The following is a 139,712-nucleotide window of genomic DNA, read 5'->3' as shown; positions in this document are numbered from 1 at the left end:
TTATAGGCATGCACCACCATTCCTGGCTAACTTTTGTACTTTTAGTAGAGACAGGATTTTGCCATGTTGGCCAGGCTGGTCTTGAACTCCTGACCTCAAGTGATCCATCTGCCTCAGCCTCTCAAAGTGCTGGGATTACAGGGGTGAGCCACTGCACCCGGTCAACAATTTTTTTTGAATAGGTAACAAATACATTTTATATATAATTTTTTTTTTTTTTTTTTTGAGACGGAATCTTCGCTCTGTTGCCCAGGCTGGAGTGCAGTGGCACGATCTTGGCTCACTGCAAGCTCCACCTCCCAGGTTCACGCCGTTCTCCTGCCTCAGCCTCCCGAGTAGCTGGGACTACAGGCGCCCGCCACCACATCCGGCTAATTTTTTTTGTATTTTTTAGTAGAGACGGGGTTTCACCACGTTAGCCAGGATAGTCTTGATCTCCTGACCTTGTGATCTGCCCGCCTCAGCCTCCCAAAGTGCTGGGATTACAGGTGTGAGCCAACGCGCCCGGGCTTTATACATAATTCAAAAGTACAAGAGGACCCTTCACCAGTCACTCAGTTTCTTTTCCAGAGGACAGCAAATGCTACCAGTTTCTTGTGATTCATTCCAGGTAGAATTTATTATATATAGTTGCACAGGGACATACATGCATACATTTCTATGTATCCTTCATGAAGGGTATTGTACTATATGTGTTGTCACATGCCTTGCTTTAACATTCACTCAATACCTGTTCCTTCCATATCAGCATTTAAGTTGCTTCCCCACTCTTTTTCACAGCTGCATAATATTCCACTTTGGGATGTGCCACAATTTACTTAACCAGTCCTCTACTGGTGAGTATTTTCTATGACAACGGTGAGGATATCTTAATAATTCCTATAAGTGGAATTGCTGAAGGAAAATGTATGCACAGTTAAATTTTAATAGACATTTTTTTAAAAAGCTTGATGTCTTATGGGACTGAATTTTAGTTTTTTAGAAAATTTCCATGTGTAGAAGAAGGTTCCTGTTTGACTATTCCAGATGAGCCAGGCACTATCCCCCACTTCCCTCCACCCTGCCTCTCCCAACCCAACCCCCCCGGATTAAAATGATGAGTCTTCCAAGCATTTGTGGACTCTTCTGCAGATATTTTAATTCCAAGGTTTTGCTCTGCCTGCCCGGTGATCTGGGCTAAGGTGGTCTAGGAGCTCCCCTGTAGTAGGGGGATCTGAAGGTGGGCTAAGGACCGAAGACCAGCCTGACTTGAGTGTAAGGTGGTGGCAATGGAGGCATGAATGTTAAAGCAAGGCATGTGACAATGCAAACAGTACATACCCTTCGTGAAGGATAGATAGAAATGTGTGCATGCATGTCCCTACGTAATTATAGATCACAGATTTTACCTGGTGGGAAAGGAGGAGGAAGCACCACTGCAAGGAAGGGAAGGCAGAGAAGGAGACCAGCATGGTGGGTGGCCCCCTAGTTCAGTCTCCGCGCTGCCCTTTTACACATTGTGGTGGGCACGGTTGTTTTGTCTAGCCTGGACCCCTTCCCCCTTCTTCTAGTGACACAAAACTCCCCCACCTCTACTCCTGCCACGCCCCACTTCTTTTCAGGAACAGTTCCTCCTTAGCTCTCAGGACCCCTGTCCAGGCACACGGGGTTCACAATGGGCCAGCCTTGGCCAATCACAGGTCCCTTTGTTTCCTCCTTGCCAAGGCATATTGTACATACAATAAAATTCAAAACGTGCTTTAATGGGGAATGTACAGCCTGGTGAGCTTTAACTTATGTTCACAACTGTAATGTAGAACATTTCCTATATCACAGAAGGTTCACTTGGGCCTCTTGCCAGAGTGCACTTTTTTTTTTTTTTTTTTTTTGAGACGGAGTCTTGCTGTGTCACCCAGGCTGGAGTGCAATGGCCAGATCTCAGCTCACTGCAAGCTCCGCCTCCCGGGTTCACGCCATTCTCCTGCCTCAGCCTCCCGAGTAGCTGGGACTACAGGCACCCGCCACCTCGCCCGGCTAGTTTTTTTTTTGTATTTTTTATTAGAGACGGGGTTTCACCGTGTTAGCCAGGATGGTCTCGATCTCCTGACCTCGTGATCCGCCCGTCTCGGCCTCCCAAAGTGCTGGGATTACAGGCTTGAGCCACCGCGCCCGGCCTACTTTTTTTTAGTAGACTTATTTTTTAGGAACAGTTTTAGCCGGGCATGGTGGCTTATTCCTGTAATCCCAGCACTTTGGGAGGCCTAGGCGGACAGATCACGAGGTCAGGAGATCAAGACCATCCTGGCTAACACGGTGAAAGCCTGTCTCTACTAAAAGTGCAAAAATTAGCCAGGCGAGGTGGTGGGCGCCTGTAGTCCCAGTTACTTGGGAAGCTGAGGCAGGTGAATGAAGTGAACCAGGGAGGCGGAGCTTGCAGTGAGCTGAGATCCGGCCACTGCACTCCAGCCTGGGCGACAGAGCGAGACTGCATCTCAAAAAAAAAAAAAAAAAAAAAAAAAGAGCAGTTTTAGGATCATAGCAAAATTGAGCAGGAGGTAGAGGGTTCTCCTATACATTCTGCCCCTACACCTGCATCCCACACCAGAGGGCTACATTTGTTACGACTGATGAACCTACATTGACACATCATTATCACCCACAGTTCATAGTTTACATTGAGGTTAACTCTTAGTGTGGACATTCTATGGGGGCCATGTAGCCACCGTTACCTCACCATACAGAATAGTTCACTGCCCCCAAAATCAGAGTGCATTCTCAAAAATATGAATCAGATTCAGTTACTTCCTTATATGGAAAACCCTTTATTTTTATTTTATTTTTTATTTTTTTCTTTTCTTTATTTTTTATTATACTTTAAGTTCCAGGTTACATGTGCACAACGCGCAGGTTTGTTACATATGTATACATGTGCCATGTTGGTGTGCTCCATCCGTTAACTCGTCATTTACATTAGGTATATCTCCTAATGCTATCCCTCCCCCTCCCCCCACCCCCCCACAGGCCCCACCTATGTGTGATGTGCCCCACCCTGTGTCCAGGTGTTCTCATTGTTCAATCCCCACCTATAAGTGAGAACATGCGGTGTTTGGTTTTCTGTCCTTGTGATAGTTTGCTCAGAATGATGACAAAACCCTTTATTTTTGACACCCAGAATAAAGCCCTAAATCTTGTTTTGGCTCACAGGCTGTGCCTACTTTTCCTCCTCTGAGGCCTCATCCTGGCCACTCTGTCCCTTGCTCTCTGATGCAGTGGTGCAGGCTTTTCAGGGCGTAGCCCACATGGAATTTGCATCCGCTCAGGGCATTGCATGGCTGGTTCCCTGTTTGGAACACCCTGCCCTTCCTAGTCACTCCCAAGCTCCAAGCTCTCCGCTCAAACGCAGCTTCCCCAAGAAAGTCTTCTGACACCACAAGACAAGACAAAAAGTCCTCTGACACCACAAGACAAGAAAGTCTTCTAGACATCACAAACTGAGTGGCGTGTTTCTATGATAAGTTCCCAAGGTACCCTGTATTTTCTCCTTGTAAGTTACAGTCACTCATTCATCTGCAGAGGTATTTTATTAATATCAGCCTTACCCATACACTGTAAGCTCCATGGGGGCAGGGACCACATCATGTCTGCCTGGTTCTCCACTGATTCTTCAGTGCTTAGCAGAGTGCCAGGCACATAGTAGGTGGTAAATAAAAATTATCAAATAAAAAGGAATGAACCATTTCCATATTGATGGCCATCTTTTTTATTTTTTTTGAGACAAAGTCTCACTCTGTCGCCCAAGCTGGAGTGCAATGGCATGATCTCGGCTCACTGCAACCTCCACCTCCTGTCTTCAAGTGGTTCTCCTGCCTCAGCCTCCTGAGTAGCTGGGGCTACAGGCCCGTGCCACCATGCCCGGCTAAGTTTTGTATTTTTAGTAGAGATGGGGTTTCATTATGTTGGCCAGGCTGGTCTTGAACTCCTGACCTCACGATCAGACACCTTGGCCTCCCAAAGTGTTGAGAGTACAGGTGTGAGCCACTGCGACCCACCCAAACAATTTGGGAGTTTGATAAGTTTTTTTTTGTTTTTTTGTTTTTTTTTTTTGAGACAGAGTCTCACTTTGTTGCCAGGCTGGAGTGTAGTGGCATGATCTCGGCTCACTGCAAGCTCCGCCTCCTGGCTTCAAGTGATTGTCTGGCCTCAGCTTCCTGAGTAGCTGGGATTACAGGCACCCGCCACCATACCCGGCTAATTTTTGTATTTTTAGTAGAGATGGGGTTTCACCATGTTGGCCAGGATGATCTCAATTTCCTGACCTCATGATCTGCCCGCCTCAGTCTCCTAAAGTGCTGGGATTACAGGTGTAAGCCACCATGCCTGGCCAGCCATCTATTTCTTTTTCTGCAATTTTAACCATTTTAAACTCTTTCCTTTTGTGGAGATATATTAATTTGCTCAGACCTAGTTCAGAAACAGCTGGTGGATTGATCTTTGAAAGTATTTCCCCAAAAAGTGGCCTTGAAGAGATTCTGGACCACACCCAGCCCATGACAGCAACTGACACTCTTTAGGTGCCTGAGGAAGGGGTGAGCAGAGCAGAGTTAGGGCAGAACTTGGCTTGCGACATGTCTAGAGTGTGTGCCTGGGAGCTGGGGAGGATGGTGGCAGAGGTGAATACAAAGATATATAACACAGGATCCTTGTCCTCAAACTCTTTCTAGCTGATCTGGGAAAACAGTACATATTCCAGAAAAGTCAATTTCATTTGTTCAGTCATTCAGCAAACATTGGGCATTTAGGATGAACCAGGCCTTGTCTCAAGCACAGGACGGAGGAAGGACTGGGTGTTTGGAATACGGCAAGGTGAGGAAGAGTGTGCATGATGGACTCTGGGGATTTAGTGAGACATTGAACCCTGGTGGTCCCCCAGTACCTGTTCTCCCCTTTTCCTCAGTAATTAGAACCCTGTTTTTTATTTGGGCATACGGCTACCTGGAATAAAGACATTTTCCTGCATTGTTTATGCTTAAGCTATGGCCATGTTTTGAAGGGACAGAAGTAGAAGTGGAGGGTACAGGGTCTAAGAAGTGTCCTTAGGCCGGGTGCAGTGGTTCACGCCTATAATCCCAGCATTTCGAGAGGCTGAGGTGGGTGGATCACCTGAGGTCGGGAGTTTGAGACCAGTGTGACCAACATGGAGAAACCCCGTTTCTACTAAAAATACAAAATTAGCTGGGCATGGTGGCACATGCCTGTAATCCCAGCTACTCGGGAGGCTGAGGCAGAGGAATCGCTTCAACCTGGGAGGTGGAATTTGCGGTGAGACGAGATTATGCCATTGCACTTCAGCCTGGGCAACAAGAGCAAAACTCTGTCTCAAAAAAAAAAAAAAAAAAAAGAAGTGTCCTTAAAGGGAGAGGAAGCGTGAACTGCTTCTTTCACCCCCTCCTTTCTGCTGGCAGGAATGCATGCATAATGGCCAAAGTTTAGTAGCCATGTTGGACCATGAGTGACCTGGTGAATGGAAGTCACCCTTGGCCGAGCAAGAAAGAGGTGGGATCTGGGTCCCTTCCATAAAGCAGTGCCATACTGGCCTTGGACAGACTATTTCTGTCTGGGAATTGAGAGATAAATTCTGGATTGAGCCACTGTTTTTTTTTTTTTTTTCTTTGTTATTCCCAGCTGAAGCAAATCCTAAGACTGAGCACATCAGCTTGTCTCAGAGGTGTGGGTGCCAGAGGTGGCTGGGTGATGAGCAGAGAGAACACTGGCAGGGAAGCAAACTGGCTTCCACATTCTTGGCTTGCTCTGGGACATTTGGGAAATCCCTCCCTTCTCTGGGCCTTGGTCCCTTTTTCTTGAACAGAGAGGAGGGGCTGGACTTCGTGATTTTCACAATACCTTTGAGCCAATCCACTTTATTCTCTGGACATTTTGGTGGGTCACAGAGGCCTGGGATGCGGGGCTGAGAAATTTGTAGTCGATCTCAGCAGCCGTGGGTGACATTGGAGGTTGTTTTTCTTTCTTTTCTTTTCCCTTCCCTTCTCTTTTCTTTTTAAATTTAAATTTAATTTAATTTAATTTAATTAATTAATTTTTTTGAGACAGAGTCTTGCTGTGACACCCAGGCTGGAGTGCGGTGGCACAATCTCAGCTCACTGCAAGCTCCGGCTCCTGGGTTCACGCTATTCTCCTGCCTCAGCCTCCCGAGTAGCTGGGACTACAGGCGCCTGCCACCACGCCTGGCTAATTTTTTGTATTTTTAGTAGAGACGGGGTTTCACTGTGTTAGCCAGGATGGTCTCGATCTCCTGACCTCATGATCCGCCCACCTCGGCCTCCCAAAGTGCTGGGATTACAGGCTTGAGCCACCGCACCCTTTTCTTTTCCTTTTTCTTTTCTTTTGAGATGGAGTCTCATTCTGTTGCCCAGGCTAGAGTACAGTGGCATGATCTCAGCTTACTGCAATCTCTGCCTCCCAGGTTCAAGCAATTCTTGTGCCTCAACCTCCCCAGCAGTTAGGATTACAAGTGCGCACCGCAACGCCTGGCTAATTTTTATATTTTTAGTAGAGATGGGTTTTCACCATGCTGGCCAGGCTGGTCTCGAACTCCTGACCTCAGGTACTCCACCCGCCTCAGCCTCCCAAAGTGCTGGGATTATAGGTGTGAGCCACCTTGCCTGGCCTGTTTTTCTTTTTTCTTTTTCTCGGGGTGTGGGGAGCAAGGAAGGGAGTTAATGGAAGCAGTTTCAGGAAGATGGGCCCTGGCATCCTCTGCAAGGGACACATGATTAAAGTCAGCACAGTGGGATAAGCCCTGGGTGAGGGGGCAGAAGACCTAGGTGGGCACCCTGGCTCTGCCACTCACGCGGGATCTATGACCCTGAGGATGTTGCCTCCCTGCTCTGAACTTCAGTTTGCTGCCAGTGAAATGGGGACAATCAGACTGTAGTGTGCTCATGAGGATTAAATGCAGTAATGTTTATTAAGGTGACACATGTGAAGATGTTTTGCAAACTATGAATAAAGATGCATGCTCTTTCCCTTAGGATCCCCTTAGAGAGAATTAGCTCTCTGTCCCCTTCTGTGTCACCCACCCCAGGGCACCACATTCACTTTCCATAACCTCCATTCAGGTTTTCTTTTTTTTTTTTTTCATTTTGAAAGCAGGTACTGTTTATTAATTGACAAGATTAGAAAAATAATCATGGTAGCTGAGTGCAGTGGCTCATGCCTATAATTCCAGCACTTTGGGAGGTCGAGGTGGGAGGATTACAAGGTCAGGAGTTTGAGACCAGCCTGGCTAACATGGTGAAACCTCGTCTCTACTAAAAATACAAAAAGTTAGTCAGGTGTTGTGGCAGGTGCCTGTAATCCCAGCTACTCAGGAGGCTGAGGCAGGAGAATTGCTTGAACCCGGGATGCAGAGGTTGCAGTGAGCTGAGACCATGCCACTACACTCCAGCCTGGGCAACAGAGAAAGACTCTATCTCAACAACAACAACAACAAAAAAAAAAAAAAAAAAAAGAAAAGAAAAAAAGAAAAATAATTATGGTAGACAGTTCATTTTTCTAATAAGCCTGTTGAGGTAGTCTTCCCTGTTGCCAATATTCACTTTCTACAAAATGGGTGGTCTTTTTCTTCATTCCACCTCATGGAGAGGATAATTTGAAAGGCCACAGGAAGTTATTTGCTTCTTTGAAGAGTTTTCCAACATATAGATCTCATGAATCAGATCCTCCGTGCAGATGATGCCGTATTTACCAAGAGATCAAGCAATCAAAGTGTTCTCTGTCAAGGCAGCTCACTTCTTATTAATTTTGTCATAACCACACTTATAGATTAGTTCATTTACTGACTTCAGATTTGGGTACCCCCATGCATATATGGTTTACAATCCTCAGCATGTTAGTGGAAGCCTTGTTGAGCTTCACAAAGTTTCCATTGAAGATTTGACAAAGGCGAAGCAGTTGTAATACCTTTTGGTCCTGTGGGCTCGCTCACACGTTGATACCTCTGATTCTGATGATGATCGCCAACTTGGTTGGGTTCTCAGGTACATAGAGGTTGTCAGCTTTGCTTGCCATTTGAGCCATTTGAATCTCACAGTTCTATCTATCTGCCTATATTCCTTGTGATAGTGCTTCACTTTTCCATAGATAAGCTTCCTCCTCACTTTTTTTTTTTTTTTTTTTTTGAGATGGAGTTTCTCTCTTGTTTCCCAGACTGAAGTGCAATGGTGTGATCTTGGCTTACTGCAACTTCTGCCTCCCGAGTTCAGGCAATTTTCATGCCTCAGCCTCCCGAGTAGCTGGGATCCCAGGTGCCTGCTACCATGCCTGGCTAATTTTTGTATTTTTAGTAGAGATGGGGTTTCTCCATGTCGGCCAGGCTGGTCTTGAACTCCTGACCTCAGGTGATCCGCCTGCCTCAGCCTCCCAAAGTGCTGGGATTACAGGTGTGAGCCACTGAACTTGGCTCTCCTTGCCTTTTGAAGCATTGTTTGGGCAAACTTCTTTCTTAGGCAGGCAAAATGATATGGAAAAAAGCTCAGGTTTTTCCAGGACACCTCCATGGTTCCAGCTGGGAAAGAGCTCCATTCAGGTTTTCGTCTCATGTCTGTATTGGGTTTCAGTTTCCAAAGCGCTCAGGAAGGCTCTGCCTTGTCTGATCCTCACATGTGCCCTGTGAGGCTGATTAAAATCCCATTTTATAGGCCCCGGAGGGGCAGACTCTCAGGGTCGCCTAGCTATTTAGTGGCCTCATGGATCAGAACAAAGGGTTCTAAACCTGAGCTTTTTCCAGATTATTTTTCCTGCCCAGACTCTTCTAATTTAGGAGAAACTTGCAGGCTTGGAGGAGAGGACCCGAGTGGGACCATGCTGGATGGGACTGCCTTGGAGTGGAGAGAGGGAGAGTCACCACCTTTGCTCCCGCGGGTCTCTTTAGCCAGGCTCCTGGCGCCCTCTGGAGGGCATTATGGGGAGTGTCCAGCCAAACACCCCGCAATGCCACGTCTCCTGGCTTCCAGGTGGTCCCCTGACACTACCTTTCCTTCCAGCTACGTCTACTTTTGGGCATTTATTAGAACAGTAAGACTTGTGAAATTAAATAATTCAAACTTAAAGGTGTTGGAACTTTAAGTTATTTTGAGCCTTGAGTGGAGGGTAACTGTGTGGCCTCTGCCACACATATGCAGCTGTGACTTCCTCCTTTTCTTGTAAATGATTACAAATAACCAAATAGTGTCAGAGATAAGACCCCCTCAGATCATTACCCCTCCTCACGGAATGTTAACGCAATCTTCTTTGGAATGTAGAAAGCTGTAATCAATCAAATCGCTGTGACCTATGTACTGGCTTTGTATGGAAAATATGGAACCCTATTAGACTTCCCTGTTTCCGTCTATAGAAGTAAAACCGTGGGAACACTGACTCCATTCCTTTGAAGTCTGTCTTTTCTGGGAGGCCATCTGGGTGGCTAGCCTCAAACTTTTGTTTTTTTGTTTTAAAAACAGGGTCTTACTTTGTCATCCAGGCTGGAGTGCAGTGGCTCAGTCTCAGCTCACTGCAGCCTCTACCTCCTGGGCTCAAGCAATCCTCACATCTCAGCCCCCCAGGTAGCTGGCATTACGGGTGCATGCCACCACAACAAGTTAATTTTTTGTAGTTTTGGTAGAGATAGAATTTCACCATGTTGCCCAGGTTGGTTCCGAACTCTTGAGTTCAAGTGATCCACCCATCTCGGCCTCCCGAAGTGCTGGGTTACAGGCATGAGCCACCATGTCCTGGCCTATCCTCAAACTTTATGCTCAAATAACCTCATTACTTAGGCATATGTTTTTACTCTCATTGTTAAAACTTGACAGAATATAGGACCTTGGTTTTTTTATTATTTATTTATTTATTTATTTTTTGCCTAAGGGAATAAAAATTTTAAATGCCAATGGGGGCAGGCAGCTAAGGTAAAAGAGTAAAGTAGGTCTATAAGAAAATGCAGACAGGCATTAGGCCAGGCATGGTGGCTCACGCTTGTAATCCCAGCACTTTGGGAGGCCAAGGCAGGAGGATCACGAAGTCAGGAGTTTGAGACCAGCCTGGCCAACATGGTGAAACCCCGTCTCTACTAAAAATACAAAAAAGTAGCCAGGCGTGGTGGCGGGCGCTTGTAATCCCAGTTACTAGAGAGGCTGAGGCAGGAGAATCGCTTGAACCTGGGAGGTGGAGGTTGCAGTGAGCTGACATCACACCACTGCACTCTAGCCTGGGTGACAGAGTGAGACTCTGTCTCAAAAAAAAAAAAAAAAAAAAAAAAGAAAATGTAGACAGACACATAATGCTGTTTGCACATTAGAAACGTTGGCGTATTCCTTGTGTTCACAAAGAATTATGCTTTGCTTACTTTTTTTTGAAGCATATGGGGCTCTTATTCTCTCACAAAGATTGAAATATGGACACAAGTGTGGTTTAATTTTCTGTTTCTCCTCTGGCTTTGCTCCTCCACCCGGGTGAGAAATCCGAGGGGCCCAGGAAGCGCACACACCCAGAAAGGGCCTGTGACCTGAAGTCCTGTCCAAATGGCCTAAGCATTCTTCCAGGAGCTGCTTGGACTTCTTCCCCATGTCTCACTTCCTGAGTACTATTAGTCCCGGGACAGCTGGGGTGGGAGTTAGGGATGTCTAGATCTGCACTGTCCAGTAAGGTCGCCACTAGTCACATATGGCTATGTGAATTGAAATGCAGCTAATCTGAATTGAGATGTTTTGAGAATATAAATTATACACTCAATCTTGAAGGCTTAATATAAGAGAAAAATAATGTAAAATATTAATAATTTTTTATATTAATTACATGTTGAAATGATATTTGAAGTATATTGGGTTAAATAAAATATATTAATAAAATTAATTTCACCTATTTTTTAAAATGTGTGTACTAGAAAGTTCCATTAAGTGGCTTCCATTCATATTTAATTTATTTATGTATTCCTTTTTTTTTTTTTTTTTTGAGATGGAGTCTCCCTCTGGCGCCCAGGCTGGAGTGCAGTGGCCGGATCTCAGCTCACTGCAAGCTCCGCCTCCTGGGTTCACGCCATTCTCCTGCCTCAGCCTCCCCAGTAGCTGGGACTACAGGCGCCCGCCACCTCGCCCGGCTAGTTTTTTGTATTTTTTTTTTAGTAGAGATGGGGTTTCACTGTGTTAGCCAGGATGGTCTCGATCTGCTGACCTCGTGATCCGCCCGTCTCGGCCTCCCAAAGTGCTGGGATTACAGGCTTGAGCCACCGCGCCCGGCCTTGTGTTTTTTTTTGAGACGGAGCCTGGCCCTGTCACCCAGACTGGGAGTGCAGTGGCACAATCTCGGCTCACTGCAACCTACGCCTCACGGGTTCAAGAGATTCTCCTGCCTCAGTCTCCGGAGTAGCTGGAACTATAGGCACATGCCACCACGCCTGGCTAATTTTTTTTTTTTTTTTTTTTTTGAGACAGAGTCTCGCCCTGCCTAGGCTGGAGTGCAATGGCATGATCTCAGCTCACTGCAACCTCCGCCTCTCGGGTTCAAACAATTCTCCTGCCTCAGCCTCCCGAGTAGCTGGGATTATAGGTGCCTACCACCATGCCCAGCTAATTTTTGTATTTTTAGTAGAGACGGGGTTTCGTCATGTTGGCCAGGCTGGTCTCGAACTCCTGACCTCGTGATCCTCCTGCCTTGGCCTCCCAAAGTGCTGGGATCATAGGAGTGAGCCACCGTGGCCGGCCAGCTAATTTTTTGTATTTTTAGTAGAGACAGGGTTTCACCGTGTTAGCCAGGATGGTTACTTACATATTTCTATTGGCCTGGTACAGATAGCACTTGGAAGAGCAGCTGGGGCATCCACAGGCTTGTGTGCCAGGCCCCTGGCCTGCAGGAAGGAGCTGAGGTGAGAAGAGCTGGGAACTATGGCTCTCCTTTTGCACCCTTTCCTGATTCCTCAAATGTTGGGATCAGGTCCGAGGCAGCCGCTTTACTCACCCTCTGCCAATGTAGCCACCAGAGAATGTGGTTCCAGAGTGGCCAGAATTTTCAACTTTGCAAAAGAAATTAGAAATCTGGATTTTTACATGAAATCTCTTTATTTTATTTATTTGTATTTTTTTAGAGACAGGGTCTTGCTCTGTTGCCAGGCTGGAGTGCAGTGGTGCCATCATAGCTCACTGCAGCCTTGATCTTCTGGGCCCAAGTGATCCTCCTGCATCAGCCTCTGATTTTTAAATGTTGGCAACTAATTCAAATGTTTAGAAAAAATGGCCAGTGATGCGGTGGCTCACATTTGTAATCCCAATACTGTCTATTAGTTTTCCTCTTCAATTTCCCCTCCTTTGAATGGTTCCCTTTTACTCAGTGAAGGAAGCACATACATGTACAGGTCCCCAGGCTCAAGATGGAATCTCACAAAATCCAAACAGGATAGGAGCAGAGGACTGGCACGGTGACTCATGTCTGTAATCCCAGCAGTTTGGGAGGCTGAGGCAGGCGGATCACCTGAGGTCAGGAATTTGAGACTAGCCTGGCCAACATGGTGAAACCCCGTCTCTACAAAATTACAAAAAATTAGCTGGGTGTGGTGGAGCACACCTGTAATCCCAGCTACCCAGCTTGAACCCAGGAGGTTGCAGTGAGCTGACATCGTGCCACTGCACTCTAGCCTGGGTGACAGAGTGAGACTCTGTCTCAAAAACAAAAAACAAAAAACAAACAAACAAAATGGCCGGAGGCGAAGTGGCTTATGCCTATTTCTATAATCCGAGCACTTTGGGAGGCAGAGGCAGGCAGATTGCTTGAGCTCAGGCATTTGAGACCAGCCTGGGCAACATGGCTAGACCCCATCTCTACCAAAGAAAAAAAAATTGCTGGGGTGGGGTGCAGTGGCTCATGCCTGTAATCCTAGCACTTTGGGAGGCCGAGACGGACAGATCACTTGAGGTCAGGAGCTTGAGATCAGCCCGGCTGACATGGTGAAACCCTGTCTTTACCAAAAACACAAAAAATTAGCTGGGTGTGGTGGCACATGCCTGTAATCCCAGATACTGGGGAGGCTGAGGCAGGAGAATTGCTTAAAACTGGGAGGCAGAGGTTGCAGTGAGCCGAGATCACTCCACGGCACTCCAGCCTGGGTGACAGAGCGAGACTGAGACACGCGCGCGCACACACACATATGCACGCACACACACACGCACACGCATGCACGCCACACACGCACACAACACACACACGCACACACGCACGCATGCACACGCACGCGCACACACGCACACGCGCACACACACGCACGGCACACACGTGGGCACACACACGCACACACGCACGCGTGCAGATAGACACGCGCGCGCGCGCGCACGGACGCAAGCGCACACGCACACACACGCACTCATGCGCACATAGATGCACGCATTCACACACGCACACACGCACGCACGCGCACGCACGCAGCACACACGCACGCACGCACACGCGCGCACGCACACACAAACGCACGCGGGCGCACACGCGCACACACAAGCACACGCAGGCAGACGCGGGCACGCGCACACACGTGCGCACACACGCACGCACACACGCGCGCGCGCACACACACGCACACACACGCACACACGCACAGTCGGGGGTGGTGGTGCATGCCTGTGGTCCCAGCTACTTGGGATCACTTGACTGGGGGCGGGGGTTGGGGGTGTGTGCCAGAGGTTGCATTGAGCAGAGATCGCGCCTGTGCACTCCAATCTGGGTGACAGAGCTAGACCTTGTCTTGAAACAGACAAACAAAAAGCCAAAAAACAAACCCAAAACCCAAAACCCAAAGCGAAACAAAAAAACCTGTCCTGTACAAAATCACGAAAGCCACCGGAAACATAGCAGGGAGACCGAAGCCAAAGAGGCAAAGCTCGCCTTTATTCCCGCAGCATAAGAACCTGAGCCAGCACAGAGGGGATTGAGGCAGAGCTGATTAAAGGGGCAAAATCTCCAACACCAGCTTCTGCCTTCATTTCCAGACTTTGAGAATCCAGTATTGGCACTGGGGCCAGTGCTGTGCTGGGGACCCAAGGGACACAGAGAAGCGTGGGCAGCCCCAGATTCTCCTCTTTCCCTGCAGCCTGCTGTCAGTCTGCCTGAACTCCTGAAGAGTAGGCACCAAGACGGCTAGTGACCGAAGCGGGATGGATTTGTGCAAACCGGAGAGACATCAGACATCCACAAGGAGGCAGCAGAGGAGCAGGGAAAGAAACTGCTCTCTCGGCTTCTGGAAGCAGAGTCTGCACATCCTCCCATCCCCTCACTACATCCTCCCTATCCCAGGAGGCTGACTTGGGAGGTTGTTGGGTTGCAGGCCACCACTAATCCACCGGGTGGCTTTGTGCAAATCAGAGGAAGCTCCCATCCTCATGGGGAATGTAGGCTAAGGCATGACTTGGTGAGCGGAGCTTGGGGTGAATTAGTCCACGTCCTCCTATGCCCTGTGCCTTTGGCAACCCTGGGGAAGGAGGACGTGGACTAACTCACCCCACTGCACTGTGCACTGGAGGTTTGGAGTGCTGGCGCGAGGTAGCAGGGGCTCCCCGAAGAGGGCGCCACATTGCCCCGCGCTAGCTCTGAGCAGGCTCCAGCCTTTCCAGCAGGTGGCGGGTTCCACCCTCCGTCCTGGAGACTGCTGAGGCCCTCGCAGGAGGTCCACGCCTGCACAGGGCTGGGGGCGGGAGGGCGTGGGCAGGACCCAGGAGGACAGGCCGGCTGGCAGCAGAGCGGCCCAGGAGAAGGCAGCGGCCCGTGAGCCAGCGGCTCCAAGGTTCAGCACGCTGTCATTTTGGAGGCTCAGAGAGGAGAGTTGGGCAGCATCGGGCAGAGTCAGGGTGAGAACTTCCGTGTCCTGACTCTCAGCCCAGTGCGCTTCCTCCACAGCACACCTTCCAGTTGATCCCAATCATGTCCCAGCCTGGCCCAAACCCTTCCTTGGAGACACCCAAGCCCCTGAGCTTGGCACTCCAGGCCCGCCTGACCCGCCTGAAGTTGACTCTGCCGTGGCCCTCCACTCCAGCAGCTGAACCTCCCAGAGGTTCCCTGAGGAAGTCGCACCCCCTCACACTCTTAGCTCCTGTGTGTGAAGTCCCCCTGCCTGGAATGCACCTCCAATGACTGACCCATCCACTTGTGAGCCTTTCATCTTCCCAATTTAGTTAGGATTTCCTCCTTTGAAGCCCTCCCTGCCCCTCCGAGGCTGGGCTCCCCCTACCCTGTGCTACCCCACAGGGCTCTTCTCACCACACCACAGCCTCCTCAGCAGGATGAGCTTGGCTAGGGCCCAGTGTGCCTGGAATGCATCTGTATCCCCGTGCCTGGCACAGAGCAGATGGTTGTAAACATCTGCTGTTAAATGAAAGAAAGGCCTAACTACATTCCCTCCTCACGCTCTGCAGTTGCAGCCTTGCCATCATGGAGGGAAGGCAGGCAGGGGGCTGTGTATGTGTGCACTGGTGTGCGCGTGTGTGTACTCTCAGGTGCACATATGGAGGGCCTCAGGCACCAGAGACAAGGAATAATTTCTATGGGAGGTTGTATGCGCATAGGCGCAGACAGGTACAGACAGGCACAGACAGACATGTGCACACCAACCCAGAAAGATGTGGAGCTTCATACACATGGGGAGATTTATTTAAAACAACAACAATTTTCATGGAAGTGTAACATACATAGAGAGAAGTACTCAAGTCATAAGTCTCCAGTGTGATGAAGTTTCACAAACTGAACAGATCATGCTACCAGCACTCATATCAGGAAGCAGAGCAGAGTTAGCCCCCAGGAGCCCTAGTGAGAACTGCATTTTTTTTTTTTTCCAGACAGGGTCTCGTTCTGTTGTCCAGGCTGGAGTGCAGTGGTGTGATCAAGGCTCACTGCAGCTGCAGCTTCAACTTCCCAAGCTCGAGGGATCCTCCTACTTCAGCCTCCTGAGTAGCTGGGACCACAGATGTATGACACCACGCCTGGCTAAGTTTTATTTACTTTATTTTTTGTACAGACAAGTTCTGATCACGTCGCCCAGGCTAGTGGGAGTGTTTTGAACACCTGCTACCTGACTCCTAAGCTGAAAGGCGGAGGGGGAAGGGCACAGTGAGGAGAGTCTGGCGCCCTTCAATGGCCTGGCCTGCCCTGAGTTGCTCTAGCGGTGTTACTGCTTTTTGACCCCAGGCCCTATCTCTGATGACTTTCCTGCCACTGTCATTGCCCCTAATACTCCAGCACCTGGGTCTGCCGGACCCTTGAACAGCTCCCTCCTGGGTCTGCTGGGCCCTTGCACAGCTCCCTCCTGGGGCAGCAGGCTCAAGGGTTTATGTGTCCTCTTCCCAGGTCCACCTCAGGTGCCATAGGGCTCCTATGGTTTTGAGCTCAAACCAGCCATTGGCTTATTTCTGCTTTTCTCCCCATGCCTGAGGGGCTGGTCTGTGGGAGGGCATGGCTTTGGCAGTGACATTTCGCAGCTCCTTGCCCCAGCCAGGCTTATCATGGCTCTTGGATAGGGGCAGAGCAGGGATAAAATGAAGGCTACTCTAACGTCCTGGAACTGCAAAGCCACTGGGTAGGCAGTGTGCAAAGCCCTGTCCCCCAGAACCAGCTATCCCAGTGCAGACCTGGCATGACTGTGTTTGGGACAATGATAAGAGCCTCATGACACTGTGCAAGTCTGCGTGATGAGACATGCATAGAGACGCTGTGTCCAGCTGTGCATATTTTATGGAGACTGTGCATGAAACTCTGTGTGTGAGTGTGAGATGGGGGTTTGGGACACCGTGTGGTGTGCTAGGAGTATATATGATTGAGTTGCCTGTGCTGTGTGCTGTGGGCCTGTGACAGGGAGTGCTGGTTAGGTATCTGTTCCAGTGGTGGTATGTGTGCTTGAAAGCCTGTGTGTGTGTGTGTACAGATGTTTGTTGGTTAGGGGCAGTGTGGACAGAATACCTTGTCTACAGTGGAACTGTAGTTCTAGGTGTGTTTGCTGACTGCAAGCAGGAAGTTACCTATGGGGACCCAATGTTGGTGAGGAGGGGTCCATCTAAAAAGGAGAAGGGCTGGGTGCGATGGCTCATGCCTATAATCCCAATACTTTGAGAGATGGGAGAATTGCTTGAGGCCAGGGGTTTGAGACCAGCCTGGGCAACACAGTGAGACCCTGTCTCTATGAAAAATTAAAAATTAAAAAATTAGCTGGGCATGATGGCGCGTGCCTATAGTCCTAGCTTACTTGAGCAGCTAAGGCAGGAGGATTGCTGGAGGCCAGGAGTTCAGGGCTGCAGGCAGCTATCACACAACTGCACTTCAGCCTGGTCAACAGAGTGAGACCCTGTCCTGTCTCAGAATAGATAAATAAATAATTAATAAATAAAATGAAAAAGAAAAAGAAGGCACAGGGGTGGAGGTGAGAGGCTCTGGGTCAGGCTGTCCCTTCCCCATGGGATCTTGATTGCCTGGCCCCTTTCCTGGCCTCCAGCTGTGGGGATCTAGCACCCTGCTTACCCACTCACCTGCAGAAATGGGCTAGGTGTGGCCTAGGCTGAGGCCCAGATGCTGAGATGGCAGGCCTAGCAGGAGGGGGTGGGGCAGCGACATGCCCGAGCAGTGGGCAGCTTGCCCTGTGCTGAGCTGGGCTGGCAGCTGGTGCTGGGAGCAGGCGGGGCCCCACTCAAGCAGGCTGGGGCAGGTTGGGCAGGGCCTGTCTCAGGCAAGGAGGGGATGGAGCTGATGGAGCAAGCCCAGGCCTTATTTGTGCCAAGATGGAAGGTTGAGGGGCAGTGGTGTGTGCTGTGGGGGGGATGTGTGTCATGCTCATGGTCTGTGCACACATATCCCCATTGTGAGTGCATTTAACTCATATGTGCATTTGATTGATTTGTGTGTGCATTTGTATTCCTCCTTCCTACGTTGTGTACATGGATCCACGGGTCTGTGTGAGTGCATGGGTGGTTGTGTGTCTGTGTGACCAGCACTGGACGTGCTTGTGTGAGAATCTTGGTTGGATATATGTTTGTGGGAAGGCTGTCCAGTGTGAGCACCCGTAGGGGGCAGAGGAAGAGGTCCAGGTTTTCTGGGTTTGGGCTTGAGTGGGTTTGGCCAGGCCCCTGAGCTGATTTGTTCCTACAACAACTTCACATGTTCTTCTCACTCCCTCATCATCCGCTTTTTTGTGGTTCTGACTCTGTGTGTGTGTGTGTGTGTCAGTAATGACCTACACACCATTGTGTGTAATGTGTGTAATGACTCCACTGATGCCTTCATATCTGTTGGTAACAGTTCTATATATTAGGTGTGCACCACATGAAACATGCATGTGCATGTGGGCATCATTGCAATCACCCCACAGCTGGATCTGTGCACTAAGTGTGTCCAGCAGCCATTGTGGATGTGTGTGTGTGTGTGTGTCCTACAAAGTGTGCCTGGGTCGAGCTATAGGGTCCTTCCGCAGCCCCGGGATCTGGCATATCCTGTTGCATACTCCAAACCTCACATGTACTGACTCTTGGCTTCTTTCTCCTTCCCACCCCAGTGCCTCTCACAGTCCTCGGGGATCCTCCCTTGGTATGGGAAAGCCTGGGAGAAGTTGAAGGCTGGCCTCCCTGTGGAGGTAATAGAGTTTCCCCCAGGTTTGCTGTGGGGCCAGGTGGAGGCCACTCTTGGCTAAGGCACTCAGGGAGCAGCCACAGCCGTGGAAAGAGCATACACTTTAGAGCCAGAGAGCCCTGGGTTCAAATCCAGATTTGCTCACATACTGTGCCACAATGACCTTGAACCACCACCTAGGCCTCAGTTTCTCCCCCGTAAAATGGGGATTATGTTTGTTTTTGGAGTTGCTTCCTGAGAAGCATCGATAAGGTGAACGCGAAGCTCCTAGCATGGCACACATGGCCCACATGGCCCACAGTAGTCTCTGGACAATTGTGGGTCCTTTTCCCTTTTTGAGGGATCACTTGGTTGAAGAGGACTTTGCGATCTTGCTTTAAGATCACTTTGAGATCTTGTAGGCACTGCTGTAGGGACTGAGCCTGGCCTGCAGGGTAGCATCTGGCCTCTGACCTTCAGGGACCCTGGCACTGTGGAGGGAGCCAGAGCCAGAGCTGAAGAATTCCCCAGAGCTAACCCCTGACGGGCCTGTCCTGGCCTCTGTGAGACAGAGGCACTGAGCGGCTAAGCTCTTCCCCACTTCTGGGGAAGTAGGGTGTAGGGGGGCGCAGAGATGATCTTGAGTGGTGGTGGTGAGTGACACTCCAAAGAAACCAACAGGCAGATTCCAAAAAGCCACAGTCCATCGGCCGGATCCATAAAGACCTTAAGACACAGAGACACCCCCAGAAAGACAGGCACACAACCTCTCGTTTCGGAGGGACAGAAGGCCCCACCGCCCATGGACAGACACACAGTCTCCCAGAAGAACAGATACCAGATTCCCCTCCCTAGAGCGGGGCAAATTCTCCCACAGGGACAGAAACGCATTCTCCCCCTACACTCTCCTCCGCCCCCGGGGAGGACGCTAAGGGGACGGAAGGCAGGCCAGGCTCCCCTTGCTGAGTCAGGCTGTCCCGGCTTAGCGGGCGGGTCTGGGGTGGGAAGAGGCCGGGCGCCCGTCCAGCTCCAGAGGTGGGGTGCAGGATGAGTCACCGCGGAGCGGGCGCGGCTGGCGCCGCCCTGGGCCCCCGGCCTCCGTGGGAGCGCTCGGGCCCAGCCAATCCGCGGCCGCCACCCGGCCCTAGCGCTCTGCCCCGCCCCGCCGCGCCCCGCGGGCTTCCCGGTTCCCAGGGCCCCTAGCCGCCCCGAGAGACCCCTGAAGCGGCATCCAGCCAGAGCCCATGGTCTCTACTTCTGGAGAGAGGCTGTCGGTGACAGAGCACAGGGCTCTCAGGGGAACCGAGCGGAGACGTCTCAGTCCTTCTTCCAGAGGCCCCTCACCGCCACTCCCACCAGCGGGTTAGGGGCACGGGTGGCTCTGCGGGGGGTGGGAGGTAGCCTTGCTCTTCTTCCTTCTTGACCCTCTCTGAGCCCTTCCCAGATTGTCTCTACGGGACACTCAGCTCCTCCTCGAAGGAGACAGGCTGCCTTGTTTGCCAGGCTCAGGGGCACAGGGGCATTTCCTGCCACGGTCTTGACGGCAGAAGTTCTCTGTCCAGAGTCAGCAACACTACACGCTGTTGTCTGCTTCAGAAAATGCAGTCGGAATATGTCCAAGGGAAAATACAGTCAGAAAATATGCTCCGAGGGTCACTGTCCCTAAGACTCTGGTGATGCTAACTGCTGGCTGGCGCACCTGACTTGCACCTAGGCCACAAAACACCCCCCCCCCCCACAGGCACAGGTTTAGACGGTGCAGACACACAGACACACAGACAGATGTGCAGATGTTACACGATTCTCGTATATAGCTCTTTATTTTCGGGCACACAGGGAGACACATTCAACAGTAGAGGGAAGTCTCTTGGTTCTGCCTTTTACTGGTGATCTGACTTTGGGTCAATTATCGGACCTCTCCAACCCTACGTTCCTATCTGTAAAATGGGGATAGCTAGAATATCTTCCTTAAAGGATTGTCCTGAGGATTAAAGGAAACAACACCTGGAAAGTACATTGAAATAATAAATGGTAGCTATGATGATCTCCCCCACAGATATATCCATACACACACAGGCATGGACACATGCAGATTTACACACACACAAAACCTCAGACATCAATAAATGTATAGGACCAGGCACATATCAACACAGGTGTATTTGCACAAAGACACAAAGACACAAACAGACCCCCACCCCTACCATCAAGGAAAACAACAACCCCGCAACAACCATGAAAGCAAGTTTTACTGCCCAGGGTGTGATGGGAGCAGGCAGCCCAGCTGGGTCGGGGGTGGAGGCCTCCGCGTCGGGCGGTGCCCGCCCTGCTCAGGTTCCCACTCAGCCCCAGGGACAGGACACCTTCATTCTTCCAACACACCACTCTCTGTCCCCAAGAGCAGTCACCCCATCCTTTCTCCACTGTCACCTGAAATCAGGCCCTACCCTCTCCCAACAGCATGAGCTCCAGGGTGGGGGCCCCCAGGGTGGTTGTGGTTGGTGGGAGGGCACAGTGGTCTGGTTCTCTAGGGACTATTTGGGGGTCAGCAGGGGCGGTGGTGCTCTGGGTTGGTGGATTCCGGTTTTGGAAATTTGGCTGCTTGGCCTGGGAAGTAGCCCGAGGGGGACCGCCAGCCTCTGGGAATGGTCCTCTGGGCCCTGGACAGTTTTAGGCAGCTCTGCTCTACTTTGCCTTGTGCTGCTGGTCCTCAGATCTTGCCTGACCTCTGGGAGTCCCAGAGGACGGGGCCCAAGCATCCTTCCTGGAGCTGGGGTCATTTGGAAATGGTGCTCTAGAGCCAGGGAGAGCTAGAAGGCATCCCTGCTCCTGACCCTGGCAGTAAAAATCCTTTCCTGCTCAATCATAGCCACATCAGCCTGGTCTTCCAAGTAGTCTTTTCCCATTGCCCTGGTGTTTCTGCCCACAATGAACCCTCGGTTACTAGATAATCCTACTATCAGAGACTGCAAGGGACCCCCGAGGCTACTGAGTCTAGATTCAAGGTAGACAATTTCACATCTGAGGTCACACAGTGATTCTGTAGCAGCAGCAGCAGCAGGATTGAGCCTGGGGCTCCTGCCTCCCCATCCAGAGAAGCCCCGAATCTCAGGGCTCCCACCACCTCCCCCACTGCCCATTTTCACAGGGAGCAAGTTCGCGCCCCTCTCATGGACTATGTAGTCCTGAGGGCTGCTGTTGGAGACCAGAGCAAGGAGAGGCTTGGGCCCTGTCCTCTGGGACTCCCAGCGTGATAGGGGAAGAGAGTGTCAAACCCAGGCAACAGTGGAGCACCTGAACACAGCAGGCCAGGACTCTGGCACAGATTCTGGGAGGTTTATCAGGCAGTTGCCTGCAGAAAAGTTTTGAGGGAGAGGAGGAGCATGGACAGGCCTCTGGACTGTGGGGTGAGGGGTCTTGAGGGAAGGTGCCTGAAGCTTGCTCTGTCCCCTTCATAGAGTAAACTTGCTGCTTCCAGTCCCGGGGTCTAGATTCTGGGGGTTGGCCGTAGAAGACCAGGTGACTCTTTGCTTAGAATGTTGAGTACAACTGAAATGGCCCAAATGCTTCACCCAGGCCTGGATCCGATATAATGGTCCTGTAGTATGACCTCCAGGGCTGACCCCCTGGCCAAGCTCAGGGACTGATCTCCTCGGGGGAGCTGGGGAAAGCGGTGATTTCTCTGATGCCTTGCCACCCTCCATTCTCTTGCTCTGAACCAGCTCAGTCCAAGCTTCCCAGGGGCCAACTGACTCTCAATTGTGACCATGTCCTTCCTGACGGTCCTCCAGAGGACTGGGAAGCCTTCTCAAATGCCCAGGCTTTCAACAACCCCTTCCTGACTCTCAGATTTCGTGCTCCCACTCCTGCCCCCAGGGTCTGGATGAGTCAGAATGGTGGGGCTCCCAGTTGGCAAGACTCAATTTTGCTAGCTGGGAGTTTTTTTCAGGGTGCTAATTAAAAGGAGCCACCCAGAGAGAATGACTTCACTTGTTCACACACACACCCTTCTGCCCTGCCCTCCCTTCTGCCCCCATTCACACGCTGAGCCAAGGCAGGGGTGGTGGGTGGAGGGAACCCAATGGCAAAAGCGTGAGCATCTGTGTATGTCAACAAGCAAACTGCAGGCTCAGAGCATTTTTGACATTTTTTTTTCTCCTTAGTGAAATGTTGCAGTTGCTGCATTTCCCCTGCTGTTTCCCTCCCAGCTGAACTGTACAGGCAGAACTGCCTCTGGATGGGAAGCGAACTAGGTGTCTCCCAGTGGGCCCCAAATAACCCCACTATGGCGGGGAATCCCTCCCCGGCCTGACCTCAATCCCACCAGCTGCAGTCTATTCCCACTGGCGTCATCCTCTGTGGATGGGACCCCAGCTGGAGAAATCTTGGTGGGTCCACCTTCAGTACAGGCTATGTGAGGTTCTCTCCAGTTCTTCACAATCCTCTCTGTTCCCTAAATTCTTCCCTAAGTAAAAACACAATCCCTTCCAGTGCTAGCTGGCAGGATGGGGCTGTGGCACCTGGGGTAGGCACTGGTGCAGGTCCAGTGGTATCTGGATGGTGTTGCTGATGGCTGAGAGCCCCCAGATATTCCTGCTTTGATGCTTGGTACAACCCACATTGACCCCCTTTGTTTTAGCTAGTTGGGGCAGCTGTGAGTTTCTGGATTCTATCTGGCCCAGGTCGGGAGACTGCCTTCAGACTCCGGGGTGCCAGCAAGCATAGGGCGTGTTGGAGGTAAAAGGCCCAGGCTGGTGCCGCCCTGGGAGCTCGGGGGAGCCCGAGCTCACCTCTCCACCTCCTCCCTCCATTCTAGGATTGCCCTGCAGGGGTCGCCCTAAGCCAGGCTTCTAGGTGGCCAAAGCACCTACCCTCTTCAGACTCAGGGTCCTCCCTCAGGCTCCTTGACCCCCGAACTCGGGGTTCTCTTCTCTCTGGGGTCCCCTCAGCTCTCGGGAGTCCAGGAAGGGACATGAGGAAGGGACAGAGACAATGTGTGACCCAGAGGCTCTGAAGCGACAGGAGTGACCAGTGTCGGAGGACATGCAAACGACATGCAAATGAGCCTGACCAGTGCCAGAGGCTGTCTGGGCCCAGGCACTATCTCCAGCAGCCCTGCAATTGTCTGCCTCTTCTCCACCCATCTGTGTGTGTTAGGGTCTGTTTCTCTGCCCCTCCCCACAAGTAACCAGCTGTGCCAGGCATGTGCTAAATACTTGGAAACCTCAGTTGTCACCATAACCCATGGCAGGGACCATTATCCTCATTTTTCATATGGTTTCTATATGGCTCCCATAGGATTAGATTAGTGTTTCCCAGTCTTTCTGCCCCCTATGAATTAATAGGTGTGCAGTGAGTCTGAAAATAATGCAACGGGGGCCCCACCCCCACCACCTTGAGAGCAGAGTCCCTCTGAGAGGTCTCTGAGAAGGGGGGCTCTGGGCTGCGGTTTGGCACAAAAAGCCTGGGGCAGAGGGTCAAATGTGGGAGGGGGATCTAGAGAAGTCATTTTGACTATTTCTCAGCTTCCATGGGGCCACCTCTCCCCGCCTGACCAGGGTCCCTGGACCTAGTCCTTCTGTATATTGACTTTGTCCTTTCAGAGATGGCTGTAGCCACCTAACTTCAGTCCCTTTTGTGGCAGCACCAGCCTATCACCCTGTGTTGGGTCAGGTTTGCCAAAAAATGTTTGAAGGGGGTTTAATGTAGTTTCTGTGCCTGACTCTTGCAAAAGGCCTTCATGAGGCCTGGGGGCTTCGAGTGACACTTGTCCCCTCTCCTTTCCCGGAGTAGAGCTCCAGAGATCTGGAAAGGGCTGTGGGGAACTGATGCCCTGCTACTCCTTGCATTCGACACCGCTTCTTCCTGGCACTTAGCAGGGCCTGGGGAAGCTGGGATGGGGCTGGGGGTGGTGGCCCTAGGTGAGGTTTGCTCTGTCTCCTCCTCAAAGTGTTCTGCTCCAGCCCCAGCTGGTACTTTCATTCCAGTTTCCTCCTCGCACATTCTTCATTTCCCCACCCCTGCCATCTCTGCTGCCTTCCACACCTTCCCTGCTCCCTGCCCATCTCCTGTTTCCTGAATCTCCAGCCAGGTGCCCCTCTTCTCTGTGTCTGCCCCTCTGGGAACCTTCTTGGCTGGTCACTCTGGAGTCCCACTGAGTTTCTTTTCCCTGGAGACCCTCGGGGCTTGAGTGCTCCTCTCTGTGGCTGGGAATGAGGTGGCTCCAGGAATGAAACCCTGGCACGTTCCAGAGTTTGGAGGCTCTTGGTTGCCCAGGAAGCTCCCAGCATGTATACTCCTTGGGGTCTGGGGCCACTGGCCCACCACTGGCTTTGAGGCAAATGGCCCAGGCCTCCCTGGGGCAGTGAGAGCACAGGGAAGTAGGCACTCGGGCTCAGCCACAGGCCTCCTTTCCACCATCTCTGCACCCTATTCCCTCCCACACTGCATGCAACCATGCACCTGCCCTCTCAATCAGACGACACCCCCCATCCTTTCTTTCACTTAACAATCTCTCTCCTTTTCTTCCCAAGGCCCCTCACACTCCCCTTCACTGGAGCCTTTGCCAGCTTCCCAGCCCACGGCTCTTCTCGTTGCCCCATCTGGCCTGAGTGCATTCTCTCTCTGGATTCCTTCACCCCCTCTGGTGGAGGGGTGGCCATTCCAGCTGGAGAACAGACAGATGCAGACATAGACCTGAGAAATGGTTTACAGAAAGACCTGGGTTCAAATTCTTACTCTGCCACTATTGGTTGTGTGATCTAGGACAACCGAGCCTCAGTTTCCCCATCTATAACATGTGGTTAATCAGAGGTATGCTATGTAAAGTACTTGGCATGTAGTAGTTGCACATTAAGTGATAATTCTTCTTCTTTTTTTTTTTTTTGAGACAGGGTCTCCCTCAGTCTCTCAGGCTGAGTGCAGTGCAGTGGTGCAATCATGGTTTACTGCAGCCTCAAACTCTTGGGTTCAAGTGATCCTCCTGCCTCAGTCTTCCAAGTAGCTAGGACTATAGGCATGCGTCACTACATCCAGCAAATTTTCATTTATTTCTTTTGTAGAGACAGGGGTTGGGTCTGACTTTGTTGCCCAGGCTGATCTTGGACGCCTGGGCTCAAGTAGATTCACCTGCCCCGGCCTCCCAAAGTGTTGGGATTACTGGCGTAAGCCACTGCACTTGGCCTAATTATTCTTGATACATATACTACTACTGACAACTGAGACAACTTCCTGGAGGAATGGTCTTCTTTGGGACCCTTGAATGAAAGGAAGGGACATTCTTGATATTCAAACCCTGCCTCTAAGTGGCCCTTTCCTCCTAAGATGCCCTCCCCACCCAGCCCTCTTTCCTGATTTTGTCTTCTTGAAGAGATGCAGGGTGGGGTGGAGCGCCTGCCTCCCAGGAAGGGGGTTGGTTGTGTGCTCTGAAGCTGCCACCCCTTACCCCCCACTTCTCAGTTTCCCCTGGCAGGGAGTGCCCTGCTTGCCCCGGGGTAGTGCCTGCCTGGGCAGGTAGCAAAGTGCTCCCAAAGCCTGGAGAGTGGTTTAAACTTTTATTGGTGGTTGGGAGCTGCCCTGGGCTCCCTGAATGGCTGGGGAGAGCACGTGGGCCCAAGCAGGGAGGGAGAAATGGGGGGCGTGGCATGCGTTCTGCTGGCAAAGAGCATTCCCGGGCAGGGGTGGGGGTGCAGGATGGGGGTGCTGGTGCTGGTTTCCTTCTTGAGTTTCGATCAGAGGGGCGGGTTTAAGGCTGGGCTTGGTTGAGCTAGCAGCTCTTCTTCAGGAAACCTGAAAGCTTTGAAAGAGAAAAATATTGTTTGTTCCAGAGTCAGGGACACTGTCCCCTCAGCCTGGGGTGCTTTTGTCTCTGATGAAGCCCCCTCCCCAAGAGATGTGTGTTCAGGGTGGGGTTGGGGAAGGTGAACATTCACACACCCGCACCTGCACATTTATAACACACCCCCATACACACTCACATGCCTAGCTTCTGTCTTTCTCTCACACACCCTTACACACTGATACATGCAAGCGTCCACTATACCCATCCACAGAAGGTACACATTCCCACCCCACCCTTCCACACACACCGATGCCTGGCACACTCACATATAACTGTGTTACTTTCTTTTTATTTATTTATTTATTTATTTTTTGAGACGGAGTCTCGCTCTGTCGCCCAGGCTGGAGTGCAGTGGCCGGATCTCAGCTCACTGCAAGCTCCGCCTCCCGGGTTTACCCCATTCTCCTGTCTCAGCCTCCCGAGTAGCTGGGACTACAGATGCCCACCACCTCGCCCGGCTAGTTTTTTTTGGTATTTTTTTTAGTAGAGACGGGGTTTCACCGTGTTAGCCAGGATGGTCTCGATCTCCTGACCTCGTGATCCTCCCGTCTCGGCCTCCCAAAGTGCTGGGATTACAGGCTTGAGCCACCACGCCCGGCCAACTGTGTTACTTTCATAGTCCCTATGATTTTACTGGTGTGCACACTCCCCTGCATGATCATAGATGATCTCTGCACCTTTGCACTCATGCCCCCCCATTTATTTATACACATCCTACAAGCTCCCTGCATACCCTTTTCCCTACGCATTTTCTTTCTTTCTCTCTGTCTCTTCCCCTCTCATCTCAGGGAGCCAGAAGGGATGGTTGTCCTCAGATGACAGTGAGAGCAAGAGAAGACACAGGCAAGTCAGCCTCTATTAGGCCAAGCCTGGTGGGAGTGGGGCTCAGAAGATAGTAATAATAATAATAATAAAATTGAGGCTGGGTGCGGTGGTTCACGCCTGTAATCCCAGCACTTTGGGAGGCCGAGGCAGATGGATCATGAGGTCAGGAGATCGAGACCATCCTGGCTAACATGGTGAAACCTTGTCTCTACTAAAAGTACAAAAAATTAGCCAGGCCTGGTGGCGGGCGCCTGTAGTCCCAACTACTAGGGAGGCTGAGGCAGGAGAATGGCATGAACCTGGGGGTGGAGCTTGCAGTGAGCTGAGATCATGCCACTGAACTCCAGCCTGGGTGACAGAGCTAGACTCTGTCTCAAAACAAAACAAAACAAAACAAAACAAAAACATAAAATCAAATAGTGGGCACGTGGGCACTGCTGTGCTAAGCACTGTTCTGAGCACTCTGCACGTGTCATCTTGGTTAACACACACAATAGCTCTAGGAAATAGGAATAATTATCCCTTTTTTTTTTTTTTTTTTGAGATGGAGTTTATCCCCTTATGATAGCTGGAAAATGAAGGGAGGCACAGAGATGTTAAGTCGCTAGCCTGAGGCTGCACGGGTAGGCCATAGTGGAGACAGTGTCTGAACCCATGCAGTCGGACCCCTGATCTGATCTTGACCATCAGCCCCTAGGGCCCCTCTTCCCTGATTCTCAGCCTCACTTTTGTGTTCTGCCCAAGGTGTCTCCAGGATCCCAAGAGTTAGCTTCCCAGAGAATCCATGCACTGTGAATTTTCCCAGGTTGGCCCAGGGCCCACTCGGACTTCTCAAGGTCCAGAAAAAGGCCTGGGAATTACCAGCGCTCTGAGTCTCCACTTGGCGGCCTCTGACTCTATCCCCACATCAGGCACCAGGGAGGTGGTGGCAGAGAAGAGGTTTCCAGGAAGATCATGAACTGCCCCTTGCTTCCATTCCAGGCATCCAACCCGGCTCTCAGGTATCTGGATTGCAAGAATCCTGGCCACCTGCAGGGGGAGTCAAGAGTGGGAGAAACTGGCTCCTGCTCCCGCTTGCAAGGGAATACCGGGAATGGGTCTGGGCCCTGGAAAATCCTGGAAAGGTGTATGGAAGCAGGACTGGATTAGACTGCGCTGTCTGGTGAGGCACCCTCTGGCTCCTATGGACTCCAGTGTGTGTATGCGTGATCGTGTGCCTGTGCGTGTGTAGGTCTGTGATCAGGTGGTGCTTCTAGAGCAAGGCTCGTATCTCCTCTGGGAAAGAAATCAGGCGGTGGACTTGTGAAAACCCCTGAGAATCTGTGCAAGGGAATATTCTAAGCCATTCACAGTAATCCAAGGATGTGTTTATTGATAGAGATGAGGGGAAAGCCTGCTAAAATTCATATGTGTAATATGATCCCACTTATGGGAAATGCAATTTTTTTTTTTTTTTTTTTTTTGAGATGGAGTCTCACTCTGTCACCCAGGCTGGAATGCAGTGGCACAATCTCAGCTCACTGCAACCTCCGCCTTCCAGGTTTAAGCAATTCTCCTGCCTCAGCTGGGTTACAGGCGTGCACCACCATGCCTGGCTAATTTTTGTATTTTTACTAGAGACAGGGTTTCACCATGTTGGTCAGGCTGGTCTTGAACTCCTGACCTCGTATCGTGATCCACCCATCCCAACTTCCTAAAGTGTTGGGATTACAGGTGTGAGGCACTGTGCCTAGCTTTTTTGTTTGTTTGTTTGTTTTTTTTTTGAGATGGAGCCTCACTCTGTCACCCAGGCTGGAGTGCAATAGCATGATCTCAGCTCACTGCAACCTCCGCCTCCCAGGTTCAAGTGATTCTCCTGCCTCAGCCTCCCCAGTAGCTGGGATTATAGGCACCTGTCACCATGCCTGGCTAATTTTTGTATTTTTAGTAGAGACAGGGTTTCACCATGTTGGCCAGGCTGGCCTCGAACGCCTGACCTCAAGTTAAACACCTGCCACGGCCTCCCAAAGTGCTGGGATTACAGGAGTGAGCCACCACACCCGGCCTGGAAATACATATTAATATAAATGGATGATGCATCTATTGCAGTAGAATATACTGCTATACCAGACACATGAGTATGGTCACACATTGCATAACGAGGTCTCTGTTGTAAATATGGTGCATATATGACAATGGTTCCATACATTATAATGGAACAGAAAAAGTCCTCTTGCCTATTGACATCGTAGTCATCATAATGTATCAAATGGCATTACTCATGTGTTTGTGAAGATGCTGGTGTAAAAAACCTACTGTGCTGCCAATTGTATCAATCTATAGCACATGAAATTACATACAGTACATAATACTTGATCATGATAGTAAAGGACTATGTTACTGGCTTGTATATTTACTCTACTTTTTATCATTATTTTATCATTATTTTAGAATGTATTCCTTCTACCTTTTTTTTTTTTTAGATGGAGTCTTGCTCTGTTGCCCAGGCTAGAGTGCAATGGCATGATCTCAGCTCATTGCAACCTCTGCCTCCCGGGTTCAACCGATTCTCTTGCCTCAGCCTCCCAAATAGCTGGGACTACAGGCATGTGCCACCATAGCCTGCTAATTTTTTGCATTTTTAGTAGAGATGGGGTTTCACTGTATTAGCCAGGATGGTCTCAATCTCCTGACCTCGTGATCCGCCTGCCTCGGCCTCCCAAAGTGCTGGGATTACAGGCGTGTGCCACCACTCCTGGCCCTTCTACTTATTTATGTTTTTTTTTAGAGGCAGGGTCTTATTCTGCTGTCCAGGTTGGAGTGCAGTGGTACAATCATAGCTCAATACAGCCTTGACTTCCCAGGCTCAAACGATACTCCCACGTCAGTCTTCCAAGTAACTGGGACTACAGGTGTGTGCCACCATGCTCAGCTAATTTTTGATTTTTTGTAGAGACAGAGTCTCACTATGTTGCTTAGGCTGGCCTCAAACTCTTGGACTCAAGCCATCCTCCTGTCTTGCCCTCCCAAAGTGCTGGGATTATAGGCATAAGCCACTGCACTCAGCAATGATCTGTTTTGCTTACTGCTATATCCCCATTGTTAGAATAGTGCCTGGCACATAGTAAGTGTCCAATAAATATGTGTTGACTGAATAAATTGAAAGATATTTATATATAGAAACACCTGGAAGGTTAAACACTAAAATGTTAATAGTGGCTACTTCTAGGTGACAGTATTTTAGAAGAGTTTTATTTTTTTCTGATTTTATTTTATTGTCTGTCGATTTAACATTTTCAATTCTGAGTTAGTATTATTTATATAAAGAGAAGGAGGCCGGGCGCGGTGGCTCAAGCCTGTAATCCCAGCACTTTGGGAGGCCGAGACGGGTGAATCACGAGTTCAGGAGATCGAGACCATCCTGGCTAACACGGTGAAACCCCGTCTCTACTAAAATACAAAAAAAAATTAGCCGGGCGAGGTGGCGGGCGCCTGTACTCCCAGCTACTCGGGAGGCTGAGGCAGGAGAATGGCGTGAACCCGGGAGGCGGGGCTTGCAGTGAGCTGAGATCCGGCCACTGCACTCCAGCCTGGGCAACAGAGCCAGACTCCGTCTCAAAAAAAAAAAAAAAAAAAAAAGAGAGAAGGAAGCACCACAAGGCTTAGGATCTTCTCCCTCTCCCTCTACATCTTTTTTTTTTTTTTTTTTTAGATGGAGTCTCACTCTGTTGTCCAGGCTGGAGTGCCATGGTACGATTTTGGCTCACTGCAAACTGCCTCCTGGGTTCAGGCGATTCTCCTGCCTCAGCCTCCTGAGTAGCTGGGACTAGGGGCGTGCACCACCACGCCTGGCTAATTTTTTTTGTATTTTTAGTAGAGACGGGGTTTCACCATATTGGTTAGGCTGGTCTTGAACTCCTGACCTCAGGTGATCCACCCACCTCAGCCTCCCAAAGTGCTGGGATTACAGGTGTGAACCGCTGTGCCAAGCCCCCCCTACATCTTTAAAACTACAAACTTTCTTCCGGGAGTGGTGGCTCATGCCTGTAATCCCAACACTTTGGGAGACTGAGGTGGGCGGATCACCTGTGGTTTGGAGTTCAAGACCAGCCTGACCAACATGGAGAAACCCCATCTCTAATAAAAATACAAAATTAGCCAGGCATGGTGGCGCATGCCTGTAATCCCAGCTACTCCAGAGGCTGAGGCAGGAGAATGGCTTGGATCCGGGAGGCAGAGGTTGCAGTGAGCCAAGATCATGTCATTGCTTTCTAGCCTGGGCAACAAGAGCGAAACTCCATCTCAAAACAAACAACAACAGAAAAACAACAAAACAAAACAAAACAATAAAAAACCAAACAAACAACAACAAAAAAATCCTATAAACTTTGACTTTAAGAAGCCAGGCAGTGGGTGAGACCTGCCTGTTCTACCCGCTCTGCTTCCCCACCCAACATCAGCCTTCCTCAGTTCTCCCTCTTTCTGCCCCTTCTTCACCCACAAGCTTCAGCTGGCAGGGCTCGCTGGGCTTTCAAGCCACCTTAGCAGGCAGAGTCGTTGGAACAATGGATCAGGCTGACTCAGGAGCTGGGAGAGGGCCCTGGGCCATACAAGCACCCTCCCCACCTGCCAGGTCAGGCCAGCAAGCAGTGCCTCTGGGGCCAAGGGGAACTGGGCTGATGTTGCAGCAGGAAGGAGTGAGGTTAGACCTGAGAGCTTCCTGATGATAAAGGAGGCTGCAGCCAGTCAGCGAGGTCACAGAGCCCGTGTTCTTTCCTGGAGGGCAGCAGGTGCACTCCACTCTCCCTTAGATGGGATTATTCGTTGCATCTGAAGCACCCAGCACAGTGCTTGGCACTGAGAAGTGCCCAGTCAATGTTGATGGGTGGATAATAGTATGAATGAGCTTGTCTGAAGTGGGATGTTGAGGTCCCCCTTCCTGTGTCTCCATCCTACTCTCAGGGTTTGTTCCAGGCTGTCCATATTGCAAGATGAAATGAGTCCTGGCCTAGTGGACTCTAGTCCCATCCTTCTTATGTGTCCTTGGCCTGTTGCTCTTCCTCTCTGGGCTTGTTTCTTCTGCAGTGAAACAGCATGTTGGATGAGATGATCTGCAAGATCTCACTGCCCTGCCATTCTGCACTGGCAAGTGTTACGCCCCTGTGGGATGTTTCTGCTGTTAGGTTGCTCTAGGCGTGTGTTACTTTGGTCTTTTTTTTTTTTTTTTTTTTTTCTGAGACAGAGTCTTGCTCTGTCACCCAGGCTGGAGTGCAATGGTGCGATCTTGGCTCACTGCAACCTCCGCCTCCCAAGTTCAAGAGATTCTCCTGCCTCAGCCTCCCAAGTAGCTGGGAATACAGGCACGTGCCACCACACCTGGCTAATTTTTGTATTTTTAGTGGACACGGGCTTTCGCCATGCTCTCGAGGCTGGTCTCGAACTCCTAACCTTGTGATCCATTCACCTTGGCCTCCCAAAGTGCTGGTATTACAGGCGTGAGCTACTGCGCCCGGCCTACTTTGGTCTTCTTAACTAGAGTCTACGTTTCCCAAGGGCAGGCATGAATCTGATATGGTTCTGTGTTGCCCCAGCACCTGCAGCGCTGGGCCCTCCTGCCTGGCTGTGCCCAGCATGCTGCCATCTGTGCCCCTGAGCCCAGCTCACTCCACCCTCCCTAGCCCCGACCAGCTGTGTCACTGTCGTGACCCAGGAAAGGTGGTTACCTGGAGGAGGGACCTGTGGGTTTTCCTTTTGAGGAGTGGGTGGGCTGCAGAGAAGAGCACATCAGTGGGTTTAGGGATTAGATATTAAGAGAATTTCCTCTCCCTTCCAGGATAGATTGGGAGAGATTCGTCAGTTTCTTAGTTTCCCCTTTCCAACTCTGCTTTTCATTACTTCTCTCCTTTGGAAAAGTTTCCCTGACTCCCCCTCTATGTTCTATTCCCAAGTCGTGACACCTAACGCTGCTCCTGTTTCTGGTCTTCTTTTCTTTTCTTTTCTTTTTTTTTTATTATTATACTTTGAGTTCTAGGGTACATGTGCATAACGTGCAGGTTTGTTACATATGTATACTTGTGCCATGTTGGTGTGCTGCAACCATCAACTCGTCAGCACCCATCAACTCGTCATTTACATCAGGTATAACTCCCAGTGCAATCCCTCCCCCCTCCCCCCCCCGGTCTTATTTTCTTGGGTTTGTGTGTGTTTGGGTGTGGGGACGACTTCCTTTGTCAGGGAATTTCTGAAATTGTTTTTGAACAATGATCTCTAATAATAAATTCATTTTATATTACAGTTCTGCATGCGCACACACACACACAGAACAAAATTTCATGGTGCAGTATTACCCTTACTACCTGTGATGCACACTCATGTGCTGGTAAAGACTCATGCAATTGATTTCACAATCCACTAGTGGGTTGTAGCTTGCAGTTTTGAAAATACGGATCTCCTCTCAGATGGAAGTTCCTTGAAGACGGGCAGAACCTCACTTCCAACACCCAGGGCACAGCACTCAGATGGCCACGGGAGAGAGGCTGGTGAGACGGTTGACGGGGAGGGAGCTGGTCCATGTAACCCCCTACTCTGTCTCCTGGTCCGGGAGTTCCTGCTGCAGCTTTCACTGAACATCCCCAGGGTGTAGGAATCTTGATAACTTTCCCCTGGAAGTTGCCCTTCACCCTCTGGGGTGTTAGGAGGCTGTCCTTAGTAACAGGTCTCATAATATTTTCCAAATCAGGAGCTGTTGCTAGCGGCAGGGCACCCAACTGGTTGAACCTGATTGGGTCAGGGTGGTAATGGCTGGGTACTAAGCCCTGGATGGGCATGTCTGGATTCTCAACTCAAGTTCTTGTCTGAACACTTCCCTCTTCTCCTCTCAGGGGCCCCCAGAGTCGGAAGCTCTGTCCAATCCCCTTCCTGTCTCAGGCACCAGCAGTTTGTTCCTGGATGTGTATTCCTGACTCCCAGCCTGGGACAGTCTCCCTTTCCTCATCCTGGCCCATGGTGTGCTGGGCCTGCTTGAGCAAACTCAGGAGACCTGGTTGTGTGCGTCTCTTCCCAGCTCTGCATTCAGTGACATCATGGTGGTAGCTTGAAATCAGCCATGGAATATTTGCACCATGGAAAATGGCAAACACTACAGAAGAGACTTATCTTCCCTCCCCGACAGAGAGCCCCTTGTGTAACAATAACACACCACTGCCCCATCCCTGAGAAGAGTGCTATGTGTTGCAGCAGAGTGGGAGCTGGTGTCTTCTCCCTTGTGCTCTCCCCGTAGCCCCAGCACCAGGGAAACTTCTGGTTTCTTTGTTATATAGGAAACATGTACACATATGTACTACATGAAGGCTGTACAGTGTTCCTGGGAAGACTACTGGGGCAGTGTATGTTTAGAAGATCTGGGTTTTTATTCTAACTTGGCCTCTTTCCATCTTTGAGATCTTGGACAATTGTTTTGTTTCTGTGTCTGTAGAGCGAGCAAGAATAATACCCACATCTCAGATTGTGGTGAAGATAAAAGAAGATGAAGGATCTGCACAGGTCCAGCCCAGTGATTGGCACTCAGAGAGTTCCCAATAGTATTTTTATTTATTTATTTTTTTAAGAGGGAATCTCACTCTGTTGCCCAGGCTGGAGTGCAGTGGTGTGATCTCTGCTCACTGCAACCTCCACCTCTGGGGTTCGAGTGATTCTCCTGCCTTAGCCTCCTGAATAGCTGGGATTACAGGCATGTGCCACCACACCCAGCTAATTTTGTGTTTTTAGTAGAGATGGGGTTTCACCATGTTGGCCATGCTGATCTTGAATTCCTGGTCTCAAGTGATCTGCCCTCTTTGACCTCCCAAAGTGCTGGGATTACAGGCGTGAACCACTGTGCCCAACCCCCAATAGTATTTTTAAAAGTGTGTTGTAGAACATGATCATATTAGCCACTATGGGTAAAAGGGCCATTATTATTCCAAAGTTTGGCATCATCCCTCACTCCCACCCTCAACTTGGAGACATATACTTCAGTTCTGGACTCCCAGGCAATGTTTTGCTAATCTTTTCTCTCCAAGGTCTCTGCCTTAAGAATGCCCTTCTTGTGGGTTTCAGGGCCTCTCTACCTGGGCATGGAGGGGCTGCAGAGGCAGCAGCTTGGCTTACCTGTGGGGTACCCTTTCCCTGTTGCAGTGAACCCATTGCCTGGGTGGGTGCCACTTTCCTTCACTTCCAGTTCAGTGACAGGAGCAGGGCTACCTGGGTAGCCTGGGTAGCTACCTCCCAGGCAGGAGGGTACCAGGGGCAGAGAATGCCAGAGTGTGCTCTGCCTGGGTATGGGGTAGAGAAGGGGTGCACTCTGTAATCTTCTCCCTTCTTTCTCTCTTGCCTGACAGGCCAAGATTGGTGCTAGAAGTCAGAGAATAGCCACATTCATCTTTGCCCTTCCTGGCTTTGGAGGAACTTAGAGCCCTTCCTCAAGGGTACTGTGTAAGCCACTGAAGAAACACAAGATGGACTCAGGTGGCGCAAAGACAAATGTCTTACTTTTTTTTTTTTTTTTTTTTGAGATGGAGTTTTGCTCTGTCGCCCAGGCTGGATTGCAATGGCGTGATTTCTGATCACCGCAACCTCCATCTCCAGGTTCAAGCAATTCTCCTGCCTCAGCCTCCCGAGGAGATGGGATTACAAGCATGCGCCACCATGCCTGGCTAGTTTTGTATTTTTAGTAGAGGTGGAGTTTCACCATGTTGGTCAGACTGGTTGAACTCCCGACCTCAGGTGATCCACCCGCCTCGGCCTCCCAAAGTGTTGGGATTACAGGTGTGAGCCACTGCGCCCAGCCAAATGTCATACATTTTAATAGTTATGTTTTATTTGAATATGAATTAGAGCATTAAGAATTAGCACACAGAAGTCAAGATTTCAAGGCTGTTATTGTTTAGGGTCAGGATAAGAAAAAAGTGAACTGATTTAGATTTGATTTAAAGAAAACTTTTTTTTTTTTTTTTTGAGACGGAGTCTTGCTCTGTTGCCCAGGCTGGAGTGCAGTGGTGTGGTCTCGGCTCACTGCACTCTGCCTTCCAGGTTCATGCCATTCTCCTGCCTCAGCCTCCCAGGTACCTGGGACTACAGGCGCCTGCCACCACGCCTGGCTAATTTTTGTGTTTTTAGTAGAGATGGGTTTTCACTGTGTTAGGCAGGATGGTCTCGATCTCCTGACCTTGTGATCTACCTGCCTTGGCCTCCCAAAGTGCTGAGATTACAGGCATGAACCACCACGCCCGGCCTAAAGAAAACTCTTAAGTATGCCATAATACCTATGGAATTTGGTCAATGCAGCTTGATGGTAAAGGTTGAATGCCAATGACCGATGTTCAGGATAATCAGGATATCCTGGCTTAGAATTCGGCATGCACTTCTCAGCTGCAAAAGCCAAAAACGGAGAGAAGCTTCCATGGTGCCTGGATCAGGGAGGTCACTGGGGTGTCCATGGTGAGGGAGCGGAGGCTGACCAAAGGCAGGGGCAGGACACAGCAGCCTTTTCTGTGCAGTCCCTCTCAAACAACACGACAGTAGCCAAGCCTTTCCTTGGCCTGTGAAAGCCAGGGGACCTGAACGCGTGTGGGTGGGCCAGCCTCCCCTTCGCCCAGGCGGAGCTCCATCCTCACCTCCCAGCCTACACTCTACTCCCTTTGTGCCTGGAGGCTCTAGACCCCAGGAGATGACTTTTGTTTTTTTCTTGGAGCATGCCAAGAATAAGAATGCCTGCTGCTTCTGCTTCAAGAAAAAACGCAGCCTTCCACAGTCTCTGAAATGGTGCCTCCAATACTCTATTGCCCTTACTGGTTTTCACGTAGGTTCCCCAGTTTCCCAACCCTTCCTCTCCCTCACCAGACTGCAAGTTCCTCCAATGCAGAGACTTTGATTAATCTTCATTGAACCTGGGCTCCCATGGTGCCTGGCACCTGGTGATGCTTACTAAATGCTGCATGAATGATTGTTGAGGGATGAGTTTCAGTTTGGGATCTGCTGTGTGACCTTAGGTACATTGCTCCACTTCTCTGGGCTTCAGTTGGCTAAGGTAGCCTTTAACAGTGGCATTCCTGGGTCTCTGAGAGGAACACAGTAAAGTGCAAAGACTCTGAAGCCTGCAGCATGTGTCCAAATCCTGGCTCTGCCATTTACCATTATTGTTCTCTTCATGTCCCTTTCTGTAAGTTTCCCCTTCTGTAAGATGGTGATGTAAAGTACCTACTTCATAGGGTTGTTAGCATTAAGTGTTTTAAAGTTGGAGTGTAAATGTAAACACTAAATGCTTATTATATGTAAGTTCTGAGAACCGGGCCTGTCATAAAGTCCCCATTTATTGTTTGATCTTTGGATAAAACAGCTCACTGACAATGTTAACTTTAAAATTTATTATTATTATTATACTTTAAGTTTTAGGGTACAAGTGCACAATGTGCAGGTATGTTACATAGGTATACATGTGCCATGATGGTTTGACGCATCATCACCTCATCATTTACATCAGGTATTTCTCCTAACGCTATCCCTCTCCTAGCCCCCCAGCCCCCAGCAGGCCCCAGTGTGTGATGTTCCTCTGCCTGTGTCCATGTGTTCTCATTGTTCAACTCCCACTTATGAGTGAGAACATGTGGTGTTTGGTTTTCTGTCCTTGTGATATTTTGCTGAGAATGATGGTTTCCAGCTTCATCCATGTCCCTGCAAAAGGATATGAACTCATCCTTTTACAATGGCTGCACAGTATTCCATGGTGTATATGTGCCACATTTTCTTTATCCAGTCTATTATTGATGGACATTTGGGTTGGTTCCAAGTCTTTGCTATTGTGAATAGTGCCACAATAAACATATGTGTGCATGTGTCTTTATAGTAGCATGATTTGTTGCCCTTTAGGCATATACCCAGGAACGGGATGGCTGGGTCAAGTGGTATTTCTAGTTCTAGATCCTTGAGGAATCGCCACACTGTCTTCCGCATGGTTGAACTAATTTACATTCCCACCAACAGTGTAAAAGTATTCCCATTTCTCCACATCCTCTCCAGCATCTGTTGTTTCCTGACTTTTTAATGATTACCATTCTAGCTGGCATGAGATGGTATCTCATCGTGGTTTTGATTTGCATTTCTCTGATGACCAGTGATGATGAGCATTTTTTCATAAGTCTGTTGGCTGCATAAATGTCTTCTTTTGAGAAGTGTCTGTTCGTATCCTTTGCCCACTGTTTGATGGGGTTGTTTGCTTTTTTCCTGTAAATTTGTTTAAGTTCTTTGTAGGTTCTGGATATTAGCCCTTTGTCAGATGGATACATTGCAAAAATTTTCTCCCAATCTGTAGGTTCAGTTCACACTGAGCCTGTTCACACTGATGATAGTTTTTTTTTGCTGTGCAGAAGCTCTTTAATTTAATTAGATCCCATTTATCTATTTTGACTTTCTTTGCCATTGCTTTTGGTGTTTCAGGCATGAAGTCTTTGCCCATGCCTATGTCCTGAATGGTATTGCCTAGGTTTTCTTCTAGGGTTTTTATGGTTTTAGGTCTTACATTTAAGTCTCTAATCCATCTTGAGTTAATTTTTGTGTAAGGCGTAAGGAAGGGATCCAGTTTCAGCTTTCTATATATGGCTACCAGTTTTCCCAGCACCATTTATTAAATAGGGAATCCTTTTCGCATTGCTTGTTTTTGTCAGGTTTGTCAAAAATCAGATGGTTTTAGATGTATGGTGTTATTTCTGAGACCTCTGTTCTGTTCCATTGGTCTATGTATCTGTTTTGGTACCAGTACCATGCTGTTTTGGTTACTGTACCCTTGTAGTATAGGTTGAAGTCAGGTAGCATGATGCGTCCAGCTTTGTTCTTTTTGCTTAGGATTGTCTTGGCTATGCAGGCTCTTTTTTGGTTTCATCTGAAATTTAAAGTAGTTTTTTTCCCCCAATTCTGTGAAGAAAGTCAGTGGTAGCTTGATGGGGATAGCATTGAATCTATAAATTACCTTGGGCAGTGTGGCCATTTTCATGATATTGATTCTTCCTATCCATGAGCATGGAATGTTTTTCCATTTGTTTGTGTCCTCTCTTATTTCCTTGAGCGGTGTGATTTGTAGTTCTCCTTGAAGAGGTCCTTCACATCCCTTGTAAGCTGGATTCCTAGGTATTTTATTCTCTTCGTAGCAATTGTGAATGAGAATTTACTCATGATTTGGCTGTTTATCTGTTCTTGGTGTATAGGAATGCTTGTGATTTTTGCACATTGATTTTGTATCCTGAGACTTTGCTGAAGGTGCTTATCAGTTTAAGGAGATTTTGGGTTGAGATGATGGGGTTTTCTAAATATACGATCATGTCATCTGCAAACAGAGACAATTTGACTTCCTCTTTTCCTAATTGAATACCCTTTATTTCTTTCTCTTGCCTGATTGCCCTGGCCAGAACTTCCAATACTATGTTGAATAGGAGTGGTGAGAGAGGGCATCCTTGTCTTGTGCTGGTTTTCAAAGGGAATGCTTCCAGTTTTTGCCCATTCAGTATTGTTATCTTTGTTTTTTTTGACAGGGTCTAGCTCTGTGGCCCAGACTGGAGTGGAGTGTCATGATCTTGGCTCACTGCAACCGTCGCCTCCTGGGCTAAGACATCCTTCCACCTCTATCTCCTTAGTAGCTGGAACCACAGGTGTGCACCACCACGCCTGGCTGATTTTTGTATGTTTTGTAGAGATGGGGTTTTGCCATGTTGCCCAGGCTGGTCTTGAACTCCTGAGCTCAAGCGATCCACCCGCCTTGGCCTCCCAAAGTGCTGGGATTACAGGTGTGAGCCACAACACCTGGTGACAATGTGATCTTCATAGTTATTGTAGGTCCGACAGAGGCTCTCTGGGATTCAATGAGACATTTGACAAATTTTCTGATGTTCTTGAAGGCAAGATGGCAAAAGTGGGATCTGGAGAAAAGTACAGCTGGGTAGATTCCCAAACAGAGGGAGGGTTTCTAAGAAGAGCACGCCACGGGGCCTTGTCCTTGCTTTTCTTCAAGACCGGGCCGCTGGAGCAATAGGAACTCCCCCCACCACACCAACATGCCAACTTGCAACCAGGACAGAACCTCTCAGCTCCTTCCTCCTCTTGGTTTCTGTGCTCATGTGTGTATCTTCCATGAGACTGGACACTCCTTCAGGTTGGGGAGGCGGCTTATGCATTGTGTATCTCCTGTATCACTTAGCTGATTGTTCAGCCAATAGTAGATGCTCAATAACACATACTCATGTGCACATAGAGTAATGAAACCACATTTCCCAAATGAATGGGTGGGCAGGTTGCAGGGGATGACTATTGTTTCAAAGAAGAGAATTGAGAATCAGAAGGATCTCCAGAGATTGGCAGGAAATCACCAAGATGAAACTGAATGGGGATTCATTCATTCAACTAGTATGTACTGAGCACCTACTGGCTGCCAGGCACTGTTCTGAAGTGCAGAGAATACAGAGGTGAGCAAAACAGACAAAATCTCTGCCCTCTTGGATCTCACATTCTAGTGCAGGAAAGCTGGCAAACAGACTGAGTGAGTAGAATACACGGTGTATGAGGAAGCGATAGATGCCAAGTAGAAAGAAAGCAGGGAAGGGGAGAAGAGTGGCAAAGGAGGGTTGGTCTCGGGGTTGCAGTTTTGGTTTGGCGCAGCCAGAGAAGGTGGAGGAAAGCCAGAAGAAGATGGGGAGCAAGCTAGGAGGGTATCTGGGGAGGAGCATGCCAGGAAGAGGACACAGCGAGTGCCAAAGCCCTGAGGCTGGAGTGTTCTGGAGTGTTAGAGAATAAATTAGGGGATAAACTAGGTTAGCCTTCTTTTGTGTCTTATACTTTTCTCTCCCAATCGTAATTACAATTAAAGACTTGTTTAATATCTGTTTCCCCAATAGACTCTAAGGTCTCTTAGTTCAGTGGCTGGGGCTTGATCTCAGGTAAATTTCTGTTTTTTTTTTTTTTTTTTTTTTTTGAGACAAAGTTTCCCTGTGTTGCCCAGGCTGGAGTGCAGTGGCGTGATCTCGGCTCACTGCAACTGCTGCCTCCTGGGTTCAAGCAATTCTCCTGCCTCAGCCTCCTGAGTAGCTGGGACTACAAGAGACTGCCATCACACCCAGCTAATTTTTGTATTTTTAGTAGAGACAGTGTTTCACCATGTTGGCCAGGATAGCCTTGAACTCCTGACCTCAGGTGATCTGCCCACCTCAGTCTCCCAAAGTGCTGTGATTACAGACGTGAGCCTCCGTGCCCAGTCAGGTTCTCAGGTAAATTTCTAACTCTCAGCACAGGCCTGAAATATGGTAGGTGCTCAACCATATGTTGTTTGTGAATAAATGAATAAATGTGAATAAATGACTTTTGGGTGAAAAGATCAACTGCACAAGCAAGAACTGGCTTGAGAGCAATTAGAGAGAAAGGTTGGAGACTTGTAGCTGTGGCCAACAGTGAACTTAGGGTGGTACGGTGAGAGAAGAGGCCACAGGAAAGCCATAAGAAGCTGTGCTGAGATGCCGGGTGCAGTGGCTCACGCCTGTAAACTCAGCACTTTGGGAGGCTGAGGTGGGTGGTTCGCTTGAACCCAGGAGTTCAACATAGGCAACATGGCAGCATGATGAAACCCCATTTCTACTAAAAATGCAAAAATTAACCAGGTGCAGTGGTGTGTGGCTGTAGTCCCAGCTATTCAGAAGGCTGAGGTGGGAAGATAGCTTGAGCCTGGGAAGTTGAGGCTGCAGTGAGCGGAGATTGCGCCACTGCACTGTAGCCTGGGCTGCAGAGCTGGACCCTGTCTCAAAAAAAAAAAAAAAAAAAAAAAAAAAAAAAGCTGTGCTGGCAGGGCCTTTCCCATTGATAAGGGCCAAGGCAGGGACAGGCTGTAGAGCATGAGGTGTGGTTGAGAAGGGTTAACCTGGAGCAGGGGAAACTGAGGAAAGATATAACCCATTAGAGCCTTGGCACTGCAGGATTTAGTATTAAGTCCATGATGGGAGCCAATTATACTTTTGCTGCTGCATGAATTGGGATCTCTGTGCACCTTTGTGTGCAAAACCAAGTCACTCGGCTGCTGAGGGGCCTGGTTCAATCTCCAGACTGTTGTCATCCTCCCCATCACTACATGACCATCTTTCTAAGTAGGGAATTATTTCTAAGTAGGGGCAGCATCTGTTACAGCAGCAATTGCAAATCTGGGGATTCTGCAAGGTCCCTGGGTATAATGGTCGTGGATAAAAATTCATCTGTTTAAACAAATAGTGATTGATGCCTAGTGTATGCCAGATGCTGAGCTGGATAGAGGGGTGGACAGGACATACATCATGGAGCTGTGATTCAGTGTTTAGTGGTGCTGTCTTAGAAAGTTTGAAGGGCGGGCGGGCATGTGGAACAGGGAGGAGGTTCATTGTGGGCTGCTCCATGGGGCAGTGGTCTGAGCTGGGTACAGGTGGTACCTCCAGCCTGAGGAGCTCTGTGGGCTGCCTTGAGCAAGTCCCTAAGATCACAGAGGGATGGGCCAGAGCAGACTTAGAGGTCACCTGGCAACCTCTTATGTTGCCCTAGAGTGTGCAGTCTCTATGCCCTGCCCCACACCTATGGGGCCTCAGGGTCCTCGAGTGTAAAACAAAGGCATTGGCTCAGATGACCTTGAAGTGCCCTTCTGGCTCTGTTATCTACAAAATTACAAATATGGGGAAGTTCCATGGAGGTGGATTTGGCCCCATCCCAAATGTGGCCTCTGTCCTCCACCCTGAATCCTGACAGGGAGGGATGGTAGAGTTCAGTTCACAGAAATCTTTCTCAAGCACATTTGTGGGGTCTGGAAGGCAGGCCCAGAACCTCGCCCCTGCACAGTGGTCCCCAGGGAGTAGGGCTTGAGTCCCCTGAGGAATGAGCAGAATTCAATGCATTTCCCAGCCCTCTTCTGGACTCTGGGGCTGCTCTGCATTGCCTCCTCTCTCCTTGGTGCACCTAATTCTCCTCCTGGGTCTTTTCTCTCCTCTTCTCTTCCTTACCTGGTCCCTTCCTCCTTGAACTCCTTTGTTCTCCCCACTGAAGGCCCTGCCTCTTCTTCCTCTTGAGGTCACCTGCCATTCAGTTTCATTAAGGCGTGCTGCTGGTTGGGGCCAGGGGAAGGAGGAAGGGGCTTTTAATCCTCTGGAGGGAGGTGAGGCGTACTCACTGTTATCTGGCCTTGGGGTGGAGTATCTGTGGGATTGTTCAAATTGCTAAGACTGACTTCCTCATAGCACGTCTCTTGAGTGTTCAGTATTCTGAGCCCTCGTTTGTCCTTGCCTTGAGTTGCATTGTCAAAGGCCCCGGTGTCCTTGCTTATGAATGTGCCAGGCTCTAGGAAAGGGGAGGGGGACCGGGAGAAATAGCCCCCTTGCCATGTAAATAAGAAATTTTGGATACTTGCCCAAATCAGAGTGGTCCAACTCTGCCGGCCAGTGGTGGAGAAGCTTAAGTGGAGTCTACTGGATGCCTTCCTTCCAGGAGTCCTGCCTGGAAGGACTCAGGAGAGTTTGTACTGAAGTATCAGATGAACCCTAGGGTTTTCCTCCAACCACCAGACTTTCAGGCCAGAGGCAGAGACTGTCCTCTGGGGAACCCCAAATGTCCTGTTTCCGCTCCCAGTCCATCTGGAGTATTTTTCTAAATGCACATTGCTTTTTCTTTTTGAGATGGAGTCTCACTCTGTTGCCCAGGCTGGAGTGCAGTGGCGCAATCTTGACTCACTGCTCAACCTCTGCCTCCTGGGTTCAAGCAATTCTCCTGCCTCAGCTTCCTATGTGGCTGGGATTACAGGTGTGTACCACCACACCTGGCCAATTTTTGTATTTTTAGTAGAGATGGGATTTCGCCATGTTGGACAGGCTGGTCTCAAACTCCTGACCTCCAGTGATCCACCCACCTCAGCCTTCCAAAGTGTTGGGATGACAGGCATGAGCCACTGTGCCTGGCCCTAAATGCACATTTCATTTTGGAGGCTGGGTGGCTCTGATTTGTAACCTGAGGAAGCAGAGCCTGATGGCAGGTGGATGGGCCTGGCCCTGAGTGCTTGTGGAAGGAGCAGAGCCATAGGCTGGGTCAGAAACGAACTGTCCATGAGATCCTGGATGGAGATGCCTGGTTTCAGTGGGTGGTGCCTCATGGATGATTGCTGGGTTGGGCAAGAGGAAGGACTTGGAAACCCTGTTTTTCTGTTTCATTTCCAAATCTTGGAGTGTCTTTTAGCCAACGATGGCAATAACACCTCCTCACTTTGTGGCGCTGCAAGTGCGTTCCTTCTCCAACTCCTTGAGGTAGATTCTCCCTTGAGAATCCAGGGCACTCTGATGCTTCCTCTGAACCCCTTCTAGCTTTCTTTCCTCTTCAACCTCCCCGCTGCTTCCCTATCTGCTCCAGGAAGCCTTCCCTGAGTGGCCTCAGTGACTTTGCTCTGGCCATCCCTCCCTGTCCCTCAGTACTGACATCCTGGTCTCCTGCCTGCTTCCTCACCTTTGGGCATGCCTCTTTCTCCAACAACCTGGGAGCTCCGAGGGCAGGGTCTGGGTTTCCTTCTCCCTTGGCTCTGCACGTGCTGGACACTTATTCTCCAGGCACGTCAGAATAAGTCAGCTGGAGCCAAGTGACAGACACAGTCAGATCAAGAGCATCTTGCTCTCCAAGGCCCAGCCCAGGTACGGGAGTGGATAAAAGTCTCGTGCTGGGGCCCCAGGGCAGAAACTCACACACCTTGACAATCTGTCTGTCCGTCTGCAGCTGCGTGACTGTCTGTCTCTGCCATGTCTCTCTCCCCATGCCGGGCCCAGAGGGGCTTCAGCTCTCGCTCAGCCTGTTCTGCTCGCTCAAGGGGCTGCAGCAGGGGAGGCTTCAGCAGCAGGAGCCTTAATTCCTTTGGGGGGTGCCTGGGAGGCTCTCGTGGGAGTACCTGGGGGTCAGGGGGAAGGCTGGGGGTGCAGTTTGGGGAGTGGAGTGCTGGGCCTGGGCTCTCCCTGTGCCCTCCGGGGGGCATCCAAGAAGTGACCATTAACCAGAATCTGCTGACCCCACTGAAGATTGAGATCGACCCCCAGTTCCAGGTGGTGCGGACGCAGGAGACCCAGGAGATCAGGACCCTCAACAACCAGTTTGCTTCCTTCATTGACAAGGTGAGGGTCAGCTCAGCCAAGCCCCTGTCTCTGTGCTTCCCTTAGAGGAGCTGCTCTTGATGGACTTGGGAATGGGAAGTTTGTCCTCCTTTTACCACTTTTCTAATAACTTCTGCAGCAAGGAAGTCCCTCCTGTGGACTAACTGGACTCTCTGGCTATGCGGAGGCCCTGTTGTTCCATGACTGGGGCTCAGGGACAGAGAACGGCCAACCAGCAGGGGGGAAGACCTTGTCCCATTAGTCTGTCCAGTCTTTTGGTGTGTTCAGAGTGTCATGGAAGGTCATGAGGCTCCCCCTGGCCAGGTTGGGCAGGGAGACAGCGGAAAGGTGGGGCTGATGGGAGGGTCCCACAGGCTTTACTTTCCAGAGGCTGTGCACAGGGAGTCCCACGGGAGCCTCAGGGATCCTCTGCTTCTGCTGCAGGTGCGGTTCCTGGAGCAGCAGAACAAGGTCCTGGAGACCAAGTGGCACCTGCTGCAGCAACAGGGGTTGAGTGGCAGCCAGCAGGGCCTGGAGCCTGTCTTTGAGGCCTGCCTGGATCAGCTCAGGAAGCAGCTGCAGCAGCTCCAGGGAGAACGAGGGGCTCTGGATGCTGAGTTGAAGGCCTGCCGGGACCAGGAGGAGGAGTATAAGTTCAAGTAGGCACGCTGAAATTTCCCCATGCTATGTGGGCGGGGTCTGGGAGGACTCAGATTGGGTCTGACAGTCAGGAGGTGTCCCACATACTGAGCACCCAGAGGCACATGACTGGCCTCCCCTCTACCCCTCCGCATCCCCATTCCCCAGGCTCTCAGGTGCCCACCTGCTACAGGTAAAGGAGGTGTCCCGCAGCCCCCACCCAGGTCTGGAGAACCTCGGAGGAAAGGCGAGGAGACCAGTGTCCTACATGCCCCAGCTACAAGGGCCCGTGTTTCCGGTCAAGGCTGGGAAGGGCTTATTTAAACAATGCCCCAGTGGCTTTTTTTTTTTTTTCTTGAGAAATTCCTGTTCAGCAGGCTGTGGGCTAAAGTGATTCAGATGCTCTCTGAATTGACTGAAATTGATTCCTCCCAAGGAGGGGAGGGAATCAATTTAGTGGGGCCGTCGCCAGGCCCGTGACACATTCACAGATGGGTTGTGGTTCTGGGCTGCACGCCTAGGTGACCTGGTGGAGTGGAGAGAGCCCTGGACTAATAGGGGGCTTGGGTGGGGGCGACTGTGAGTGAGGGGTAGCTGTGCAGCCTGGGCAAGGCATCTCATCTCTCCCAGACTTGGTTTCCCTTCTGTAAACTTGGGAAATGTCACCTGCCCTTCCGGCCTCCCAGGCCTGTTGGGATGATGGAATATGAGGCGGAGGAGGGCAGGTTCTGGAAGGAGCCCAGGATTGGGGTCAGGAGACCTGGGTTGGCTCTGTTTTGTCTACCTAGTCATCTGTGGGGTCTTGGTCAAATAGTCTAATCTCTCTGATAAAACCCAAACTGTCTGCCCCAGTGATGGGTGTGAGTAGCAAGTGGGAAAAGGTATTCTAATATGCCTTATAAACTGAAACAATGTGACTGTCGTCATCAAAAGGACATGGGCTGAAAGAGTGGCACAGGTACATAGCCAGGACGTGGCGGGAAAGGAGAGAAGGGCTGCTTGTTGTCCTGTTTGGGGGCATTCTCAGGCAAGGAGTCCTTTTCAGGGAAGTCATGCTTGGAAGTGGGGGCATGAGCTCTGACCGTGGAGCCTCGAACTGCGTCCTTCTCTACTTATTTGGCAGGTATGAGGAGGAGGCCCACAGGCGCGCCACACTTGAGAATGACTTTGTGGTCCTCAAGAAGGTGAGGGTGGGGGCCAGTGCTCCACTTACGTCCTGAGCACCCACTGTACACGGAGCCTAGTCCTAGGCTGGGAGGGAAAGGGTGAGAGGTCCTGATTTAGGACAGGCTATCGCTCTGCCTGCAGGGGTCCCCTGGGGAAATGGGACATCTGCCTAGACACAGGGACCCCAAGACAAGATCTGACTGAAGGACTGCTTGACGAGCTCTGATGTCACAGCAGGAGAGGGTGGGGAGGGAGAGGAAGAAGCAGAACTGGTTGTGATTAATCAGGGAAGACTTCCTGAAGGCGATGTTGGGTCAATGTTGGGCAAAGGAGAGAGCAGGACAGGGTGGGGCTGGAGGAGGAAGGCGGGGGACTTGGGAGGCATGGTGGATGGGTGTCGAGCAGTGCATGAACAGTATTCCTGAGCCAGAGTAGGATCCCCAAAGGAGAAGAGGGGGTTGCAAGGTTTCTCTCCCGCTGTGTCTAGGATGCGGATGGGGTTTTCCTGAGCAAGATGGAGTTGGAGGGCAAGCTGGAGACTCTGAGAGAATACATCTGCTTCTTGAAGCATCTGAATGAAGAAGTGAGGCTCAACCAAAGGGCAGGCGGGAGCCAAGAGAGGGGACAGGGTGGGCAGGCTCCCTGTGGCCATGGGGAGAGTGGCCAGAGGGGAAGTCTGTTAGGATGGCTTAGATTCTGGGTCATTCAGTCACTTGACAACCAATTACTAAAAACTTACTATGTGAATCGCTAGGTCCTGGGGATACATCAATGAATAACCAGGCAAAAATCACTACAGACGAAAAGATTGCTTTTTTTTTTTTTTTTTTTTTTTTTTTGAGATGGAGTCTTGCTCAGTCACCCAGGCTGGAGTGTTGTGGTATGATCTCAGCTCACTGCAACCTCTGCCTCCCGGGGTCAAGCAATTGTCTGCCTCAGTCTCCCGAGTAGGTGGGGTTACAGGCGCCTGCCACCACAGCTGGCTAATTTTTGTATTTTTAGTAGAGATGGGGTTTCACCATCTTAGCTAGGCTGGTCTTGAACTCCTGACCTCGTGATCCACCTGCCTTGGCCTCCCAAAGTGCTGGGATTACAGGCATGAGCCACCGCACCCTGCTAAGTTTGCTTTCTATTGGGAGACAGACAATAAGCAACAGACTTAGTAAATAAGGAAATTATACAGTATGCTAGGAGGTTATAAACACAATGGAAAAAAGGAAAATGAGCACAGGGAAAGGAGGATTGGGAACATGGAGCAGGTGCCAATTTCAAATCATGTGGCCAGGGTAGGCCTTATTTAGGAGATAAAATCTGAGCAAAGATTTGGAGGAGGTGAGAAAGGTTACCACGCAGGGGGGTTTCTGGGATTCCAGGCAGTGGCTGCAGCCCACAGTGGGAGTGTGCTGTCTGAGGAAATGCAGGAAGGCCAGTGTGGCCAGAGTTGTAGGAGCAAGAGAGAGAGGAATGTGATAAGAGGTCTGAAGATGGCTGGGCACAGTGGCTCGTGCCTACAATCCCAGCACTTTGGGAGGCTGAGGCAGGTGGATCACCTGAGGTCAGGAGTTCAAGACTAGCCTGGCGAAATGCTGTCTCTACAAAAAACACAAAAATTAGCCAGACTTTGTGGCAAGTGCTTGTAATCTCAGCTGCTAGGGAGGCTGAGGCAGAAGAATGGCTTGAACCTGGAAGGCGGAGGTTACAGTGAACTGAGATCATGCCACTGCACTTCAGCCTGGGCAACAGAGTAAGACTCCATCTCAAAAAAAAAAAAAAAAAAAAAAAAAAAGAAGAAGAAGAAGAAGAAAAAAATGAAGCCTGAGGAGTGATGGGGGCTGGGTGATTTCGGGCCTTGCAGGTCATTTTCCATTAATGTCCAAGCTGCAAGAGACCTCAGAGACCACCTCCTATGGCCCTCATTTTTGAATGAGGAGATCAAGTCCCATGGTGAGCAGGGCATACTCAATGCCACCTGGGATGAATGGGGGTCATGGCATGTAAGCAGAAATTTGCCATCTTGCTCAATCATCCTAGGCTTCAAGGGGAGAGGGAGCTGGGGGTGGGTGGACACTGAACCTGTCTTCCCTGCAGGAGCTGGGCCAGCTCCAGACCCAGGTCAGCGACACGTCTGTGGTACTGTCCATGGACAACAACCACTACCTGGACTTCAGCAGCATCATCACTGAGGTCCACGCCCGGTATGAGGAGATCGCCCGGACCAGCAAGGCTGAGGCTGAGGCCCTGTACCAGACCAAGGTGGTGGGACCCGGGAGGGCAGCACCATGCTGGAAATGGCTAGGTCTCCATGCCCACAGTCTAGGGTGGTCATCCACCTAGATTCCATTGGGGCAGTTCCAGTTACCTCCCTGAAGGTCTGGGGCTGGGTGGGCAGGGCCATTTCCCCTCCAGGAGGGAGGTGATGCAGAGGAACTGTGGGAGATAAGCTTGGACTTCTGGAAGTACATCCCACTGTGTCCTGGCTACAGGCGTTTAACAAACACTCCAAATAATGAAGTGAGAGGTGGCATTCCAAACATAGGGAGATGGTCAAAGGTGGCGGTCCTCTCAACTAATGGTGTCCCCTCTGTTCCCCTCTCAGTACCAGGAGCTTCAGGTGTCTGCCCAGCTTCATGGGGACAGGATGCAGGAAACGAAAGTCCAGATCTCTCGGCTGCACCAAGAGATTCAGAGGCTGCAGAGTCAGATTGAGAACCTCAAGAAGCAGGTAGATTCCCAGAGCCCTCCAAACATCCTCTCATTGCCTTTGTGTCTTCAACTCACTCCCCAGTTCCTAGTTTCTGTCTCTCCATTGGGGTTGCCAGTGGGTTTGTGTCGAGGACATTGATAACTGGCTGGATCTTTGGATAATTTGGGGAGAAGATAACTTCAAGCCCCATTTAGGGTGAATTCAGCCTTCCTGTTGTGACTTCTAGCCGCATGTTGGCTTCTGTGGGATAGTGCCACTGCATTGCACTCCCCTGGCGTTGGGGAGGGGCTGACAGCATTGGAGCCTATGTCCAGGTGTACGTCTTGCTTTCAACCTTTTGGGGAGATGGTTAATTCATCTCTTTTCTCTTTTCTTATCTCTTTCTTTTCTTTTCTTTCTTTCTTGTTTCTTTCTTTCCTTCTTTCCTACAGAGTCTTACTCCGTTGCCCAGGCTGGAGTGCAGTGGCGTGATCTTGGCTCACTGCAACCTCTGCCTCCGGGTTCAAGGGATTCTCCTGCCTCATCTTCCTGAGTAGCTTGAATTACAGGCACGTGCCACCATGCTTGGCTAATTTTTGTATTTTTAGTAGAGACGGCGTTTCACCATGTTGGCCAGGCTGGTCTCAAACTCTTGACCTCAAGTTATATGCCCACCTCGGCCTCTCAAAGTGGTGGGATTACAGGCATGAGCCACTGCACCCAGCCTCATCTCTTTTCTTTTTCTTTCTTTTCTGTTTTTTTTTTGAAATGGAGTTTCACTCTTGTTGGCCTGGGCTGGAATGCAATGGCATGATCTCAGCTCACTGCACCCTCTGCCTCCCGGGTTCCAGTAATTCTCCTGCCTCAGCCTCCCAAGTAGCTGAGATTACAGGTGCCCACCACCATGCCCGGTTAATTTTTGTATTTTTAGTAGAGACAGGGTTTCACCATGTTGACCAGGCTGGTCTCAAACTCCTGACATCAGGTGATCCACTGGACTCAGCCTCCCAAAGTGCTGGGATTACAGGTGTGAGCCACTGTGCCCAGCCCACATCTCTTTTCTTATCTCTTCTTTTGACTCTTACTTCTCAAGCCCAGCAGGGACTTTAAGGTCAAACACTGAAGGTCCTGGGGCCCTATGGGGGAAGTTGGGAGCCAGGGCCTCAGAGAGTAAGTGAGGTGGGTGGCAGGATGGGGCTAACTTCTCCTTAGGTAGATGCATTACAATGGTCAGAAGTAGAGGAAGGGATTGGCAAGGGGAAGGAAGCCATTTCCTGCTCCTCCTGCAGTGAGGAGACCTCACTTCTAGGTGTGAAGTGTTATGAATTCTCAAACTGTGAAGTATTCTTGCACTCATATTTCCTAAACCCAAAAGATCAATTCGGGGATCAATGGAGGATGGAGAGCAGAGACCACAGAGTCAAGCCATTTCCTCAAGCACTATAGCTTGGTTCGAAAGTCACATGCTGTCCCTTGACTCCCAAGCAAGGCCCTCTGGGGAGGGTTCTTGGAGTATCCAGAACCCACACTTCATCCCAAACCATCTTTCTGGCTCTTGTTTGCAATGAGAGGCAGGGCCTGAGAGGAATGTGATGAGTCCTGTTACTCAATTTGCTGCCACTATGTTTCACCAACCAATTTGAACCCCTTGCTTTGGAATCCTCTGGGGAGGCTGTTAAGATCCAGATTCCTGGCCTCCTGGCAGAGTTGAGGAGTCAGAATCTCTAAGGATGGGGCCCAGAAACCTGCTTTTTAAATGAGGTTGCTGGTTCTGAAGCATGTGGTCTTCAGAGTCTAGTGGCAGCATGCAGGAGTGTGTACTGGGTACCTGGGCCTGGGAATCACAGCTCGTCACACAGCAATGTGCCTTTCCTGGGAGAATCCCTCCTGGGGATATAGCACTGTCCCCTGCTGCTTTTCCTGCACAAACATGATTAACTGGGCTCCCCTGTGCAGGCCCAAGTGGGTTAGGATCCCAGTTCTGCCACCCATCTTTCTGAGCCTCAGTTTCTTCATCTGTAGAGTAGAGATTATGTTTCTATCCACAGAGTGGGGATCTAATAATGACAGACTTTAGATAATTCCTTCTTTCCTGAGTCAGATGTGAGGGCAAATCAACTGTAAGGCTGATAAAGACAGGGATCTCATCCTTCCCCTAGCTTTCTATTGTCAGTAAAGGGATTATATTTTCCTTCTTTTTTTTTGAGAAGGAGTCTCGCTCTGTCACCCAGGCTGGAGTGCAGTGGCGCGATCTTGGCTCACTGCAACCTCCACCTCCCAGGTTTAAGAGATTCTCCTGTCTCAGCCTCCTGAGTAGCTGGGACTACAGGCGTGTGCCACCATGTCCGGCTAATTTTTTTTTTTTTTTGTATTTTTAGTAGAGACAGGGTTTCACTGTGTTAGCCAGAATGGTCTTGATCTCCTGACCTAGTGATCTGCCCACCTCAGCCTCTCAAAGTGCTGGGATTACAGGTGTGAGCCACTACACCAGGCTGAGATTATGTTTTTCAAACCCAAAATTGAGGCACACGGTTTGATATACTCTGACAACAGGACAAAGTATTTGAAATGGGACTGTCTGAAAAAAAAAAAAGAACGTTGGTGGCCCTCAGGGGGAGCCTTGTAGGTGGTGATCCACGGTACAGGAAGAGCACTAAGCACCCTGGGAGAGGTGCCGAGGGCTGGGGGTGGGAAGAAATAAGGAAAGAGCACTTGGGGAGGTGGCACAGGAGTTGTACTAGTGTCCTACGGCTGCCGTGACAAATCTTCACAAATTGGGTGGCTAAAAACAACAGAAATGTAATCTCTCCCTGTCCTGGAGCCTTGAAGTCTGAAATCAAGGTGTTGGCAGGGCTGTGCTTCCTCTGAAGGTGCAGTGGGAGTCCTCCCTGGGTCTTGCTAGCTTCTGCAGGCTCCAGGAGCTCCTTGGCATTTTTCGCCTTCTTGCTGCATCATTCCCATCTCTGCCTCTTTCTTTTTTTTTTTTTCTTTTTTTTTGAGACAGAGTCTTGCTCTGTTGCCAGGCTGGAGTGCAGTGGCACGATCTTGGCTCACTGCAACCTCCACCTCCTGGGTTCAAGCAATTCTTCTACCTCAGCCTCCCCAGTAGCTGGGACTACAGGTGCGTGCCACCACGGTCAGCTATATATATATTTTTTAAATTTTTAGTAGAGACAGGGTTTCACTGTGTTAGCCAGGATGGTCTCGAACTCCTGTAATCTGCCTGCCTTGGCCTCCTAAAGTGCTGGGATTACAGATGTGAGCCACCACACCCAGCCCTGCCTCTCTCTTCTGATGAGTTCTTCTCTCTGTGTCTGTCTCTGTGTTCTCTCTTCTATTCATAAGGACACCAGTCATTGGATTTAGGGCTCACCCTAAATATGGTATGATATGATTATGAGATCCTTAATTAATTACATCTGTAAAGACCGTACTTCCAATAAGATCACATTCTGGGGTCCTGGGTGGACATGAAAGTTTTGGGGGATTCTCTTCAACCTACTGCAGGAGGTAAGGAAGTGAGGGAAGCAATACCTTCCTTTAGAATGAGAGGAGCCTGTTGCAGGGGTGGTGTTGGTACAGACGGCCATGTATAATTTTGAGCTCATGAGATTATGATCCACCCCAGCCCTCAAGTGATATCCACAGGGGGTGCTTTGAGAGGCTATGTTGGACTTACAACCACTTTCTCGCTCATTTCTACCCCGCTTCCAGAACGCCAGCCTGCAGGCCGCCATCGCTGACGCTGAGCAGCGTGGGGAGCTGGCCCTCAAGGACGCTCAGGCCAAGGTGCACGAGCTGGAGGCTGCTCTGAGGACGGCCAAGCAGAACCTGGCCCAGCTGCTGTGCAAGTACCAGGAGCTGATGAGCATGAAGCTTTCCCTGGATGTGGAGATTGCCACCTACCGCAGGCTGCTGGAGGGCGAGGAGTGCAGGTGAGAGAGGCTTGGAGGGACCTGGGAATATGAGGTGGGGGAGGAGGATGGGATGCCAACACAGTGAGCTGCTTGCTAAAGAGGATTCCGAGAGATTTCCTGACATTGCGAGTCGCTAAGGGCAACTGACGCTGCAGAGAGATATTTTAAGTTGGGGACTGTGGATTTTATCTGCTGAGAGGGTGGGTGGCCTGCTCTGAGGGGCTTAAAAGCTCGTAGGGATGCATTCTTTGCAGTATTTCTTAGCGCATCCCTCTCTTGTCCTTTTTCCCCTAGGATGTCTGGGGAGTGCCCCAGCCAGATCACTATCTGTGAGTATCAGGGGACTTTGGGGATGGGATCCCCATGGGGAGCCGAGGACCCTGCTCTGACCCGGTGCATTTCTTGGCAGCCTCGGTGGGAGGCAGCACTGTCATGTCTGGAGGAGTTGGTGGAGACTTGGGGAGCATTTGTGGACTTAGTGGCGGGAAAAGCAGCTCTGGGTCCTGCTGCACCAGCATCGTGACTGGAGGCTCCAACATTATCCTGGGCTCTGGGAAGGACCCTGTTTTGGGTTCCTGCTCTGTGTCCGGCTCCAGCTCTGGCTCCAGCTGCCACACCATCCTGAAGAAGACAGTTGAGTCGAGTCTGAAGACATCCATCACCTACTGAGTGAGCCAGCAGCCACCTCCTTCCTGAACACATTTGGCCTGCTCCCCCCATCAGCCGGCTCTGCACGGCCAACTCTGTGTCCACTGCCCACAGCCCAAGCCAGCCCACAGCGGATGCTGCAAAAATCAATAAAGTCTCCCCTCCTGCCGTTCTGAATGCTCTAAGTGCTTGCGCACCTCACCCAGCAAAACAAAAGCTGTGTGGCTCCCCAGCCTCCTCTCCTTGGAAGGCAATCTGTGGCATATGTGTGTCCAAACAGGTCCTATTGGCATCTCACTCCACATCCCAGCCACTCTATCAAGGGATCCTTCAAGCCCCCCAGTGTGTTCCTCGGGGTGTGCTCCATCTCTCATACTTCCACTGATGTTTTAGCTGTGCTTGTAGCTCACTTCCTCGTCAATTGCCTGTGTTAAGAGGTTCTAGTTCTTACTGCGGGCAGCCCCCTTCCTTATTCCTGACTGTGCACCAAATTTTTCTCCTCCTAGGAAGATTCTCTAATTCTCATGTTTAACCTGCTGGGCCCTTCCTGTCCCTGGCAGTCTGGCTGCACCTGTTGCTGTCCCGGGCTCTGTGTCTGTCTGGTTCAGGTCAGGGACTCAGCTTCTCAATTAGCCTGCACTCCTGCACCCAGGATGAGGATGTGCTCAGCTTGTGCCTGGGGGCTCTGATGGAGACTTGGGGCTCAAACTCTGCCCCTACCCCCTTATCTGTTGGCTCTCATCTTATCTTTGGGCAAGTCTGAACATGAGGCTGGAAACTTCTCCTCCTTCCTCCCCTTCAGGAAACTCTGCAGGAAGCCCGGAGTGTGGGAGTCGGGTGGGGTGCCAGGAGGGGCTGTAAGGATCACCTTTTCTACCCACCCCCAGCAGCCTCACGGGTGCCTGCAGTTGCTCTTTCCCCATTCTTTTTTTTTTTTTTTTTTTTTTTTCAGATGGAGTCTGGCTCTGTCGCCCAGGCTGGAGTGCAGTGGCCGGATCTCCGCTCACTGCAAGCTCCGCCTCCCGGGTTTACGCCATTCTTCCGCCTCAGCCTCCCGAGTAGCTGGGACTACAGGCGCCCGCCACCTCGCCCGGCTAGTTTTTTTGTATTTTTTAGTAAAGACGGGGTTTCACCGTGTTCGTCAGGATGGTCTCGATCTCCTGACCTCGTGATCCGCCCGTCTCGGCCTCCCAAAGTGCTGGGATTACAGGCTTGAGCCACCGCGCCCGGCCTCTTTCCCCATTCTTGCTTTCCAGACCCAGGTGGGGGACCTTGCTCAACCTCACACTCCACTGTCTGGGCTGCAGGAGTTCACATTACACCCGTCCTTGCTTTAGAGGGAGGGCAGGCCTTTCCTCAGATCCATGAATCTCTCCATCCAAATTATACAAGAAGGCTTTTCAGCTTTGTGTGAAGGAGACAGGAACCGGTGAGGATGTGGCTAGAACTCCTAGGCTTGAATCCCAGCTCTGCCGTTTCCTAGTGGTGTGACCTTGATCAAGCGGCTTGACCTCTTCAGTTACCTCATCTGTAAAAAGAGAATAATAATAATATGTACCTCACAGGGCTGTGTGGCGACTGTGCCACTAGGATCCCAGAAGGAAACGAAATTCATCCAAGGTAGTTCAATTAAATTGACTTTTTAAAAAAGTAGGCCGGGCGCGGTGGCTCAAGTCTGTAATCCCAGCACTTTGGGAGGCCGAGACAGGCGGATCACGAGGTCAGGAGATCGAGACCATCCTGGCTAACACGGTGAAACCCCGTCTCTACTAAAAAATACAAAAAACTAGCTGGGCGAGGTGGCGGCGCCTGTAGTCCCAGCTACTCGGGAGGCTGAGGCAGGAGAATGGCGTGAACCCGGGAGGTGGAGCTTGCAGTGAGCTGAGATCTGGCTGCTAGCAGCACTCCAGCCTGGGCAACAGAGGAAGACTCCATCTCAAAAAAAAAAAAAAAAAAAAAGTATAATTTCCGTTTCTCCCACCTCCCAGAGGATAGTCTTTCTTTAGTGCTGAGGGATTCAGCCCCTTACGTGGGCTTTGGCAGAGGTTTCGGGCAGCACCTGCCATTCTGAATCGAGACATGGGTGTTGGGTCCTTCTGGGCTTCACAAGGCTGCTTCCAGCCTGGCCTGCTGTGAGCGGCTCCCCTCACATGGTAATGCAGTTTCACATTCAGCCTGGGAAGCACCCAGACATCCAAGACACTCCCTTTGGAAATGTCCCTGACGGTGGTGGCCTCTACCACATTTTCAGATGAAGACTTTCTTAATGGCCTTGCCCTCGGGCACATGTCAGGTAGAGTTTGTGCAGTGAATAGGCTGCACGTGGCCGTGGGCGTAATTGTTGTTCCTTCTTTTCTTTGTCATCTTGGAAGTGAGGGCCTGAGAGGGCTAAACTGACTTTAATGAAAGGATTACTTACAGTGGTGTAGGTAGGGCTGAGGGAACAGGGATGGAGAGGCTAGGGACCAGCAATGGGGGGAAGCTGTTACCACCCCTAGAGCGAGGTCCACCCTCTCAGTGTGTCCAAGACTGAGAGGACTTGCAGAGCTAAAGCTGGGCAGTCCTGAGAAAATCAGGATGGGCTGGTCGCCTTATGTAGAGCTGAAGGTCAAGAGAAGCAGTGAGGCGGCAGAAGCTGTAATCTTGGGGAGACGCAGCCATGACCCCAGACAGTGGTCTGAAGGGGTTGGAAGTAGGGAGGGAGCTGGGAAGAAGCACCTGACCTCTCTCCTCCCTCTGATCTCCTGCTGGTGTCTCCCTTTGGTCAACCCAACTGGAAGCCAGAGTGCCAGGGAGCAGCCCACAAGGGTCAGAGGAGGGTGGAGAATGGAGCGTGAGGGAGGCAGATGGAGCATCACCATCGTGGAGACTCAACATACCATTGCAGGGATGGTGCCCAGGCCACTGTCTGCCTCATAGTATGTGCTGAGTAAATGCTGACTGTAAAAATGATGCTAATTAGCTCAGAAAGCCCTACCCTTTGGAGGCTCCTTTGTTCCTGTAACTTTCTTACTGTTCAGCACCCAGCCTGGCCCACGGTAGGTGCTAGGTTGGCAGTATCCACTGTCTTGCCCCCTCCCTTTGGCGGCAGCAACCTTCTTTCCCCTCTGCTTTTGTGTCCTGCCATCAGGGAGGGACTCTGGGCAGGTGACAGTCTCCAGAGATGGAGCCCCTCAGTAATGAGTATAGCAGTGTGCAGCAGCTCTTCCTCTCTGTGGAGGGCAGGAGGGGAGGAAACCGCTCCTCCCTGGGTTGCAGAAAGAAGGTCTTAGCTTGCATGTCTTGTCTGAAGGTAGAGTTGTGAGGGCTGGTGGAGGCAAAGTGGCCTCCCAGGCTTCTGTCTGGGCCTGGACTGTGAGCCTGGGTGGGAGGGAGGCTGTCTTCAAGCAGCAAGCCGGGAGCTCCATGAGAGTGTGCCCTGGGCCCTGTGCACCTGTCCCCAGCTCCCAGCACAAAGCCTGGCCCAGAGAGCAAGCTTGGTAAATGTGTGCGAGGGATGGCGTGAGTGTCAGTGTCTGGGGTGAGGTGAGACTTGTGTTTACTGACTGCCTCTCACTCCCACCAGCCTGGCTGTCCTATGACTCAGAGGGGGCCCACAGCCACATCCTGGAGGCTAGGGCCCACTCATGACTGTTTCCTCCTCCCACACGGCCCAGGGAGAGATAAGGGAGGCTGAGAAAGTGATCTCAGCCTGGGTAAAGGAAACAAAGGTCAGTGGGAAGTGGTGGCTTCATCCAGGGATCGCTTTTCCAAAGGGCTTCCATGGAGGGCCCTGCTTATAGGCAGAGGAGGAAATGGGGCTCAGAGAAGTTGCGAGTTGCCCCAGGACACGCAGCTCAGTGTGGGAGATGGCTCGGCTTGGCTCCTCAAATGCCCAGTGTCCTAACTCCAAAATCTCCTCTTGGCTATTAAGGGACTAGTTCTGCAAGTGCTGTCACTCTCATTCCTCGTGGGAGCGGGGTTCAACTTCTTCAAGCAACTGGGAGCCACTTACAGCCTCCCAGGGGCCCTAGGAGAAGATCCCACAGCTCCCTCTGGTCCTGGAGCAGGCAGTCTCTTCACTTGCCCTCCCTAGGCTGAGGGAGGCCAAGCCTTCTCCATGGCAGTCCCATGTCCTCTCTTTTGGGATCCTGGGGACACAGGCTGGTTGGTCGTTCTGCTCATCTTGTGGGGGTGGGGAGCACAACGATGCTGTCCTCGCTCTTTTTTTTCAGGCAAGTCTCGGTTCACTTTGAGCCCATCTTCTTGCTGAGAGATGAAGGGGGTGAGGAGGGCCAGTGTCTAAAGTCACCTCCTCAATCACCCCTTGCCCCTGACAGTTGACGTCTCTATCTTTGCTTGGGGCTTTGTTTGGTCCCAGCAGACTGAGGTGAATAGGAAGTTGGGGGCGACCATATGAGGTGATTTAAGGAGCTCCACTGGCCCCTCTGAATCAGACACATGGGCTCCTGCATAAGGGGAAGATGGGAGTGACAGGGTTTCTTCATGGGCCTCCTGGGGCTTTTTCGGAACACCTGCCTTTTGGAGCTGTGCCTGTTTCCACCCAGGGTGGTCTGTGTCCTCAGCCCACCTCCAGCTCCCTCCAAAGTGGCCGAACCTTTCTGTGGGGACTCTGCTGTGGTGCAGAGGGTCAGGGATCTCAGGTATTGGTTAAATCCCCTGCTGTCTCTTCAGCCTCCATAAGAGGGTCCTTTGCTCCCAGGCTTCTGGGCCCTGCCTGAGGACCCCAGGCCTTTTCTACCTCCTGATCAAGTGCCTTGCCCCCATGGTTGGCCAGGGACCCTCTTTCTGTCTTTGAATTCACTTTGCCTGCACAGGCTCACTTCCCAGAAGGCTCTGTCGCTCTATGGCAGAGGCACAGGCTATCCCCACTCTCACCCTGTCACCTGTGTCACCCACCCTGGACCTGTGAGGAACGGTGGGCCATGGGCTGGGGGTGGGAAGGGAGCAGGCCTGGATGCTCTCTCTGGCAGCCCATTGCTCAATGCTCCTTCTCCTACCACCTGCACAGCCTCAGGCCCTGCAGCCTTGGCTTACAACAGGGGCCTGGGACAAACCCCATAGAACAGAGCTTCCATTGACAGCGGCCACTGGGGCTGGGTAGGAGGACAGCAAGGCAGCCACTGGGTGGTGGGGGTGGCCGTGGGAGCCCATATCATCCTGTGCCAACCAAGGAGAGCCTGGGGGCAGGGGGAGAAGGTGGCATCCTGCCCCAGACAGTCTCAGCTCAGCCCCAGCTCTGGAGCACAGGTGATAACCAGGGGGGCCCCTCCCTCCTGCTGGGGGAGACCCCTCCCTCTCCCCCTGGGGCGATGGGGCAGGAGTGTCTGTGGAGCTGGGGAGCCGGCCCAGCTGGGAAAAGATAAAAAGCCCACGGTGGCCCAGCAGCTCACGGCACTCCCTTCCTGCCCTCTCGTCCTGCCCTCTGGCCTCTCTGCAGCTATGAGGTCCTCTGTCTCTCGGCAAACATACTACACCAAAGGGGGCTTCAGCTCCAACTCTGCCAGTGGAGGGGGTGGGTCCCAGGCCCGCACCAGCTTCAGCTCAGTGACGGTGTCCCGGAACAGTGGCAGTGGTGGCGGGGCCCGCTGTGGCCCCAGCACAGGTGGCTTTGGCAGCCGAAGCCTCTATAACTTGGGGGGCCACAAGAGTATCTCTGTCAGTGTGGCCGGAGGGGCCTCCTCGGGGTGGGCTCTGGGGGGCTTTGGCTTTGGCAGCAGGGCATTTACAGGACAGGGGGCTGGCAGGCAGACGTTCGGGCCCGCTTGTCCTCCTGGGGGGATCCAGGAGGTCACCGTCAACCAGAGCCTGCTGACTCCCCTCCATGTGGAGATAGACCCCGAGATCCAGCGAGTGCGCACTCAGGAGCGGGAGCAGATCAAGACCCTCAACAACAAGTTCGCCTCCTTCATCGACAAGGTGAGCCAAGCAGGAAGGAGGAAGGGAGCTCTTGGGGAAGAAGCAGGACCTCTAAGAGAGGGTGGGCTGGGCTAGGACTGCTATAGCCCCCTTGTACTAGGGTGGTTGTTGACAGAGCTCTGCAGCTCTCCCCGTCTGAGCCTGGGATGGTGAGACGTGGGTGGCTGGAGGCAACCTTCAGGTCTTTGCTGTGCCTGTGCGGGGGAGTCTCCAGTCTACTCATGAGTCCTGTTTGCCAAGCCCACCTTGCCTGTGTTGAAGCCTATTCTACCACCATGATTAATACGATTGATTACACAGTAGCCTTACCTCATCATCAAAAAATGGATGGTCCTCATTGCTCCTCTTAGCAGGGTGGTCCGCATTGCCTTTTGTCATTTTACAGCTGGGGAAACAATGGCTCAGGAGTTGAAAGAGTTGTTCAAGGCTAAGGGCATGGAGCCCTGTTTGTTTCATTCTTTCAGGCTTGGAGGAGGCTTAAGGGCAAGATGTGATCAGAACACAGTTGTGTGTGGGTGGGGTAATAGAGGAAGGCTCCCCTTTGCTTCTCCTTTTTTTCCTCTCTGTTTGAGCGAAGAGGCTCAGGTTGGGGTGGACAATGAGGAGGGTGGTCGTCAGGTCACCACGCTCTGGGGGTGTGGAGTTTGACCTGTTGCCCATAGGCGTGTCCTGAACCCTGCCCTTGCTCCGCATGGATGGGGGCAGCACTTGTGCTGGGATTTCCTGGTCTGTTTTGCTGGCATTGTCCTCCTCGATCCTGAGCCAAGGACGTGGGTCATGATGGGGAAGGTCTGGCAGACAAATGTCCCTTGGTTCAGTGATTTGTGTTTTTCCAAAGAACATGCACATCTCTTTTCTCCTGTGGTACCTACAGTGCTTCTATGAAGAGTCAGAAATGGTGATATTGTGCCCATTTTTGAGATGAGAAAATTGAGGTCTAGAGAGCTCAACTGATTTGCCCACGATGATACAAGGAGTTGGAGGTAGAGGCAGGACTGGAAACCAGGCCCCTGGACTCCGTGGTTCTTGGCACTAAGAGGTGTTACTGCTCACGATAGGCACACCTGCTGCATGGTGCTCCCGGGCCATGTGACTGAGGCCCAGGTGCTGTGGAGGTAGGACCTGGAGAGACTGGATGACAGAATGTGAAGCAAGCCGTCTTGCCTGCCTCCTCACCCTCTCCCCTAGTGACTTTTGGTTTTCCTGTGGGACTGTCCCAGAGGCCAAATAAGCCAAAACCTTTCCCAGGCTTGCAGAATCACAGCCTGGGAGCTGGAGGTCTGAGAGATTGTCTTGGAACCCCAGCTGGGTCAAAAACTCCTGGGGGTCCTGTTAAACCCACACTATAAGCTTCCTTCTGAGTCTATAGAGGAAGGGCCCATACATCGGTATTTTTTAAAAAAGTTTATTTTTTGGGAAAAAATGTGGAATTTACAGAAAAGTTGCAAGAATAGTACAACTTACTCCTATATACTCTTCCACCCAGTTCACCAATTTTCTTAATTTTTTTTTTTTTTTTTTTTTTGAGACAGGGTCTTGCTCTGTTTCCCAGACTGGAGTGCAGTGGTATAATCAAAGCTCACTGCAACCTCCATCTCTTGGGTTCAAGTGATCCTTCCACCTCAGCCTCCTGAATAGCTGGGACTACTGGCGCATGCCACTACACCTGGCTAATTTTTAGTAGAGATTTTTAGTAGATTTGATTTTTAGTAGAGACAGTCTTGCTATGTCGCCCAGGCAGGTCTTGAACTCCTGAACTCAAGCACTCCTCCAGCTTCAGGCTCCCAAAGTGTGTGATTTTAAACAGTTGATTTACATTTTAAACAGTTGATTTTAATGCAGAATTAGGGGTCAGAAACATAGATCTAGTCCAGTTTACGCAGGACAAGTGAGAGAGGGAGATTCAGAGAGAAATGATTTGACCAAGGTTACCAACTAGTAAATTGGTACTGCTATTGAGCTGGGCTTTTGTGCTTATTAACTTGTTAGAGTTCTTTCCATCAGATGGGACGGTCATTTCCAGCAGTCTGTTCCCCTAAGGACCCTTCCCCACAGCCAGGTGTAGGTGCGGCTGCAGTGTCCCTATGATGCCCTGGCCTAGGAGGGGAGGTGGCAATGGACCCCATCCTTGGCCCCTCTGGTGACCGGAGGATGACGTCAGCCCACCCTTTCTGCTCTGGCTCAGGTGCGGTTCCTGGAGCAGCAGAATAAGGTGCTGGAGACCAAGTGGGCACTGCTGCAGGAGCAGGGCCAGAACTTGGGTGTCACCAGAAACAACCTGGAGCCCCTCTTTGAGGCCTACCTGGGCAGCATGCGGAGCACGCTGGACAGACTTCAGAGCGAGCGGGGGAGGCTGGACTCAGAGCTCAGGAATGTGCAGGACCTTGTGGAGGACTTCAAGAACAAGTGAGGAGAGCAGGCCAGGAGGGGCCATGTGGGAATGAGGAGGGGCAGTGGGAAACCTGCTGAGAGGGCCACCCCATTCCCAGGGTCCCAGGCTCACCTGGGGGACACAGACAGAGCTGGATCCCTCAGGTACTCAGGTCCAGCACCTGCTGCCATCTGGAGAATTGGCAGGTTTGTTTGTAATTTTAAAAAGTCTTTAAAGTAGGGAGAATAGTATAGTGAACCCCATGTTCCTGTCACCCAGCTTTAATCATTATTGGCTCATAGCCAATTTTTTACACCTCCCCACTTCCCTTCTTCCTGTGTAGTCTTTTTTGTTTTTTAACTTTGCATTTTTCTACATGTTCTGACTCCCTTGTAGTCTTGAAGCAAATCCCAGACATCTTGTCACTTCATTCATTAATATTTTACAAGTTATATTCATATATCTGCATATATGAATGTAGTTCTTCTACATGACTCAATAAAACATACAGTGCCATAATCACATCTAATACATTTTAAAACAATAATTCCTCAATATAATTAAATATCCAGCCAGTTTTGAATTTCCAGGGGTCCCATACATGTCGTAACTTTAAAAAATACGGCTTGACTCAAGCTCCAAATAAGGTTTATATATTACAATTGGTTGATATGTATATTTATAACTTTAAGGCACATTTAAAAATGACTTTTCACATAAATCGACCATGGCAATTTCTAAGCCTTAAAATCTCACCGAAAGTGGTTGGGGAGGAGTTAGCTGGTTTGAATGACACCGTGTTGTTGAAAGTGACAGTAAAGGTCAGCCACTGTTGACACATCTTCACTTGTCCCTCTAAAGCCTCCTAAGGGCTTGGATCCAAAGAGATGGCAGCTCTTGATTGCCATACTATTGCACAAGTTCTGTGCCTCTTTCCCTAAAATGGGGTGGGGAGAGGGAATGTTTGAATCAAGGCAGACCCCACATTTCTTCACTGGTTGGCTACATTAAAGAACCGCTCCTCAGAGGTGTTCTTGACCAGTGAGTGACCCATCAGGGCTTCCGTAAAGCTGAGTGGGTCCCATGCCTGAAAGGCAGAGCCAGGCTGAGCCTGGCCTGAGTCTCCCATGTGTAACAGGTACGAGGATGAAATCAACAAGCGCACTGCTGTGGAGAACGAGTTTGTGGTGCTCAAGAAGGTGAGCCGAGTGGGGTGGGGGAGGTGGTCCTTCGGCTGCCAGGGTACTGGGCTGATTCGGGAGGAGGTGACATCCCTGGGGGCTGAGGCTGTGTCTTGCTCTCTCATCCCCAGGATGTGGATGCAGCATACATGGGCCGGATGGATTTGCATGGCAAAGTAGGCACCTTGACCCAGGAGATTGACTTCCTGCAGCAACTCTATGAAATGGTGAGGTGGCCAACGGGCAGGGAGAGTTTGCATACGTTATAAACAGCACTGGGGGTTTTCAATGGAGGTCTGACCTGAATTCACCAGTGCAGCCTCATTGGTGGAAGATGAAACCTTGACACTTTTTTTTTTTTGGAGATGGAGTTTCGCTCTATTGCCCAAGCTGAAGTGTAGTGGCACAGTATTGGCTCATTGCAACCTCTGTCCCCAGGTTCAAGCGATTCTCCTGCTTCAGCCTCTGGAGTAGCTGGGACTACAGGTGCCTGCCACCACGCCTGGCTAATTTTTGTATTTTTAGTAGAGATGGAGTTTCGCCATGTTGGCCAGGCTGGTCTTGAACTCCTGACCTCAAGTGATCCACCCGCCTCGGCCTCCCAAAGTGCTGGGATTACAGGCGTGAGCCACCGCACACAGCCTAAAACCTTGACACTTTAATTAATATTAGCTTCCACGTATTAAGTGTTTTTGATGGGCCAGGCACTGGGGCAAGCTTTTAACATAATCTTCTCAATAACCCCATAATGCAGGTACTATTATTGTCTCCATTTTATAGTCAAGGACCCTGGGGCTCACAATTACTTGCTTGTGGTCACATAGCTAGGAAGAAGCATTCTAGAATTTGAATCTGGCTCTTGAACTCCAAAGTCTGACTCTTGTCACTGTTATATTGCCCCCTCCTGCCCAGTTTGTAATGGAGCAAGGGATGAGGGAGCAGGAATGGGCAGACAGGAGGGACTGGGATTCCAGATTGGAGTAGAAGGTGAGTAGTGGGTAGATTAAAGAATCCAGGAGGGGTTCCAGGAGACAAGGGGGCTTTGGAGACTGGAGTGAGAGGGTGGAACTTAACATGAACTGACCACAGAATCATAGACTCTTAGGGTCCGCAGGACCTCAAGACCAAACTTTCATCCAGTGCAAGAACACTTTCTATGATATCCCTGACATATCCCTATCATATGTAACCTCTACTCAAGCACTTGCTGTGGTAGGGAGCTCACTACTTTTTAGGGCAGGCATTGCCATTGTTGAACAACTTTATTAGAGCACGGACTTAGATCTCTTTCTCAGGACTTCTGCCCTTGACTTTGCTCTCTGGGCTACACATATCCAGTTGTCTTCCATGTGACTTGTGCCTTTCACATGACAGCCCTTTAGAAGTCACGATGATGACAGGATAAAAATCTGTGGCATGTGAGTAAAGTATTCAGAAGATAGAGGGATGGGGAGGGAGATTCCAGATACAAACTTCTATTGATGCAGCCTAATAGTGCACTAGTTTATGTGTTGTTTTAGAAGTCATTTCACAATGTTGGCTTCTTAGAACCCCTCCTGGACTTTTTCACATAAATCCTTTCAAATGAGACACACATCTACTCTCCTCCAACTTCCTGTATTTGGGTAGCTGAATATTGAAACTGAGTGGCATAGTTAACCATTCCCTTTCTTTCCTATGAAATGCCATTGTGGTGTCATCCCAACATTTTGAGCTCTGTGGGCTCTGAGTAACTTGATTCTTTTATCCAATGTATTAGTGATGCATAGCTTTGTGTTATCTGCAGATGGGATAAACTTTCAGTGTAGGTATTTGATAGCATCTCGTGTAAATCATTGATACACATGTTAAGGCAATCAGGGCCCAAAACAAAGTCCTGTGGGTCTTCAGTGGTGATTTTCCATGGGACTGTTAACAGACTGTTCCATGTCTGTTAATCAATAATTTGTGGTTAAATAGCCTCAGCTACTTTAAAATCCCCTTAACAGTACTCTTACCTGGACCACATTTTTCTGTCTTCTTTCAAGAATGCTATGAAAGGCTTGGTCAAACATTGTCCATGGCAGACCTTTAGCAGTTTAATATTATAATCATGAAGGAAAATTAAATCCACTTGGTTCCACTTTTCCTTAGGGAACCCATGATGGCTTCATGCCTCCCACACACATTTAGGAATTCATTCTATGGGTCTGGAGGAGGTTGATGTCAGCCTTATTTGAAGAATTCCAAATCTCTCCTGTTTGAAAATCAGGCCAGTTACTGTGGGGTTTTGGGGTCTCCTCCTCTTCATATCTCTCAAGGATGACCAGGCATTCCTCCCCTTGGCAGTCCCTGGAGCCTCTGAGTGTATGCTCTTCCGGCCTGGATCCCTGTGATCTCCAACAAGGCCAAGGCCTCTCACCTTCCCTGTCTTGGGTCCCCATTTCCTCTCAAGTATTTTTCTTGTGCTTTCCACTTTGATGACCGGTTTGTTCTTGATGGAAAAGTGGCAAATGACAAAGCAGCTAGCTGAGCGATTGGCCTTTCCTGGATCTTTTGTAGGGATCAGCCCAAAGGGACCTCCGTGTTATTCCTGCCTAGAGTTCATCTAACAGCATCTGACCTCTGACTTTGCTGTTTCCCAGGCTTATCCTTGGCTGGACTGCTTGCCTTCCAGCATCTCTGCACAGCCTGTCTGGATGGAACTTGCTGGGAAGTGTTCTGGGCCGCCATGCTGAGTTTTTAGGTGCTTCCCCAGTTTCTACTTTGCCAGGGTCACTGATGGTCATTCATGGTCTGGGGCCTCCTTGTGGTCCCTTAGGTTCCATTCTCTCTCCTCTTCTTCTCTGATTGTTTAGGACTTGGCTTTTCTCTGGTCTAAGGCACATAGCTGGCACACTCAGCATTCCTTTCCTTTGCTATGCCTTGTTTATTTAACAAACATTTACTGAACACCTTCCACATAGCAACAAAGACAAAGTCTCAGCTCTTGTGGGGACAGGTTATCAGGTGATGAGAGCTGTAGGGGACAGGCACAGGTGCAAAGGCACATGGGGACGCCGAGGCTGACACTTCCTAGAAGGGCTGCAGAAGCCTTCGAGGGAGATGACATCTGAGTTGGATCTTGATGGAGGGGCTAGACTTCTAGAGAAGGAGCAGGAAGGACTTTGCAGCCTGGGGCCCAGCCTGTGCAGTGTCACAGAGGCGTGAAGGAGCATGGTGCTCGGGTACCAGTGGGTGGTGAGTGCCCACATCGAGTGTGTGGGCACAGTTAGGTGAGGAGGAGGCAAGGGAAGGAGAAGTAGAGACCAAGCCTGGGCCCTTTCCTGTCAGAGGTCCTCACGGCCTAGCAGTGCCTCAGTGGGGTGAGAACAAAGGCCAGTACAGTTGTTCCCTTGTTGTCTCATGGGCTCAATCAGTCACGGAACCAGCATGGCTCTCAATAATGCCATGGTCTGATTTTGGCCAAGCCAGATCCCACAGCCATCTGGGCGGTGAACCACCTATCACTGGGTGTCTCACGGGGCAGGAAGGCAGCCTCCATGGTGGCCTCTCTCTGGCCTGGGGTGTCTGCGGAACCCAGTCCCTCTTCCAGTTATGCCACTTCTGCCTGCTGGCTCCCTTTACCCTTACCTAGACGTCTCCACTATCTTTCCCCCTTAGAGTCCCTGGTGTCTAAGGAGACACACACCTTAGCGATTCATAGAGCTCTTTCTGCTCTGATTTCATGAGCTCCCTTTCATTGGAAAGCCTGACTTTTTCTTTTCTTTTCTTTTCTTTTTGAGGCAGGGTCTCATTCTGTCACTCTAGCTGGAGGGCAGTGGCGCAATCACGGCTCACTACAGTCTCGACTTTCTGGGCTCAAGCGATCCTCCCACCTCAGCCTCCCAAGTAGCTGGGATTACAAGCACACGTCACCATGCCTGGCTAATTTTTGTATTTTTTGTAGCAACAGGGTTCGCCATTTTTCCCAGGCTAGTCTCGAACTCCTGAGCTCAAGTGATCGGCCCACCTTGGCCTCCCAAAATGCTGGGATTACAGGTGTGAGCCACTGCACCTGGCCAAGCCTGACCTTTCTATCCCCTTGGTCTAGCAAGACCATTGCATCACCTCATCCACTCTTGATGCTGTTCAGTGGAGAGTTTTTGCCTCCTTGTCTTAGAAGTTGCGGGTTGATTTTCCTCGGGACTATGCTCTGACATGGGGCTGGAGAGAGACCCTGAGTTGGGGAGGGCAGGGGCAGGATGCTTCAAGATGATGCTGACAGTTCATCTTGGTGGGGAAGGAGTCAAGGCAGCTGTGACAACACAATCTTATCTGTGACAAATAGGCCTTATGGGCACCTCCAGTGGCCTTCAGAGAAGTCTGGGCAGGTAAGAATGCACTTAAATCAGCACATGCCATGGGTCATACATGGATCTTAAGCCCCACAACCACTGCAGGAAGAAAGTATGATCAGGCCGTGGTACAGAAGAAGGAACTGAGGCATCGCAAGTCTTAGCTGCTACATCAGCTACAGAGCCAGTGCACGTCAGGCCGGGGTCTTGATCTCAGGCTTGTCTATCTCCAAGACTCATATCTTTCCAAAAACCACAAGTTTTTGTAGTGACTGGATTGATTGTGTCTCTAACCTCCTCATCCCACTTTTTGAAATACAATCTGATTTAACAATCTGCATCGACATCAGTACGGATATTGGTTTTGCCTTTGGTATTTCTCTTTACCCCTTGTCTCTCTTTGTTCCTGCCTAGCTCTATTTTAGTCTATGTCCTCTCAGTTTCTGAAGTCAGCCTCCTGGGGTTTGAAACTGAGCTCCTCACTTACTGGCTTGTGATCTGGGGCAAGTTACTTAATCTCTTTGTGCTACTGGAAAAGGGCACGTAATGAGTTAGTACCTGCCACGTGCCTAATGCAGAGCCTGAACCACAGTGATGCTCAGCGTCCGAGGGTTGTTATTATTATTCTATTATAATTCCCTGGGCTGCCACGAAGGGCCAGTGTTTGAGAAAGGATGGACACAAGACCAGAATATGGGAGGTGTTGGGTTTTAGGGTTAAGGTTCTTCACCCATCAGGGAGCCTCTGAGGAGTACTGAGTGAATGAGTGATTTGTTTAGGGCATTCTATGGGCAGCCCAGAGCAGGAAGGACCATGGGAGAGATGGAGGCAGAGCCCCACGTGCGACCAGTGATCCAGCTGGTCCCACGACCAGAACAGAGACCCTTGACTCCCCATCACCTAACCTGCCATTCACAGCATCCTGAAGCCTACTTATGTGTGAAAGACGATACTTCTAGAAACAGGAGGGCCCAAGAACATCATGACAGTCTATACCTTTCTGTGTGCTCTAGAGGAAACCACTTGGGCTTTGTGGTGTAATTGACTGGTCCAAGGCTGGGTCCCACCCTGGACCTGGTGGTCTTGGATGCATCACTTCTCTCCAAACCTCTTTCATCACATGTCCACGGTCAGGGCCACTGTGGATGGTGGTGCAGCTGGTGATTTGGCTGGTGCTGGACGTGCTGCTTCCACCTGAAGGGCTGTCTTTCCCCAGTTTGCACAAAGGCACTCTGTGAGCCTGCCGCGGGCCTGCCTGTGAGCCTGCCATGGGCACCCTGTGAACCTGCCATGGGCCCGCCTGCCGCACAGGGTGTTCTGAGGCCTAGAGGGGTTAGTGAATGTGCTAGCACAGTGCCGGGCATCAGTGGTAGTGCAGGGAGTACACATTCTCTTTTCCCTCTCTAATCTTTTGGAAGCCTGCAAACCCACAAAAATAACTGAAGTCTGTAAAAATGGGAGCTTCATTTTATAGCTGGGGAGACTGAGGTCTTTCCAGTTGTGACTTTGCTCTAGGCTGGAGCCTGGACAAGAGCACAGGCCTCCTGATGCTACCTGTCTTTCACCCCCTGATGCTTCCTGGGGCCTGGAGCACGGATGCTGGTGGCAACTGTCTCTGTTTCTTCAGGAGCTGAGCCAAGTGCAGACCCACGTGTCTGACACCAATGTGGTGCTGTCCATGGACAACAACCGCAACCTGGACCTGGACAGCATCATCGCCGAGGTCAAGGCCCAGTATGAGCTGATTGCCCAGAGGAGCCGGGCTGAGGCCGAGGCCTGGTACCAGACCAAGGTGAGAGGCATAGCTGGCTCAGGTGTGAGGCCTGGGGTCTGATCAGATCTTCTCCCATCGTAAGAGGCTTGGGCCTCTGGGACTCTTGGAGTCCGGGGGGCCAGATATACTCAACTTGCATGGGGCCTCCAGCTGTGAGAGTGGGCTGGGGCCATTTGAAAGCTCACTGCCACTTCTTTGGTCCCCAGTATGAGGAGCTGCAGGTGACGGCTGGGAAGCATGGGGACAACCTGCGGGACACCAAGAACGAGATTGCTGAGCTCACCCGCACTATCCAGAGGCTGCAGGGGGAGGTAGATGCAGCCAAGAAGCAGGTGGGACTCTACCTGGGGGCTGGGGGGTCTGGCCTGGTGTTGGCAGGGCCTTCTCATTGTCATCCCGAGGGGCTAGGCCTGCTCTTCTCTTGATGGACACAATAGAATGCTAGGCCATTGATCACAGGCTCCTTTTACAGGGGGGAAACTGAGGCCCAGAGAGGGAAGGGGCTTGTCCAATGTCACACGATATATGAGTGGTAGAGCACGTGGCACAACCTTCTCCAAGAAGACTGATCCATCCCATCTCCAGGAGGTCAGAACAGGAGGTAGAGGGTTCAAGGGGCCAGGTCACAGATGCTGATGCCGACTCCATCTTGAGGACAGCTGAAAAGTCTGGGTTCTTCCACAGATTAGAATGAAGCACTTGGTTACTAATCAGGCTCTGTTATTTATTTCATCTCTTCTGAGGCATTGGGCTGATCTGCAGTAGGAGGGGTTGACGTTAGACTTCAGTGAGGACTTTCCCAGTGGCCTTACTTGATCCTGCTTGTGTAATAGCATCTCTTCAGATAAATACTTCTCTCTTCTTTCTTTCCCAGTTGGTTGGGGGCAGGGATGTGGGAATCATGATGCCTTCATGGCTTGAGGGCAGAGAGATGAATGGGATGACCCCGGAGGGTGCTTCCAACACCTCTCCCCGCTGGGCAGTGTCAGCAGCTGCAGACGGCCATTGAGGAAGCGGAGCATCGTGGGGAGCTGGCACTCAAGGATGCTCAGAAGAAGCTTGGGGATCTGGATGTGGCCCTGCACCAGGCCAAGGAGGAGCTGGCGCGGCTGCTGCGTGACTACCAGGAGCTGATGAATGTCAAGCTGGCCCTGGACGTGGAGATTGCCACCTACCGCAAGCTGCTGGAGAGCGAGGAGAGCAGGTGGTGGCCCCTCCTGCCCGATCCAGAGAGCTGCTCAGGCCTGCCCTGGGGGAGAGCCCGAGGAGTCTGCTCTGGGGTCAAGAGGGAGAGGGAGGAACCAGGGAGCAAGATCCTGACTCACGCCGGGGGAAAATCTGTTTGTGCCCACTGCCTCCGTCACTCCTCTCCTTGGCTGGCACAACTCTTGTTAATCCTTATTGTGGCTGACAGCCCGGTAGGAATGGAACTTCCTCTTCTATCACCAGATTCCACCAGCAGTGGAAGCTTTGGAAAAAAAGTCCACCATTTTTGTCCTTAGGAAAGGCATGAAAGTCCTTAGAAAGTGGGCAGAAACTAGGCAGCTCTGTCTGGTTGTGGGCTTGTTGCCACTGGGGCAGGGATGCAGTCCGTAGCCCACATGGGGAGAGAGGAAAGAAAAGGGGAGGATGGGAGTTGGCACAGCCTACTGGCGACTCGGCCTTCTCTGCAGCACCGGGTTTTGGACCTGGGCACAGCCCTATACACATACTTCTCACGTTTCCTGGTCTTGTCATCAGGATCCACTGAGTTGATCCAATGTAAAGGCAGAGGGAAGGAGAGGGTTTTCATGTGGGCACCAGGGACCACTGACTGCTCTCCCGGCCTTTCTGTGTCCCCTAGGATGTCTGGAGAATGTCCCAGTGCAGTCAGCATTTGTGAGTATTTACTCCCCGCTTCCTGCTCCACCCCTGGCCAGGCCCCAGAACTCTGCTCAGTTTATGCAACCTGTCCTTGTCCTAAAGCATTGCTCTCCTCCATTCGAGCCCCTGGAGACAGGTTCAGAGGGTCCTAGTACTGGGCTTCTCTATCCATTTCCCATAGCTCTGCTGCCTGATTTTGTTCTGATTCTCCACTGATTTCTGGGTGTCCCCCAGCCCTCTCCTGGCACAGCCACCCTGATTAATCCAGACCCTTTGCTTTGCAGCTGTGACTGGCAACTCCACTACTGTGTGCGGAGGTGGCATCGCCCTGGGTGGGAATGGGGGGGCCACCAAGGGTGGATTCAGCACAAATGTGGGCTACAGCACCGTCAAGGGAGGGCCAGTCTCTGGGGGAACCTCCATCCTGCGGAAGACCACCACGGTCAAGACGTCCAGCCGGAGGTATTAGCTGCTGAGCCCTGCAAGGGCCCCTGCAATCCTCTCCCTGCCCTCCTCACCCCACCTCTGCTGCCCTTTCCAGTCACTTTCTCAGGAGCAGGAACAGCCAGGGGACCTCAGACCCAGGGTGTTTTCATACCAGACTATTTGCATCTTGGAAAGCACTCAAATCTACTCAGGTTTTTTTCTTGGTCCTGCAATAGGGTGGGAGGGGAGGTTAAAGTTGCCAGCTTGAGTGATGTGCTTGGGTGACTTGGGGGTGATCTTTTGACCACTGAGAGGAGGCTGAATTTCCCAAGCCATTTGGAGAGAGAGAAATTGAGAGTGGTCCCCAAAGACCCTTCAACCTCCCCAGTCCCCCACCAGACCCACCCTCTCCCTGAATCTACCCACACCCCCCTTCCCTGTCTGTGTCTCAATAAATGGTACAACTACAGCTAGCTGTCTGTGGCTGCAGTCTGTTCTGCCTGGGGAACTGAAATTGTGTCCATTGATTAATGTCCTGATGCCTGACACAGCAACAATCACACACTCACTACGTCCCAATCGCCATGCTTACTTAGGTACATTAGTTTGATACCATCGCCACTCCAAGGCTGTACATGGCTCACAAGAGGAGACTGAAGCTCAGAGGGAATATGTACGCAGCTCAAGGCCAGACCTGGCTGAGTGGCTGCCTATTACCCAGCCACCCCCTGGTGCCCATTCAGCCTCCCACTAACTCTGTAGGGGCAGATGGCATGCTTTGTTCAGTGGAGAGATCTTAGGCTTTAGAACTAGGCAACTTGGGTTTAAATCCAAGTTCTGCCACTTACTAGCTGTGTGACCTTGGTCAAGTTACCTAACCTCTCTGAGCTTTAGTTTCCTTCTTTGTAAAAGTAGGTTGTGATAAGAACATGTGTAAAGCATCTGGCTGATGGAGGCCCTTACGGGAATTGGGTTTCTTTGCTTCCCCACTCCCTGACTTCTGGATTTCCAGCTCATCCTCCTGGCCTCAGTGATGTCTCTCTCAGCCCCCACATCCAGTCAGCAAGAAAAATCCACATTTAATTGGATTTTGTGGTTTACAAATACATTACTTTGCCTGTGACCATCACCACAGCCCTGGGTTCAGCAGTGGGCACGTGGTGTTCCAGTTTACAGGTTAGGCGATTCACGCTCACAGAAGTGAACTCTCATGCTGTAGTCATCCTGCTGGTTAGAGGCGGGTCAGTAGTGTCCAGGGCTGCAATTTCAAGCCATCTGTCCCGTGACCCTGGAAGCTACCTCTGTCCTACTCCTGCCTCCATCACTTGCTAAATTTTACTGCTCCTTCCTCCGTGTGTCTCCTGATATCACCTCCTTTCCTCTTCATCTCCACAGTTCTCTACTCTGAGCCTGGACCCCATTCTTCAAGCTGTACCCAAGTGATTCCCCAATTGGCTGGCCTCTCAGCCCTGCAACTCTCAGGCCCTCCCCACCCTGCTACCAAACCAGTCGGCCCGACCCGAGGCTGTCACCGCACTGCTCCCTTCCTTGGCAATGTTAGTGCTGCCAACCCCTTAGGGCTCCTGGCCGTTGCTGGGATGCAGCCCTCACTCTTCAGGCCTGATCACCCCGTCCTCCTCAGAGGAGCCCCGAAGAGTTCTGATAAAGCTTCCTCCAGGGCTGTGGAAGGCCAGCAGAGGGATTTTCAGCCAAACCCTAACCTCCAGCTTAGGAACACAAAGGCCTAGCGGTTTAGGGTCAGCTCTGCCTCACCAGCCTGGGTGGTCTCTAGCTTCCCTTCTCAGACAGATGGAGTATAGCCCACCCCATGTACAACACTTTGAGGAATACTTGCTAATGCTCATTGAGTGCCAACTGTGTGCCAGCATTGCTGTGAAACCTTTAACTGATTATCTTCACAGCAGCCTATAATACAAATACTATTATCATCCTAATTTTGCCTAGAAGGAAAATAAGGCAGAGTGGTTAAGTAACTTGCCTAAGGTCACACAGCTAGTAAGTAGCAGAGCTAGGTGTGGAATCCAAGTAATCTGGTTCCATAACCCAAGCTCTTAACCACCAGGTTATTTTGCTTATATAGAGAAAGGAATAGAGAGGAGGGGGTGCGGGAGCTAGAAGGGGCATTGGATGCAATCGACTCCAAACTTTTTATTTCATAGATAAGAAAACAGGTTGAGGAAGGGGAAGAATTTATCCAAAGCCATGGTAACTTAATGGCAGTGTTAACAAAAATCAGTTTTACTGAGATCATAGGCCAGGTGTGGTGGCTCATGCCTGTAATTTCAGCTCTTCGGGAGGCGGAGGCTGAGGCAGGTGGATCGCTTGAACCCAGGAGTTCAAGACCAGCCTGGGCAACATGGTGAGACTCCGTCTCTACAAAAAAATACAAAAATTAGCTGGGTTTGATAATGCATACCTGTCGTCCCAGCTACTTGGGAGGCTGAGGTGGGAGGATCACTTGAGGCTGTTGAGGCCAAAGTAAGCTGTGATTGCACCATTGCACTGCAGCCTGGGTGACAGAGGGAGACCCTGTCTCAAAAAAATTCTATTTAGGGCTCAAAAACTGAACAATAGAAACTTTTAATTGTCATGGAAAAAAACCTCAGAAATTATATTGCAGCCCAGGAGGGCCCACCAACAGTAATGTGCTGCTTAGACATACTTGTCGAAGGATGGGAATGGCCCAGACCCAGGGGTTTCCAAACTGAGGACCCTAAGGGCTGCTTTCAGGGCTGCAGGGGGAGGTCAGTAGGTGAGAAGTATCATGGTCCCCTCCTCTGCACCAACTGGATTATCTCTCCTTATCTGTTTTACTCATGAGGCTGTGCGCGTGATTTTGTTTGTGAGGGTGCTTTTGCTGCCAGAACATGCGGGAAGCCCCTGCCTGTATATGCCTGGGGTAGGAGGCCAGCAGGGGCAGCTCTCTGGCCTGGGGGAAGAGGAGCCCCTGGGTACAGACCCCCACGCCTGGCTCTCAGGAGTGCCCATCCTCTCATTGCCCTCACTGGCCTCTCCTTAAAACGCTGATGGCCCTTTTCTGCAGAATCTCCGATCCCCATATTGGCTCTGGCTCCTCAAGAATGACTCAGGCCCGGTGGGGCAGTTGAAGTTGGGTGACCGAATGGGGTGAGGGTGCCTGCCTGGCCAGGGAGGGCAGGAGCACTTTCCCACACCACACAGCGGATTTGGAGCTGAGAGTGACAGAAGCCCTCAGGATCCCTTAATCCCAGGGCTGAATGTGTGAAGGGCTTGCCTCCCTCACCCAGAAAGCCCTGAGCAAACACTCCCTCCGCCCGGCTCCACACCCCTGTCAGCTGCTCATCCCTCTGTGAAAAGACTGGGAACAGCTGCCAAACAAGGAAGGGTCACGGAGGGCAGTAGCAGAATCTGCGTGTGGGGGTCTGGGGAAGGGCAGGGGACCAGCTTTTAGCTGTGGCTGCTGGGTAGAGGCACCTTGTTCAGCCGCCTGCCTCTGGCCCAGATACGAAGGAGATGTCTGTCCCATTTTCAGGGAAAGAAACTCATCTCTCTTTCTCTCTCACTCTAGGGTGTAAAGGCGCTTTTGCATTATGTCTACCTTCAGTTTCTCAGGCTCAGTTTGAAGATTTTGTGAGCTTCTTGCAATTCTGATTTAATAATAAGGACACAGAATGTGGCTCTAGACTAGAACTTTCTTCCTGTTTGGATTGGGTTTATTGTAGGGTTTGTCATGAAATTAATTTGGATTTAGTTAATTGGAGGATACAAAACTGGCCCCTCAGGACAGTGTCATATCTTATTGGGTACTTGTAAGAACAGGGCCACATCAACCAAGCAACTGACCATGTGCCGAGGGTAAGGACAGAAAGGAGCTGAGCCGCATCTGCGGAGCTTGCAGTCTGCTGGCCAGACACCATGGCCGTCCTGGTGGACCATGAGCTACTGGGCTGTATAAGTTGCTGTGTACTTTTTTCCCTGAAGATTCTGTGCGGGCCAGTCACTCATATAAAACATTGTATCTACCGTTTTATACATTGTAAGGTCACAAGCTTTGAAGTCAGACAGATAGGACTGACTTCCCATCTCTACCACTTCCTGGCTGTGTGATCTCAGGCAAGTTACATACCCCTCTGAGCCTCAATGTCTGCAGCTCCAAACTGGACATAGGAAAACACTTCTTTGGCCGGGTTGTTAGAAGAAGCATCTAGTGTTCAGCATATAATGGTAGTTCCAAAAGAGAATCCCTTCCACCCAAGAGGCACCGCTGCCTTTCCTTTGTCTTCCTTCTTGTATCAGGGATAGAACATCTCAAGTCACCTTCATGAGAAGTACCTCAGTTGCAGCTCCTTGGTTTGGGTGCCCTACAGACACAAAATAAGACTGATTGCATATTCTATATTGTTTCCCTGAAAATCCCCTTGGCTTCTGGCTTGCTTTTTGTTCTAAGCAGTAGACACAACTTTAGGGGCAGTGAACCCACGCCATTTTCTCCTAGTGTTGGAGTGTTACAGCCATAGAGTAAAAGACCCAATAAGCACACTACAAGCCACGTGCTCAGGCAAAGCCTCTACCCTGGCCTGTGATAGTCCCCATCAAACCCCAGGGGCTACCAGAGAAGAAAGCAGTGAATGGCAGGTGCAGAGGCTGAGGTGAGGCAGCCGGGGGCACTGAGCTCTGGCCCTCACTCAGGCTGAGATCCCAGTGGTCCTACCATGTCCTCTGGGGCAGGAAACCAGGCAATTGGACCTCAGCTTCCCAAGGAGGATACTCACATGTTTCCTCTGCTCCTGCAGCTGCAGCCCCCAAAGACCTGCAGTAGTTCCCACCCTCCTTCCAAACCATGCCCACCTTAGGAGCAAGAGTGGAAATTGATAGACCCTGGGATGCTAGTGCTCCCAGAGCCCCTTTGACCCAAACAGCCAGTTCCATCAGGTTTATTCGGATGCCCATTCTGCATTGGTTATGACACAATTTAGACAGAGTGACTTTATACCAGGCAGAACAGTGTGAGTGAGAGGCCATATGTGAGTGAGAGGCCATAGAATATGGAGCCTTTGGGGCCAGAATAATGTGAGTTTAAATCCTGCCTCCATCACGTGCTGCTGTGTGACTCTGGGAGCTACTTTACTTCTCTGAGCTTCTGAAAGGAAGGTTAATGGTGCTAACTGCATAGAGCCTTTAAGTAGACTAGTTGATCAAGTGTAGGTAAGGCATCCAGCACAGGACTTGGCACAAAGTGGGCGTTTGGTGAATCTGGGCAGAAAGGATCAGTGAAAGTCCAACCCCTTCCTTCTAGGAGATGGTTCTGGCTCTAGAATGCTCACCTATTGCAGGTGGACTGACCCATGACTCGGGCATTCTCCCGTGATGGGGCCTGAGGACTCCAGTCCTTACGACCACAGTCCCTCCACCCCCTCTCCACTTACTTAGAGGCCATCTTGGCAGAGACAGACCACAGGTAGGGGTAGGAGGGGTTGGGGGAATGGGGATAAGGGAGGAAGTGGCTGGAGAAGGAGCTGGCTGAGCTCTCAGCCAGCCTGGCCTTCCCTGCATCCCTGCATCTGGGGTGGGATCTGCTGATCACTCTGTCCTCAGCACTGGCCCCTGCCTTCTGTCTGTGCATGGAGGCAGCCGTTCACTCTCTCCCTGGCCAGCTTTCATTCAGCTAGGGGCAGCTTGGGTCTGTGGGATTAATCAGGTGCTGGTGACCACTCTTCCTCAGACCTGGGGTCATTTCATCCATGAGGAATTGAGAAAAGGAGGGAGAACAAAGACAACAGATATCTCCTTGTAAATGACAATGGCAAAGCTTGGGCAGGAAGAGAATGAATGCCTGCTGACCTCCTATATGCCAGGCACCATGGGGACATTGTCTCATTCCCTGTGAGGCACATGTCCCATTTGGTAGATGAGAAGATGGATTGGATGGTCCATTATCACGCTGCTCATAAAGACAAATTGAGTCTGGAAAATTTACAAAAGAAAGAGATTTATTGGACTTACAGTTCCACGTGGCTGGGGAGGCCTCAAAATCGTGGCAGAAAGCAAAAGGCACTTGTTACATGGTGGTGGCAAGAGAGAGAATGAGAGCCAAGTGAAATGGATTTCCCCTTATTAAACCACCAGATCTCGTGAGACTTATTCACAACTACAAGAACAGTACGGGGGAAACTGCCCCATGATACAATCATCTCCCACCGGGTCCCTCCCACAACATGTGGGAATTATGGGAGTACAATTTAAGATGAGATTTGGGTGGGGACACAGAGCCAAACCATATTGGATGGGTTCAGAGTGGTTAGATGGCCTGCCCAAGGTTACACAGCTAGTTAGTGGCAACAGGAGGGATTTGAACACAGATCTGTTACACTCAGCTGGGAAAAATTTAAGTTATGGCTTAAAACTAGGATTTTGCGTTTAAAAACATTGATCTGAGAAGGGATCCACAGGTTTCATCATTCAGCCAAAGGGATCCCCAGCAGCAAAAATGTTATGAACTCTTGCCCTGAATTCTGCACCATTATAGAAAATCAGAACGCGCCTAGCAAACAACTGGGCAGCAAATGGAGTCGCAGAGTGCACAACACCAGACCCTGCTGGAGAACGCCCGTCTAGAATTGTGCGAGCACAGACTGAAGGGAGGCCTGCAAGGCAGCATGAGTACCCAGGGCTGAGAAAGACAGTCAGGGTTTTCTTAGGGAAGATGTTTTGTCTTCCCCCATCTCCTTAGTACCTAGCTCCATGCCTGGCAGGTTCTCAGTAGCTGTTGGCCAAGTTGAAGTGAATCTGGATCTAGGTTTAGAAGGCTAAGGCTGGCATACAGAATATTCCCCTTTTTATGGGTACATGGAGCCAAGTACATGTGGAGGAATAAGAATGCTAAGAAAGGCCGGGCGCGGTGGCTCAAGCCTGTAATCCCAGCACTTTGGGAGGCCGAGACGGGCGGATCATGAGGTCAGGAGATCGAGACCATCCTGGCTAACACGGTGAAACCCCGTCTCTACTAAAAAATACAAGAAACTAGCCGGGCGAAGTGGCGGGTGCCTGTAGTCCCAGCTACTCGGGAGGCTGAGGCAGGAGAATGGCGTGAACCCGAGAGGAGGAGCTTGCAGTGAGCTGAGATCCGGCCACTGCACTCCAGCCTGGGGGACAGAGCAAGACTCCGTCTCAAAAAAAAAAAAAAAAAAAAAGAATGCTAAGAATAACAAATATACATGTGGCTTTTGACAGTTTACAGAGCACTCCGTTAATCACTAGCTCACTCTATCCTGAGAAGTGGTAAGGCAAATATTTGTACTACTTCCAATTTATAGGGAAAGCAACTGGGCTTCAGAGGATGATTTGTTCCGATTTGCAGAGCTGGGAAGTGGCAAACTGTGCACTCAAACTCAGGCCCTCTAACTCCACATTCTGTGGGGTGAGAGGATGGGTGATGGGATGTCTTTTCTGGAGGAGGGAGGTACTGTGACGCTGGAGAGTTGGAGGTACAGTGGGTGGGGACATGGAGGGCTGGGCCCAGGCAGGGGCTTCTGATTAGGAAGCCCTGGGGCGGCGGTTCAGGTTCTCCCAGAGAGGAGTGTGATGGGATCCAGTAACCTGTGCCCTCCAGATGACTTCTGTAGGTGTGTTTAGTGACATGCTCAACAGGTGCGGGAAGGATGGGTTTGTGCCAAGGGCCAAGCCCAGAGATGTTTCAGATTTTTCTCTTTATGCCCCTGCAACCAAGCCCTGCCGCTCCAGCACATATAAGAGACCCAGGTTGAGGGCTCCAGCATTCACCGGCCTGGGCCCTCTTGCTTCTCTGATAGCTCCCAGCTTACTCTCCGCAGCCATGATTGCCAGACAGCAGTGTGTCCGAGGCGGGCCTCGGGGCTTCAGCTGTGGCTCAGCCATCGTAGGCAGTGGCAAGAGAGGTGCCTTCAGCTCAGTCTCCGTGTCTGGAGGTGCTGGCCGATGCTCTTCTGGGGGCTTTGGCAGCAGGAGCCTCTACAACCTCGGGGGGAACAAGAGCATCTCCATGAGCGTGGCTGGGTCACGACAAGGCGCCTGCTTTGGAGGTGCTGGAGGCTTCGGCACTGGTGGCTTTGGCGGTGGATTTGGGGGCTCCTTCAGCGGTAAGGGTGGCCCTGGCTTCCCTGTCTGCCCTGCTGGGGGAATTCAGGAGGTCACTATCAACCAGAGCTTGCTGACCCCCCTCCACGTGGAGATTGACCCTGAGATCCAGAAAGTCCGGACAGAGGAGCGAGAACAGATCAAGCTCCTCAACAACAAGTTTGCCTCCTTCATCGACAAGGTGAGCTATGTCCCCGGCCGAAGAGGGGCAGTTAGAAGAGAAGGGTCCTGAGTCGTGGGGTCTCAGACCTGAGCCTACCACAGGTGCTGGGAAGACCGCTGAACTTCCCCGGGCCCCAATTCTCCAGCTGTTGAAGGGGCATCGTGACTTTTAGCCTTCCTTTTTTTGTCCCATGGCTGGTGGGAAGGTGGGAGGCTCAAGGCAGTTAAATGTTTGGATTTCCCTAGACATGCTGTGGGATATTGGACAAATCATTTGACTTTTGTGGCTCTAGTCATCCCAGCTATAAAGTGGGTTCATTATTTCTCTGCTTCTTCTCAGATTTTGGTTTTGAATATAATGCAGTTAACTCCACTAATCACTTAACAATGGCCACTTCTGCTCTTACAACAGAAGAAAACTAAGCTGATTGTGCAAGTGAAAAAGGGACTGGCTCCAGTGGCAGATTCTAGGTCTCACCAGGGCCTTGGAAATTTACCTTTTTCATTCCTTTGATTAAACAATACTGCTCATGTCTGGGTCTGTTTGAAGAAAGGAGGAGACAAGTCTTTTCTTTTTGTAGCCCAACTTCCTTTTTCATGCAATGTCTAGAAGTTCAAGTTCTTTAAGCTCAGTTACAGTCATGCATGATGGATGATAGTGAGCAGCGCAGCCCCAGAGAGCCGAGTCATCCAAAGATTGATGACTGGGTGGATGAGTGCCGCCCTTTTGTCCAGATTGCCCTGGTTTACCAGGCATCAAAGTCTTAGGCAGCTTCGACATATGGGGCAAGAATGAACACTCTTGGAGTAGAATAAGGTGCATATTTGCTCTTCTTGCTAGTTTGAATAAACCCACAGTAGCTTAAAGAGGTTTTACTGTGACTGTAGGACATGCAGATATGACAGCAAAAACTCAGGGCTCTTTGATGCATCCTTGTCTCATCTCATCTCATTTTACCTTTCGAGTTCAAAATGTGATCAGTCTCCCTTACCTGCTTTCCTTTCGGTTCTGAGGCTCATAAAGTGGAAATGTCATGCTAAGCTGCTGTCTTGGTTCATCTGGATAGATTTTTTCATAGAGGGAGGGAAAGTTCAGGGAAGTCCTTTGCAGAGTGGAGTTTAGGTGAGACTCATAATGTGTATAGGGCCCTGGTTTTAAATATCTATACTCAGTTGTTCACAGGTTCACAGGGACACACCAGGTCCATTGATAAGTAAGCTTATTAAAAAAGTCTGTAGTGACTTTATCTTTTGTTTGCTTTGGGTCAGGATTACTTTGAATGCAACAGCCTCCAGACTGTGATGTCTCCTAATTTCATTTTGTTATTTCACAGAAGTTTAATGTTCTTCTTTGGGGCTTTGGGTGCCTGTGGTTAGGAAGTTTTTCTTGCTGCACTGTCAGGCCCTGCTGCTCTGGCTGTGCTCTGTTCTCCACAACATATGTGACCCCCTTGGTGCTATGGGCTCGAGAATGGGGCCATCATGTTGACCTGAGTGAGTGGTGCCCTGGAGATGCAACATAGTGGCCCTACTTGGGTGGTTCTTGGGCCATGTGGTTCCCTGGGATTGACTGGGTTGGTGTTGGCCTTGGCTGGCCCTCCTGCCACACTTCAGGCCCTTATCAGTTGGCTGGTGCCTTTATCAACACAGGTGCGGTTCTTAGAGCAACAGAATAAGGTCCTGGAGACCAAATGGAAGCTGCTCCAGCAGCAGACGACCAGCACCTCCAGCAAAAACCTTGAGCCCCTCTTTGAGACCTACCTCAGTGTCCTGAGGAAGCAACTAGATACCTTGGTCAATGACAAAGGGCGCCTGCAGTCTGAGCTGAAGACCATGCAGGACAGCGTGGAGGACTTCAAGACCAAGTAAGTGGGGAGGAAGGAAGGGACGCCATCTGACACATGTGCCCAGCCACACCCAGGCTCCCGGGCCTCTCTCCAGTGGCTTAGAATCTCAGGCTCTGAAGGTGGCTAGGAAGGCCCTCTAGTCTGTTTTCCTACATCGACATAGTCACGTTTTCACAGGGTGAGGTCTAGTAACCACAAGTTGTTTCAAATGGAAATTCAATGATAGATTCAGGGATTTGGGTCTGCCATATACAAACAAGATCAGAACCCAAATAGATGAAAAGCAGTATAATATGGTCAGAAGAATACAGGCTGTAGAGACAGATGGAGCTGGTTTGCATACTGAGTCCTCACTTACTATCTATGTGACCTTGGGTGAGCTGCTGAACCTCGCTGAGCTTCAGTTTTATTCATCTTCAAATGGGAATAATATTCCTACTTTATGGATTGTGAGAATTAAATGAAATAACATGAAATAGAGAAAGCATGTGGCATATTTCAGTACACAGAGTGAACACTGAATACACAGCACCTCTCATTAAACTCACTATGGGATAGGACTGACAAAATAAATACCAACCCTCTCTCTCAATTCATTCACCCACCAAACAAAGGAAAATGGAGTGTGCTGATGACATTGCTGAGAATTTAATCTGCCAAAATGGCCAAAAGTACAGCCCTTCCATGGATATTAAATCAACTACACCATTGCTGGGTTTTCTCTCGAAAACAGCCTCTTTAAAGTTTGGTTTTCATGTCTCTGAATAAACCTTGGCCTAAACTGGTACTTCCTATATTCAATGAATGCAGTGAATGTAGGTTAAATGAATATCTGTATAAACATGGGAAATGTAACTAATTACCTGGATATCTCCAAATTTGTTTGGAAATGCTTGAAAACAAGCAGCAGAGATCTGAGAAACACCAGCTCACTGTGGGCTTTTGTCTTTTTCTCCCTGTGCCCACCCCCAGATATGAAGAGGAGATCAACAAACGCACAGCAGCTGAGAATGACTTTGTGGTCCTCAAGAAGGTAAGAGACGAAGGATGGTAGGGAGTGCCTTCAGGGTGCTCCTTCCCTTGGGGAGTGGTCTTTGGTTGAAGTCATGGGTTTGGTCCTTCTCTGCCTCATCTCCACTTACTTGGAACTACCTAGATCTATACAGTCAAAGAAAGTGGGTAACCAAACCAGGTTCTAAGGAATTAAGGTAGGGAGGAAAGCCTATTTGCATTTTTTTTTTTTTTTTTTGAGATGGAGTTTCACTCTTGTTGCCCAAGCTGGAGTGCAATCTTGGCTTGCCGCAAGCTCCATCTCCTGGGTCCAAGTGATTCTCATGCCTCAGCCTCCCAAGTAGCTGGGATTACAGGCATGTGCCACCACGTCTGGTTAATTTTTTATTTTTAGTAGAGATAGGGTTTCTCCATGTTGGTCAGGCTGGTCTCGAACTCCTGACCTCAGGTGATCTGCCTGCTTCAGCCTCCCAAAGTCCTGGGATTACAGGTGTGAGCCACCGCACCTTGCCAATTTTTATTTTTATAAATTCATGAGGTACAAGTGTAATTTTGTTACATGGATAGTTTGTGTTGTGGTGAAGTCAGGGCTTTCAGTGTATCCATTGCTGGGATAACATACATTGTATCCAATAAGTAATTTCTCATTGTCCACCTCCCTCCCACCCCTCCCTCTTTCAAGTCTCCATTGTCTATCATTCCGCGCTCTATGTCCATGTGGTACTTGCCTTTCTGTGCCTGAGTTATTTAACTTAAGATAATGAACTCCAGTTCCATCCACATTGCTGCAAAAAGACATAATTTCATTCTGTTTTTATGGCTGAGTAGTATTCTATGGTGTATATGTGCCACATTTTCTTTATCCAATCATCTGTTGATGGACACTTACGTTGATTCCATATCTTTGCTATTGTGAATTGTGCTGTGATAAACATGAGTGCAGGTTATCTTTTTGTTACAATGATTTCTTTTCCTTTGAGTGGAATTCCAGCAGTGGGATTGCTGAATCCAATGGTAATTCTATTTTTAATTCTTTGAGAGATCTCCATACTATTAGAAAAGCCTATTTGGATAATCAACTTCCATGTCTTCAGGTGGCTCTAAGGGAAGAATATATAAAATTGGTCCCCCACCAGCTCACCTGCTGCTGAGTAGTCTTTCCTAAGAGTAGACTTTCCTAAATGCTGCTGAGAACATCTGTAGGTGTCACTTAGTACCCTGCCCCCCCACTGGCATTCCTGTTCCTCATCTCTTATCCTCCTTCCTCCTCTGCAGGACGTGGATGCTGCCTATATGAACAAGGTGGAGCTGGAGGCCAAGGTGGACAGTCTTAATGATGAGATCAACTTCCTGAAGGTCCTCTATGATGCGGTGAGGGATCCTCCCTTCCATTCAGGGAAAGGGAATCCCCTGTCTGCGATGCTGCTGGCTGGGATTCACAGTTCTTTGAAAGGACTCCAGCTCCCTTATTTTAGGGCAGTGGGTTCTCATCAAGGTCATGCATAGAAAGGTTTGAAGTGGGAAATTCAACTGGGAGATTCTTAGAACCAGATGTAGTCTTGGTCTTAGAAGGGGTGATTAGATCTAAAGAGTGCTTGGAATAGAATTCATTGCTGTCTAGCATTTTTTCTGGTGAAATGGATGTGTTCCATTCCCTTCCATCCAACACACCGACACTCACTGCATTAGACAGAGTGGCTTATGGTTCCTGGGGACCAGTAAAGACTAGAAGCATTGCTCTTCCATTCTGAGCTGTCACAACCACTTGATTTCTGCTTAGAACTTTACCTATCTCTCCCCTTCCTACACATTGTGAATGCCAGCTCTGCTCCTATCTGAGCCTGTATCAGGTCAGTGAAGGCTTTCCTAGAGGGGCTAGGAAAAGCCTATTTGATGTGAGACATTTGCCTTGCAGGAGCTGTCCCAGATGCAGACCCACGTCAGCGACATGTCCGTGGTCCTCTCCATGGACAACAACCGCAACCTGGACCTGGACAGCATTATTGCTGAGGTCCGTGCCCAGTACGAGGAGATTGCCCAGAGGAGCAAGGCTGAGGCCGAAGCCCTGTACCAGACCAAGGTGGGTGGTGTGGATCTCTCAGGAGATGGGGCTGGCTCTGGGGCTCTGCTTTTTACATCTGTGAACAGGGGATCATTAGCTCAAGACCAACAGAAGTCAGATACGAACAGACATTTCCAGGCATCGTTGGTCCTGGTCTGAATTGCCACCTGTGGCAATTCTCACTGAGTTCACTTGAGAATGGACCCTACCCAGATGCCCCTGACCCCTGGTTCTCTGTGTTTTCTTGAGTATTAGGTCCAGCAGCTCCAGATCTCAGTTGACCAACATGGTGACAACCTGAAGAACACCAAGAGTGAAATCGCAGAGCTCAACAGGATGATCCAGAGGCTGCGGGCAGAGATCGAGAACATCAAGAAGCAGGTGGGTGTCTCTCCCTTCCAGATGAAGCACAAGGCCAGGGGCCTCAGGCAGACATCTCCAGAGTGGACAGGCAGATAAAGCATCGGGCCAGAAGACCCTGAGCTTGTTGCTGGGAATTCACAGTTCTTTGTGCAAGCCATACCCAGATTTTTTCAGCAATAACCCAGGTGGCACAACATGACGCTCCTGGTGCATAGGTTTCTTGGCTCTTCTTCATGGGTTTTTGCTCATCTTTATTTAATCAGTCAGGTGGAGGCATTGGTGGGCTATGGCTGGAGTGAATGAGATGTGTAAATGTCAGGGAAAGTGGGCAGTACAGATAGAATCTTGACATCCTGACCCAAGGAAAGCTGGACCAGGGTAGGGGACAGGTGTAGAGGCCTTGAAGGCAGGGCACTGCTGACCACCTATCTAATGCCTTTGTCAACAGTGCCAGACTCTTCAGGCATCCGTGGCTGATGCAGAGCAGCGTGGTGAGAATGCCCTTAAAGATGCCCACAGCAAGCGCATAGAGCTGGAGACTGCCCTGCAGCAGGCCAAGGAGGAGCTGGCACGAATGCTGCGTGAGTACCAGGAGCTCATGAGTGTGAAGCTGGCCCTGGACATCGAGATCGCCACCTACCGCAAACTCCTGGAGGGCGAGGAGTGCAGGTGAGGGGTTAGGCAGGGTGTGAACATGAGGGCCGGAGAGGTCCAGGGCCATGAGCTTGTACCTCTGCCGGGCTGCAAGCGTCAGTGCTGTGCCAGTGCATTACGAACCAGGACAGCTTAGATAACAGGTTCACACTGGGTCCTCAAACTCAGAGGCTGCTCAAGGGTAAGAGAGGTGAGTGAGGTGGGCTTATTGAATGAAATTCTGTGCTCCCTGAGGTTCACTGCCTTTTCTTTCCCCCACAGAATGTCTGGAGAATGCCAGAGTGCCGTGAGCATCTGTAAGTACCTTCTGCTCCTGCTGTAGTTGTTCATTCACCCGGGTCTTGGCTGAGACCCCTGGGTGCTGGCACCATTGGAATAACTATGTCCTTTGTGTCTTTTCTGCAGCTGTGGTTGGAGGTAGCACCAGCACTGGAGGCATCAGTGGAGGATTAGGAAGTGGCTCTGGGTTTGGCCTGAGTAGTGGCTTTGGCTCCGGCTCTGGAAGTGGCTTTGGGTTTGGTGGCAGTGTCTCTGGCAGTTCCAGTAGCAAGATCATCTCTACCACCACCCTGAACAAGAGACGATAGAGGAAATGAGGTCCCTGCAGCTCACTGTGTCCGGCTGGGCCCAGCACTGGTGTCTCTGTGCTTCCTTCACTTTACCTCCATCCTCCCTCTCTGGGGCTTGTCTTACTAGTGTCCCCTCCACTATCCCATGGGCTCTCTCTGCCCCAGGATGATTTCCTGGGCTGGGACAGGGACTCTGCCTCTTGGAGTTTGGTAGCTTCTTCTTGATTTGAGCCTGGTGACCCACCTGGAGTGGGAGGGATGTCAGCTGACAACTCACCTCCTATGGACAGAGACGAAAATGACCAAGAGTGTCATCTCCAGAATTATTGGGGTCACATATGTCCCTTCCCAGCCCAATGCCATCTCCCACCAGATCCTCTATTATCCATCTACATCAGGACCAAACTACTTTTCCATCACCTGGTAGCACCTGGCCCTGCAAGCTTAGGACAAGAACTACTTAGTGTCCCATTCTACTCCTGTCATTCCCTCTTATCCATCTGCAGGTGAATCTTCAATAAAATGCTATTGTCATTCATTTTGAGCAATGGTCGTTTTTCCCTGGGGAGGGGTCTCTAAAATCCTGTATAACTAGACAATTTTGGTGAAGGTGGATGCTTGAGGGTCTGAAGGATCCGTCTATACAGATCTGGGTCATCGAATAATTTCTCAGGTCTCTACTTCTAGGTTGCTCGAATTATTGGGGTAGAAGTACAGTGTATAGAGGCCGAAGGCTGCCTACAGGGCAGTTGTACAGATACAAGGGGCGGCCGACAATTACACACACATTAGCTATTGTAGGGCAACCTGGGGCAGCACTGTTTCAATGCTGATCCTGGAATAAACCTGGAGGGAAGGGGTTTAAGTCTGCAGGTGGGGGGCATTTGACAGGTGTGAGAGAAGCAGGCCAGGGGTCTCTGTTGAATATAGAGCAAGAAGTTATGGAGCTTATGAGAGTGCTTATACTCTGTGTCTAGCAAGGCCTCCCTATTTTCATGAAATTCCATGCATGGGGCTAAATCTCACTGGCCCAACAAGGCTTTCAGGAACCTGTTCCAAGAATCAACAAGGTCACGGTTGTTGGAAGGAGGCATGCATGTGCGTCATTCTCCTAGAGTTTTCATGAGCTGCTCACTTCCCCAGCTCCTCAGGGGTGCCTGGGGTTATGTCTGTGGTGCTCTCCCTGAGTGGCAAAGAATGTTGGAGGTGGAGCAGGGCTTCTGGAGCAGCAGTGGAGGGAGCTGTCTAATTACAGAAGTGAGGAGAGGATAGTCAGAGGTGGGGGTCTGGGTAGAGCCTTTGAGGACACCCTTTTTCTATACTGGAATTGGTCCAAAGTACTTGGAATTGGTTTGAGTATAGAAAAAAAGCAAAGTCTCCCCTTTTCCAAAGATTTCCCAGCTCCTGCTCTGCAGTCTGACCCGAATCAGTTTGCCGCAGATGCAGAATGCACTCTCTGCCTTGGCCACCCAACTGCACCTCCCACCCTTGACTGCCACAGAGTTCATTCAGGCTCCAGTTCCTCCAGCCCTGTGTCCATGGGGCCTCATGGTGTGCAGGCAGAAAGGCACATGGTTTTCCCAAGACCAGTCCCTGCCCATGGGACCCTCATGCAGATCCAAGGTAGGCTCAGGGTTGTTCTGCCTTTGGGAAAGCGGGGACAGAGCAGCAAAGCATTAATCTCAGGGGCTTGTGCTCTCTGGGCAGGGGACTTTGCCAGGAGGAACCTGGGCTCTGTCCTTCACCAGCCTGGCCCTAAAGTCCCCATTGTCTTAGGGCTCATTGAGCCCCATGTGTCAGACCAGGAAGTCTCTACAGCCAGCCGCATTTGGCGGCTTTGACTTCTTCTAAGGGCTGCACTCCTCCCCTGGCAAAATGCTGATGGGCTCTTTTTTTTTTTTTTTTTTTTTTTTTAGTTTCTGGGAGTGGGGAGGAGGAGTTAAGTGTTGGAAGTAGGGGTGGAGCTTCTCAGGTTCGCCCACCAGGAGGCTGCAGGTTGTGATGGGCCTCACGGAGAGGCAAGGGGCAGGTTAAAGCATTTCCCATGCCCCCTGAGTGTGGGAGCAGCCAGCCTGAGCGGCCCTCCGTGCCTCTCAGTGTCTCTTTGGTTGAACTCAGTGATTTACACTGCAAGGTCAGGCCATAGATTATATGTGTGTATGTGCATCTTAGAATAAACGTGTTTGTATTCATAAGCACATGGCTATGTAAGCGTGTCAGTGTTTCTTATTTATATAAAAAGTCTCTTAGGTTGGGTGCAGTGGCTCACACCTGTAATCCCAGCACTTTGGGAGGCTAAGGTGGGCGGATCACAAGGTCAACAGATCGAGACCATCCTGGCCAACATGGTGAAACCCCGTCTCTACAAAAAATACAAAAATTAGCCTGGTGTGGTGGCAGGAGCCTGTAATCCCAGCTACTAGGGAGGCTGAGGCAGGAGAATCGCTTGAACTCAGGAGGCAGAGGTTTCAGTGAGCTGAGATCACGCCACTGCACTCCCGCCTGGCGATAGAGCAAGACTCTGTCTCAAAAAAAAGTCTTCTATTTTACATAAAAGATGAAAAATCTTCACATTGATCTCTGTTTCTAGAACAGTCCAGGAGAGTGCATCCTGGCCTTGATTCATATGTTTGAAGCTGGTTGGCTAGTCAGAGGGGATATTTAGGGTAAATATACTGCTGAGATAATAGGCACCACCCTTCTCTCTGATCTTTCGAATTGGATTCTGGCCAGCTCCTAGTGCTCAGGAAACAGGGAGACATGGTTTGCATTATCTGCCCTGTTGGAGGCCCCATGCTCTCCCTTTTCTTTTAAATGCTTCACCTCTAAGTATACAGAAATCACTTTTCACATCTGAAGGGCCCAACTGCAGGTTGGCAAATCTCTAACTTGGTTTATTTGGCTCATCTGCCCTGACTCCATTCCCCAAGCTCTCGGCTCCCAGCCCTGACTGCAGTCCCACCATCACTTTGGCTCAGGCACCTGTCGGCTCCTAAGCAACTGCTATGTTTGCCTAGATCCCTCCCACCTCACCAAGACCCTCTGCTCTGGGTTCAGCCCTCTCAGTTCCAGAAAGTTCTCACTAATGCTTCTGAAGTCTCCCTACCTCGTTGCTAGTAAAACCAGAAGGGTACAGCAAAGAGGGGCTTATTTAATGTCCTACCATGGGGTTTTGGTTTAACTTACTGATGGGGCCCAGGCTTTGGGTTCTAAGACCAGAGGACCTCAGAATAAGGCATGACTGCTCCCATGTCTTGGGTGGATGTTCAGGATTTAGTGAGACAGCTATGTGGGGAAATAATTGAGGGAGGTGGGCCCCCTTTGTGGGCCCTCAGGACACGGTAATAGTGGGCCAACGAGGGACAAAGGGAGGGAGCAGGCTGAAGAGAAAAACGCCATTTTAGCACCATTCCAATTTTTTTCCGTGTTGATGGTAGAGTCTGAACAGTCATCTCGTTATTCCACTGAGAGGGCCGGGAGCGTAGAGTTGTGGCCACGAACGGTCTTGGCGGTGGGAGCCCCAGACTCAGGCTCATTGCTGCCCATGGTTTTCTGGCCTGGCTTTGGGTCAAGGTAGGACTGTTCTGCATCTGCATTTTTTTTACTTGATTGTTGTGGATTTGATCCTCAAAAATTCGAGAAAGTGGACGAGAAGCCAGATAAGCTGGGAAGACACTTTCTGGAGAAAGTGTTTTGATTGTCATTTGCCATCCACCCATTCACCCATCTACTCATCCATCCGTCCATCCATCCATCCATCCATCCATCCATGATCCATCTATTCATCCATCCATCCATCCACCCACCCATTCACTCATTTACTCAACAAACCACTAGTCTATAAATTATTTATGGACAGGAACCATGACTTTATTAATCTTGACATTCCAGGGCCACTGTGCTTGCCATATAGTAGCTGTTTAACAAATGTCAATTGAATAATGTTTACTGAGTGCCTAGTTTGTGCAGGGCAATGGGGACCCATTATGGAAAGAATAATTATACTCTCTTTTCAAGGAACTTTCAGTACAGATGATAATGTCTAGATAAAAACATGCACATAAAGAACTTGGTAACTGGATAGACAGATAAATGACTTTGGAAGTTACAAATGAAGGACATGACAGTCCAGAGGAGAGTAAAATTACTTGTAGTCTAGAGCGAAGGGTTGGCACTCACAGGAGGCTTCATGCAGGAGGCGGTATTGAAGTGGGGTCTTGATGAAGAAGCTGGCCTAGATGCTAGAGACGGGGGCAGGTGTTCTCCTTACAGAGGGCAGGATTCTGATACCTAAGAGCAGTCCTTTCTTCTAGAAGTCTTCTAGGAGTGGCTCCACCCCTTTGGAATATCCTGCTGTTCTGTCTCCCTTAGGCCTCCTCATACTGGATTTTGGTCACACTCCATTTTCTGTGCAGCGTCCTGTGAAGCTGCAGCATTTCTCCCATCAGGCTGGGAGCCCCTTCTCTTGTGAATCCACCACCCAAGAGCATGGCAGGGGCAGTTGCTTCAGCTCGACAAGCATTGTTGAGCGCCTACATTGTGTCAGACTCTGTGTAGGGCCATGAGGATATAAAGCTTATTGCAGTATGGTCCTCACCCTTGAGAATGGCATAGTGTAATGTGAAAATGGTGCATGAGTGTGGGGAGTGTAGACACATTAAATACACATTCTCCACACTTTCAGGAAAATGTTGAAAGCAATGGTGTATGCAAACACTGAGGCTCTGGAAGCATAAGGGAGAAGCATTTGCTTTTGCCAGGGATTCAAGGAAGACTCCCTGGAGGAGGTAACACCTGTGAAGCCAGCTACGTAAAAGGGGTGTGGACCTGGAGCTTGTGAGAGGGGTGCAGGGGAGGAGGGTGCTCTAGGCAGCAAGAATTTCAGAGTAAAGACAGGGAAGTGTGGCTCAGTGCAGTACCAAACCAAAAGCCGCTTAGCATCACTCCAGGCAGGGCAGGGAGTGGTGGGAGAGGACGCTAGAGAGAAAGATTGAGGCCAGGATGTGGAGGACATGGGTTGGCCCATTGCCTAATTTGTTTGGGGTTTGGGCTTTATGTTCCAAGACTAGACAAGCTCAGAACAAGGCGTGTCTGAGAGATTAAGCTCAGAAACAGATGAGGAGGTAGCTCTGGGCCACCTGCTCTCAGGGTGTGGCCTGGAGGCCCATGATGTGCTTTGAATTGCAGTCTAGGAACCACCACTCTGCCCCTCCCTCCCCTGCCATGCAGCTGTAAAGCTAAGCCTTGCCATGGCTCTGCCTCCTTTCCCACTCTTGTTTCCTATGAGGGTATGTTTCCAGGAACAAAGACGTTTGCTGTCATTCCTTTGTCTCTTGGCAGAATGGTATCTCACCCCGCATGCTGGCATCCATTCCTTTGATATTTATTGAGCACTTTTCATATGCTAGGGGCTATAAATTGCTATTTTAAAAATCCCCTTGTGTTACTTGCAGTGTCCCCTGGTCCCCTTATTTCCACTATGATTGTACCCTTTGCTTTATGTCCAACTGGATCCCCTCAAATTCCTCAGTGGAGAGAGATCCATGCTTTTCAAATCATTGCATTGAGAAATAAATGTATTTTTCCTCTTAAATGCCTCTTTCCCAGGTTAAATGACCACCTAATGGTTGTTTTCACCTCCTTTTTTTTTTTTTTTTTTTTTTTTTTTGAGACGGAGTCTCGCTCTGTCGCCCAGGCTGGAGTGCAGTGGCCGGATCTCAGCTCACTGCAAGCTCCGCCTCCTGGGTTTACACCATTCTCCTGCCTCAGCCTCCCGAGCAGCTGGGACCACAGGCGCCCGCCACCTCGCCCGGCTAGTTTTTTGTATTTTTTTAGTAGAGACGGGGTTTCACCGTGTTAGCCAGGATGGTCTTGATCTCCTGACCTCGTGATCCGCCCAACTGGGCCTCCCAAAGTGCTGAGATTACAGGCTTGAGCCACCGCACCCGGCCTCACCTCCTCTTTTAACTTTTTTTTTTTTTTTTTTTTTTTTTGAGACGGAGTCTCTCACTGTTGCCCATGCTGGAGTGTAGTGGCGCAATCTTGGCTCACTGCCATCTCTGCCTCCCTGGTTCAGTCATTCTCCTGCCTTAGCCTCTGGAGTAGCTGGGACTACAGGCTCCCACCACCACGACTGGCTAATTTTTTGTATTTTTAATAGAGACGGGGTTTCATCGTGTTAACCAGAATGGTCTCGATCTCCTGACCTCGTGATCCGCCCCCTTGACCTCCCAAAGTGCTGGGATTACAGGCCTCAGCCACTGCACCCTGCCTATCTTTTGTTTTACGACAACTGTTTAATAACTTCCTAAGATCTCTTGGGAATTCTCCAGCGAGGACAAGGTTGTGATTTCTGTCGTGCACAAGCATCTGGTTTGAGCAGGCACGCCAGCCAGACATGATTCAGCACAAATATAAATGGACAGCTCTTATCCATGCAGAGGAATCTTATGTAAATAGAGGCTTATTCAGGGCAAACCTTTTTTTTTTTTTTTTTTTTTTCATTTTTACTGTTATGTTTATTTTCTCTGTAAGTGCTTTGTGAATGCTGTCCCTTCAGTTTATTCTTACAGCAGGACAAGGAAGTGAGTTATTTAAAACTAGGAAGCTGGCCGGCATAGTGGCCCATGTCTATAATCCCAGCACTTTGGGAGGCTGAAGTGGGCGGATTGCTTGAGCCTAGGAGTTCAAGACCAACCTGGGTTAGATCGAGAGACCCTGTCTCTGCAAAAAAAAAAAAAAAAAAAAAATAGCTGGGCATGGTGGTGCATGCCTGTGTCCCAGCTACTTGGGAGGCTGCGGTGGGAGGATGGCTTGAGTCTGGGAGGTTGAAGTTGCAGCGAGCTGAGATGGCACCACCGCACTCCAGCCTGGGCAACAGAGTGAGACGCTCCCTCTCTCTCTCTCAAAACAAAAACAAAAACAAAAGCAAACCAACCCCCTTCTGCACCACCACCAACAAACCCATGCCTTACCATTCTCCTCCTCAGGCAGGACTGATGGAAGTCAAGAGCTAAGGAAGGGAATAGAATCTTAGCTTGCATTGAAAGAAGTACGGTGCCCCCATCACAGATAGGAAGGGGCTTCCTATTAGTTCTGGTGCACATGAAGCCACCTTTGAGTACCCTATCTTAGCACTGTAGTTTTAAGAGATCCATTACATATTAAAGTGGGTGCAGAGAATAGTCCTGGAAACCATGTGTACTGAGGACTGGGAGAAACAACTGGGTCTATCAAACTGGGAGGTTGGTGTCTGTGAACTCCACAGTATTTTCTAATATTGGAAGGGTTGTGATACAGAAGCCAGGGGAGTTTGTGTGTTTTACTCTGGAAGGCCAGGCAAGAGCAAATTCATCTGAACTCAGTTCCCATCTGCTGAAGGCCTGCAAAGGCCACAGGTTGATGGACACAAAGGCAGGGAAGACAGGTGGTAACAGCGCTCAGCAGGGAATCTCAGCTGGGGGCAGGTGTCCAGCGGTGGAGGGGGCAGGAGCTTGAGACCTGAGGCTGAGAGGCCCCAGTTAGGGTTGCTGTTGTGTCAGGACTGCAAGGGTTCTGAGAATGCACATGGATGCAAGTGTCTCTTGATTGAGTGAATAGTGTGTCTTTTTATGTATATGTATTACCACTTTCAAATGTATATGATTATGAACTGCAATTTTATTTAAAAGTGTTTGCTAAATTCATAGTAAAAAATGTATGTTCTTAAAGGATACTGGAAGTATGAGTTCTGACATGTGTGAAGGTCAATGTAATTTTGTGTGTGTTAAAAGGGGCCTTCACACCCAGAGAGGTATGGGTGTCATGCCATGACGGACAGGTGACTGGGGCTCCCGCTGACCAGAATTTCACTGATCCTATAAGAGGAGTTGGGTTCCCATAGAATGGAGTGGAAGGCCTGAAAGCTAGATCCATGAAGGCCTTCCTTGGGTCAGGGTGGGGTCTTGCTGGCCTGGGCAAGTTAGGAGATTTGATGAATTGCCTTCCATGGGGATCTTGAAGAGTAGGAGTGGCCAGGTGGATTCTGCCTCGAGGTAGAGGAGTGGACTAGAGAGTCTCCTGGCCATAGCACCCTATGAGTCTCTGATTTCACACATTGCAATCCAGTGACTCACTCTTCTCTCCAGGGAGAAAGCACTTAAGGAGCTTAGTTAATAAACTTCAGATAATTCAGGTGTTGGAGGTGACTGTAAACCAACTCTATTTTCTCAAAGTGTTTATTAAGCCCTCCAAGTTTAGAGGGCTGGGCCCAACCAATAAGAATTTCAACTCACTGATTATCTCCTCCCCTTCCACCACTTCCTTCACTTACAACTCTGATCAGAATTGACATTCTAGTCCTGGGAATGTACTCCCCAATCTTTGTTTTGCTCCCTGTCCTCTCAAAGGCCAAGCCATGTCTTCTCTGCTATCCCGACCCCAAGAGTAAGTATAGATTATGCCCTTCTTCCCTTTCCTTCCACCATCTGTTGGGGAGGTCCCAGACCCAGGACTAGCTGATGACAGCAGTGATTGTGATTGTGATTCTCCAAGATTCTTCTCCAAGATAATTCCTTCTAAAGGAATGACAAGCATGATTCAGAATCAGTGGGCTCTGGCAATGGCTGAGATCTCCCTCACTGGGGGCACTAAGTACCCTGAATCACTATGGGTTTAAGAATTCCTAGAGACTCATTGCCCTGGAACCGAGGCCCCACACCTGACCAAGCAGCAGCCTCATTTCTGTCTGGCATAAAGGCAAGTCCTCCATCCTGCTCTCTTAGATATTATAAGAAAAAATATGGCCTAATTTTTGTAATATGTTTCCTTTTTTTTTTTTTTTTTTTGTTGAGAATGGTCTTGTTCTGTTGTCCAGGCTGGAGTGCCATGGTGCAATCATAGCTCACTGCAGCCTTGACCTCCCAGGCTCAAGTGATCCTCCAGCCTCAGCCTCTCGAGCACCTGGGTCTCCATGCACATGACACCACACCCGGCTAATCTTTGTATTTTTTTGTAGAGATGGTGTTTTGCCATGTTTCCAAGGCTGGTCTGAAACTCCCGGGCTCAAGCAATCTGCCCACCTCAGCCTTGCCAAGTGCTGGGGTTACAGGCGTGAGCCACCACACTTGGCCTTGTGATATGTTTCTTGAAACACTGGCAGATATTTCATGCATCTAGCTATGTTCCTGTGAGATCTAGAGGGTCAGAGATGATTGATTATCTTTTATGGTTAGTGATGCTGAAATGCATAGAATTTAAACAGCCTTGGTCGTACTTACTTATGGGGAGGATCTGGTCTAGCCCTGGGATTGGTTCATTGCCTCTGAGGGAGCAAAGAGGAGAGGAGCCTGTGTGGCCACCCTCTGGGCCAGGGCTAACTTCACAGTCTATGGGCAGAACTTACAGAAAATCAAGGATATAAGTCAGAGGTGCTGGAGAGGGGATCCCAGCAATGAACGGGACAGATTGTGTGACCTGGAACGTCCAGTCAACTTCAACTTGATTCCGTAATTGGTTGATTCTTGATTGATTGGTTCTTGATTCTGTGATTCTCCTTTTTTTTTCCCCCTGAGGAGGTGACATTCATTTTGCATGTACATTTTTCTAAATCTGAACACCAAATTTGAGAAGTCTGGATTCCTCACATTGAAATAATCTCAATTAGCTTGTGCTACCTCATGCAATGGGAGTTGAACTAGCTTTCAACCAGTTTTACCTGGTTGTAATCCAGTAAAAGGGCTTAACCATTAATTCATTAATAATAAATTGATGGACTCATTCATTTTTTCAACAAACCAAACTTTATGGCACTTACTATTGGCAAAGCACTGTGCTTTGGTCCAAGAGACCCAGTGTATTAACAAGACTGGAAACTCCTGGAGAGCTTATGGTTTTATCCTGGGGAGGAGCTAGGATGTTGCACAGCCTGGCAGGTAACACATGGGAGAGATACAGATAAAATGGAAGAACCAGGCCACTGAAGAAAATTTCATTTCCTTTGCACTTGGGCCACTCCCAGCCCTAACCAGTGGGTGTTGAAGTCTGTCCTTTTCCCCAATTCTAAGGAAGCTCCTGCCAGGGCCATACAGACCACACCCTTAGAAGGGCCCAATGTGCAGCAGACAGAACAAAAAAAGGCCTGTCCTGGAGAGATAAGCAGCTAACTTGGCCAGCTCCAGAGTGAGCAGGATGGCTTTTCTCTTGGACAAACTAAGCCCAGTCATAAGCCTCTGGACAATCCCAGACAGGCAGAGTTTCAGGCTTTTGGAGTCAGACATGTTCCATAGTGCTGCCAGCTCTGCCAGATCTGGCTTTCTGGGGTTTAGAGGGGCGTGGGCGACTCTCAGGAGCACATCTCTCAACCAGAAAATGGTCCCACAGGGGCCCTGTGTGTCTTGTCCATGACTGGGTCTCTAGGGTTTTGCACAGGGCCTGGCACACATTTGGCAGTCTGTAAATATTTGCTGAATTTGTTGTTGACTTGATGTTTGAGTTTCTCGTTCCCTAGGCCTTAAGCTAAAACCAGAGAAATGCCAAAATGTGGGGAGCAAGAAAGGAAGCCATAGAGAAACCCCGAGATGTATAATAGTGTACAATTTCTTTGGGAAGTTTTAAAGAGAAAAAAATATTAGGCATGTTGGATTTTGCCAGTGTCTGGTCAACATGGACAGGTGTTAACTTGACTTTTTCTCTGAAGATAGTCATAAACCAAAACACCACCACCTCCTGAACTAAAGCTTGGGGTATAGGGAGAACCCAGGAGGCATATTTGTGATAGTTCTGGGCTTTGTTTCCAGGAAGGGAGGAGGAGAGGTCAGCGCTTCATCCCAAAACCCAGTACAGAGCCGGGCACATACTGTGCACTCAATAATCGTGGAGAGATCTGCATCAATCCTTCCATTAAGACACTTTCCCAGAGCTGTGAGTGGGCTCCACTGTCTCTTCTGCTCAGAGAAGCAGAACCTCCTCACGTCTCCACTCTATCCTTTCCAGAGCTGGGCACAGCTCTGCGGGGCCCAGGGGCAGCTAACAGGCAGAGGGACGGCTGCTGAGCACCTGATGCAGGTGAGTGTGCCTCCTGGCTCCCGTCAGACAAAGCTAGGAGGAGGCCATGCCCAAACATGGGGCAATGCCAGGCACCACCCCCTCGCCAGGTAAGCCTGCCACCTTAGCACTTTTACCATTTCAGATTATTTTCAAGGTGTGTTTGGTAGCCTGGAATAAACTTATTGCCTTGGAGGCAAACCCAACCCATGAATATTTGGGATTAATTATCTCTCCTTCGTTTGAGCCCAACGACCTCCTCAAATGTATATAAAAGGATTTATTTTGCACAGGTCTTCAGTTCCTGTCCCTCTTCCTCTGACTGTCAAGTGTTCCCTGCTTAACTTACACTCTTCTCTTCACCAAACTCTTCACCATGAGCAGACAAGCCAGCAAGACATCTGGTGGCGGGAGCCAGGGTTTCTCCGGCGGCTCTGCTGTGGTCTCCAGCAGCAGCAGGATGAGCTGTGTGACCCGCTCTGGGGTAGCTGGTGGAGGAGCCTATGGCTTCCGGAGCGGAGCAGGTGGCTTTGGCAGTCGCAGCCTCTACAACCTGGGTGGCAACAAGAGCATCTCCATCAGCGTGGCAGCTGGTGGCCCCCGGGCTGGAGGCTTTGGGGGAGGCCGTAGCAGCTGTGGCTTTGCAGGTGGCTATGGAGGTGGCTTTGGGGGCGGCTATGGAGGTGGCTTTGGTGGTGGCTTTGGTGGTGTCAGAGGAATGGGAGGTGGCTTTGGTGGAGCTGGTGGCTTTGGAGGGGCTGGTGGCTTTGGAGGGGCTAGTGGCTTTGGTGGTCCTGGTGGCTTTGGCAGTCCTGGTGGCTTTGGCCCTGGGGGCTTTCCTGGGGGAATTCAGGAAGTGACTATCAACCAGAGTCTCCTGCAGCCCCTCAATGTGGAGATTGACCCCCAGATTGGACAAGTAAAGGCCCAGGAGCGGGAGCAGATCAAGACCCTCAACAACAAGTTTGCCTCCTTCATTGACAAGGTGATGAAGCTCTGACTGGCCATCCCTTCCTGGGCTGGAGACTTTGAATTTGATCTTTGGGACACAGTGTTTAAATGTGTCTTGGATGGGCCAGACTGGAGGGTGAGGAGTTAGGTGGAACTCTAGGGTCTGGGAAGATATTCAGGGTTGAGGAGTTTGTCCACATGGTCAAGTGAGGGGAGGTGCAGAAAGAAAACAGTCCCCTATTTGGACCTGAGCACCACATATCCTGTTTGTCGGAACCTCTGCTGAAACTTCCAGTCATTGCCTTACTAAGGCCCAGGCTGGCAGGGCAGGCAACCCAAGGCAAGGGCCACGGCCACCATCAGGGAAGGGTCCACTGAGAATGAGAGGCTTTTCAAATATAAGCTGTCCTCTGAGCTTTCCAGGAAGCCCTTTCCCCTACATGTTGCTGTGCCAGGCAGAGGAGGCTGATCACCTGGATGAGGGATTAGGAGCATAAGAACCTTAGTCCCAAGGGAGTGCAGAGAAATGGGTGACTGTGCACTCCTACTCAGCCTAGTCAGGAAGACAAGAGTGCTCAGTGAGCTTCTCCAGACCAGGACAGCTCTCATGGGGCTGCTGTCCCTCCAGGGTCAAGAGAGGTGTTGTCACGCTAACTACGGCATGCCAGCCAGCGTTGCTTCCCAGCATCACTTCACTGTTTTTGAAGAGCTAACATGTCAGTAGAGTCATGGGTGGAAATGGTGCTGCTGAGGTTTATGTGCATTTTTGCAGAGTGTACTGTAGTTTTGAAAGTTGAGATAGGGTCATGAAGTCCTTAGGAACACCAAGGGGTCAACCTTACAATTCTATTGCTTTCCGGTAGGAGTCACTTCTGGTTTCCCCTTCCTTTGTGACTTTCCGAACCACAATGCAAGTGTAGTGTCCTGACTGATCACCCATCTGACCATAATCTCTCTGACTACAGTAGGAACCTATCTTTGCATACTTTCTAGGCCTTTGTGCTGGGGGCCCAGGAGATAGACACCTGGTCCTACCTGAGTGAAGGCCCCTCTGCTCTTCTGCTACAAGTGTTACCTGATGTTGCTTCCTGCAACCATTGCAGGTGCGGTTCCTGGAGCAACAGAACAAGGTCCTGGAGACCAAGTGGAACCTGCTCCAGCAGCAGAGCACAAGTTCCATCTCAGGCACCAACAATCTTGAGCCTCTTTTTGAGAATCACATCAACTACCTGCGGAGCTACCTGGACAACATCCTCGGGGAGAGAGGGCGCCTGGACTCTGAGATGAGGAACATGCAGGACCTGGTGGAGGACTTCAAGAAAAAGTGAGTGACGGGAGGAGTGGGAAGATGCCATGGCCCACCCTGTCTCAGAGTCTTGGCCCCTTCTACATGCCTCCTGACTTCTAGGCAGTGGTGTCACCTGGCCCGTTTCCCTCTCCTTACCTTCACGAAGGACAACTTGGTTCATTCAGTTTCCCCTCACCTTCCTTCTCCAAGCATAGTGCTTTGCAAATAAAATTGGCAAGAGGGATGAGTTTAGGCTGGGCATGGTGGCTCATGCCTGTAATCTCAGCACTCTGGGAGGCCGAGGTGGGCAAATCATTTGAGATTAGGGGTTTGAGAGAAGCTTGGCCAACATGGTGAAATCTCATCTGTACTAAAAATACAAAAATTAGCTGGGTGTGGTGGCACACACCTGTACTCCCAGATACTCGGGTGGCTGAGGCAACAGAATTGCTTGAACCCTGGAGATGGAAGTTGCAGTGAGCCAAGATTGTGCCACTGCACTCCAGCCTGGGCGACAGAGCGAGATTATGTCTAAAAACAAAACAAAACAAAAACAAAAACAAACAAACAAAAAAAAACGGATGAGTTTAGAGTGGGGGAAGCATTTTCTCATGAGCCAGGTTGGGGAAGATCCTGGTTCTGGCATCCGAAAGATTCTGGGACAACTCGTGGTATGGTGATCAACTATCCAGAGGTTTGCCCGGGACTGAGGGGTTTCCTGGGATGCAGAACTTTTAGTGCTAAAGCCAAACAGTTTGCCTGGGCAAATTGACATGGTTGGTCTCCCTAACTAACAGGGAGATAGTAAAGAGGATGTGCTCATCTGAGAGGGGTGGGATAGGGATGGAGGGACGGAAGAGATGAACTTTCAGAGTTCCAGGGAACAATGGTGTTTACGATGACCTCAAAACCAAACTCAGCTGTTTCTTTTTTTCTCACACAGATATGAGGATGAAATCAATAAACGTACAGCTGCTGAGAATGAATTTGTGACTCTGAAGAAGGTAAGGGCTGTGTGTGAGGTTTCCGAGGCTTGTAGCTGCAGGTTTCTGGCTGGGTTGGGGGAATCTCCTCACTCCACTGCCACAGAGCTGCCAAGTTCAGGCCTTTGGAGCAATAAACAGAAGTCAGGTGCACCTTAGTCTGGAAGATCCCTAAAAGAGTCAGTTAATCAGTCTCTAGTTTTTAAGTAGGATTGAACTTAGACCATCCTAATGAGATACAAATTGCCTGTTCAAGTGGAGACTGGTTTTGGACAAGGACCATCACTTCACCAGTCCCCTCTGCTGTTTCTTGCTGCAGTTGTGGTTTGTTGTTTGTTCCTTGGGGGAATAAGGCCTTTATGCTCTTCTTTTCTCAGGATGTGGACGGTGCCTATATGAACAAGGTGGAGCTTCAGGCCAAAGTGGATGCCCTGATAGATGAGATCAACTTCCTGAGGACCCTCTACGATGCTGTGAGGATGTTACCTACTAAGAAGGGACAGAGGGAGAGTGAGATGTTTCCAGATTTGAGGCTGGTGTATTTTGGTATATCTAGGCCCCAGAAGACATCTGGGATGAGCCTGGAGAAGAGGACCCTTGGAAGGGATTCCACAGGATAGGCTGCAGACATGGGGTTCGCTGAGTGGCTGGGGGGCTGGGGACAGAGGGTGGCCGATACACATGTGGAGCAAAGAATCAGTGAATGAGACTGTTGATCAGGAGTCTCTCAGGGCCCTGTGTGCTTGTTATAGACACCCCAAAAGTGAACAAGCTCCCTCTGTGTTGACAGGAGCTGTCTCAGATGCAGAGCCACATCAGTGACACATCTGTGGTGCTGTCCATGGACAATAATCGCTCCCTGGACCTGGACAGCATCATCGCTGAAGTTCGCGCACAGTATGAGGATATCGCTCAGAGAAGCAAGGCCGAAGCTGAGGCCCTGTACCAGACCAAGGTGGGTGCCAGGCACCTCTTAGAGGATCCACTGGAGGTTTCAGAGAGGCTGTGGCCTATTGGACAGCTGGGTGGTGAGATCCCAGTGGTCACTGGGTGAATGACTTTTGGTTTTACCCTCTGAAGACATCCTTCTAATGGTGGTTCAGTTGCAGAAAGTCTTGCCCCTGGGGGAGCTGGTTGCCTGCTATGTGGGACTGACTCCAGCTTGCTCAGGAACTACAGGGCAGGAAAATCTTCTACCACAACAACCCAGATGTTCTCTTTCCTGCTGCCTTGGGGGTGTCCCTGCCGAAACACAATGCAGTCATTTTAGCAAATGCTTACTGAGCTTCTCAAGGTTTGGTGGGTGATGTCGTAGGTATAGAAACAATTCAATCAAAGCTGCAGGAATACCCCATCTTCCCTTCTGTTCTCTAGTTGGGGGAGCTACAGACCACAGCTGGCAGGCATGGGGATGACTTAAGAAATACCAAGAGCGAGATCATAGAGCTCAATAGAATGATCCAGAGGCTGCGGGCAGAGATCGAGAGTATCAAGAAGCAGGTGGGATGGTCATGGATGCTGGCTCCTGGGATGACTGCTGAGGGGTGGGGACTAGGATCTCAGGACTCCTCCCTTGGAATAGATGTCTGGAGGTCATCTCAGGCTGGCTGACCCACAGGGCACTATCTCCACAAATGGAGACAAGATGGAGGCACTAGGGGAGGAGGAATGTTCCCTGACTTTAAGATGGGATAATCCATTGCAGGTAAGGAAGGGCCTGGGGCCCTCTTACTGAGCTCGTCCCTCCTACCTCCCTTGCCCCAGAATGCCAACCTGCAGACAGCCATTGTGGAGGCTGAGCAGCGTGGGGAGATGGCCCTCAAGGATGCCAATGCCAAGCTCCAAGAGCTGCAGGCTGCTCTACAGCAGGCAAAGGACGACCTGGCGCGGCTGCTACGTGACTACCAGGAGCTGATGAATGTCAAGCTGGCCCTGGACGTGGAGATTGCCACCTACCGCAAGTTGCTGGAGGGTGAGGAGTACAGGTGAGCCTCTAGTCCCGTCTTCCCACACCCCCTGTCTCAAGTCATATGTCAAGGGCCAGATAAGTGACCAAGTAACTGGGGATGGAGCCCTGCTATACAAAGAGAGGCTTTGCAGTGAAGCATTTGCCTCTACCAGCCCACTCCTTCCCAGGCAGCCAAAGCACTTATGCAACGGGTGCCCACGGGCTGTCCTTGCTACGGCCCAAAGAGGGGTGGAGAAAGTTTACTGATGTGCCAGGCTTCTCGGTTCAGCTCTGGTTGCTATTCATGCCCTTGGTCCATGGACTTGTTGGTGTGTGCTTTGTGACGGGGCCTACTTTCTCCTGTCTTCTCAAATAGGATGTCTGGAGAGTGTCCCAGCGCTGTCAGCATCTGTAAGTACCGAAAGTAGCCAAGAAAATGAGAGTTAATTCTGAAGTATCTGCACTAATTCAGGGTAGTAGCAACTAATTTAAACATATTTTTATGGAAGTTGGAGGGGTTTTCTGGGAGAGGAGAGGGAAGCGATTGGCTTTTGTAATTGTTCTGGGTTCAGGGCACTTATGATAGGCTTCAACGGCCAATGTGGAAGATCCATAGGCGGCCCCTTGATGGGAGGAGAAATTCAGAGGCTAGATGCCCTCCCAGGAGGTCATCAAGATTGTACTGTGGGAGGAACCACTGGCTAATTCATAATGGCTTAATGGCAGGGGAGTGAGTAGCTAGTGGCCATGGAACGGCTCGTTGTGACTATCCTGTGCAAAGCTGCCTTGGTCAGCTCTGGTTAGTCCCGGGCCTGGTGGATCATTGATGATAACACAGCAGCCGGCCTGGGCGCCGGCGCTGACCGCTGTCCTGTCCTCTCCCCCACAGCCGTGGTCAGCAGCAGCACGACTTCCGCCTCCGCAGGTGGCTATGCGGGCGGTTACGGCGGAGGCGTGGGCGGTGGCTTAGGAGGTGGCCTTGGCGCGGGCGGAGGCTCAAGCAGTGGCTTTGGCCGGGGAGGCGGCGGTGGAATCGGCGGCGGAATCGGGGGTGGAATCGGCGGTGGAATCGGCGGTGGATTTGGTGGCGGCAGCAGCGGCGGTTTCAGCGGTGGCAGCGGCTTTGGCTCCAGCTCCGGCGCCCGCTATGGAGTCAGTGGTGGGGGCTTCAGCTCGGCCAGCAACCGGGGCGGCAGCATCAAGTTCTCCCAGTCCTCCCAGTCCTCTCAGCGCTACTCCAGATAAAGAGTACGCATCAGTATCGCAGCCACCCCAGCGCTTCCCCTCCGCTCCCCACGCCCCCATATCGGCAACACCCCCAGCTTCCCAAGAACGTGGCTCTGCGCTGGAAGGTTGGTGGCCTCTTGCTCCTCCTTCCAGATCCCTGGCCAAGCCCAGTCACGAGAATTTCAGGCTCCCCTCTCTGGCTCCAGCTTGTGCCTGTGATTGTACAGGTGTGGCCTAGGCCGCCACCTTCTGCTGCCCCGGGGTCCCTTCCCTGGGTGGGATGCTCACTACAGCTCTGATGTATATAGCACACAGCCCCCTCCGCCCCTCCGGTCTTTCGCCAATAAAGTGCACTGTTTCACTCCGGGCCTCTGAGTATTCGCTCCATGTCCTTCTCCTCAGGGCACTGAGCTCCCTGGTCACCTCCCTGGCCTCCCTGCCTCTGCCTCTCCCATGTGGGCTCTGTGATCCACAGAGCAGCTGGAGAACTCTTCCTCTGAAACAGAGGCAGTTTGTCTTTTTCATACGTTGTGCGGATCTGGTTGTTCATTATTCTGTGAGCACTGTGGGGAGGGAGAGGTTCTGCTCCCGGATGCTGCGTACCCTGTGTACCCTCACCGTCCTTGATGGTGAAGGCTGGGCCATGCAGACATCTATCTCCTCCCTGCCTTCTCTCATGTGGGGGAACTAAGAGGGCCTTGGGGACAGAGGGTTTCTTCCCTTGGTGTTGATTCTCACTCCAGCTGACATTGTGAAAGCTTTTCCCCCATCAAAGTGCTCCGGGAAAGTGCGGGCTGCTGGAAGCCCAGGGATGGAGAGGTTTCCCCAGAGCAGCCTATTCAAAGTCTGACCCAGGAACACCATTCCGTTGAGACACTCTGCAATAAAAGATTCCACGCCCATTACATCTTTTCTTTTTGGAGCACATATTAGAGTTTCTAAGAAGTTCAGTAGCAAGGAAAACCTGTTAGCTTCCTTGAATCCAGCATTTCCTGCAGAGGTCCCCATTCTTGCCCCTAAGCACTGTGCATGCACTTGGGGCCTGAAAGTATGTGCACCAGCCATGAGAGTTCTTGTCATCCTGGCCTCTGCCCTGCACCAAGAAGTTCTGAGAATGTGTTAGTTGGCCATGGGAGTGCTGTCCAAAAGGTCACTGCTGGAAAGGACTCAGAAGCAAGGAGTCCAAGGCCTTTGCTTCCAAATGAAAAGACTGAGGCTCAGAGAGAAAGGGTGACTCCTCTAGGGTCTTATAGCATGTGAATGCCTGAGCTGGGAATGAAGCCCTGCATCCCAAGTCTAGAGCTCCTTCCACTTCCCCCCACTGTCTTTGACGATGCCTTCCAGGCATGCCACACTGCCCAGGCACCCAGAGAGAACACACAGGCTGTGGAATAGAAATGTGAAGTCAGGCTAGGCCAGGGAAGCAGTATTTCCATCCTTGGACAAGGTTGAATTCATTTTAGAGATGAGGAATGGCAGATAGACAAAGAAAACCTGCAACTGGCAGTTGAAGAGATTCAGTGTGGAAATCCAGCTGGTTCCACTTTTTGAAGGAGGTGGGATTTAGGAGCTGTTACTTCACGTTTGGGTAGGAAGGTACTTTTTCTGGTTGGTATCCTTCTGTGGAAAGAAGTAGGAGACATAGGTGGGGAGGCTCAGTGCCCGACCCAGTTTAGGGGATTGGCCCTATGGGACTGTGCCAGTCATGGGGCAGCTGCTTCACCCTGGGCAAAGTCTTTATCATTGAATTCCTTCCTTCACTCATTCAACAAGTATTCATTAAGTGTTTGTTTTCTGTCTGGAACTGGGCTAAATTCTGGAGATGAATTGGTGAGCAAGAAATCAGATGTTGACCCCACCCTCATTTTAGTAAGGAAATCAACAAAAAAAAGTAAGCAAACCAAATGAACAAAATAATTTTAAATTGTGGGAAGTATATAAAGAAATGAAACTAGGGGCTGAGTTGGATAAATGCCAGGACTGGTTAATGGACTGGATGGAGGTGGGGAGGTTAAGGGAAAGGGGAGATTCAACCAGGATACCCAGTTTCCCAGTATGAGCACTTGGGTGGTTGGTGCCATTTACTGACTTGAGTGGAGGAGTGGGAGGGCGGGATAGATGTGGAGAGAAACTTCAGCTCTGCTTTAGACAAGCAAGAGCTGCTCATGAGATAGACACGTGAGACGTCCAGGTGAGATGTGAGCCTGTAGATTCAGAAGGGGGCCCCATCAGGGCTAGACACTCGCATCTGGACATCATCAGCTTAAGGGTGGATTTTAAAGCCATGGAAACTAATGAGTTTTTCTGGAGAGAGGGTGGAGAAGAGGGCCCATGCTGAGAACCAATGCGGACTGGAATGTAGAGTCAGGGACAGGAGTGCAATCTACCAGATGGTGGAGCCTGGGCCACGTTCTTCAGAGTGCCCCCACCCGAGCAGTCAGGGGGGTTCTAAATTGGCTCCAAGGAAAGCCCAGAGCAGGCCTGGCCTTCCTGGGTACTATGCACACTGGTTTCCAGTCTCACGTTCAGACAGTGACCTTTGTCCTTTGCTGTTCCTCCCTGGACCTATGCTCACTGGCCTTGTTTCTCCTGTGGGGTTTACAGGAACCCCTGCTACCTAAGTAATCACTAGTGGTGAAGTGGTGGGGTGGAGCTCCACGCAGCTTCTTAAAGGACAGCCTGGCACAGGAGGAGTGGGGCGGAGAGGCTATTTCTTGGAGGTGTCATTGTTCCAGAGGAATAGTCAGGGCAGGTGACCTTGGTGTCAGGACCTGGGACCCAAGGAGTTAACTCTATGCTTGGCTGGATATTCTCAGCCCAGCACTGACTGTTTCTTTCTTTCTTTCTTTTTTGAGATGGGGTCTCCCTGTGTCACTCAGGCTGGAGTGCAGTGGCACTATCTCGGTTCACCGCAACCTCTGCCTCCTGGATTCAAGTGATTCTCATGCCTCAGCCTCCTGAGTAGCTGGGATTACAGGTGCAAGCCACCACGCCCAGCTAATTTTTGCATTTTTAGTGCATGTTGGCCAGGGTGGTTTCTAACTCCTGACCTCAGGTGATCTGCCCGCCTCCGCCTCGCAAAGTGCTGGGATTACAGGCATGAGCCACCACGCCCTGCCAGGCCCTGACTGTTTCTAATCCAGGCTGAAACCCCCTTGCAGGGAACTTTACCTGCTTCTGAGTGCTCCTTCTTTTCCTTTGCCTTAGCATTTGCATAGTTTTTTTTTGCAGAATTCTATGTTGACTTTTCAGTGCTCTTAAGTCACTGGGCTTGAGTTTGCTTTCTTGTACTTGACTAGACTTTTCATTCTTCTAGTAGGTAGTCAGTGAGTCCTGTGTTGTCCATGCTTTTCCTGTCCTCTAAGGCATACTTTTGCCCATAATGAGCTCACAGTGATTGTTGAATAATGCCTACTTGTGAGCCTGGATCCTAAACTAGGATTTGCGGTCTTTGGTCAATTGTCAAGAATTTCTTTGCTCTCTCTTCCACATCTCTCTTTCCTGGGTGTGGAGAGGTATATCCACTTGCAATGAAACAGAGGAACCAACTTCTACCCTACACCCTATTCTATCTATCTATCTATCTATCTATCTATCTATCTATCTATCTATCTATCTATTCCCTCCAACCACTTCCACACTGTCTTCCACAGAAGATACGCTCAAAAGAGTGTTTTCCTGTTCTAAGAGCTTGCAGACTCACTGGTTCACTTCCCATTAGGAAGACCAAGTTGAGTTTTTAGATTTCAGGTGATTCCCTTCTATATCTTTGTGAGAATATAGGCTACAGGTCAGAGCAAGTATCAATGGTAACAGTGTCACATCTACAAAGGCTCAGTTAAGGAAATCAGGGGATTGTTTTCTACAAGAATTTGAAAGTAGTTCAGCGCTTGCCTATGGATAATCTAGACTTGACTGCTGATGATCAAGGTTTGCATGTAAAGTTTTACGCAATTTGCAGGTAAATCTCTACACGATTCTTCTCTGTTTTGCCTAGAACTGGGTGGAGTGTTTGTTAGCCAAGCATCAGAGATCTCACTTTCTGGGATTTGGACTGCACCTTCTCTCTGCCTTCTCAGAACTTCAGTCCATGTGCATTCTCCCTCTATGCAAAGACAAAGACAAAGACAAAAAATGTGGGCACCGTGAGATAATCTTGGGATGATCAAGAAAAACTCACTTAAATTCTGAAAATGCTTCTTCACACATTTTATCTGAATCTTCACTACATCCTTCACAAGCCCTTCTATCACATGCGCTGTCTAACGTACCTCTTTGTTGTGCCTAAGATAGAGATAACCCCCACCAACACTTCCAGCCCAGGCTGAAGGCTGAAGGTGACTTGGCTCTCCTAGGGAACCACTGATGGAGGTGTGCTGGGAGAATCTGATACTTTTGGAATCCGTGGTGACGAGACCAAATGGTGACAGCTCTGTCAACCACCAGAGAAGACGGTGGCAGGAGAAGGTGACTCTAGGTAGAACTAATGCTGTGACTCTCGGTGGGGGCAATTTTGCTCCCCAGGGAACATATAGCACTGTCTGGTTACATTTTTGGTTGTCACAAGTGGGGGAGTGCTACTGGCATCTAAACAATAGAGGCCAGGTTGCTACTAAACATCCCACATCACACAAGCCAGCCCCCTTCAACATAGAAATAGTCAGCCTCAAATGTCCACAGTGCCACTGCAGAGAAAGCTGTGCCAATGAGGTCATCTCATTCACTTCTCTCCTTGGGAGAAGATCTTTAGTTACAGTGATACGGGTTACAGTTGAACTGAATAGAGACTCTTCTGGATTTGAGGGAAGTATGTATTTGTAGAAGTTTTTTTTTTTTTTTTTTGAGACAGAGTCTTGCTCTGTTGCCAGGCTGGAGTGCAGTGGCATGATCTCAGCTCACTGCAACCTCTGCCTCCTGGGTTCAAGTGATTCTCCTGCCCCAGCCCCCTAAGTAGGTGAGACTACAGGTGCACGCTGCCACTCCTGGCTAATTTTTTTTTTTTTTTTAATTTTAGTAGAGACGGGGTTTTGCTAGGTTGCCCAGGCTGATCTCGAACTCGTGAGCTCAGGCAATCTGCCTGCCTCGGCCTCCCAAAGTGCAAGGATTACAGGCATAAGCCACCGTGCCTGGCTGAAGTTTGTTTGTTTTAAAATGGAAATGCCCTTTTATTCTGGATGAAGACATAGGAAACAAGCCAAGGAAAGAGTGTGGCCTTATGTGGGGACTTTCAAGACCTGTGCAAATGGCCCACAAGGTGCCTGCAGTTCTCGTATCAACCTGGCTTCCTCATGCCTTTGTGCCTTTGATGCTCTGTTCTCTGCCAGGAATGCTCATCTCACCTTCACCCACTTGCCCTGCTCACTCATCACTGAGGATTACCCAGGCACTGCCTCCTGAAAGCCTTCCTAGACCCTCCATGGCACTGAGCATCTATCTGGACTCCCATGGGACTTTGTCTATCCCTTTTTATCATGTGCCATATTATATTAAAATGACAAGTTTCAGTGCCTGTTCTCCACATTAAAATAGAAGTTACTCAAAGGGATGGCTGTGCCTTATTCATCTTTGTGCTCCTCAGTGAACAGCAAAATGCCTGGCACATAGCAGGCCAGGCACTGTGAGCTTCACTAAGTTAATGAGATTTTGAAAAGGATAGGGTAGACTCTTAAAGGTAATTACTGCCCTGACATATTTAACAAAAACAACTGGATTAAACAACTAACTTTTGTGACTAGTGCAAGTCATACACTGGGCATTTTGCATATGTCATCTCATTTCATCCTTTGCAACTGCCATAGGAGGCAGGCAGCAATTATCCTCATTTTCTAAATTAGGACACTGTGGCTTGGAGAAGCAGAGTGACATGACTGATGGGAAGTGGCAGATCTGGCCTCAAATCCAAAGGGTACACATGTAACTACTGTGCTATGCTGCTGAATGGGGCCGGCTGGTGTCTTCTTGGACTCTAGGATGTCCTCCCTTGTATGTGGACTAATGACTTTCCACAGTTTTGAGCCAGAAACCAAACCTGAAGTTCCTACATTAGCAGATGAGGTTTCTACAGCTGAGGCCCTGTGATGGTGAGTGGGCCCACGTTCAACTCTTGGGAGTTCTGATCTCCAGACAGAGAAGCCATCGAGATTGATTAGGAGAATACCTTGATAATGATGGGTGTTCCTCCTTGATACTAAAACGGAATTCACAAAGTTTAAAACTATTTTCATCAGCACAAGTTGATGCTTCAAGGCAGATCTGACCAATTACATTCTAAGGGTGGGGTTTTTTTTTTTTTTAAACATGCAACACAAATGTATTATTTAAAGGTGCATCTTGATTACCTGTTTGGTGAGCAAAAACAAAATATGATGGCTCACGCCTGTAATCCCAGTACTTTGGGAGGCCAAAGCAGGTGGAGCACCTGAGGTGAGGAGTTCGAGACCAGCCTGACCAACATGGTGAAACCCTGTCTCTACTAAACATACAAAAATTAGCTGGGAGTGGTGGGAAGCACCTGTAATCCCAGCTGCTCAGGAGGCTGAGGCAGGAGAATCGCCTGAACCCAGGAGGCGGAGGTTGCAGTGAGCCTTGATTGTGCCACTGCACTCCAGCCTGAGCAACAGAGTGAGACTCCGTCTCAAAAAAAAGAAAAAAAGAAGATTGTGGCAAATCATTCCTGTGGGCCAAGTGGTCAAATGCAACATCTAAGATCCAGCAAGCAGCCAAGCTAAGTGCAACCCCCTGGCCTCTTGCTGTTTCTCCAACAGGGTGAGGACATCACCTTTTACATTGCAGATGATGGAGCAGCTCATGTCATCTATAAATTCCATGCGCACCCATGTGTTCTGTCCCTGAGACACTATCCTGACCAGCACCTTGGTGACCCTGGCCAGCATGGTAGGTTGCACATGACTGGTGTTCAACCTATCATGCAGCAGTCAGGTAGAGAGTATATGGGTGGGTTCTTTACATGTCAAAGTGGACTTTTCACTTTGGGATGGTGTAATTTGACTTGCTGAAGTCTAAATAGAAGAAAAGCATCCATGAATTTATGACAGGCTTTGAGGTTGGACAGTCTTATTAAAATCCAAGCTTGCGGGCCGGGCACGGTGGCTCACACCTGTAATTCTAGCACTTTGGGAGACCGAGGTGGGTGGATCACAAGGTCAGGGGTTCGAGACCAGCCTGACCAACATGATGAAACCCCGTCTCTACTGAAAATACAAAAATTAGCTGGGCGTGGTGGCGGGTGCCTGTAATCCCAGCTACTCAGGAGGCTGAGGCAGGATAATTGCTTGAACCCGGAAGGTGGAGGTTGCAGTGAGCCGAGATTGCGAGATTGCGCCACTGCACTCCAGCCTGGGTGACAGAGTGAGACTCCATCTAAAAAAAAAAAAAAAAAAAAAAAAAAAAATCCAAGCTTGCAAGTGAATTGACTTGAGGCAAGTTAATTAACCTCATGCCCTTATCTGTAAAATGTGAATGAAAATTCCTGCCTTGCAAAGTTTTTGTGACAATTCGAAACGATACATATAAACAACCTGTCAGTGACTCGTATATGTCAAGCAGTCAATGTTAGCTGTTTTAAAATTCTGTTCAGAGATGGACAATAGGAGTTAAGATTTGAAAGAGGAAATTATTTTTACTGAAACATAGTCCCCACACCTCTAGAAAGTATGCAGCAGATCAATAAGTATTTGTTGATTGATAGATTGCACTACTGATGAGGCCCTGTAGTGGGAAAATGGCTTGACCAGACATGGGAAAATGGCTTTTATGTAATTCCCAATATAGACACTATGATTCCTTGCAACCTGTTGCAAAAATAATCAAAGACTTCACTATTGCCTTGACCCTATACCAGGCTACCCCTTATAACTCCTCCTTCCTCTTCAGCCTCTGAACTGACACCTTCTAGGAGGGCTTCCTACATTGACATCATCATCACAAGAGCTGCCATGTGTTGAGCACCTGCCTCGTGTAAGGGTTTTCCAACTTTACCTCCTACAGTTCCCACTACAACTCCATGAGGACGCTGTGCTAACTCCAATTTGCTGAATGAGAAACTGAGGCCCAGAGGGTAAAACGCCTTGCCTGATGCCATGCAACTGGAAAGTGGCAAGGCTGGGATCTGAATACAGGCTTGTCTAATTCCAAGGCTTCCATATTTTCCACTCTTTCAAACTGCAAGGGAAGAGAGGAGGAGATGCAGTTATTTGAGTTCCAGAAAATCCAGCATGCCTGTGAAAGAGCCATGGTGTTTGGAAATATCCAGCCAAATCCATTTACTGGTGAGAAATATTCATTGACAGGAGAGCTGGTCTTTAGAGAACCTGCACAGTTTTCAGCACCCCAGTGCCCTTGCTGCATCTTCAACCCCAGGCCTCAGTCTGCTCTTAGCTTCCTGCTATCTCACTTGGAGCAAGTGCTTCCTCTCCAGGGATGAGGATGTCTCCTTATGCCCTAACCCCTATGGGCACATTCTCATCCATCCTGGATGGCTAGTTGGACTAGTGTTTCCCGACTATACTTGGCAGCATGTTAGTGGTTGTTAAGATAGAAATATTTTGTTGTTAAATTTGGGAAGCTGTGATTAAATTAAGGCAAAAAGATTATTTTCTATAGGACTTCTTAGGGCTTTTAATTTGCTAAATAACTTTACTAAAATCCCAAGAAAGAGCCATAGACTTTTTTCATTTTTTGGAAAATTTCATTTTCCAAAATTTATATAATCACAGAACCTTTTAATCAGGGCCATCTTGGGAGATAGAATTTTGCCCTGCATATGCCCTGGGAGAGATCCAAGTACCAGATAAAGAATTAGGGGTGAGCTGGAGTGTGTTTTAATCAAGTGTAGAGATAAGACCAGAATCAGAACAAATTGTGATTGCTAACAGCTAAGACCTTAGTAACATAAGGATTTAGTTGTACTTAGATGTTTGCTTCTTTATCAAGCTTTCACTATAAATCTTGCTCTATATGGTAATTATTTTTACTGTTCATTGGTTACAGTTGCTTCATTAGTAACAAGCTTTTATGTCAACAAGAAAAGAATGCTAATTCCTAGTCTAGGGGTGGCATACCCAGAACGTTAATTATTCTGTTTTTTATTTTTGAGAACAAATTGGTGATTATCTTGAAAATGGGATCTGCGAACCTCCATGGAGAAAGAGGCAGCAGCCATAGCTTCCTCATCCTCAGCAGATGGTGGTGGAGAGGGACGTCTGCCCACTTTGACCAAGGATAATGACTACTGTCTTATGATGCATTCCTTCACTCATAATTATGTTACAGGCAATCTGAAGTCTTCTCACCGCAGTTGACTGCCAGAGAGCAATTTGGTTAGAGGGAATAACTACTTGGTTTTAGTACCCCCGATTTTATAGGTGGGGAAATAAAAATCCAGGGTGCTCAGCCATCTGGCAAGCTTTACACAGAAGGTTCCAGCAGGTGAGGGATTGGAACTCAGATTGCTGGCAGTGGGAAGATCCTTTAGATACTGTTCTGAAAGATCCTACAGTGAATAAGGGCAATGTTGCTGAGGACTGCAACTCTCGGTATTTCCAGCAGCTCCATTCAACTGCTGAGAAGACAATCTCCATCTGATAAACAAGGTGATGCTTTGGCAGGCTCAGGCGACACGGATTAGGTGACCCAGCCCAAACCCGTGCTTTTGTGATCTGTACATCACCTTTTTCCACCATGCTTCTCCAGCCTATGCCAGGGTGGTAGAAGCGAGCCACACGTCAGAGGCTGCCACTCACCACCTCAGCACTGCAGCCAAGGGAGGGAAGGGAATCAGAGATACTTAAGTCTGTTCTTGTTTGCTTTGGGCTCTTACCTGGAGCTTCAGCTGAGCCTGGCTCAGCTTTCTTTCCAGGAAGGGCATGTGATCTGCTTTTAAAGGATCCAGAGAATATGAGGAAAGACCTTACCAGGGGGGCTGTCATTCAATTGATGGGTGGAGTAAATGTCTCATGGAAGAACTCAACATGAAATCCTCTTCCTGGATTATCTGTGGAAGAATGATGTTAATTTAAAAATCCAAATATATATTGCTGAATACTATGTATTTAAATTTCAAAACAATCCTGCAAGTAGGATCAATGCCACCTTTTACAAATGAGAGAGAGAAGTCAAGTACCTTGTCCAAGGTCAATACATAGTAAGAGGTAGACATAGGATTTGAACCCAGGAATTGAACCTTTGGAATTCCACAATGACAGGTTTTCTGTTTTCTGTTAGACCACAGCTATCTTACTCCTGTGTGGAATTTTGTGATTTTCAAAGGACTTTCAGTTACATTATCCTGCAAGTCTCACCACAAACCAGTAAGGTAGGAAAGGGTTTGGCAGATTAGAACACAGACTTACGTTAAATTGTGGCCCAAGGTCACCCAACCCAACCCTATTCAGTATAGGTCTCTCTCTTTTCTAGTGAGCTTCTTAGGGATGCAAAGTTGTCTTGAGAACAGCCAGGGCCAAACACGTTATCGCTTCCCCATTCTCCCAAATAGAGTACTGGCAGTAGCTAAACATACAGCGCTTGCTACGTGTCAAGCACTGGGCTAAGCATTTTATATTTACTTAACTTGTTTAATGCTCACAATAACCCCATGAAGTACTTGCCATTCTTAGTTCCATTTTACAGTTGATAAACGAGACACATAAAAGTTAAGTAACTTGTCCAAGGCCTAAAAGCTGGTGGATAGTGGATCTGGGATCTGATGCCAGACAAGCTGCAGAGCAGAGAGCTGAAAATTGGCTGCAGAGCTCTTGAAGTTGCTCAACTCATGGTGGTTCCCAGGTTTTCAAATCAATCCTCTCTCCTAGACTGGACTGTTCAGAAACTAGAAACTCAGAAAGAGCGCCCACTGCCAATTTGGCTGGAATTCTGGAGATAGACTCCCCACCAATTTCTTAGGGAGTCTAGAATCAGTGCCCCCTCTCCTGTCATATGTGTGAAATCTCCTATGCAGACAACAACCTGAGGATTTGGTCTTGCCCTGTGTGATGTGTTTGGGTGTGGAGGTGGGTTGGATGGGAGTGGGGGTCCGCTGAGCTCTTGGCAGTGAGAGCAGCAACTCATCATGTGTCGTTCATTCTGCCATCAAGCGTCCTCCATCCTCCTACTCCTGGCCCCTGTGGTGCAGCCATGGTCTGGACCAGGGCTTCCCAGACATCCTGCATTATAAGAATGACCTGGAAGGCTTGTTAAAAATGCAAACTCTCAAGCCCTTCCTCTGAAGATTTTCATTCACAGGGCTGGGGTGGGAGCTGGTTTTAGGTATTTGCAGTCTTAGACATCAGTCATCAGTCAGTTAACACGTTTGTGCTATGCTTACCCTATGCTAGGAGCTAGACATTTAGGATAATTTAGAATGGGCAGGACTCAAGCCTTGCCCTCAAGAAGCTCAGGGACCGGTGGGGTATGGACAAGTAAGCAGGTAAGTATACTTTACATCAGGGTCATGATGGAAAAAGTACAGGGTATGGTGGGAAGACAAGGAGGGGCATCTGACCCAGACCAGGGAGTAAAGCAGGGAGGGGATCCCCTCCAGAAGATCTGAGTTGGGGCCTAGACACAACATGCACTGTCCTTCTAAGATAAATGGGGTCCTTGAACCGACTCTACCAGCCAGCTGGAGAGTTCCCAGATTCTGTCCCCTCTTGCTTCTGGGTCCAGAAATCGCCTGCTGTCAGTCTAGGATGGTGGGGGGAGGGCTTGGTCTGAGGCTCTCCACTGTGCATGCCTCCTCCTCTTCCCAAACCTCATACTTGTTTGCTTCCTGTTCCAGGAGCTAGATGTGTTTAGCTCCACTGTAATTTCTTTCCCATAAGTAGTATTTCTCAGCCCAAACTCCAGGTTTGCTGAGATGGATGCCTTTGGCTGAGGTGCTAGCAGAGCAGACTCTGTGGGTCTGGGCCCCTCTCACTTCCGTTCCCACTCCAGGCCCTCTGAAGAGTTGGGCACAGGTGGCATGCCACTGGAAGACAAAGCCCAATGATAGGAGAGATGGGTACAGCCACTGCGGGAGCCTGTGGACACTGTGGTGCTGCAGGGAGGGACCCAGCCCATCCGGAAGTGGTTGCCTGGTCCTCACCCCTGTGTCAGGGAGCTCATGGCTCCTGATCCCCTGGTGTCTAAAGCTGCTTCCTCTTGCTGGATCAGGTGCTGCTTGGGTTCCCTGAAACCCTTGAGGACATCACACAAAGAGAGGGAGGAGAGCTCTAGCATTTTGTCAACTGAGGCAAGTTTAGGTGATTAAGCTAAGAAAGCAAAGCCACTCTGGCCCAGAGGATTATCTTTGAGGTGTGTTGGGAACCAAGAAGTAACTTAATGCCTACGAGGCAAACCAAACCCAAGATGACTCTCAACTAATTGCTTGCCTCTCCTTTTGCCAAGCCAAACTCCCTGGTGTATAAAGGCCAGTCTCCTCTCTTGTCCCCATCCCTCTCAGCTCTCAGCTCTTGCTAAGTGATCACTAGGTCACCTCCAAGCTCTCTCACTATGAACAGACAAGTCTGCAAGAAATCCTTCAGTGGCAGGAGCCAGGGTTTCTCCGGCCGCTCTGCCATGGTCTCCGGCAGCAGCAGGATGAGCTGTGTGGCCCGCTCTGGGGTAGCTGGTGGAGGGGCCTGTGGCTTCCGGAGTGGAGCAGGCGGCTTTGGCACTCGCAGCCTCTACAACCTGGGTGGCAACAAGAGCATCTCCATCAGCGTGGCAGCTGGTGGCTCCCGGGCTGGAGGCTTTGTGGGAGGGCAGAGCAGCTGTGGCTTTGCAGGTGGCTATGGAGGTGGCTTTGGGGGCAGCTATGGTGGTGGCTTTGGTGGTGGCAGAGGAATAGGTAGTGGTTTTGGAGGGGCTGGTGGCTTTGGTGGAGCTGGTGGGTTTGGTGGTCCTAGTGTCTTTGGTGGGCTTGGCAGCTTTGGCAGTCCTGGTGGCTTTGTCCCTGGGGGCTTTTCTGGGGGAATTCAGGAAGTGACTATCAACCAGAGTCTCCTGCAGCCCCTCAATGTGGAGATCGACCCCCAGATTGGACAAGTAAAGGCCCAGGAGCGGGAGCAGATCAAGACCCTCAACAACAAGTTTGCCTCCTTCATTGACAAGGTGAGGGCAAGGCCAAGAGGTGCTGTGGAGGGTTTGGAGTGCCCAGGGGTTGGTGTAGAAAGATGCCATGGGGACCTGTGAGACACAGGGTAGGGGTGCCTGGCTCTTGTCCTGGTGCTGCCTTGGTCCCTACAAGATAGCGATCATGCCTCTTTCACTTTTTGGGCCTTGTTTTTCCAGCTGTGAAATGGGGGGAAGAATTCCTGGTCCTGGTTTCCTACTAAGAGTGAGATGAGGGTAAATGAAGTGGGGCTCCAAACACACTCTTAGCTCTTTGAAGAATGAGCCATTAGTCATAAAATTATTGCAGTTACTTTAATTTCTCCTGAAAAGCAATTGCTTGATAATCCAAACTAGCTAGTAATCAAAAACTGTGTTAGCACAGATCTTGGGGCTGCCTCTAAATGAAGAGTATTGGCAGCTGCCTTACCTTCCAAACAACACTGTGCTTCAGCCAATGTTAAATTGAGCTGTCCATGCTGGGGCAGATGAGGGTGTGCTGGGTCTGTGTGGTACTGAGTCCAGGATCTGAAGTGAATTTCTCGTTTTTTAATTTGGGAAAGATGAAGATTTAGAAAAGACAGAACTAGAATTTGTTGAGTGATTACGCCATACCTGTTATTTTCATGTGTTTCCATCACATGGAAATACATCACATCATATGAAGGTGGTCTTCATATGTGAAACTTCTAAAGAAATGTTAGACCTCATTGACTGTTTTCACTGCCTTTATGGAGCTGAAAAAAGCTTACATCTAAAAAACAATGACAAACTTTATTTGTGCTGACTTCCTTTAGTTGTATTCTGAAGGACCCCTATAGACCCAGGGCAGTCCTGGGTTTGATTCTTAGCTTTGTCACTCAGTAGACTTGTCATTTTGGGAAACTTAAACTCTTTGAGTCTCAGTTGCCTTATCTACAAAATGGGGATCACAGCAACTCCTTTATAGGTGGTTGTGAGGATTAAATGTGATGGAAATACATGAAAATAACAGGTATGGCATAATCACTCAACAACTTCTAGTTCTCTCTTTTCTAAATCTTCATCTTTCCCAAATTAAAAAACAGGGGAAATTGCAGATTGAAGAACTGGGTTCCTTCTCCACATTTCTACCATGTGGGATGGGCAGCCCCACATGCCCAACTCAAGAGGCTGACTCCTTTTCTTCCCCCTTTGATGCAGGTGCGGTTCCTGGAACAGCAGAACAAGGTCCTGGAGACCAAGTGGGAACTGCTCCAGCAGCAGACCACTGGCTTGGGGCCCAGCAGCCTGGAGCCTTGTTTTGAATCCTACATCAACTTCCTACGCAAGCAGCTGGATTCACTTCTAGCAGAGAGGGGGAACCTGGAGGGAGAGCTGAAAAGCATGCAGGACCTGGTGGAAGACTTCAAAAAGAAGTGAGGGTTCCTCCTGGGGAGTTTCCCCTTCTGGGGAATTAGCAGGGAAGTGTGGTCCTAATTTGAGATTTCAGCTTTTCCCAACTGTGCCTTCAGTCAATACTCTGGGATGGATTTATTGAGTGAAGCATGACCAAGCAGAAGGGAGTGAGAGGGTGGGGACTGAGACTCCCAAGTGGCTATGACACAGATTTCAGTCTCCAGGTGGGCCCCCTCCTATTCCAGCCCAGAAGGACAAAAGAGTCCTCCCAGAGTTTAGAACCCTTTAGGATGAGGAGTCTGACACACTTGACTGTACATAGGAATCACCTTGGACACTTGTCAACAATGCATATTCCTGTATTCCAGTCCTAGGTATTCTGAATCATAGGTGTGGGGGCAGGCCTCAGGAGTGTGAGCGCTCCCCTAGCTCCTGGGGATTCTAGGCAGATGTCCAGGGCTGAACTTGGTAAAGGCCTCTTTCAGTGAGTCTCATCCAATGTCCTGTTCTGCAGTTTTGGTTTGCCTCCTCCTCAACGTTCCATGTTGCAGTCCATACCCGTTGAGGTCTGTGAGGAGCAAACTGGGCCTCTCAAGGTGGGAGGGAGCTCCCAACTTCCCCAGGATCAGAACCCACAGGGACGGGCACCTGCTCTGCAGAGGCCTATTCCAATTCAACCGTACGAACCTGGTGGGCACCCGCTCTGTGGCAGGCTCTGTGCTGGGCTCTGGGAATCCAGTGGCAACTCAGATTCACATTCCCAAAAGAGGTTTCAGAGACCTCTTTCCTCCTAGAGGAAAGAAAGAGGTCCTGCCCAGAGACCTCTTTTCTCCTAGAATCAGTCCAATTCCTCAAGCTTTATGAAATACAAACTCTTGGTAGTAGATTTTAGTCCTTAACAGGCAGGAATTCCACCACTCTGATGCATTCAGAAGATATGAATTCATTTTTAACTGAAATTCTTACAAGAAGTAACTGTAATTAAGTAAAACAGAAACAGAGGAAACAGGTAGAAATGCCCAATGAGAGCAAACATTTATTTCACTGGGTTCCATACGCACACATTGTGCTTTGCAAAGTCAGTCAAAGAGCTTAGGCAAGTAGTCAAGCTCCTTGAAGTCTGCCCTCTCACCCTGACTGCCCATACCTCTGCCCATCACTGGATTTAGAGGGAAGAGGGCCAGGCAGTGCCCTGAGCTCTAAGAGGTCTCTGGGCAGGACTAGCTACATGATTTTCAGGGCTCAGTGCAAAATGATAATGCAGGAACCTAGTTACAAAATTATTAAGAATTTCAATCATGCCTGTAATCCCAGTACTTTGGGAGGCTGAGGAGGGAGAATCACTTGAGCCAGCAGTTCGAGACCAGCCTGGGCAACAAAGTGAGATCTTGTCTCTACTAAAAATTAAAAAATTGGCTGGATGTGGTGGTGCATGCCTCTGGTTCCAGCTACTTGGGAGTCTGAGGCAGGAGGATTGCCTGAGCCTGAGAAGTTGAGGCCACAGTGAGCCATGTTTGTGCCACTGCACTCCAGCCTGGGTGACAGGGTGAAACATTGTCTCAGAGAAAAAAAAAAAAAAAAAAAGAAAAGAAAGAATGTCAATATGGTGCCAGCATTGAGCTGAGTGTGAGGACCCTGAGCCCAGGGTCCCGTGTAACTGCACATGCCCATGAAGCTGGTCCTGTCTCTGCACTGGTGAGAAGAGCGCCTGGAATCCTCATCTCTCTTTTCCACTTCTGAAATGCCAGTGTTCAAATGTGTGCCTCTTGTTGTTCCAGGTATGAAGATGAAATCAACAAACGAACTGCGGCAGAGAATGAGTTTGTGGGGCTCAAGAAGGTAGGTGAGCCTGGACCAGCATATCCAGGTTCCCTTTCTGGGAGCTGCCCCCATGGAGAGAGTGCACAGCCAGCTGTTCTGGGGCACAGTGACCTTATATGGTGTGTGAGATTGACACTTTTCCTTACATTTTTGGAAATGAAATGTTTAATGAAGGAAGCTGCTCTAGGTACATTACCATGGGAAAGTATGTTAAAATGTTACTGTGACTAATGAGCTGATTAGCAATGCGAACTAATAATGAGCGCTTTATGTGTAGAATTAATCAAGATTTTCAGCCTACAAATGTACTCCAGATGCTATTAATAACAATCAACAAATACTTGTAGCATATTTAAACCAGTCATCATAAAAGTGAAGTAGTGAGAATACCCTAATTTCTGTTCAGGAGGGTGGGATTTCTGGTACTACACAACCAAAGTCACATACATATTAGGTAAATTTTTTTCTACCCTAAAATCAGATGGTTACTCTTAATTTCTACCTTTAATCAGATGGTGCCTTATGGTTTGTATTTTGTTAAAGCATTAGGATTTGACATGTCAAGCAAGGAAAAGGAAGAAAGCCACTTTGAGTTTCCTTATTTTAAAAGGGAAGATGAGAAGTCACAGTTAGAAGGAGAGCTAGGGGAGGAACAAAGATGAGACATGAGGGCTTAGGAAAGAGCCACTGGGTGGGAGGGGAACAGAGGGTCATTCTCTGGGTTTCTAACCTCCTCTGCAGGATGTGGATGCGGCTTTCATGAACAAGGTGGAGCTGCAGGCCAAAGTGGACAGCCTGACAGATGAAGTCAGCTTCCTGAGGACCCTCTATGAGATGGTGATTCCTTGGTTTGCAAGCTCCAGAACCTTCCTGTCTGATTCTTCCCAAGCATAAGTTCAGGAGACAGCCAAACAGCACAACACTTACAAAACCAGCAATGGGGCTCAGGACTCAGCTCCACCCCACCTGGGAAATGTTAACTGAGCTCCTTCAGTCTGCATAGACCTGAGCCACAGGTCCTCAGGCCATTTTGCTCTGCACCTTCTCTCTGGCTCCTATACTCATATTATAGCTGGCTTCTTCATAATATTCCTCCCTGCTGGGGGCCCATGGAAACTTACACAATAGGACTCACTGGCTGATACTTTCAGGCTGACAGCCTGATTATATTTCCATATTTTGCATATTTCCTTTAGCCTTGTTGTCTAACATCCTTTAGGCTGTAGCCAGGCATAAAGTGTGAGCTTATTTTTCCAACAGATCCACTTCTAGCCCCATCCTTGGAATATCTCTGCTAGTAGAGCATTCCCAGCATCCCCTGGGCCAGGGGATGGTGAGAGTAACGATCCATGTTTCCTGCAGGAGCTGTCCCAGATGCAGAGCCATGTCAGCGACACGTCTGTAGTTCTGTCTATGGACAACAACCGCTGCCTGGACCTGGACAACATCATTGCTGAGGTCCGTGCCCAGTATGAGGAGATTGCCCAGAGGAGCAAGGCTGAAGCTGAGGCCCTGTACCAGAGCAAGGTGGGAACCCTCCTTGTGTCCTTAGATCCTGATGACCTTCATCAAGAATGTGCCAACACTTTGCAAAAGCCATTTTGATTGGTTTTTCCTCTGCTAGCTTGGGGAGCTGCAGACCACAGCTGGCAGGCACGGGGGTGACCTGAAGAACACCAAGAGTGAGATCATGGAGCTCAACAGGATGATCCAGAGGCTACGGGCTGAGATTGAAAATGTCAAGAAGCAGGTGGGGCTGGGTTTAACGGAGAGATCCCGGAGGTCTTCTGGGCCCTGGAGAGAAGCAGCACAAGCTCTGCTCCTCTGCTACATGCTCTCTCCATCCTTTCATGGTGTCACATGTGGGATAGCACAGTCTTTGGGAAACTCTGTTTTTCCAGATGTTTCTTTTGGAGGTTGAGCTTCTTGGAATGCTCACTCAAGAAAGATGTTTGCTTATTCCAGTTTGCCTAGCAAATCTTGCAGCTGCAGTGCTGGACTTAAACACTCAGCTCTCAGCAGGATCTGCCCTTAGTGAAGCTGTTTCTCACACATTTCACATAACCTTGATGGCTGTTCTGTATCATTGGAATAAAGTGATTAGGCAAGAGAGTTTTTAACAGTCTTGCAAAAAAGATTAGAGACTAACCAGAGCACTACTACCTGTACCAGCATAGGAAAGCAAATTAGTGCTCCCTTTCTTGATGAGCCACAAGTCGATTTCTATGCGCCAAAGATGAATTAAGCAATTGCAAAATGGACTTCTTTTCTCTGCACATGCTGCATTGAGATTTCTAAGGAAAAGGAGGAAGGGATGCAGGATGTGGGGGAAGAGATCTACTCCTAGTAAAGATCAAGTGTTTGTTTCCGGGTCACTATGCTAATTGATCTTCTACCTCAGAATGCCAACCTGCAGACGGCAATTTCAGAGGCTGAGCAGCGTGGAGAGATGGCCCTCAAGGACGCCAATGCCAAGCTCCAAGACTTGCAGGCTGCCCTACAGAAGGCCAAGGATGACCTGGCTCGGCTCCTGCGTGACTACCAGGAGCTGATGAACGTCAAGCTGGCCCTGGATGTGGAGATTGCCACCTACCGCAAGCTGCTGGAGGGAGAGGAGTGCAGGTGAGGGGTCATGGGATCTCCATTCTCCAGATATGGTTTTAGAGTGACCTTTGATAGTGTGAAAAGTGGGCAAGATGATAAGGAGAGGAACACTCAGACAAAGGGCAAGGAGTGTCTTGAATGACAGAGTCAAGGGTTCAAGTACCACTATTTTATGTCCATTGAGACCATCTAACTCTCAAATGTTTAATGGGCATCAATATTATGTTACATATCTCTACTGAACTTCACTGTGTGCAATGTATTTGCACAAAGTTATTTGGCATTATGACAAGTGATAGGCCGGTGCTGTCCACTGGAACTTTTTGAGATGATGAAGATGTTCTATTCTTGTGCTGTCCAATACAGTAGCCATTGGCCACTTAAGCACTGGAAATATGGTTAGTGCAACTGAGAAACAGAGTTTTACATTTAATTTAATTTTAATTAACTTAAATAGCATCATGTGGCTACTGGCTCCATATTGGAAAGCTCAATATAGACAGTCCTACAAGCCCCACCCATGAATCCCATATGGGGAGATGGTTCATACATCCATGCTCTTGGAAAATAATACTACATTAAGCAGCAGACAAAGTCTTAGCGAGTGGTTATTGAATGCTAAAGGAGTGTCAAGAATCGAGAGATCTTTCCTCTGAGTTCCTGCCCAATGCATCATGTGTTCGGGGGTAGCTACCCCTCTGTCCTCGGGTAGCTCCCAATCTAATGAAGGAAGCAGAACCCAAGTATGAGAAGGAAAGCGAGAGTGAAGATGATGTCAAGTGTACTAGGAGTCATGGGATGAGGAGAAAGTGGTCAACACCAGTGGGCACACATGGGCAAGGTGTGCACACCCATTCCATATCTTCTCAGATATGTGGATGTGCCTGCTTCATGAACAAGACACAGGAAGATGGGCAGTGTAGGTGGGGCATTTCAAATCCATCCTGCGTTTAGTGTCAGCCCCTCCCATATTTTCTCCACCCTGAACAACCCCCATCATGTCACCACCACCCCAGGAGGGCTCATTGTGGAAGCCTTCTTGGAAAGGGAGAATTGGAGATAAAAAAAAATCCAGGGCTGAGTTGAGAAAAATGAAAGAGCATGCTAAGGTGGGAAGATGGTCTTAGCAGGGGATGAGAGGTGGGGACAGGCCAATCAAGGCAGATCTGGGTGTCAAGTAGTTTGCCTAGAGAAGATAATCTCTAAGTGCTAAGGGGAAAAGGGTGGGAAGTCTCAGCTCTTGAAGCACCCCCCTTTCTGGGGAGATACGGTCATGGAAACAGACTTGGAATAGGCTTTCTTCTCGCAGGAGCTTAACCCCTAGTGGGGCAAATGGGAGGGTGTGGCTCCCAAAGTTGTGAACTCTCAACTCTGGTTATTGACTCATTGCAGAAATAATTCACCTCTCCTCTTCCTTTTCAGGATGTCTGGAGAGTGTCAGAGTGCTGTGTGCATTTGTAAGTAGTCTATTCAAAAAACCCTCTCCCTGGGTTGTAAGAAGGGCAACTAGAAACAACCTCACTGACTGACCTTCAGGCAAGAAGGCCTGTTCCATCCAAGGAGGTCAGGCCACCTGACAGTGTCTAGGATCTCAGGCCTCGGCCACACGCTCTGCCCCTAGCATAAGCTGACAACCTCTCAGGCCAAAGATAAAACTCCTCTGGTTTGGGGAGTGGCCTAGGTTGGAAAACCAGAAATTTCTGTGGATACTTCTGGTTCTTATTCTTAGAAGGCACTAGAGGCCAGGCTCACTCTCAAGGTTTGCAAACTGAGGCATTAGATAAGTTAGCATCTTTCTGGAAGTCACAGAGCCAAGCAGGGTGGGGATGTAATACAGTGCTTGGCTTCCCATTTCCCAGGCCCTTTGCCTGAATTGTGTGCCTGTTGTCTTATAGCAGTGGTCAGCAATGTCACCAGCACAAGTGGCAGCTCTGGTAGTAGCCGTGGAGTTTTTGGAGGGGTCAGTGGCAGTGGTGGCTACAGAGGCGGCGGCAGCAGCAGCGGCTATGGAGTCAGTGGCGGCAGCAGCAGTGCCTATGGAGCAGTCAGTGGCGGCAGCAGCAGCAGCTATGGAGGGGTCAGCAGCGGCAGCACTGGGGGCAGGGGTAGCAGCGGGGGCTACCAGAGCAGCAGTAGTGGGAGCAGGCTCGGTGGTGCAGGTAGCATGTCCATGAGCCACAGTGGAATGGGCTCCAGCTCTGGCAGTGTCCAGACTTCTGGAGGCAGTGGCTATAAGTCTGGTGGTGGAGGCAGCACCAGTATCCGCTTTTCCCAGACCACGAGCTCAAGCCAGCATAACTCCACCAAGTGATCTTCTGTGCCAAATCTCTATAACCACCTGCTTCCCACTCAGCCTGCAATAGTGTTTCCCACTCTCTGCTTGGCATCAATGGATGCACATGGGTCAACCACATTTTTCCTCAAGTTCCCTGGAGAAGAAGCTGAACTTCTGGTTTCTCTACTCCCATGACCTTCCCAGGGCCATGGAGGTCCAGCTGCTGGTCTGGGATGATGATGCCCCTGGAAACCTTCCTGCAACGGCCCCTTACTTTGGACAGCAACCTCTGAGTCCAAGCCAGTCTTGGCCTTCACAGCCTGGCCTGTTCCCACTCTGGCCCATCTCCCTTTCTTACTGGGAGTTGGTAATTTGAAGCCAATCATCTAAGCACTGTCTGAGGAGGGCAGAGTCATGGGTTCAGTGCTGGAGGGTGCATGGTCAAGATCTCCAGACTGCTGGTTCCCAGGGAACCCTCCCTACATCTGGGCTTCAGATCCTGACTCCTTTCTGTCCCCTAATTCCCTGAGCTGTAGATCCTCTGGTGATGAGTATGCTGAACTTTCTTTTCTCAATAAATTGCACTGAATTTTACATTCTGGTGTTTGTCTTTTATTCCAGGAGTCACAGAATAGATCATGACCCAAAAGTGATGAGATATCAGGTGATGGTGATGGTTTTCCAGGAATTTAAAAGTGGGCATAAAGGCCACTGAATAGTCTTGCCTTCTCCATCTATTTGGTTAGGTTGTTGTGATAGGTCTGCCCAGGAGTATGTTGTTTAAGGGGAGACCTTCCCCACTCCCAAGAAAGTCCCATCCATCCTCCAGCCTCTAAGCAGGCCTCTGCAATTCAGTCTTGGAAGAAGAGGGTTCTGCAGTTCATCAAGGAAACAGATTCCACTGGGACTTCAGTTCCTTTGTTCCACCCCCATCCCAGCCAGACACAGAACCAATCCTCCTTCTGCAAACACAGATCTTGGAATCTGAAGGGGTCAATACATAACATCCTCTTCTCCTTGCATAGATTCTGAGCCAATTAAAAAATAGGACAAATGAATGAGCAGATGGAGGGCCAATATTGCCTTTATTACCAATAAAGTAGATACTGGAGCATGTGTTTTGTTTTTTTTTTTTTTTTTTACCTCGGATGGAAAGGGCTTCTCCTATCACAGGACCTCAGGATTAGACCAGATTTTCTACCTGGGCAGGGGCAGCCTAGGGCCACTGCGGCCTTCCCTGTGGGGTCAGATCCCTAATAGCCAAGGGAGAGCACAAGAGAGAAGAATATAATCTTGCTGTGGACAGCCAGATCCTAAGAGATGGAGGGGCATTGCTCTGCAAACTCAACTCTTCCTTCCAAACTCACCGATCAGGTAAGAGTGGGTGGGAGTATTAAACCAGTAAAACTCACTCCAGGTGGGTATACAATTAGGAACGGGGATGATGTGTGCCTGCCCTCACACCAGCATTTACCAGCCATTTTCAGAAAACTGAAACCCGAACCCAGGGAGCACAGGGGTAATGAGATAGTCACTGAGAGAAACCAGGAAAATTGGGGGCCTCAGGAGATGACATTTAGGATCTGTGATTTTTCCCTACCCCGCCCCCCAACCAATCCCCTCTGCAGGCCACTAAGCATGGCAAAATAAGTCACTGTAGACCAAGTGTTATTGCCCATAAGTCAGGTCAGGGCTGGAATAACGAGAGGGCATCTGTACATTTGTCTAATGTCCAAGGGGAGTGCCAGGGCCTGGTCTCTATATTTCTGAGCCTTAGCTCACCCCATTTAATCTCTAAAGTACTGTAGCCCTGGCCTCAAGAATTGGAGAAGAGGACATTTTAAAGTTTCTATACCTGAGAGATCAATAAATACTTGCCCATCTTTTCATGGCTTACAAGCAGGAGGTAGTGCCCTTTCCACTTTCCCTTGGCCTAGCTCTGGGTACTTTGAGCAGGCGCAGGCAGTTCTGAATTGCTGCTCTTACTGGCCTTTTAGAGACGCTGCAAGAAACATAATCGGTTGTCTCCCCAACTCCCCACAGGAAAACACCCTGGGAGCTCTACTCCATATGTTGCTGGGTAGTAATCTCAGGGCCCTGCATAACAGGTGGGGAACTGAGCAAAAGTTTGGTGGTCAATTGAAAGGATGAATAGAGATGAATAAGGGAAGTGGGCCTCCCATCCCCTCAGCCTGAATGAAAGATGGGATAGGTCACACGCCAAGGTAGGACAGAGTGAAAAGTTTACAGTGAGGACCTAGGACACTCTTTTGAACTCTTGTGAGGAGGAATGGTGGAGGGGGCTACCAAGGGAGGTAGTGAAAGACTTAAGAATACCTCGAATTAAAGGAAGGGGCCTATTAAGAAAGGCACATTGTAGAAGCAGCCTGGAGCAGGCCTGGGAAGGAAAGAGACTCTGGGCAATAAGGAGGAAGGGCAAGGGGTCAAGGCTCAGCTATCCAGACCAAATCCCAGGAGAACTCCAGGACTAGTGTCATCTTCCATGTTCTTGACACAGTGGCACTAAACCATGTGACAGTGGAGCACATGGTGAAGCTCCAGGGTGAAGGCATCATGTCTGAGTCCAGGATAGGGGCTGGGGAGAATAGAACATTTTGAAGACTGTGGGAGACTGGCAATCTTGGGCTGTCTCAGCCTTACAGAATCCCTCAACCCATCGCCCATCTAAAGACAGAACTGGGGCAGCTCTTTGTGTTTGAAGGCAGCCAGGGTAAGTACAGTAGGTATTTACCTGTGTGGAATGGTCAAAAGGGTGACAGGAACCCTTCGGAATTCATACTGGAAATCCTACCAGTTGTCTTTAGAATTAAACAATCTGTCTCCTAGTGGCAACTACTTTGTTGTTTTCCATCCTTTATTCTTTATCCTTCACTCTTCTCCCTCTCCTTCTAGATATCTTTTACTAAATTATAAAAGCAACACACATTTAGAGCAAAAATGCATAAAATTTTAGCAAATTAAAAGAAGATTAAGATCATCTATGATTCTACCATCCTGACATTTTCCTACATTCATGCATGTGCATGCATGCACACATATTCATAGAAATATATAAAATATTTTACAATGGGGTCTTAATACATTCTGCTTTTTAACTTGATTTTTCACTTAGTGTACTGTGGAATTTATCCATTTAGTTATTCAACAACTATTAATAGACTGAATGCCCACCATTTTCTAGCTACTGTGCCAGGCCCAAGGATACAGGGGAGAACACATACAGTTTCTGCCCTCATAGAATTTATAATCTAGCTGATAAGAAATTTACTAATTAGCATCTTTCCACAACAGCAAATGTAGATTGAGATCATAATTTTGTTTTTCGGTGCAGATTCTTATTTTTACTTAACAAACAAAATCAAAGGCACACATTAGGAACTATAAACAATTATATGTTTTTCTTCTTTCTAGAGGTGTGACATATATGTTTTCTAGTCAGCAATGTCCTACCAAACATTTTACTAACATGAAGCCAGACAGATGACCTTTGATACCTCTGAAGCCTTTTGCTACCTCCTCTTACTCAGGCTGAACTAGACCAGTGGAACACCATTTTTTTGCAAGAAAGATTTTGAAAGGAAGAAGGATAGAGTTGGAATTACAGAGCTTGAAGAATTACATTTTAGCAAACTCACCCCCACCCCAACCAAAAGCCTAACAGACTGATTTATACGGAAAGGATTTTAAGTAAATCTGTACGAATACACTTAACATGCTGTAAGTAAAAGATATCTTTCAGTTGATTTCCAGCACATAGCATACATCCATTGATGTCCAGTAAAATAGGAAATTCAATAAAAAAAAACATTTTTGCCTTCATAGCACTACAATTAAAAAGTACAAGCCATTGAATACTTAGATCTTTAAGGGGCTATTCAGAAATTCTAAAATCAGATCTACTGTATTAGATCTACCGCTTGAGTATTCATCTACAAAAATATTTTTTCAACAATGATGTTTAAAAAAATAAAGGCTTCTCTAGAAACTGTGGGACCATATCAGGACTAGCAGAAGACAGTGATAAAAGTACTGCAAACCCACGCCTAGGAATTGATTTTCCCATGTAGATTTTGGTTAAGGACATGTTTTTCAGTTGCTTCCTTCGGCCAAGACTGGCTCTAGTTTTCTCCTAATAGTGCGCAGATAATAGGAGCTTCAGAAATCTCAAGTCAGGGGCAGTTGGTTTGAGTGACATCCTAGATAAATACTCCCAAAAAGTAAAATACCTGCACAGGTGGATCCCTAGGGTTGATGGACTACAAATCTTACCCAAGTGAAAGAGCTGTGAGCACACGAAAGTTTGGTGCAAAGCCTGCCTGTGGTATTTGGGACAGGGAGGGTTTGTGATGATGTTATTTTCCATGTTGTTGACACAGGAACATGTATGGTGAGAAAAGGGGTCTTCCAGGTGGAATGCTAGACACAATCTCTTGTCCCAGAGTAGTCTGACCCTCAGAAGTTCCTGAGAGCGGTGTCTACTTTGGCAAGGGCAGTAGGGTTACTGAATACAAGAACGTGTTTCAGGAAAAGCAGAGGTCCCTGGAGGGTAAGATAATTATCTTTTTGATTCATCAATGCTTAACATTAAAGAAGAGCGGCAGAGTCAGTCTTTCCAAGACATATTCTGTCATTAGGAACAGACGCCTCTCCCCGCCTACTGGGCCTATGATGTCCAGAAGGCTCCCACTGCCTGGAGACGCGAGCTAGTGCCACAGATTGTTTTGGATAGCTGGTGTGGAAGGTGTTTTTGCACAATGAAGTCACCACTAAGTCACCACTTAAATCCAGTCCCCGGCCTTCTTTTTCTGCTCTGTAGTCCAGAAACATCTCTTTAAATGCCAGAAGGTTTGTAAATGTGACTAGCATGTCGAATATGTCATCAGCCACTTCATCTTTATGGTGCTCTAATGTTGCTGTGAAAGTCGCCATGTTGGCCGGGCGCGGTGGCTCAAGCCTGTAATCCCAGCACTTTGGGAGGCCGAGACGGGCGGATCACGAGGTCAGCAGATCGAGACCATCCTGGCTAACCCAGTGAAACCCCGTCTCTACTAAAAAATACAAAAAACTAGCCGGGTGAGGTGGCGGGCGCCTGTAGTCCCAGCTACTCGGGAGGCTGAGGCAGGAGAATGGCGTAAACCCGGGAGGCGGAGCTTGCAGTGAGCCGAGATCCAGCCACTGCACTCCAGCCTGGGCAACAGAGCGAGACTCCGTCTCAAAAAAAAAAAAAAAAAAAAAAAAAAGAAAGTCGCCATGTTGAATTCTGGAATCCGCTCCAGCAGCTGTTCTTCAATATATTTTTCTACCAAAGAAAGGTATTCGTTAAAGATTGGTGTGTAGGTGAGTTTATTCTCTTCCGTGTCTTCAAATTCCTGGTAGTATTTGTCCATGAAATTTCTCTGCGGTACCTGGAACTCGAGATCCATGATGATGGCCTCAATAGAACCAACCACAGCATCAAATTTGGTTTCAGAGGCGGAAGAGATGGGCACTGCAAAGCTCTCTTCCTCTGGGGCTTCCGTCACTTCCGCTGCTGCGTCCATCCCTGATCTAGGAGCTGGCGAGCGGCCTCCTGTCAGTCTGAGACCCATAGAGTCCGCTTCCGTGCGTCCTTCTCTTCCCCCGCACCCCACCTCCCAGGTTACTGAGCTGTAGGTGCCATGCCCTGCCACCTGTTAAGACATGGCCAAGTCGTCCTTAATAACTACATAATATTCCATTATATAAATGTAGCATCTTTTGATATATATATTCATTTCTACTTTTTTCACTGTGGTAAACGTTGCTGCAATGAACACACACTTCTCTGGACTCTGGTCCTATTCGTTCTTTAAGATAAGTTTTTAGAGGTTATTGGAATTGCAAGGCCACTTAAAATTTTTGATTTATATGGTCAGGCTGCTCTCAAGAAAGATTGTACCAATTCATGCTTTTGTAAGTAATGTATAAGACTTCCTATTTCTCCACAGTCTTCTGAACACTGTGTGGTATTCTTTTTTAGTTTTTTTTTTTTTTATAGTTTTCTATTTTCATTTCTTTGACTGCTAATGGGGTTGAGCATTACAAATATGTTTATTCGCTATTTAGCTTTCATTTTCTGTGAATTGTCTCTTCACTTATTCAGTCCATTTTCTCTATGAGTGATCATTTTGTTTTTCTGAATAATCTGTACATCCTCTTTGTAGATTAACAAAACTAGCCGGTTGTTTGTAAAAGCTATTATAAACAGTGTCTTATAAATGCAGATAAATATTACATCTAACTCTTGCCATGGTGTCATGACTGGATGAAAGAAAGACACACCTTATTGGCTACCTACTGTGTGAACAGCCTAGTGGTATGTCTGAGATCAAAGGATCTATGAACATTTTGAGCAGAAAAAGATAATGATTTCTTTTACTCCCAATTTTAGCAGAGGCTGTCCAGGGCACATTGCATTGTTTAGACTATGCCTGGATAGTCTGTTTAGATCTGGATCACCCTAAAGAGACAAAGGCAAAGCAGAACCTGCTGGGGAAGGATGACGTGGATGGAGAAGATTTTATACTAATATCATATGCTGAGTGTTGACAGGACTGCAGAAACGTCCCTGAAGGGGGCCTGCTGACTGTCCTCTACAACCTGAGCTTTCACTCTCCACCCTGTCTTGCTTTTCTTTGTCAGGGGCTCTGGTGTTGGCTAGTCCATCTTCTTCAGGGGATCCTGATCCATGTACCATCATAGCTCCTGGCAAGTCACCCAGAAGCCAGTCCTACATATATCCTAGTCCCATTCTGTGGTTCCGCATTGGGAAGAAGCAGCTGCTCCTCTCTTCTTGCTTGTCTGAGGCAAGGACTCCAACAGCACCTCAGTCATTCAAGTATCCAGCAACCATTCACAATTGTGCCAGAATCAGTGCCCTGTTGGGGATGCTGAGAATAGCTGGGGTGGGGTGACAAAGAGAGAACCTAGTTTAGCAGGAGGGAGACCAGAGGGGCTTACAGGATTGCAGGGAATTGGGGTCAAGTTGTGGGAAGAGGCCACCTCCAAAATTATGTCTGTGGTGGTAGATGAGATGACAGAGTGAGGCAAGGCTGGGAGAGAAACAGAAGCAGGATCAGCCCCCTAGGGATGTGGGGTCTGTAGTGGATGGGTGGTGGGCTCTCACCCTTTTGAGAACCTAGCACTCACTTCTGCAGCCCCTGTGGCTCCTGATTGCTCTTAGCAGAGTGCCTTACCCTAGGCTATGATCTCTCCCCAATGGCAGGTCTAGCACTCCATAGGATGGGCTGAGACCTTTGTTGCAGCCAACCCAACTACATAGCAGTTTAACCTTTCCCCAATCCCCAATCCTGCTTCATTCACTTCCTTACATATTGATCCGAAGAGTACTCTCCAATAAACTTCCTGTACACAATCTTCATCTGAGTCTGTTTTTGGGAATTTGACCGGAGACAGGACCAGAGGGAGCTGGTCAGTTGGCTGGTTGACTGGGATTTGGATGGGGAGCTTGCCTTTTTTTCTGGTAAAAACTAGTGCCCTGGGAGCATGGAGAAGACCCTGGGATCCGTGAAGACCTTGGAGGTGAAGGTCCGGTCATGGTGGGCAGCCCACCGCATGTATAGAATTCATGAGAACATTCTGCAGGGATTCTGGGGGGTGGGCTTCTCTGGCATGCTGCCATTTGATCAGTGGTAAACGCTTGCCTGGGACATTCAGGAAAGCCAAGCTAGAGCTGGGGTAGGGATTGCTGCTACTTAGGCCGGGCTTCCCAGGCCCCCTGCTGCCTTCTCTGTCTATTCCAGATGTTCTTTCTCCCACTGGCTGAATTTCTGAGGTCCCGACTCTGGTGTCCCAGTTCACTGAAGTAATGGCTCTTGCTAGCTCATCCCTGGCTGACAGAGACAAACTCCTAACTGTCCTCCTTGCCTCCAGGGGGCTCTGGTTGACCTCTTTCAATTCACCTTTGCTGGCAACAGGGGAGAGCAATTAGCAAAATGTATGTATTAGAGCTCCTTTCTCACTCCCACTGTTTAGACTAATTATTTGGTTGTTTCAAGCCAGGCGTTCTGCCTTATTAAAGCTGAGGTTACTCACAATCAAGGCCAAATAGTCCACGTCTGAATTCCCATAAATTTATTTCATGAATGTTTTGCCCTGAAAAACTGGTAATTAAGATGCAGGGTCTGGCCGGGTGTGGTGGCTCACCTGTAATCCCAGCACTTTAGGAGGCCGAGGCGGGCGGATCACGAGGTCAGGAGATCGAGACCATCCTGGCTAACACGGCGAAACTCCGTCTCTGCTAAAAATACAAAAAATTAGCCGGATGTGGTGGTGGGCGCCTATAGTCCCAGCTACTCAGGAGACTGAGGCAGGAGAATGGCGTGAACCCAGGAGGCAGAGCTTGCAGTGAGCCGAGATTGTGCCACTGTACTCCAGCCTGGGTGGCAGAGCGAGACTCTATCTCAAAAAAAAAAAAAAAAAAAAAAGATGCAGGATCTTAGCTGGCCAAAAATAATGCTTTGTAATAGAAGTACAGAGAAAACCTAGGACTTGAGGCATTTTTAGCTTATCTTCAGCTTTGTAAAATCATCGTGGTTTAGTTAGAATTGGCATGGTTTTTAATATAGGGCTGAATCAGTCTACTCAGTTTCCCTCTGCACACATGGCTGATGGCCTGAGTCTCCTGACTGTAACCCTTGCCTTACCTCCCACACAGATAGATACACACCCTTGCACTCACACCCACACTCTTGCCTTTTTGAAACAGGGAAGCACTGAACAACTGTGGCAACAGCACCCACATGCAAACTTTGGAGAACAAAGACCCTGCCGATGAGAGGGTGTGTCCTGTGGTTGATGGTCCAGAGATGATTTTCTGTCATTGTACATAAGGATGACACCATTAGTTAAAAGCTAATGTGTACTGAGTGCTTGTTATGTACCAGGACATGTTCTAAAATAATTTAATCCTCACAGCAAATTTTTATCTGATAGGTGGAAATCAAGGCATAGTGGGTTAAACAACCTACCTGAGGTAGTGTAACTAAGAGGTGGGGAGCCAAGATTTGACTCATGGGGTTTCACTACATACAACATGACTTAACTGACCTGAAGACGAATGAGGCACAAATGAAGGTTTTCTAGCACTAGATTCTTCTCATTCTGAAACTCATGATGTTAAACTGGTGTTCTGAAGTCTTCTGGACCTCTCAGGTCTTTTTGTGAATTAGAAATAGGTGTCCATTCTGTGCAGACAGCTTCATGGTTGCATGTCTTAGCAAAGGATAGCACTTGTGTAAACTAACAAATGTTTGTGTTCTTCTGGGTGGACATAGTCCATGGCAGAGCCCACAGCTCGGTGACTAGAGTATGGGCTAGATTTTCGCTCCCTTTCACATCCTTGGCCTGGAACTCTTATGTGTGACACAACCCGCACAACTGACATGATGGCCTGGTGGTTTTGTGTTAGTCTGTCACTATCCTGAGCCCTGAGATCTGGAGAAGAGGGGCCTTTCCTCAATCCAATGTTGAATCTCCTCAGTCCTCAGTTTCTGCAGCTGGCCTGCCTCCACACCACTCAGCATAGGATCAGCACTGCCTTTCTAGAATAAGATAGTAATGACACCATAGCTTCTCTATACCTGCTCTCCAGTGGCTCACTGTCACTCTAGGAGCTTTAGAATCTCCTGGTTTTAGATTCATTTCATCAAGGAGCACTGTGTTCACATTCTCTACAAACTGGACCTGCCCATGCCTTATCCGCCACATCCACAAGGAAGTTGCCAAGTTGTGCCAGAATGAAGCTGGAAATCTATTAATGCAGACTTTTAAGGAATGTAGGAATTCAAAAACCATGTGCAAGTTACTGTTGTGATGATACTGCAAAGAATAGCTTATGTATACACCATATTTCAGTTGCAGTAAAGAGATCTGGTGGCATGAAGACTGAAGGTTGTCTATTAGATTTGGCTTTTAGGAAGTCAGGGAGAAAGGCATTCTTAGGAATGTGATGTCCATGATGTCAGGGTTATGTACAGAACTAGATTTCATGGGTTTAGGAGTTGATCAAGACAGGGAAGTAGACAAAACAGGGTCATCCTTTTCAGACACTTAGTTGAGAAGGGAGAGACACAGAGTGATAGCAAGAAGGTGTCATGGGGTGAGAAGAGGTACTGTAAGGGTGGGAAAGACTTGGATATGAGAGGAGGGGTTGAGAGGAGGGGCAGGAGAGAGAGGAGAGTAACGGATGGAGCAAAGAATTAGAGGAGATGGTGGGGATACATCTTGAAGTCTTGTACCAGAAAAAGGAAAATCAAGTGGGTGTGGAGTCAGGCAGGAGTAAAGGCACGGAAGGGATGCTGAGGGGATCACTCCTGATGGCTTCAGTGTTCTTGGTGAAGTAGGAAGCCAGGCTTGGGTGGTCTCCCCTATCTGAGCTCAGTGCCTGCAGCAGGTGGAGGAAGGAAGGTTGTAGTCATGGCCTTGAGAAGGGACTTTGTTAGGCTGATGGTTGAAAGATAGGGGAATAGGGGAATTGATGAGGTTGGTGAGAAGGTTGTCCAGATGGTGCGGTCCAGTCTGTTCTTTCTATGAGGAATGAGACAGCATCAATTTTCTTCACCACTTTCCACTACCTGGTCAATGCCTAGCACATAGTAGATGCTCAGAAAGTATTTGTTGAATGAATGGATAATGCTTAATGTGAGAAGAGCAGGAAAAGAAGCCAGGAGAGAGCTAACAGCCTCGGAAAAAATGAAGGGGTTAAGGCAATGAGATTATTTATATGAGTGAGGAGCAGATGTGATGAGAAGTAGGTGGGAGAGCCCTGGGAGATAGAAAGTTATGGCCAGAAAGTGGAGCTTGGGAATTAAGCTTCTAGGAGGGAGCAGTTCTTGGTGATGGTCCAGGCTGCAGGCCTGGAGTGTGTGGTTGAGGTGGAGTGAAGGAGAAGGTGACCAAAATTGAGAAGACCCAGGGATTCCATGTCTAGGACGCTGAGTGGGTCACCCTCTCAGAGGTGGAACTTACCAAGGACGATGGTGGTAGGAGGGAGGAGATGCATGGTGTTCCAGAACCCAACAAGGGGAAGAAACCGCAGAGGTAATTTGTTCAACTTCCTACCAAATGATAGCAAGAAGATTGGCTTGGGCGGAATGACAGAGTTTTAACATTAAAGTGTTGGAGTCAGGATGGAGGAAAGAAAAAGGGAAAGGGGAGGGCATTTAAGGTCAAAAGAGGAGATCTTTCTGCTAGAAGAGGCAGGCTTGTCAACTTTTGGGTAGGAGAGTGACATGTTGAAAATGGTACTTGCATAAGATCATGTTGGTGGGGGTGGATGGGAGCAAAGGGAAACTAGAGACTCTGGATGATCTTTGGGGAGCAGTGAGCCACATCCAAACTCATGACCTACTGCAGTTTGCCAGGCTGTCATAAACAGCATAAATTCTTCCCACTCAATGTGTCAGGCTGGTACATACCCCTGTGTTCATGGATATACCGCGCACTGCTTCATAGCCTTCAGCAGCCAGCAGCCTTTGATGATCTTGCTTCAAATGAAGCTGTAATATTTGCCACACAGATAGGTTTCTGCAAGTCTCTTTATCTCCCCAACATGGGATACTCTTTATCCTCTCCATCAACTCACCTCAAGATACCTTCTCTGGGAAGTCTTCCTTGACTAACTGACCTCCATAGTTCCCATTTCAATCCCCTCCTGTAACTGCAATAGTCACATGACTGTTTCTGGTCCCATCTGTGTCTGCCTCATGCTCTGGGTAAGAGTGTCAGGCTGTTTGCTTTCTGGGTATTAACAGAACATATTTTCTCCTTCCTATAAACGTATTGTTATATGATCAAGAAGCTATTCAATAAATGAAAGAGAACTGCATTTGCTTAAGCTTTAGCTCCCATGTTGTCTTATGTGTCTTGCAATGAGTGCCCTTCCCAAAATCTTTAAGAGCCAACTTGCCATCCCATGATCTACTCCTGTGGTGCTGTTTACAGAGGCAAGCACAACATTAGATTCCTGTAGATGTGATGGTGCCAAAGAATGCGTCTGTTCTAAGCCTGGTATAAGCACCTACCAGAGGTGAAAATAACTGTAGCCTCCAGGGCAACCTGAGCGTGCTCTTTGTTTTTATTTTAATAAACTGTAACTAGAAGGTTCTCAGTCATCAAGTTGTTTATGTTCATGCACAGGGTCAGTTGGCAGTGAACCTACCCCTGACACCCAGTCAAAACTTCTCTTCCTTCCAGAGGTGATGGCACGGCAGCTCCGAGTGCCCAGCTCTCTGGCCTGTCTGCAGGGAAGGCCTTCTAGCACCCCTGCTACTGTGGTGTAACTTTTTTCTTGGCCTGTGCTCACCAGAAACCACTGGATTCAGATCCTCTCTCCTTATAGCCAGGATGACTGTTGCTGTTACCCCGGGTTAAATTCTTAATAAAATTGCCTCTCTTTTGTTTATTTTGAGGATGATCTGCAGCCTCTTCCCAGGCCCCTGAGGGTGTCAGGCTGCCAAGACAAGCATCCAAGCTGGGATGTTAGGGGCTTCTAGGGGCTGAGAAAGTGTGAGGGTGTGAGGTGAGATTCAAGGCCTTCCAACCAGCTGGTTCTCTTTACCCTCCAGTTGGATGATTTGGCTGCATTTCCCATGTGCTTAACATGGGCTTGGTGCACAGGTGGGCATGTTTAGCAGAGAGGGCAGCCATTCCTCCAAGTGGCAGCTGATTTAGTCAGTTTGTATCTCAAAACCCCATTTTGAGTTCATGCATGCAGGCTTCTGTCCTGGGTTTGGGGCAGGAGATGATTGGGGTAGAAAGGTGTCTGGAGGGCCAAGACTTCTTCTCCAGCATGACAGTGGAGGCGGGACACACAGCTACCCACACAGAGGACGATGCTATAAGCAGGAGGAGCTGAATAGTTGTTGATCCCACAAAATCTGGGAGCCTACCATGGGCCAGGCACTGTGCTAGGCAATAGGGAACCCTGGAGAACCAGGCAGAGAGGATCCTGTCATCATGGCACCTGTTGTCAGGTGGACAAGGGTGCAGCCCTCCCTGCAGGGGAGAGGCAGGAAGGGAATGCAGGCAGCAGAATACATAGGGGCCTGAAAAGGGGGCTAAGGGGGCGTGTTTGAAAGAGGAAGAGACTGGGCATGGGATGTGAGATAAGCGAGATGAGGCTCCCTGGGTAGCAGGTGGGGGCAGCTCCCCAAAGCCCAGGATTATGGCTCTGATGAAAGTGGTGTCCTGGTATGCCAGAGGGGCACCTGGACCTAGTAGGTAGGGCAGCCTTTCAGACTCCTGATTGGGAGCTTTTGCAACTGGGCTTGCCAAGTGGTACCACACAGAGCAAGGACTTTCTGCTATCTTAACTTACATCCATCAACTTAAAGGCAGAATGATCTTCTCTCAATCTGGTAGACAGGGTCCCCAAAACTTCATAAACTATGTGGCATTGAGTTTCTGGGATCTCAGAACATGGATTATTCCTTCCCAAGAGGTGGGAAGCAGGAGACTACTATCTCGGGATAAAGGCTCAACAATCACTGGAGTTTCCCAGCATGGTTTAGTTTATATGGATATGAATGCTATGAGCAGAAGTTAGCATCACCAGCCACATAGCACACAGGTTAAATATTTTCACTAAGGGGACAGATGGAGACCTGTGCTCAGTTATATACGCAGTTGGATTTAGGGACTCGGTGCACTTCCTCCTCCTGCTTCAGAATGCTAACCTGCAGGTGGCAATTGCTGACACTGAGCAGCATGGTGCCAGGGATGGTGCTGACCCTCAAGGAAGCCCAGGCCAAGTTGGCAGAGCTCAGGGAGTCCCTGCTGCAGGCCAGGGAGGACCTGGCCCATCTTCCATGTGACTACCAGGAGCTGCTGAACATCAAGCTGGGCTGGGTATGGAGACTGCCACCTACCAGAAGATGCTGGAAGGCAAGGAGTGCAGCAGCGTAGGCACTCTGATAAAGGCACAGAACCCAACTTGAGAACTCCATTTCACAGGATTGTGTGGTCCTTTGGTTAGCTGTGC

The 139,712-nt window shown here is 49.5% G+C and overlaps 5 protein-coding genes and 1 pseudogene across 6 annotated transcripts; 5 read left to right on the top strand and 1 right to left on the bottom strand.

The window, feature by feature from the left end:
• The first annotated feature begins 44,965 nt into the window (after positions 1-44,965).
• KRT78 (keratin 78) lies at positions 44,966-54,607 on the top strand. Of its 2 annotated transcripts, XM_015151789.3 has the most exons (9): positions 44,967-45,405; positions 45,829-46,043; positions 47,147-47,207; positions 47,678-47,773; positions 49,279-49,443; positions 49,787-49,912; positions 53,588-53,808; positions 54,085-54,119; positions 54,200-54,607. In XM_015151789.3, exons 1-9 carry the CDS (start codon positions 45,040-45,042, stop codon positions 54,457-54,459), a joined length of 1,545 nt encoding a protein of 514 aa, XP_015007275.3. In that variant the 5' UTR covers positions 44,967-45,039; the 3' UTR covers positions 54,460-54,607. The 2 variants fall into 2 exon arrangements, with proteins under 2 accessions (XP_077810474.1, XP_015007275.3); XM_077954348.1 differs by lacking the exon at positions 47,678-47,773 and having other exon boundaries at positions 44,966-45,405.
• Positions 54,608-59,880: 5,273 nt separating this feature from the next.
• On the top strand, positions 59,881-72,796 carry KRT79 (keratin 79). The gene is made up of 9 exons (XM_001099606.4): positions 59,881-60,357; positions 62,543-62,763; positions 63,867-63,927; positions 64,041-64,136; positions 69,853-70,017; positions 70,206-70,331; positions 70,983-71,203; positions 71,843-71,877; positions 72,147-72,796. The coding sequence occupies exons 1-9, from the start codon at positions 59,881-59,883 to the stop codon at positions 72,329-72,331; spliced, it is 1,587 nt and encodes a 528-aa protein (XP_001099606.3). The 3' UTR covers positions 72,332-72,796.
• A 6,829-nt stretch (positions 72,797-79,625) lies between these two features.
• Positions 79,626-87,606, top strand: KRT4 (keratin 4). The gene is made up of 9 exons (XM_015151788.3): positions 79,626-80,581; positions 82,213-82,427; positions 83,382-83,442; positions 84,696-84,791; positions 85,336-85,500; positions 85,738-85,863; positions 86,294-86,514; positions 86,761-86,795; positions 86,905-87,606. Exons 1-9 carry the CDS (start codon positions 79,898-79,900, stop codon positions 87,084-87,086), a joined length of 1,785 nt encoding a protein of 594 aa, XP_015007274.3. The 5' UTR covers positions 79,626-79,897; the 3' UTR covers positions 87,087-87,606.
• Positions 87,607-95,387: 7,781 nt separating this feature from the next.
• KRT3 (keratin 3) lies at positions 95,388-104,856 on the top strand. Its single transcript, XM_002798598.4, has 10 exons — positions 95,388-95,492; positions 97,844-99,075; positions 100,145-100,365; positions 101,273-101,333; positions 101,690-101,785; positions 102,103-102,267; positions 102,687-102,812; positions 103,077-103,297; positions 103,637-103,671; positions 104,150-104,856. Exons 2-10 carry the CDS (start codon positions 98,467-98,469, stop codon positions 104,503-104,505), a joined length of 1,890 nt encoding a protein of 629 aa, XP_002798644.3. The 5' UTR covers positions 95,388-95,492; positions 97,844-98,466; the 3' UTR covers positions 104,506-104,856.
• A 12,088-nt stretch (positions 104,857-116,944) lies between these two features.
• KRT76 (keratin 76) lies at positions 116,945-126,263 on the top strand. The gene is made up of 9 exons (XM_001097589.4): positions 116,945-117,594; positions 118,777-118,991; positions 120,750-120,810; positions 121,534-121,629; positions 122,155-122,319; positions 122,417-122,542; positions 123,194-123,414; positions 124,819-124,853; positions 125,292-126,263. The coding sequence occupies exons 1-9, from the start codon at positions 116,995-116,997 to the stop codon at positions 125,705-125,707; spliced, it is 1,935 nt and encodes a 644-aa protein (XP_001097589.3). The 5' UTR covers positions 116,945-116,994; the 3' UTR covers positions 125,708-126,263.
• A 4,132-nt stretch (positions 126,264-130,395) lies between these two features.
• LOC144332658 (ADP-ribosylation factor-like protein 2-binding protein pseudogene) lies at positions 130,396-131,232 on the bottom strand (annotated as a pseudogene).
• Between the last annotated feature and the right edge of the window lie 8,480 nt (positions 131,233-139,712).

Source organism: Macaca mulatta, chromosome 11 (assembly GCF_049350105.2).
Source record: "Macaca mulatta isolate MMU2019108-1 chromosome 11, T2T-MMU8v2.0, whole genome shotgun sequence".
NCBI classification, from domain to species: Eukaryota; Metazoa; Chordata; class Mammalia; order Primates; family Cercopithecidae; genus Macaca; species Macaca mulatta.
Note: the sequence above shows the minus strand (reverse complement) of the source record. Positions and strands in the feature narration are given on the sequence as shown.

Excerpts from the sequence above, each read along its gene's own strand:
- KRT78 (XM_015151789.3), top strand. The coding sequence starts at position 45,040 with ATGTCTCTCTCCCCATGCCGGGCCCAGAGGGGCTTCAGCTCTCGCTCA. Across the intron at positions 49,444-49,786 it reads AGGCCCTGTACCAGACCAAG|TACCAGGAGCTTCAGGTGTC; the intron begins GTGGTGGGACCC and ends TTCCCCTCTCAG. Across the intron at positions 54,120-54,199 it reads CCCCAGCCAGATCACTATCT|CCTCGGTGGGAGGCAGCACT; the intron begins GTGAGTATCAGG and ends ATTTCTTGGCAG.
- KRT76 (XM_001097589.4), top strand. The coding sequence starts at position 116,995 with ATGAACAGACAAGTCTGCAAGAAATCCTTCAGTGGCAGGAGCCAGGGT. Across the intron at positions 118,992-120,749 it reads GTGGAAGACTTCAAAAAGAA|GTATGAAGATGAAATCAACA; the intron begins GTGAGGGTTCCT and ends TTGTTGTTCCAG. Across the intron at positions 120,811-121,533 it reads AGTTTGTGGGGCTCAAGAAG|GATGTGGATGCGGCTTTCAT; the intron begins GTAGGTGAGCCT and ends CCTCCTCTGCAG.
- KRT3 (XM_002798598.4), top strand. The coding sequence starts at position 98,467 with ATGAGCAGACAAGCCAGCAAGACATCTGGTGGCGGGAGCCAGGGTTTC. Across the intron at positions 99,076-100,144 it reads TTGCCTCCTTCATTGACAAG|GTGCGGTTCCTGGAGCAACA; the intron begins GTGATGAAGCTC and ends CAACCATTGCAG. Across the intron at positions 103,298-103,636 it reads CTGGAGGGTGAGGAGTACAG|GATGTCTGGAGAGTGTCCCA; the intron begins GTGAGCCTCTAG and ends CTTCTCAAATAG.
- KRT4 (XM_015151788.3), top strand. The coding sequence starts at position 79,898 with ATGACTTCTGTAGGTGTGTTTAGTGACATGCTCAACAGGTGCGGGAAG. Across the intron at positions 82,428-83,381 it reads GTGGAGGACTTCAAGACCAA|ATATGAAGAGGAGATCAACA; the intron begins GTAAGTGGGGAG and ends GCCCACCCCCAG. Across the intron at positions 84,792-85,335 it reads TGAAGGTCCTCTATGATGCG|GAGCTGTCCCAGATGCAGAC; the intron begins GTGAGGGATCCT and ends TTTGCCTTGCAG.
- KRT79 (XM_001099606.4), top strand. The coding sequence starts at position 59,881 with ATGAGGTCCTCTGTCTCTCGGCAAACATACTACACCAAAGGGGGCTTC. Across the intron at positions 60,358-62,542 it reads TCGCCTCCTTCATCGACAAG|GTGCGGTTCCTGGAGCAGCA; the intron begins GTGAGCCAAGCA and ends GCTCTGGCTCAG. Across the intron at positions 70,332-70,982 it reads TAGATGCAGCCAAGAAGCAG|TGTCAGCAGCTGCAGACGGC; the intron begins GTGGGACTCTAC and ends CCCGCTGGGCAG.